General features: G+C 35.0%; 11 protein-coding genes and 1 pseudogene across 11 annotated transcripts; 1 reads left to right on the top strand and 11 right to left on the bottom strand.

The window, feature by feature from the left end:
• The first annotated feature begins 6,794 nt into the window (after positions 1–6,794).
• LOC113176060 (olfactory receptor 5AL1) lies at positions 6,795–7,742 on the top strand. The gene has a single exon (XM_026380445.1). It carries the CDS (start codon positions 6,801–6,803, stop codon positions 7,740–7,742), a length of 942 nt encoding a protein of 313 aa, XP_026236230.1. The 5' UTR covers positions 6,795–6,800.
• A 3,446-nt stretch (positions 7,743–11,188) lies between these two features.
• Or8u3 (olfactory receptor family 8 subfamily U member 3) lies at positions 11,189–12,148 on the bottom strand. The gene has a single exon (XM_026380435.2). It carries the CDS (start codon positions 12,146–12,148, stop codon positions 11,189–11,191), a length of 960 nt encoding a protein of 319 aa, XP_026236220.1.
• Positions 12,149–33,103: 20,955 nt separating this feature from the next.
• On the bottom strand, positions 33,104–34,036 carry Or5m9 (olfactory receptor family 5 subfamily M member 9). Its single transcript, XM_026380450.2, has one exon. It carries the CDS (start codon positions 34,034–34,036, stop codon positions 33,104–33,106), a length of 933 nt encoding a protein of 310 aa, XP_026236235.2.
• Positions 34,037–37,855: 3,819 nt separating this feature from the next.
• Positions 37,856–38,788, bottom strand: LOC113176070 (olfactory receptor 5M3). The gene has a single exon (XM_026380454.2). The coding sequence runs from the start codon at positions 38,786–38,788 to the stop codon at positions 37,856–37,858; it is 933 nt and encodes a 310-aa protein (XP_026236239.2).
• Positions 38,789–50,126: 11,338 nt separating this feature from the next.
• LOC113176063 (olfactory receptor 5M3-like) lies at positions 50,127–51,059 on the bottom strand (annotated as a pseudogene).
• Positions 51,060–58,952: 7,893 nt separating this feature from the next.
• Positions 58,953–59,933, bottom strand: Or5m8 (olfactory receptor family 5 subfamily M member 8). Its single transcript, XM_026380446.2, has one exon. The coding sequence runs from the start codon at positions 59,931–59,933 to the stop codon at positions 58,953–58,955; it is 981 nt and encodes a 326-aa protein (XP_026236231.2).
• Positions 59,934–74,353: 14,420 nt separating this feature from the next.
• Positions 74,354–75,310, bottom strand: LOC113176059 (olfactory receptor 5M5). The gene has a single exon (XM_026380443.2). It carries the CDS (start codon positions 75,308–75,310, stop codon positions 74,354–74,356), a length of 957 nt encoding a protein of 318 aa, XP_026236228.1.
• Positions 75,311–85,344: 10,034 nt separating this feature from the next.
• On the bottom strand, positions 85,345–86,313 carry LOC144254200 (olfactory receptor 5M11-like). The gene has a single exon (XM_077797219.1). The coding sequence runs from the start codon at positions 86,311–86,313 to the stop codon at positions 85,345–85,347; it is 969 nt and encodes a 322-aa protein (XP_077653345.1).
• Positions 86,314–93,676: 7,363 nt separating this feature from the next.
• On the bottom strand, positions 93,677–94,645 carry LOC144254199 (olfactory receptor 5M11). The gene has a single exon (XM_077797218.1). It carries the CDS (start codon positions 94,643–94,645, stop codon positions 93,677–93,679), a length of 969 nt encoding a protein of 322 aa, XP_077653344.1.
• A 15,421-nt stretch (positions 94,646–110,066) lies between these two features.
• On the bottom strand, positions 110,067–111,005 carry LOC113176066 (olfactory receptor 5M5-like). Its single transcript, XM_026380451.2, has one exon. The coding sequence runs from the start codon at positions 111,003–111,005 to the stop codon at positions 110,067–110,069; it is 939 nt and encodes a 312-aa protein (XP_026236236.2).
• A 7,072-nt stretch (positions 111,006–118,077) lies between these two features.
• On the bottom strand, positions 118,078–119,013 carry LOC113176044 (olfactory receptor 5M5-like). Its single transcript, XM_026380430.2, has one exon. It carries the CDS (start codon positions 119,011–119,013, stop codon positions 118,078–118,080), a length of 936 nt encoding a protein of 311 aa, XP_026236215.2.
• Positions 119,014–129,895: 10,882 nt separating this feature from the next.
• On the bottom strand, positions 129,896–130,762 carry LOC113176043 (olfactory receptor 5M5-like). Its single transcript, XM_026380429.2, has one exon. The coding sequence runs from the start codon at positions 130,760–130,762 to the stop codon at positions 129,896–129,898; it is 867 nt and encodes a 288-aa protein (XP_026236214.2).
• Positions 130,763–136,061: the final 5,299 nt, after the last annotated feature.

Below are 136,061 nucleotides of genomic sequence, written 5' to 3'. Positions count from 1 at the left end.
CAGGCTGAGCATCAGTGAACATGAAGAGGCACAGAGTTGTTTGTCCATGTGGCATATTTCTAGACATGGTATACAGAAACCCCAATCTGCAACAGCAGGCCTGGTGACACAGTAGCCTCCAGATCTAATTGGTGTTCATCTGCTTTCTCCACCCATGTATCTGCACATGCCCCAACCTCAGTCAGTATTTTGGAAGGTCTAATATTTTATTGTGCTCCATTTATGTTGTGGGATAACCCAGACACTCATCATCATGGATTCTGAGACTTTGCTACCCAGCCCTTGTAGTGTTACATTTGTAGAAAGCAGCAATTGATAATTATCACTGACTATAAAAATATCATGACATGCTACAATGCATCTGTGAATTCTAATTACATACATCCTTGTCCATGTTATAGGATAGAAACCCAAGATTCCAGATGGAAGGGTTGATTACCTGTCATGGTTTGGTCATGATGTATCCCCCAAAGACTTATGTGTTGAATGACTATACAGTACAGTAATATTCACAGGTGAAGCTTTCCGGAAATGATTGGACCAAAGGGTCCTGATATTATCAGTGGATTAATCCAGTGATAGTTGAATGGACTATCAGGAGGTGGTGACAACTGTACAGAATCAGGTATGGTTGAAGGAAGTAGGTCTCTGGAGGCATGACCTGGAAGGGCATTACTTGCTCCTGTTCCCTTTCTCTTTCTCCCTCCACCCCTCTTCCTTGCTGCCTTACTCTGAACACTGCATAACTTTCCTCCACCATGATATTCTGCCTCACCTTGGGGTCAAGCACTGATCATGCACTGAAGCCTCTGAAACTGTGAGCCAACATAGACTTTTTCTCCTCTAAGTTGTTCTAGTCAATATTTTGGTCACAGTGATGCAAAGTTGACTTAACACATTACCCAACCAATGAAGTCAGTCCTTTCTTTGTCTTCTGATTCACTGGCAAAGGAACATCATATATTGAGGTGACAGTCACAGCCTCCAGTGCAGTCGCTCCTCTGTTCCTCCAGAGAAATACTTCTCTTTGGGAACTAGATTTTTAACCTGGCAGAGCCAGAGGATGCTGAGACAGAAAGCACAGCTTCCTCAAGTGAGTCATTTATGTGATAAAAAGAGGGGTTATTTCTGCTTTTACTCTTGGTTCCTTTCACTCTAGCTAAGGCAAACACAGTAGCATTTATTAGACACAAGTTCAATGTATGCAGTGTATCTTGGATTTCAGTTTCCCAACCCAATGAGAAGGAGCAGTCCCCAAATGATGTCTCAGTTCACCACACATAAGGTCATTCTCTTTTCCATTAGTTCAACTTTTACCACGTAATAATGTACACAGTGATACATGATTCAGACTCATACACCTGTGCTTGTAGGCTCTATTTTTGTGAAAATTGTCCCTTTTCCTGAAGCTACACTGCAGGATGCAATGCCAATAAAGAAGGCATTCTATAGGCCCTCAGAAAGGGATGAAGGTCAAGGTATTGCAAGTAGGAAAAGCCAAGTCCTGTTGGGAATGTGTGTTGATGGCCATAAAAGGAAAATATCCCCACCCTATCATGACATAGCTCTGATGAGAGCAGCCTACAACCATTATTGGCAGTGTCACTAAAGTAACAAAGTCATACAAATGAGCCAGACATTGACATTACTGTTGGCAAACTGAACCCTGAACAGTGGCATATCTAGCTCAGAATTGGAAACAGAAATCCTTCTTGGTACTTCCATGCATTTGTGGCCACATTCACAGGGAATGACACTTAGAAGAAACTCTGGCTATTAATCACAGGACAAATCTGCTAAAGCTATTTTGTAATCTGTGAGCTAGTGCATTGATGTGTGTTTTCCCCAAAGACAAAGCCAGACAATTCTAAATCCCATCTATCTTTAATGCCCATAAGGTATATTTATTAAAGAAAAAAGAAAGAAAATAGTGATAAGAAGAAAAAATACATCAAATTAGATGCCCAGAGATAAACTGTGTTAATATTTTGATGCTTCCTTTTTATATCATATTTCCTCATTTATTCTTGTAACTGAAATAGCCAATGTATAGTTTGTTGAGATCAACTTATAACTTAAAGCATTTTGAAATAGACTGTGAAAACCACTTTTATTTTTAAAGGTACATGTATTTTTCTTTTTTTCTTCAAGAAAAGTACGACAGATTTTATTGCTATATTTAAATGTATTGGTTTTTTTTTTTTTAGTTTTCTATAATGTCAGGATTTATTTTGACATAACTGTAAAAGCATGGAATATAATTTTCTCTAATTTTTCCTCCTGTCCTCCCTCCTGTTACCTACCCTATATGCTACTAATTATTCTGCTGTTTACTTATAGTTTTATTTCAATTCTTGAATTCCTTTCAAGTCTCTGAGAAAAATTATCACTCTAAGCATTAGAAATGAGTTATAAAAGAGAAAAAAATATAATGACTTCTCTATAATTTGTGTTTACTATTTATATAGTTGTTTTAGTTCTTGTAGGGAAAATGGTGTCATGAAATATCACAGAAAAAGTGATTTAAGGATAAAATATTCACATTCAAGAGGACTACCCTCCTTTATTCCCTCCTTCCTTCCTCCCTTCCTTCCTTCCTCTCTCTCTCTACTTCTTTTTCTTGATTGTTTATAATTTTTCTATCTCTATTTGTCATTCATTCTATACCTATATGAATGTTGAGGATTCAAATGAACAGTTTATTGGCAGATTTAAAGAAGTGTTAATTTTCTGTAATTTTAATGTCTTTAAATGTTTCCTAATAGACTTCATGAAACAAAGTTGAGTTTATTTTAAATTAATTTTCAACTTGAAGAAAATCCTCAGGCAACAAATTTCTGTGCTTGAGCTCAATGCGCCACCAGGCCAATAAGGTATTCATAGTTTAATTATTGTTTGCTTTCCTCAACAAATCCGAATTGAATTTCAAATGTAGTGTTGGATCTTTAGTACAAGGTAAATTATTTCTCCATAGCCTTGCAAAGCTCAATAGCAAGCTACTTTACTTTCATCTAATTTCTACCATGACCTCTTATTAAAATTCTTGAGTATACAGGGTATATAAAGAGCAATACAAAACTAGTTAATTTTTTGTGAGTTATTTTTCATTTATTAACATAATATTTGCTATTTTTTATTGATGCTTTATTACATTTAGCCTCAGTGGAGTGATCTGCCTTTCACTGATTATTTTTTCATATAAGCAAATTGGTTCCCAAAAGATCAACCATAATATAATTGCTTATGTTTGTGAAACATCATTATATTTTTGGTTCAGCAATTGATTAAAATGATGTAATTCAATGAAAATATTCTAGAGGGACCAATAGATTATACCAGATGTACTCACAATGCTTAAGTAATGTGTAGCATCCACCGAATTTGCCTCGGGGTATGTGGGACTCCTTTAGGTTCTGTTGTGGATTACTCAAAAGCAAAATGTAGTGGAGATAAAAAGCAAGGTAATTGAAGGAGTAAAAATGGATTTGGAGGAACATAATCTTTGTACCATTTGTTTAATTAATTAAATAATATATTTGACTTATCTACTAATTGTTGAAACCTGCAAGATATAGGTATTTGGTATATGAGAGACATTGCAAGGAATGAGAAAAGTTGACAAAAGAAAGGTTTATTTGTCAAGAATTTAATTAACCACATTAAGAAGTTAAGTCTGTATCCCAAATTTAAAGGGAAATAAGCTAAGATTTACTGGTTAAGAGAGATACCATATATTTCTAACCATTTCTCTGTGCTTTATGCACAGAGAAGGTGGTAAAGCTTGTTGCTATAACAATTAGAAGCTAATATTCCAGAGTTCTGATTTGAAGCCCATATAAATAAAATAGAGGAGGTGTTATAAGTAGACATATATGAGAAAAAAGGGGTTAGATACTCAATAGTGTTCAATAATTGATTTTTTATTATTGCTTGTTAAGATATACAAAATGTATCTTTAAAAGACTGTCTCATGTAGATAACTGAATGGAAGATGGTACCATTACTGTATACTCCAATGAATATGGGTAGGGTTGGGTGGTTTTTGAATTGATAAATTTTCTTTGAATATGTTAAATTTAGGAACCTCTGGAATATCTCATTTAAATTGCCTGGGAAGCAATTAGATATGTGTGCCTGAAGTTTAGAGGAGAAATTTGGCATAGAGAGCTCGACTTTTGCATCAGGAGCATATAAATGACACTAGTTCCCATAGCATCAGATGACAACTCTCAACAAGGATGTGCAAACATGACATACGTTGGTCTAAGAAGAACACTAAAGAAAGAGTATTGCTTCAAGCATAAACAAAGGAAACAGTCATGTAGGAAAGTAAAGGTGAACAGAAAAGATGGCAACTTAGACCACCCCCTTCCAAAAAAGTGGGGGCTAATGTAGAAGCAGGTAGTTTCATGGGACTGACACCTCGAACTTTAGAAAATTTGAGGCTCTTTTAATGTCAGAAATGTTGGCATCTACAGAGAGTAAATGGTGAGGTAGCTGTGGAGGAACGTGAAATAATTCAAAGGGTTTGAAATTGCTACCTACAAACTGGTAGACAGAATATTGCTTCAAGGAAAAGAAGATCAAGCCAATGTAGTTTATTTTTATTTTTTTAATATTTATTTATTGATTGATTGATTTTTAATATAAGCTTATTATAATTCATTTTTTCCAGATGTTATTCTTAATAGTTTAGATAAAATTTTAAAGAGAAAAACATGTAAAATCCCCCCCCCCAATTTGATAAATCTGTATGAGAAAGTATTGAAAAAAGAAGGTGACATGTAAATAAACAAGAAGTAATTTGTGGCATTTAAGGAATGAATATAAGTAAATAAATGAAAAGTCATAGTCACATAATGGAGATAAAAATAAAACAGGAAAGTTTGTGATCATAAGGTAATATTTTAATTTGGGATATTTAGCACTTGATTAATTTCCAGATACAACACTTTTCAACAGGTAACCCTGGGAGTAGGAAACTGAGGTAGAATTCTAAGATTGGTTATATCAAGATGTCCAGAGCTTGAAAACCCATTTTTTAGTGCTTAATTTTAAATAAATAAATTTGTTTTAAGTAGTTATACATGACAGTAGAATGCATTTATGCACTTTGATATGTCATACATAAATGGAGTATGATTTCTCTTTTTCCTGATTGTACATGTTGTAGAACTACATTGGTCATGCAGTCATGTATATACATAGGTAATAATTTCTGTCTCATTCTACTATCCTTTCTATCCCTATTCCCCTCCCCTCCTTTCACTTCCCTCTATCTAATCTAAAGTAACTCTGTTCTTCCCCCTTACTGTGAATGAGCATCCCCATATCAGAGAAAACATTTGGCCTTGGGTTTTGGGGGATTGGCTTTTTTTGCTTAGCGTGATATTATCAAGAACCCATATGTTAATTGTGTGGGAACAGATGACAGTTTTGTGAGTGAATGATTGACTAGGAAATATATAAGGGACAAAGTATACCAGTGTGTAAGGCTCAAAGCATCAGTGGAATTCACAGAAATTCAAAATGTAAGAATAGTTATGAAATAATAGCAGAAGCATAAACAATACTTATCTCCCTTGCCAAATAAGAAATATAGAGAGAGTTCTAAATTTAACAGACATATGGTCTGAAAAGTTCTCATGAAACAGCCTAGCTTTATTATAAGAAAAGAAGAATCAAAAGATTGGCAATGTTGGAGATTTGGGTACTATTCAGAGAGAAAGTTATCTTGTAGCTTCCGCAGCACATAAATCTAAGTATTAAAGGAATAAGAGTGAAGAGAAATAAAGATTAGAGATGATAAATTAGTGAATCAATGGAATAATACTTAAAATATTGCAAAATGATTAAGCCCCTATAATTATCATTATGTGAGACTGCACACAGACTTCTAAGTAGGGAAGCATCAATCTAAACAATATCAACACCATCAACAGCTGAAATTGTTGGCACATAATATGAGATAATAACTGTTCTGCCTTGACATAAATGAATTCATAGATCCCCTACCCAAAGTTTTCTTGATCTCCGGTTGATAGGGAAATTTTTGCCTATGTGAAAGTTTGTTTTCATAAATAGAAATTGATGTTAGAGAATCAAGTTATGTGTTATTCTGTTTCACTATATTCCAGTCATGAGGATGTGGCTATCTGTAAGCCTTTATGTCATTCTCATTCCTATGCAGGATGCTCAACCTTAATTCCTATAACTGAATACTAGCATGCTATATAATAATTAAAGAAAAATTAGGAATCAAATATATGAAAGTACAAAATAAAAATTTAAACTCTCTGTAAAAATATAAGTTATAGAAATAACCAGTTCCCAAAAATTTTACTAGAATCTTTCCTAGTAGCCCCATGGATTCAATATTTTTTAATTTATTACTCCCACTCACTAAAATTTTCCAAAAGAATCAGTGTGATTTTGTTTAAAGTATTTTGATAGTTGTAAAAGAAATATTATTTTCTGCATTCAAACAATTCTCTTTTTCTCTTATTCAAAATAGATATGACATAAGTAATACAATTATGTGAAACTTTAAAATTCCATCTTTCAACCTTTACAAACTCGCACAGAGTTGCATGCTTTGCAATTTCTACCTAGGAAACATCTTTTTTTTTTTTTCTTCTAGCAGACACAAAATGAAGAAGTTCCTCTAAATGTTCTCAACAGAAGATCCGAGCATAAGAATCATCTCCAGGCCTCAACTTAGTTATTGTTAACAGGAAAGCTGTTCCTCAGAAGGTGTGCTCTGAAGCGCTTTGTTGGAGACAACCTCTTACACCTCTTCTATGGCTAATGGTAATCACTCATCAGTGTCTGAATTTATCCTCTCAGGGCTCACAGATAATCCAGAACTTCAAATCATCCTCTTTGGTGTATTCTTAATCATTTACTTAGCTTGTGTCATGGGTAATCTTGGACTGATTGTACTAATCCAAATCAGTCCTCAGCTTCACACACCCATGTATTTTTTCCTCAGCCATCTGGCTTTTGTTGACTTTTGCTTCACCTCCTCTGCCACCCCCAACATGCTGGTGAATCTCCTGCGTCAAGTTAAAAGTATAGCATTTTACTCATGTGCCATTCAAGTCTGCTGCTTCATCACATTTGTAGTCTGTGAACTATATTTGCTGTCAATCATGGCATATGATCGGTATGTGGCTATCTATGACCCTTTACTTTATGTCATTCTCATGCCTAAGAAACTCTGTATGCAAATGGTTGCTAGCACATACATCTATGGATTCACAGTGGGTCTTGCACAGACAATAGCAACATTCCACCTGTCGTTCTGTGACTCCAATGTGCTCAATCACTTCTACTGTGATGATGTCCCCTTAATGGCTCTGGCTTGTTCTGACACTCACATCAAAGAGATGATGCTCTTAATCATCGCTGGTTTCAATACCTTATGCTCTCTAATTGTTGTGATCATTTCTTATGCCTTCATCCTCGTTGCCATCCTGAGGATTCGTTCAGCTGAAGGAAGACAGAAGGCATTCTCTACCTGTGCATCCCACCTGACCTCCATCACAATATTTTATGGGACAATTATTTTTATGTACCTGCAGCCTAAGTCAAGCCATTCTCTGAACACAGATAAATTTGCTTCAGTGTTTTACATAGTAATAATTCCCATGTTAAACCCATTGATTTACAGCTTGAGAAATAAGGAGGTAAAGAGTGCTCTGAAAAGAATGATAGAAAAGTTGTGTTTGGTTATCAAATAATCTAGGAGTCACTAGGCCAAAATCCAAGGACTTTAAGTTGGGCATTAGCTAGAGTAATAGTGCTGGTATTGGTAAAGACACATTCTTCACTTTGAGTGCTCAGATTCACTCAGTGTAGGTCTCATCCTCAGTTTCAGTCTTGATAATTTCCATGTGAAAGGCTTTTTGCACGTTTTGAGTTGTTGAATTTTCATTGAGGGGAGGATAAGAGAGAAAGTGAATGATACCTTAATCCAATTTAACCACACATCTTTATCAATAACTAAAGAAACAGCATTCTGGGATAGAGGCTTTATCTGAACTCTATGAGATACTGACAAAGATGGGTTATATTGAAGTACATAAACATTTGTGTGTTACATTTCAAGTTTGCTGCATAGATAATCTGGAAAAAATAAAGTTTAATAGCAAGAATTTCTTGATTTTTAAGATCCTGGATAATTTCTACTTTTTCTGCATTTTTTCTGGGAAAGATAGTGCTAGCAGATTTATATTGACCAAAAGAGTGTTTAGTGACTGATTGTTACCAGGTCAGATCACTAAAGCCACTTTACACCATTATAATTCACTGCTTTATTGCAATAAAACCATGGGTAAATTATTTTACCCTTTTGTACCTTGGTTTCTTCATCTATATAAGGCAGCAAGAACTCCTTTCTCCTGGGGTGACTGTGGGTTAAACAAGATTGTATATATAAAGGGTATTTTCTAGCTCCTACCATAGTAGGTATTATAATCATGAACATTTTTATTGCACCTGTGATTCCTTTTATTTGGTTTTAGGTGATTGTGTTATAGTCTTTTGTGAAATAGATGGCAATGTGGTTTTCTTCACTTTAAAGCCATAAAATGAAAATGGAGAAACTGAGGAGTTATGGCATTGTGATTTTTTTTTTTTTTTTTTTTTTGGAGGAGGGTGGTACAGCAGTTGAACCCAGGGGCTCTTTACCACTGAGCCACAGGCCAACCCTTTTTATTTTATTTTTTTTTATTTTTACACTGAATAGTAAATCACAACAATGTTACTCCAATCCTAGGTTTACATTAAAATTCTTAAGCAGTGGTAGAGTGCTCGCCTAGCACACTTGAGGCATTGGATTCTACCTCAGCACCACATAAAAATGAAATAAAGATATTGTGTCCACCTTCAACTTAAAAATAAATATTAAATAAAAATCTTAAGCAGTTAAGAAATCATAAGGTACATAAGCCTGCTCCCGGCATAGAAATTTTACACCTTTCCATATTATTCTTATACCATGGAAGGTAAAATGAAGGGAGAAGCCAGCATGTATAATGCAGGGGACTTTCTGTCTTTATCATCCTTTTGCTACCAGTGATGTTAACATCCAGTGTTTCTCAGCGTCTCCAGTCTCCTCCCAAAACTAGATGCTTAGCTGTTGCTCTAAAACCTATGCATGTTTTACTTCAGCACTATGACATTACTGATTCCCTTTGTTATTAGTAACTACCTTGCTTAAAAAGATAAGAAAAGGGCCCTTGACTCGAAGAGACAATAATCTCACCTAAAACTTGAGAGTTTAAGAGAAATGTTTCTTGGTGGAATTCAACTCATATAATTATTTATGTATTTATGTATAAAATCTGAGCCGGGCTGGGGATGTAGCTCAAGCGGTAACACGCTCAACTGGCATGCTGGGTTCGATCCCCAAATCAAAATAGATTAGATATACAGACTAAACTAGACTCTATCCTGATGTAAAAACATCATAGAGGCCATAGACAGAGGAGTGAAAAAATACAATATTTATTTTAAAATACCTGGAAAGAAAATGATTAATGTTGATTTTGATGTTGATTTTGATGCTTTGATTGAGGAACTATATTGAAGATATGAAATCATTCACCTAAAGAAATTTCCAGAGTGCAGTTCTAGATGAAGTACAGACCTGTGTGTCTTCTCATGAAGAAGCATAATATCATGTCTTTGAGTTGCTTAGCTCATGTTCTTAAGAAAAGTTAGATTTACTTTGATATGTGATTGTGAATAGCAAGGAATTAAAATTATGCACAGGCATGAAAACTTCAGTTCCAATTAATGTTTAAATATCACGATCATAAATAATTCTATGAAGCAAAAAAGGTAGAAAAGGCCACAGAAAACCAGTATTCCTCAAGGTTTCATAGACCTGGATTTCTTTACCTGTAAAAAGAGGAACTACGATGCTTCTATTTGTCATGTTTGTGATATGTGAGAATATTTTGTGTACCTACCATACAAACATACACTCACAAGACAAAGCATAAAAATAGAACATGTGAATTTTTCTTTTAATCTTGTTTTAAATACTGGAGAATGCATGCAACTCACAAGTTCTAAAAGTATCTCATAGATGCATACCTGAATCATTTACAAATAAAATGTTGAACAGAAAATAATCACACTTTTTACTGCAAATCTCAACCTATATTCTATATAATGGCTGCAAATTTTAAGATTCATAATGTCTTTCCAAACAAACCAAAGAAAATGTAATAATATTAAAACAATAGTTTAATTACTTGAATGTCAAAATAAGAAATACATATCAGATCAATACTTTTAATTGTCATGAATTACTTTAATTAAAAGCAGTTTTTATATCTTGTTGTCCAATTGTATTTGAAAATCTCATTATGTAGCTAATTGAATATTCTTCATTCTCAACACTGTGTTAAAAAAAAAACTCAGATCAATTTGAAATTGCATTTAAAAATGTTCATATTACTGGTTATGTTACCTAAGGTGACTAATAAATAATAGATCCATGGGTGAAAACTCATGCATCTCTTAGTTTTATTTGGTTTGCCTGTCAGATAGATGAAAATCTAATATGGTTGTGTCCATTTCACTTAATGACATTGAAAGGCTAATGAATTAATCATTTTATAGCAAAATTTATGTAAATAACACAAAGCACTTACTACCATTGAATATAGCTCTATGCATTTTATAAACATTAACCCATGCAATCCTCAGGACAAGCCAATGAGTTTGTTCCTCTTATTTTTCAGTGATGGAAACAAGAATTGCACAGAGTGGAGGTGGGTTGTCCCAAGTTTGTTTGCAAACTAATTGAAAGAAGTAACTTTCAGACTCAGGCAAACTTGTTCCAGAGTCCAAAACCCTAACAAACGCAAGCCTCTGCCTTTGCTTGAGATACACATACGTATTTGCACATGTAAGTGTGTCTTTGTTTGTATTTGAACATGACTTCAGTGGATGGGTAAAGCAATAATGGCCTGAACAGGAAGGACTCTTTATATCATGCTGCCTTTCCAAGGTGTTCTTGGGTCCTTGGAGAATATGTTAAAATCTGTGAAAGGAACAGTGGTATTTTCAATTGGTTGGGAAAGAATTACAAGAAAAAGTTGTACTCACTTCCCTCATAAATTAAAAAACAAAACAAAACAAACAAACAACAACAAAAAAACCCACTTCATTACTATTTTATTGATTTTAATATTTTTAAGGTTTCCCAGCCTTTCTCCAAGGCTTTCTTGGAGGCATCTTTCACCTCTTTGTTCCTGAGACTGTAGATCAGGGGGTTCAACATGGGGATCACCACGGTGTAAAACACAGAGGCCATCTTGTCTGTGTCCAAAGAGTGGTTTGACTTGGGCTGCAGGTACATAAAGATCAGTGTGCCATAGAAAATAGTAACAGCCACCATGTGAGAGCCACAGGTGGAGATGGCCTTGCGCCGTCCCTGTGTGGAACGGATCCTTAAGATGGCGGCAATGATGAAGAGGTAGGAGGTGAGGACGATGGAGGAAGAGCAGATCATATCAAAGCCAGCAAAAGCAAAAATCAGAATTTCCTTCACGTGTGTGTCTGAGCAGGACAGAGCAAGCAGGGGGAGGTCATCACAGTAGAAATGGTTAATTACATTGGGGCCACAGTAAGTCAGACGGAAAGTGATAATGGTGTGGAAGAGGGCAACCAGAAAGCTGTACCCATAAGGGACTGCCACTAACTGGATGCAGACTCTTTTTGACATCAGTGTGGAGTAATGCAGAGGGCTGCAGATGGCGACATAGCGGTCATAGGCCATGGAGGCCAGAAGGAAACACTCAGTGATCATGAAGGTGAGAAAACAGCCCAGCTGTGTTGCACAAGCGTGGAAAGAGATAATGTTGTGTTGCACAACAAAATTCACCATCATCTTCGGCGTAATTGCAGAGGAGTAACAAAGGTCCACAAAGGCCAAGTGACTGAGGAAATAGTACATGGGTGTGTGGAGTCGAGCATCGATCCTGATTAAGGCAATCAGTCCGAGGTTGCCCAGCACTGTGACCAGATAGATAACTAAAAACACCAGGAAGCATGGGACCTGAAGCTCTGGCCGGTCTGTAATTCCCTTGAGAATAAATTCAGTGACATGGGAGATGTTAACTTCAGCCATTTATTCTGGCAGATTTTGTGGCTTTCACTGCAGGTAAGGATAGAAATAACATTTCTCAAGGCTCCTTCCAGTGCTTGGGGAAAGATCATCATCAGCATCTTCTTACTTTGAACTATGTTATTATGTGGGTAAACATGGACCTTAAATCTCTAGTGAGGGTTCTCCATTCTGCTCCCAGGGAAGGGTGTCACATACTTACAGAAGAGTGATCTAAGAGTTACTTTACTTTGTTAATTATAGAAAATAAAATAAATATTGTTGATTAAAATTCAATTTTATGAACTCATTTGAGAAAATTAATAGCCCAGTTTTCTTACCACCACTAGCTTGTCTGTGCATTTAGAGGTACAACATCACAAAAACAGACAATTCATAAACAGACCTCCGTTTATATTCCAGCATTGTGCAATTTTGTGCAGGCTCCCATAAGATATGCTGAAACATTTCATAGAGATTCTATACATTAATTTATATATTAATATATATCAAAATAATTTTACACCACCTACAACCTGCTAACCTTCCTACATGTCCCTCTCCATTTATAGAATAAGTAATCTATGCGCTAGAAGTTAAAAGAAAATTGACAAGAAATATGGGCAAATACACAATTTATTTACACAGATACTAAGCAGGCATGGATTTTTTTATAAATAAATATACACAGATTCCTTGTTTCACTCAATAATATTTTAGTATCGTGGGTTCTCTGATTCAAATATGAAACTTGAACATACTCAATTTTTTCTTACAGTGTCTTTTTTTAATTATAGTTTTGAAGTTATTTGAATTCTAACTGAGGTTAACTGTATTGCTACCACATATGTAAAAGAAAATTAAACCATATTGTCTGAAAAATGGTGTCAGAGGAAGAGGTTTACTTTTACATTATTATGATATTTTAATTAACCAGAGCCATCTTTTGTATTATAATTTCTTAAGTTATTGCATTTATATAATTTCAAGCTTTGTGGAGATTCTCAGCTATGTTCAAACCAAATCAAAGGGAAGTATAAAAATATAAAGCCATCGATTAGAACCTGATGGTGAGTATTGACTAGAAAGTAAAATGGAATGTTTAGAGCCACATTGTAGCAGAGAAGCAAAGTTCACAGTGGAGTCACATACTGATCTGGAGCTAAAATTTCAAATTTCATCAACTTAAATATCACAGAGACAAAATTACCTTTGAAATCTGTAAAAATGTTCATAAAATACTTCCCTTATGGTGTGTCTAATCTACAACTCTCTAGATTATTATATCATTCCAGATATGTTTAGAGTAATTTGTCACTGCCAACCAATTTCTCGAAGTTGTTCAGAAGCAATCACAATCCCAAAGTCTGACCATTTCTTCAGTCATTCCCACATCTCTGTCAGATTTGCAGGGCAATCTTTCTAATCATTGACATCTTAACAATAAAGTTTTTCACAAATTTCAATGTTTCTGGCTTCATTGCCTGTCTCAAAATTTCCTGCCCACTGAAATCACCTGTATCTTTTTAATAGCCCAGTGCTTAGGTGCCCCATACCAATTTATCAGAACATCTAGGGGCATCCAGGGACCAGAATTTCTTTCTTTCTTCCTTTTTTTTTTTAGGTGGTAGTTGGACACAATACCTTTATTTTATTTATTTTTTTAATGTGGAGCTGAGGATCGAATCCAGCACCTCCCACGTGCTAGGTGAGTGTTCTACCACTGAGCCATAACCCCAGCCCTGGGACCTCCCCAGGCTCTTCTAAAGTTCAGCCATGTTTGAACACCAGTAGCCTAAAGAACAAATTCAGTGATGGTAATGGCAAGCAGATTCAGTCATGTCTTCAGAATTACTTATTTCTCTTTTGGTTTTTATTTGCCTGAGGAGTAGTTGAATTAGTTCAAGTCTATAACTCCACCATGCCAGTGCAATTCAAATTTAAATATGCCTATTTTTATTCCTAGGGCAGAAACTTAACAAGGGTTATCCAGATAAGAAGAGTTGTAAGAAAATTGCTTGTCAGTTTCTCTGTTTACATGTGCTCCTTTCTGAACATGAATGCCTGAGAAGACATCTCAGCTTGTGGTTCTTATTTATCTTCCTGTTTCAAAGTCTACCCTCCCCTGATTTTATGAATAAGGGCTGACTTATCATTCTCTTTGGAATCTTATTATTTCTTTCCCCACCCCAAGGTGCAAAAATATTTTGGATTCTAAAAAATTAGGACATTTGAATAATTATTTTCATCAGTACATCACAGGATTCAAATATCATTAGTAAAAAAAATTTCACATATGTTAAATTTATGGTTAATTGCTATTTATAAATATTGAAAAAGTATAGGTTATTTCAATTATTTTATAGTAGTGTATATTTAACCTTAGGTATCACACATACATACATATACATATGCATATAAATCCATACGTAAAATTTACTAATATATATGATATCTAATATCTGAGTATGTGTACATGTGTACACAAAAACATCTTTTAAAAATGCCGATATCTATAACACAAAAAAATATATCTTTGTACCTATTCATGAAAAATTTTAGATATTTACTTAACTGTGTAAGTTGAGGACAACATTTCCTTTACTAAGTATTTTAGTGAGCACCAAAATTCATCAGTATTTATGACTTTCAATTCCTCTGGTAGCTGGGAATGACAAGTAACTTCATTTATTTGGTTTTCTCCTAGCGTCTGTGGTTTTATCTTGCCCACCTAGATTCAAAATATATGTGCAGAGCAAACTAAATATCTTTCTCACTTTAGTTCTTAAAGGACCTTGATTTTTAAGAATTGGGACATATCTGGTATTTCATATCTCTGCTATCAGACAGCAGCAATGCTCTGCACAGAAAGATGTTCAACAATGGGGAAAAGAAGAAAATAATTCTCAGGGAACCTGCTTTCTCCTATTCACTGCTGACTTGACCAAATATTTCTTGATTTGCTCATTTCATGGTATTATGCATGTCCTGCCTGGATTTAGTCAGGGTTTTGCAGGACTCTTCCAAGTATAGCATCCTTCATCTCAGGGCTGCACCAGGCTTGTTTACCTCCCCAAAACCCACCAAGCAGGCTGCAGAGGCACACTCAGCAGTACCACAGGTGTTCATGTTCAGTGACTTTAAAAAACATGACCTGCAACAAAAGTGGTTGGAAAGCCCTGCACTGAGGTCAATTCCCTCAAGTCCTGATTAAAGCCAAACACAGTGTTTATTTTGTTTTGTTTTTTGAGAAGCAGTATGAGGCAAATGGTATACCGATTCAAAAATTATAGTGTCAATTCATTAATAGACAAATTTTTATCTTATGTTCTGAATGTTATAGGAGCAGAGGGCAAGGATTTAAACATATGCACACAACATACCTATACACCCACACTTAAATAGAGAGTCATCCTTAGTGAAACATTTTTATAAAAAAGGATTTTAGACAAGGAAATCTCATCTGTTCCCAAACCTTTTCTCTATCATCCATATAATAACTCTCTCTTATAGGTATTACTGAAAGAAAGGGTAAATTCCAGGAGGTTATGAGCATATCTTAAGAAGTGTGTGTGTGTGTGTGTGTGTGTGTGTGTTAGAGGATGGAGAGAGAGAGAGAGAGAGAGAGAGAGAGAGAGAGAGAGAGAGAGAGAGAGACAGAGAGAGAGACAGAGAGAGAGACCAGAGAGAGACAGAGACAGAGGATGAGCACTGTGGCTTAGTGAAGCAGCATTTTAAGTTAAATAAAGGAGAGAAGTCCTTAATGGGGAGTTGTCTTACGGGTGGAGGGTCGGCCGCTGTATTCATACAGAGACTCCATCTGACTCACCTTCTCAGCAATGAATTTGGCTCTTAGTGAGCCCATTCTGAAGTTTTCTGGGTGATTTATTAGTCCCTGGGTCCCTCTGGATAGCAACCTGACCTCTAGAGGTAGCTGAAGTCTGTGATATTCTTTTCCACACTTTCCTCGATGTATACTGAGCTGGACAAATTATATTTGGGATTTTTTTAAAAATTCCCTTAACAATATGTATTCCTAAAGGAACTTTACTTAAATACACCAATTAGATATATTCATGATGGCAAACATGGAATCCACTACTGGAAACAGCATAATAAATCATAACAGTTCATTTTGATTGAGAACTCAAGTTTTGTGAAATGACTAAAAAAAATACTTAGATCCTGATTAATAAAACTCAAACAAGGTCCCCATCCTTTTAAAACTGCTATTTCCCTTAATTTTACAAACAAAATAAATTCCCTTCCTTACAATGTTTTTCTAAGTATTAAATGAGCTGTGTGTACAGTGTTCAGTAAACTCTCCAGTAAGTAGCAAGTGTCCAAGAGATATTTTTTTCTTTAAAGGTAACATAAAATCAGAACTATATAAAATCGCAATATTCCAAATACTGACATAAAAACATTTTTATTAGTTTCTGCCTCTATCTTGGTGAATCTGGAAAATTTAGTGCATCTTTCTGATGGCCATCATAGCATCTTTAACAAAGGTGATTGTTTTTACACTTCTCAGAAATCATGTATTCATTAGCTCATCTCTCACTCTGCCTTGCAGATTATATGTGTGTCCGTGTGTGTGAGATTCGATTCCTATATATGCCTATAGACATGGATAATTTATTATTGCAAGTTCTCTAGTTCTAAATACCTCATGTTTTTTAAGTTTATTCGTTTTTTTTTTTTTTTTGCCACTGGATCTATTTTTTTTTTCTGATTGATTTGCCTTTCTATTTCTTCTGTATGTATCTTTTAGTAGAGAGGAAGGATACTTTATTTCTTTCCTTGCTATCAGATCAGGACACTGGATGACACTGATTTTGTAGAATATCAAGAATTCCTTCTGACTCATTTTGTGTTTGCCATTCTAAATCAAAATTGACCCCTGTATTTATTATGAATGATAAAATTCAGTTTCTTCTTAAATTTAAATCCAAGAATATGTATGATACAAAAATTAAGGGTGTGTGTGTATGCGTGCATGTGTATTCATGCACACACGTACGCATGTGTGTATGTGTGTGTGTGTGTTTAATTAAGCTGAGCAGTTGTCAAAATTCTTGAAAGATTTGTCTATTGCTCTCGATTCCTCATAATCCTTCATCCTTTGCAGACTATCTTTCTGCCCATCACTGAGGCTGGTCCTTCCTTGATTATCTTACTACTAAAAAAAAAATGAGTATTTTCTGTTTTTAGCTGAATCTTATCTAATATTTGCAACTGTTGTGCATTTCCTCACTCCTTGTTTTTTGCAACTGTTTTATTTGTTTTTCTCTTAACTCACTGATTTCAGATTCATTTTCAACTTCATCTTTTAAGCTGTTAGTTCTTTGGGTTTCTCATGTTTACAGATCCATTTTTATATGCACAACTTCAGTTTTAAACTAATCTTAAATTTGTCTCTCCTCTCATCTTCAGAAGTGTATTTTGAAGTTTTAAGGAAGGATTTGCCTGGCTCAGAACCAATACAAATTCTAACACACAAGACTAATTTCCCAGCATCGTGGTTCCAAATCAGGTCCTGGCCCTGTGTGTTTCATCTTGGTAAATGGAATTCCTCTGTGTCCTACTATGTCAATGAAATATGAACATCCTCTCAAGCCCTCTGTCTTCCTCTAATTTACTTCTTGGTTGATCACCTTGCTAATGCTTTTCTTTCCATCTCCATTGCCATATTCCAATCCCAACTAATATCCTTTAATTTTTAAGACTGTTAAAGCTACATTGTACTTAGTTTCTAATAAAGTTCTTGAAACACAAACTCCATCGAGTAACCCCATTTATTTAAAATGCTTCAATGACCCTCACTCTACTCTTAGAATCCAGATCAAGTTCCACACAATGGTCTTCAGGAGTCTACCTGGTGTGTTTGGGATTCCTTTCCTGTCTACTTGGCTTTCCCCCGAACAGAGATTTTTTTTATTATTCTCTTCATCATAGCTTCCTTTGTTTTCCTTCAGTGCTCTGAGTCCTTTCTTTTTTTATATGTATTTTTTAGCTTTCAGTGGTCACAACATCTTTATTTTATTTTTATGTGGTGCTGAGGATCGAACCCAGCGACCCGCACATGCCAGGTGAGAGCGCTAGTGCTTGAGCCACATCCCCAGCCTGATCTGAGTCCTTCCTTTATAATACCTTTTTTTTTAATCCTTTAATGCAATCTCTACCTCTCTTCCCATTTGTTAACTTTTACTTGGAGATCCAAACTTAATATCATTTACCAGGGGAATCACTGAACTCTGAACTTTGTTGGTTTTCCCCTTACATACTATCAATATCAAATGCTTCTATTTGAAATGAGTTATCACAATTTATGATTATATACTCCTTTGTCTATTTATTTCAGGTCTGTCTTCCAATAACTTATAAGCCTGTGACTACAGGGAGTGTGTCTATTTTGTTCACCACTGTGTCCCTGACTCCTGGCACAGTTCTATAATTTCAAAAATGCAATAATATTATGTCAACCAATATTTCAGTAGTTCTCTATATTAGCATATTCAACCCATATAATGCCTACAGTATAAGTACTATTATTATCTGGATTTTTTTTTTTTTTTTGTACAGAGAATTGAACTCAGGGACATTCAACCACTGAGGAGACTGTGTTGCTTAGCACCTCGCTTTTGCTGAGGCTGGCTTTGAACTCGTGAGACTCCTGTGTCAGATTCTCGAGCTGCTGGGATTACAGGCCTGTGCCACCGTGCCTAGAAAGTACTATTATTATCTACTTGCAAAAGTGGAAACTGAAATCTAGATGGTTTAAGGACATTGTTAAGTTCCTACACCAACAAATTGGCAGAGCTATGTTTTAATGCCAGAAACATGACCACTAATTTACACACCTTCCCCAATCTCCAAACTCAGGACCTTCAAGGATTGCATCTCTCATGAATGCTTGATGGCCGGGTTTATTTGGATGTAACCGATGGAAACAGAAGATTGGACAGCATATGAAAGGGTGGTCAGGGTACTTGATTCCTGCTATCTCCCACTTTGGCATGTTTCTCTTTACTCAGCTCCATCCAGGAGGCAAGTTCTCATTCATAGCCTAGCTCTCTTTGGGTTCTTAAATCTCTGTGTCCTTTCAGCCATGGAGATAATGTTAGGATTGCGCTGCTATTATATTCTAGGGTCACCTTTTTATTTAAAAGACTATGGATTGGCTTTTCAGAATCTGATAAACAATTATCTAATTGCTTTGTAATTCATTCTTTTTTTTCTTGGTGTTAAATGCTTTGATAATTTACAGAAAGATATATCACTTCTAGGTATTTAGGTAAGGGTGAATGCATTCTGGGAACTTTGAAAACAGTGAAGCAGTTAAGCCAACACTTAAAAATGAGCAGTGTTGTTATCTTTTGAAATGCAGAAATGCTCTCTAAACTGTAGTCATCTTTACTGTATATTTAAGATATTAACTCTTGACATTTTATGTAAGGATCAAACTCACATATTTGAAAAGGAATATGTATGGATATGGGGAAAAATAAAACATTCCCTCACTGTCTGTGGGCCAGTATATTAGACAGTTTCATATTACTATAATGAATTTATAATACTAAAAGGTTTATTTTGGCTCAAGGATTCGGAGGCTCCAATCTGAGATCAGGTAAATAAATTGATATGGTCCTCTGCAGAGAGTAGCACAATATTGTTGGTTCACATGATGGATCAAAGTATTGATGACCTAATGAGTTCCTATAAGGGCTGATCTCCTGAATAGCATCTGTCTGGAGACGAAGCTTTTAAGCACATAGTCCACTGCAGGACCCAATCTATGAAATGCTGAGAAGTCTGAAATTTATTTCAAAGATAGCAGTGGAGGGATAATAGATGGGATGCTGGGTACGAATGAAACACATCTACTTGACTATGGATAGAGAAATTAAAGCTGAGAAATTATTAGAAAGGGGTTGCTATAATAGTTTATTAAGTAAAAATGGGAAAGGTTTTAAGTCTTTAAAATAGTTCTATTAATTTGGCATTAGAAGTATTAGTCTATCTCTATTAAAATATTACTATGAAGTGTGGTAAATTTTAACAAAGGAAAAATAAGTCACATATACCTCTAGAAGGAAAAAAATAAAATGTTTCATGATGAATGTGATCAGTAAAATCTAGGAAAATGCATTAATCAGAACAGTGAAAGTTCATCAAAAATCAAACCTCTATGTACTGAAGATAAAACTTTTACAAATACAATAGAAAATAATATCTGTACACCAGTGTAAGATCTATTATGTAATGTTGAACTAAAAGTACACCGAAAATATACAAACAAAGGCACAGAAGGTATAAAATGTTTTGGCTTAGAAGTTTAATGAAAATGATAATATCCTATCTCACACATGCTTTTATTTTGAATGGCTTTCAAATTTGTCACCTTGTAAAAATAAATAGAAGAACAAGGAGAAGAAACATTTATCAAAACACATAAGGACCTGGATGTAAGGTGAAAAAGGGGTGACAGGCAGAGTCTCTGCCCTCAGTTCATAGCCATCAGAGCAAGACTGATAGACAGAATTATAATGCTATGAGGAAAGTATAATAATGAGGCAAGGTGGCCACGAGCAGTTGCTGAAAAATAAGTTGACTTTAATTTTTCTTATTGAAATTATATATGGAGGAGAATGAATGAATATAGTGTAAGTTTTTCCAAGAAACTAGCTTTAGAGCTTGAACCTGAAGAATGAGAAAGTGGTAAACATTAAAAAGTATTTCAGTAAGGGCAAGGACAAGAAGCACAGCTCCAGTCAACCAAGGAGAGGAAGATTTGTAGCAGGAAATAAGGAAAACAGCAGGGAATGAAGTTCCAAAGAGCAGACCATGGTCTCCGAAAAATGGTAAATGTACAAATGTGAAAAAGCAGTAATAGCATTTTCAAAACATGTTTAAACAGAATAAGAACTGAAATTGGTGGAATGTCAAGCTGTGAATTTGAATGGAACTAATATTTGTGGAAATTAATAGAGAAAGAATGAAATTCAAAATGAAAAACAGAACTACCCAATATTTGGAAATGTATGTATTCAATTTATGTATTTAATTCAGTACTCCCTGTCTTGTTTTGTAGGATTCAAAAGTTAGAAGAGTAAGAAATTTGTGTAATGAATTTAAAAAATTCTTTTAGCATATATCAAAAATTAAAATATATATTTTATATAATTATATACCATAATAAAAATTGAAAATATATATTATATAACATTATATAATATAAATAATATATTATATGTATAATTATATATATATATATATGTATATGTAATTAAGGATGACTATTAAAGATCATCACAATTGGTAGAGAGGGCACTCCAATGGCATGTTGTAATGGGGGAGAGAAATTAGATTCAACTCTGGAAAAAACATGAAAAAAGATGGAAATGACTCTGAGGAACCCTCAGGATAAGGGAGATTCTAGCTAAATTGAGCTAATAGGATTCTTGTTGAATATGGACCATGGTGTTATATATGAATCTATAATATGTATTTATATATCTTTCTATATCTTTCTCTATATTTATATATTAGGATTCTTGCTGAACATAGACAAGGGTGAGAGAAACAAAGAAAGCCTTTAATAAGAATATTCATCCTAAATTCTTATATTTGAATTTAAGATAATACACTTATCAGCTGTGCCCTGAGCCAAAATATTTGAAACACCTGAACTATTTTTATCTGAAATGTGAGTTCATTTAACCTACATCATACTGTCCTTGCAAGGATTAATGACTTATTTATAGAGCAACTTTTAGTATCTTGCCTGTATCATGATAAGGAATGAATAAATAAATGTTAGACAATGTGATTAGTGGCAGCACTATCATTCTGTTCATAAACTGTATAACATAAATAGTTTGCAGTTTTGAAAAGCAGTTTAATATCCACTCTTAGTTTATTCTCCAAAACAGTCTTGTGCTATAAGCATCCTTTTAATTTCTTAATTGAGTTTCAAAGTTTATGACTTTCCCAAGAGGACACAGGAAAATGTTAGAAAAGCCCAGACACAAGCTTAAATCTAGTTCTAAATTCTTTTCTCTCCCATGAAGGTTCTTGTCTCCCAGAGGAAAGTGCTTCCAGGTAGGTGAAATAGCCATCCCCAAAGAGTCCTAATGGTCTCAAAACACTTAAAATACATACTTATTCATTAATCCTAATGAAAAAGTGTAAACTTTGTGTGTTTGTTGATATTGGTTTCGTTAATATGTCCCCATGAAAAAGTTTAGAAACCAGTTATTTTAACAAGGCCCCTAGAAACTGATTAGTGAGCAAACCCACTTGGTAGCCGATACGGCAGGGAATTCTCTCTGCAAGGAAGAGTTTTATAATAAGACCCAGAGAGACTGTTTCATCATCAACACACAAGCAAACTCTGGCTTCGGTTTCTCTTCCCTTAATGATCAGTAATTATTTAATTTAAAAAAAATTTTAAATGAATAATGAAAGTTACAGGTAATGACACTTTTCCTAATGTTGTCAGATACTCAGAATTTTTGATGTCTGATTAGAAATAGAATCAATAAGCTAACTCATTTCAGGTCATATAGTATGGGCAAACAATAGAGACTTGGAGGCTCTTGAATTCTGTAGTGAGATATTGCATATTGCCTGTATCAAATCATTTGAGAATGTGATCATTGCTTTAAGTTTTTCAAATTCTGTGACAAACTACAACTTTTATCACGGTTACAATTTTGACAGGTACTGTGATTTGAAGACCCTAGTAGAATGCATTAAAGGAAAATTAGGAAGCTTTTTTTTTTCTTTTCTGTACAAAGTAACCCAAGAGCCAACAGCTAAATTCCTACTCACTTGGAGGTAAAAAATAAATATTGAATGTGGAGGTCATATATTCTAACATTGTAAGATGGCATTAAGCCATATCTGCTCAATTTGGATAGAGATAATGGTCTCTGAGCTGCAATACTTAATCAGATTATTAGGTTCTACTTATTTGATAGAATGGATTATGAATCAAGCTAAGATGAAATGCTTATGAGTATGTTTTAATTACTTTTAGAAATGAGAAGCCACAAAATTGCATTGCAAAATGTAAGTTACTTAAAAACAAATTAATTCACTCTAGTGAAAATTGTAAAAGTAAGCTTACTTGAAGGAAAATATGAAATTTTCAGTTTAAAATATCATTAAAATATCAGTGAACTCATTTTATGTGGCATGTGTCTACAATTGAAGGCATATGCAAATAATTGCTTATGTTATGCCATATAATCTTCTGCAATTTAATGAGAAAGATTGAAACTAAACACACTAAGAATTAACAGAATATGGGGAAAGCCTTACATTGCTTTGAGTTTAGAATAAAAATAAAGGCAAAATGAATAAATGGAAATCAGCACAATCAATGATGAAGGGCATGTGTAGCAAGAAGGGGAACACTGCCTTCTGTTTCCAACCAATCACCTGCACCCATTATTCCTGCTATTCAGCTTTGTTTTCTGCATGTGCAAATGGAGAACAAAAAAGGCTATTTATTATAAATATTAAAACCAGAAATCAGGGGCAGGGGTGTAGTGTAGTGTTAGAGCACTTTCCTACCATGTGCAAAGCCCTGGGTTCAATTCCTGGAAAGGCAAAAAGCAAAGGAACCAACAACAATCGCTGAATCAGGAGTTGTTTTAAGTGTCAGTTCATGTAATTTGTGAATGTCTCTCACAAGATGTCTAAGTACACTGAACCAATATTAGCATGGTTTCACACTACCAAATGTGATTCAGTTCTTAATAATCCTCATGTGTTGTGAAAAGAAATGATATTACCAGAAAGAAAAATGGACATTAAAAATGCTATCTGAGTATTTGGGATGAACTAAGTATTAAAGGACTTGTGTAAGCTATGTGAGGCTCTGGAAAAAATCCCAGCAGTGAAAAGAGAAAAAAAAAAACAATAAACAAAACAAAACAAACAAACAAAAACCAAAATACAAGCAAAAAAAATAAAAACTCCAAATTCTACATGGTAGAATTAAATAACAAAAATAATATATAAATTTATTGTCAATACAATGTACCTGTTTGCCTGATATTTTTAAGGGGTGAAAATTATTCTTATTAATAATTTTGTTTTATTTTTTGAATTTATTTGTATAATTCAGTAAAGTAAGACAAAAAAGGCATTTCTCAATATATTTTAAGAGTATTTAGCAAAAATTGAAATTTCATCATAAAAAAAATTCTAGGAAAATATCAAATAAGAAAAATGTTAACATAATAATAAAGATGATCTGTCACAAATCAGTAGTGCCTGTCATATTTAATGAAGAAAAACTTGAAGCAGCCTGGCACAGTGGTGCAAGCTTGTAATTCTAGCAGCTCAGGAGGTTGAGGCATGAGGATTGAGTATTGAAAGCCAACCCCAGCAATAGCTAGGTGCTAAGCAACTCAGTGAGACTCTGTCTCTAAATAAAATGCAAAATAGAGCTGGGGATGGGGCTCAGTGGTCGAGTGCCCCTGAGTTCAATCCCCGGCACCCCCTCCCCCAGAAAAAAAAAAAAGAAACAACTACATACATTATATTTTTTTCCTAAAACTCTAGTATAGGGATCCCTGTGAAGGTTGTGGGCAACAAGAGAAAAATAGAATAGGAATAAATATAATAAAGTAGTAAAGGAAAGATGAAAAAAATTTAAGTTCTAGCAAAGAGGTGACAGTTTTCCTATTTCTTCTGTATGATCCAAGACACTATTAAAGCTAATAGAATGATAGTAATGTGGTCAGTTGCAAAAATACATATACATATATACATGTATTTAATAGTTCATCATGTATCACTGTCAATCACAAAATAATGTTGACTAGAGTAAGGAAAAGAAATAACAAAATTGTTCTAATAAAGTATAGACATCTAAAAAGTTTGCAGTGAGATATTTTAAAAAATCATAAATAATAAATAAGCATAGCATATTTTGTGAAGTAGTACATCTGATTTTTAAAAAGATGTTGATTCTACCCTCGAGCTAAATTATGAACATGATGCAATTGTAATTAAATTGACTATGGATTTTTCATTCAGAAAATAGACTCTAAAACCATATTCATGTATATATGTTTGTGAGGATGTGTGTGTATATAAACACTGTAAAATACAGTGGATGACTTTGACTGTAATGTTTGGAAGAACAGAATATTAAGCAAGGAACTGCATTGCCTCAGGGTAAGGCATTTTTAAACTATAGTAATCTTAGATTGACCCAAAAGAGGGAAAAAGCTCTATTAATATATTTTCATAAAAATTAAAGAAAGAAACGAGGCTTGTAGGGGTAATTCAAATAACATCATTATTGCTTTAATTCCTATTCAAATTCATATTGCAACAAGAGTATTGATCTTCATTTGTGGCCAGATTCTTTCATGATATAATTTCATAGAATCAAATAATTTTCCTTCATAATTAAACATAGTTTGGAATAATATATTTCACTCTGCATTATTATGGACCTGCCTGACCAGAATCTATGGTATAAAAACATGCATCTTAACTATATGTACTCACTGTTGTGTCTGAAGGACATAATAGCAACATATAGTATTTGAAACACAAAAGCTACTCAATATTTTGAATAAATGGGAAAAAAATAGATTAACCATTAGATAAGACTGATAAACCATTATGTGAAAAAAGAAAAAAATCAAATATATAATTTGAAATCCTTGATTTATTTCACATAGTAAAAAAAAATTTGGATTGATTTCATACATATATTATGTATGCATATGTAATATAAATATACATGCAATGCATATATAGCATACATACAAAGCTCTAGATAAACATTGACATAATATTTAAGAAATGTCAAGAGGTGAAGGAGCAAGTCATAATGGTATCAGGAAAGAGCATTCCAGGTAGAAACAAGTACAAATACTTTAAGGAAGGTATTAAGGGATTGAGAAAGTTAGGGACCATGCCGGACTTTATGGGCCTTTATAATGACTTTTTATGTCCTACCTCTAACTTCCTTTACTAACGAGATTTCCTGAATTGGAAAAATACCACGAACAGATATGAGTTCAGAATTTTTTCCTGAAGCACATTCATTTTCATCATTCTTCACATGAGTAAAACCCTTTTTTACCTGAGTTTGTTAATCATATCACCTATGATATGATGTACTATTTAAAGGAATAGAATTAAAGTTGTAGCAGATGACTTGAGTTTGGATACATGGCACTGAAAGTATTGACCTGGAAGCTCCTACCCAATCAATGATAATTAGCTGCTGGCTTTCAGTTTCCTTTCCAGTTTAGTGTTCTGATAAAGGGTGTAGCAGGAAGCAAGGAAGTAAATTTCTGTATATCCTTGTGTCAGTTTATGTAATTGCTGGCTCTCCGTCTGTAGGCTTGATGCTAATCATCATTTCTCACTTTGCCTCTGACCTCTGCTTGATTCACAACCAGTAACTTCTTGAAATTTCATGAGATATTAGTTTATGCACATGACTGGGCTAAGGGATGCCAGTATAGCTGGGAAAGATTATTTCTGGGTGTGTCTGTGAAGATGTTTCTGGAACAGGTGAGCATTTGAACAATCAGACTAAAAAGATTGCCCTCACCAATGTGATCAGATTAAATTCAATCTGTTGAGGACTTAGAAGGAACCAAAGAATGGAAGAAGAGTGATTCTCTCTTGCTTCTTGACCTAAAACATCTATCTGTCTTCTCCTGAACTCACATGCCAGATCCCAGTTATTGGGCCTTCTGTATCTAGGACTTAGAGCAGCCTACCCCATTAACCTCAGTCTCCAGTCTTCACCCTTAGAATGGGACTTAGATTGTCAGGCCTCCTGATCCTCAGGTCCTTGATTCCACACTGAATGATGCCAACATTGACCATTATTTCTGGTCTTTCTGTACAGGTGGCAAATTATGGGACTTCTCTGCTTCCATAATGGAATAAGACAGTGCCTGTAATCAGTCTCTCTACCTATCTATTGCCCATTGGTTCAGTTTCTCTAGAGAACCTTGACTAACACATGTAATTACCATGTCCTTTAACAGGACATTTTCACTGTACCAATCTGAAAGTCAGGATCAGTTTTTAAAAGTTCACACTCACTTTTGGTATCTTATCACAGGTATAATGCAGACTTATGTCTAAATTACCTAAACAAAATTGATTTCCACAAACCCTTTGAAATTTCGAGCGTTTGAAGAAATTACTATTTAATGGAATAGGATAGCTTGAAACCAACTAATAAATATGGGTGCTAATAGAGCCCAAGAAGCAAGCTGTGTTTGGGTGATTTTAAAGCAACTTCAACATTCAACTGTAATGCATTAGATTTATTATTTCATTTATCCATTCTAATATTTGATGTCAATCTTGCACTTTGTATCATGCGACATCCTTGAAGATCAAACAGGAACACATTTTCTGCTTGACAGTGCTTCCTGATGGTTTGCTGAAGGAAGCAGGTAGCAACCAAATAAGCTACAAAATTTTGAAGTTCTGAATGAAGTGGTGAAGCCCTTAGAGAGTGAACATGCCCAAGAAGAGTACTGAAGCAGTTAGTATGCAACAATGCCAGCAGAAGTCTGAGCTACTGCAGCCCCAAAGTGACTTCCAGAGTCCCATGAGCTGGGAAACTTGTATCAGGTATTGAAGGATGATTGGAGCACGTGTGAGAGAAGGTGGTACCAACAAGCAAATTATATTTCCTAAGCCTGATTTTAAAAAGAGAGAAATTATCAGGCTTGAAGTTTTGAGAAACCTACTAGACTCTATAGTAAATATCACCTTTGCCTTATTAGTCTGTCAATGACAACATTGGTTTGAAGACAGTTAATGTTTTTAATCTGATTAATTCACTGGGAAGAATGCATTAAATTCTACAATTTTTCACTCTTAGTGTATAATATAACCTTGCATAAATGATGGTAGAAGAGTGAATAAATGAGTGAGAAAAAATGTAATATGAACTCTTTTCTTGATCATAGTGAACCCCTGTTCACTGAGAATCCTCCTGATCCATGGGGTAGGAATATTACATGCACCATTGTACTAGCGGCCTTATCCTTTTATGAAAATATCCTGGAGTGATAACATGACTAAGAATAAGCCAATCAGATGTTATTCTTCTTGGGAGCCTGGAATTCAAAGTAAATTTGAGCTGATCACTTATTTTGCTTAAGTGAATTATAGAGATGAGACTTCCTTGTGCTGTGAGAAACGGAAAGGTGGTCTGAAGAGAAAGAAAAATAAAATAACTCAGATAAGAAGAATCCATGTGAACTCAGAGATAGAAAATAGTAAGGCTCCTACAATGGTAGGGGCCCAAGTACTCTTTTAGTATGAAGTTTCATTGTATTTTTTTCTCTTAACTTTCATAAAATATCACTGCAATTTTATGTTCAAAAGAACCTTTGTGAATATTTTATTGACTGGAATTGGATTATATATAATCAGAGTTCTTTCCAAATTTGTTTGAATATATTATCAAACTTAACTGATAACATAAGATTAGAAAATTTCATAACAGACCTATTGGATCTTAAGTATCAATTCAATCATGTACCTTGTAGAAAATAAAAAACTCAAATAAATGAAAGAGAGGTGGATAATATATAAGAATTATGGGAAGATTCCTGACAAGCAGATAGAGCCTCTAAAAGTTACAGTATATAATATAGGAGATAAATGTGGTACATTGTATAGACATGTAATATATACATAACATGCACAATATATATGCATGTATGATAAGTTTGTGTAAGCATAGGTGTTTGGGTGTGTGATTGGCTTAGAACAATGTTGTGTTTTATGACCTCTATTTCCACACCCCAAATTTTTCCCCATATTGACATATCACATAGAATATTGTCTGCTAAGCATGTTTTTCTTAAATTATCTTTCAAATTTATTTAGTAACTCTGAAAATGAAACTTCATATAACCACAAACATGATAAATCAGAAAAATTAATAAATAGAAATTAACAAAAGTTCTGTAAGTAATGAAGCATTTAAAACACCAAACTGTGTACTATGGAAAACATCTCATGTCTTATATTTGAATAAATACTGCAAAACATGACTGTTAAAATTCAATCAGAAAATTTTGAAAACCACAATAGCTTTAATCATTCCAAGTTATCACACAGAAGATTGTATGATTAAATATAAATGTTAGACCTTATATGAAGGAACCAATATTATATCCCACTATAGATTTTTAAAAAATGTTTTTTTTTATATTTTCCTCACCCAAGACCAAAATCATCATTAAAGATTTGCAGCATCTCAATTGCTTCTAAGGCAATGCATTTGAATGCCACATAATGGCTTTATATATCATTAACTGATGTTTAGGGAAACACACTTATATATAGTAGAAAATTGAAATCCTTAATTGACAATATCTAATGGCTAGCCCTCTAAAAGGAAATGTTTGATCATGGTTATTTTTTTAGTTTTCAGTCTATGGCACTAAATAGCTAAAAGAACTAATAACTCAAAAATTTAAAAAAAAAAGAACTGGGAGGGAGGGAAAAAAACTCACAATGGTAGGCAATAAGAACTGAACTAAACATTGGCAATGTCAGTAGAATTGAAGTTTATTTACTCTTTGAAAAGGGATTCCTGTACCTCTTTCACTGAGGAGCTTCCTAGATTTGGTACAGTTATTGTAAAACCAGCAAGCAAGGGAAAAAGTGTTTAGATAAGTTTGAGGCCTTTCCCAGGATAGAATGGATGATGATTCACCCTCCTGCAATGTAGCCAGGAACCCAAAAGAAACCAGTAGCAATGTGGCAACCAAGCAGAAAGGAAATGCACTGGTTTTCTAAATCTACCATAACAATGTGCCACAAACTAAATGGTTTAACATGAAAAACATATTCCCTTGCACATTTGGTGGCTAGAAACTCAAAATCAAGGTATTGACAAGACCTTGCTGCTTCTGAAGACTGTAGGGGAGAATCTTTACTTTTCTCCTTTTTTTCTGCTAACCACAGCTATTTCTTGGCATATGGCAGCATAATTCCAGTCTCTGCCTCCTTCAACAAGGGCTGTTTCCTCTCAGTGTGCATCCAAACTTCTCTCTTCTCATAAGGTCATCAGGCACAATTGATAAAGGACAATCAGTCACTACACTTCATATCAACTAATGATATATCTAATAACCCTCTTTCTGAAAGATTCATTGAGATATTCTTTGAGTCAAAACGTCAACATATATTTTGCAAAGACACAATACAATTCATGATAAGCAATAATAGATTCCCTCCACTTGATAATTAATGTGTGGTACAGAGGAAACAGGTGTGAATTCCTAAGCCCCAGAAAAGAGCTTATAAGTGTCTGGAAAGGAAAGTGAAGAGAAATAGCCTGGAAGTTGGAACAGGAAGGATTGATGTATAATCACCCAATCTGTCAATCAGAGGCCATGACAAGTTAGAGGACTCCACTAGTGGCAAGGCAAAAGAGATGCAGACTAATCTGCAGTTTTCCCTAAGAAATGGTAATATTCACAGTGGAGGTGCTCAGAAACATGTTTCTGAAAAGTTCTGTAAGAACACTAGAAGGGAGGATTAGTGTACTCTAAGTAACTAGTAACTAGTGAACCCCTGAATACTGCAATATACAAAGATTATATAACTTTCTCATGTGACAGTGTGAGACAAGGTTTTGAGTGAGGTAATTAGACCCTCAATATGAAGTTTTGAAGTCTTGTTCTAGGCCACTTCAGTTTGAGGGTGAGGAGCGGTGTGTACTGGCTTTGTTGTTGATAAGATAACTGTTTTATTTTATTTTATTGTTTGTACTAGAGCTTGAACTCAGGGGCACTCAACCACTAAGCCACATGCCCAGCCCTATTTTGTATTTTATCTAGAGACAGGGTCTCACTGAGTTGTTCAGTGCTTCACTTTTGCTGAGGCTGGCTTTGAATTTATGATCCTCCTGCCTCAGCCTCCCAAGTAACTGGGATTACAGGCATGTTCCATCATACCTGGCATAAGAAGATAATTTTTACATGTTATAAATAATTTTCTGTTCACAACTCAGTGATAAATTTATAGTGACTAAATAATAATAATAATAATAATAGAGAACATGGGGCTCAGATCTAGCTATACTTCTAGTACTTCATTTCTAAAAGAGCAAGTGAAATAGTGGAGATTGAAGAATGTCACTATCATGACAATCACCAGAAGTAGGGCTTTTAAGTGTCCTCTTATGAAAGCAATCTCTGCACAAATAATTGTTGCTTGGGCAGCTCTAGGTTTTTACTTCACCCCAACTCTTTAAAAGCAAATTTGTATAATTTGAAAATAGAAATATTGCAAACATAATTTCTGTACAAACCAGTTCTACTCTTTTATCCTGTTCTCAGAATCAACATATTTTAAAGAGCTATACTGATTTTCATTAGATGCACTCTAAGTTGTTGGGGAAGTGGCCCATAGTAAGTTGGCAGAGATAACAATACTTTGTGCACTTGAATTATGCCACATCATCAGAGACATTACTGACATTTATGCTACTTACTTCTCAGATTCCTTCTGCACATACAAAAGTGTGCACCCTTTTAATTGTATCAGAAGTTACCTGAGGTTAAACTCAGTCATCAGAAAACATTTCTCCTTCACATTTGACCTTATACTGATAAGCATCAAGGATCACCAAAAGTACACAAATATATATATTACCTAAAACAGGAACAGTAGGTAAAATAAATAGACTGTGAATGCACCAATATAAGTAAATTAAAGAGTGCATTTTAAAGAATTTTTAACTAGGCCAAAATGTGGCACCATTTTGAAGTGGTACATTTGAATGCACAGCCACTTGAATGGTTGAAAAATTCTATCTACTGACAACTGGATTTGAGTTGCTAATTGAGATTCAAAGAATACAATATTAATGAGAAAAAGCTGGAAGCAAACACTTTCAAGTAATAGTAACAAGCAAAAGCATAATGTAATGATTTCAAAGGATAAAAGTTAGATTTTAAATATTAGAAAATCCACATTCATTTTATTTATTTATTTATTTATTTAGGTACCAGGGATTGAACTCAGGGGTATTTAACCACTGAGCCACATCCTCATCCCTATTTTGTATTTTAATAGAGACAGGTCTCACCAAGTTTCTTACTGCCTGTTAGTTTCTGAGACTGGCTTTGAATTCACAGTTCTCCTGTTTCAGCCACCCAAGCCACTGGAATTACAGGCCTGCGCCACTGTGCCCGGCTCATTTGTCTTTTGATTATAATGAATGTTGAAAATTCTCTTGTACAAGATATTTTACATGCTGACATCTAAAATTCATATTAATATCTGAACCAAGGAATTAAGGTGGAAAATGTTGCATGGAAACACAAATAATTAACTGTCAAATATACACACTAAGTCTAAACCTTATGACTGTGATAAAACATTATTTGAAAATTCTGAATACAATTGCACTGATAAAAACCCATCCATTATGTATGGGATCAGCCCCATCAAATTTCTATGAATTATTACTTTTTCTGCTGGGGATATGAAATTCACATGAAATTTAAGATGAGGAAGTACATATTACCTGAGGTTAAACTCAGTCATCAGAAAACATTTCTCCTTCACATTTGACCTTATACTGATAAGCAGCAAGGATCACCAAAAGTACTTTGGTACTTAAGAAATAAAGTTCAACTGTAAAAATGCTCTTCCAAATTAACATTTATTTTCTAAAGTCGTAAGTAGCTCCAACAACCACAAAAGCATAATTTTACATCTACTGTGAGTGGTCCTATGAAAATTTCAAAATTGTGCTGTATATATACAATAAAACATGGTTAATTATTAGATTTTATGCATAAGGTAAATCATGACTTTGTTGGAATGGATCTTTTAGTGTATGCAAGAGTTTTATTAGATAGTAGTTTTTGAGCAAGGAACTTTATGATTACTCATACATCACAGAACTGACACACCATTTAAATACCTATTGCAATTTTACTGCCCCAAGTTGACCTTGGCAATTGCTTTGTGGACTGCCTCTTTCACATCCTTGTTCCTCAGACTGTAGATCATGGGATTCAGCATAGGAATCACTGTAGTATAAAATGCAGCCACCATTTTGCCCTGTTCCACAGACTCCTCAGTTGGCCGCCTGAGGTACATGAATATGAGGGTACCGTAAAACATGGAAACAGCAGTCAAATGGGACCCACAGGTGGAAAAGGCCTTCTTCCTCCCATCAGCAGAGCGCATACGCAGCACGGCGACAACAATGAGGGTGTAGGAGATGAGGACCACTGACAGGGAATACGTGAAGTTAATTCCAGCAATAATAATCATTGTGAATTCTTTGATGCGCACTCCTCCACAGGCTATCTTGATGAGTGGAGGATCTGCACAATAGAAGTGGTTGATTTCAAAATTTCCACAGAAGTATAAGCCATATGTCCATAATGTGCATATTAAACTCACAGAGAATCCATAGACATAAGGCACAGAGATGAGCCGAACACACACAATCCTGGACATTTTACTGCCATAGAGTAAAGGGTTGCAGATGGCCATGTAGCGATCGAAAGCCATCACTGCCAAGATGTAGACCTCCACGTGGACGAGGGCAATGAAAAAGTAGCACTGCACCAAACACCCCACGTAAGAAATAGTCTTGTTCTCTGACAGTAAGTTTTCTAGCATCTTGGGGGTAACATTGGAGGAGAACCACACATCCACGAAAGACAAGTGACTCAGGAAAAAGTACATAGGACTCTGAAGCTGTGGGCTGATGCTGATCAAAATGATCATGCCAATATTCCCTAGGAGAGTGATCATATAAACCACAAGGAACACCACAAAAAAGAGTACCTGGAGATCCCGACGTCTGGTCAACCCCACAAGAATAAACTCTGTTACATCCGTGAAATTTGGCATTGCCTTAACAGAGACCCAGTCTGTGCTGCTATGGAGAAATTCATTAAAATGTGAATATACTTCTTTATTCTTAAATGTCTTGAATTACATTTACCTTTATCCTACCTACACATTATAAAATGCAATGAAGATTTTATCACTATATGAAAAATGGATTAGGAACATAACAAGTCCTATATTTTAAATTTAAGTATCCCTGTAGAGTGTTTTCATGACAGTAGCACATTTATATTGGCTCTTCATAAGTGTGAAAATAGGTAGATGGAAGTTGTGGGATTTGGTTTTGAATATAGCTGAAGTCATAGGCTATTCTATGTAAAAAATTCTGACCTTAACTAAATTCCCATATTCTCTCATTATCAAAGTTGGATTTGATCCTATTTCTGAATGTTACTACTCTTTTTTTTTAATGTGAAATATGTTAAATATAGCATCAAGGCATTGCAAGAAATATGAGATAATAGTACTATAATTTTAATCCCTGTCAAGTACATATATTTCTTTTTCTTTACATATAATCATTAGCTGAGTAATAGCAGAATTATTCTTATTTACCTTGGAACTCTTATAACTACCCAATTCAATACTTAGTAATTATGTGTACTAAGTATTCAGAAACTGTCACACATAATTTTTTTAAAAAGTGTCCTGATCTATATAGCAGCTTCATAATTCATACAGGAGCACTTCAGATCACACATTAATTATTCCAATAATAATAATAACATTCTCTAAGAATTTTCTAAATGCAATTGTTCCAAGTTGATAATATTTGAAAGAATGCCTACCTTTCATGATGGTACACTAAAATATTTGCATGCAGTTTCCTTTAAAACAAGTTCTGTCAACATGTCCACGTTATAAATTAAGAAAGGAGACCTTAGAGTAGGGTGGACTATATACGCAGTAGACCACTGCTTCTCCACATTCCTCCAGGTTTTTATTGGGGTCAGATTGCAAGCGACTTCTATGATAAAACAATTTATTACATAGATATGTGTCCTTTATCCAAAAATCAAGTAGGTAGATTTTGTAATTGATATATAAGAAATCTAATTTATATTTTATAAACTGCAATTTGTTTTCCATGAAGTTGTTTAAATTACTGGATTCATGGTCCCCACTGCCTCAATATTCCCAAATCCATTCATCTATATTTTAAAAGCATCAGAAAATCAATGGTCTAGTAAAATAATTTGATAGCAAGTAAATCTATGAATAAAGACATAGTTTTCTTTTTTTAAAAAAAGCAGGAAAAATTATAAGACTTGACTGCATGAATCTGTTTGCAAAAACATATAAAACCCACAGACCTACCATGAGCAGAAGATAACAGCAAATGGAAATTTCTCAGTGTTTATAACATAATCTTGAGCATTAGAAGCATTGGGAATATCTCTCTAAGGTACTGTCTAGGTAATTATTAAAGAAATAATGACTAAAATTATTTAGAAACATCTCAGGGGTAGAAGTCAAGGATGTTGATGGGAAGGATATTCTTAAAATAGAGATATGAAAATACTTGATACAGTGACATAATTTTTCTCCCACCACCACAAAAAGTTCTGTTTTTTTTTTTCATTCACGCATTAACAGTGATGGATCTCAGTAACATTGGTGTGCATTATATGAAGTGCTGTGCATTTACTTTCCTTCCTCTCATGCACCTGAAGTGAGGAGATGGTGAAGCCAGAATTAGGCAGATAGGCAAGAGTCAGATCCAGAGAATGGAGGAATTGAAATCTTAATTCTTTCAGAGCCCTTCCTCCACCCAATCAAGATAACCTGCCCCTGCTCCAACCTGTCCAAGGAATTGCCCTCCCCTACAGGGAGTTATAAAGTTGTTAATTAATGTGACCTGGGCTGCTCCATCCTGCCCATCCCCTATCCATCTGCTTCTCAACTTTTGGCCATCCCAAAGAGCATCTCCTGGGCCTAGTGACATATGCAGGAAGGAGAGATATAAAGGGAAGAGATCAAGAGAACAAAGGAAGCCTAAGACATATTTTTAAAAAGGCAGACCTTCTCACTTCTTGGGATACCAGGATACCATCTATGGCCCCCTTCTCTCTCCCTGGAGACGTCTATATTACCCTTTTTTAAATAAAACCTGATTTATATGCTTCCCTCGGTGTGCTTCTCTAATGTTCAACTTGTGAGGAAGCAGAACTCCTCACAGGTAACCAGCAATATCAATGGGATATCAACAATGCATGCATGCATTAAGTGTTGCAATGTACATAATAGCAGGAGCTGGGAGAAAGAGGGTTTATAGTGGTCATAGGTGAAGAAGTCGATGGATTTGGAATTTAGAAACATCTGGAAAGTAGAAATTACTATTTTACACTGTGATTGTGATGATCCCAGGTACCACAGGAGAGCTCTTACCCCACCACCTCTTACATAGGAAGCACATAAGAATTCACATTATTTGTACTTTCCTACTTTCATAGAATTAAAAAGTATATTGTCACCTCAATGAGACTGTGGATAATTTTATCTTTAATTTTAAGCATAAAAATATGCATATGTAAAATAATTACTATGCTACTTATTTTTAGGCCCAGTTGAGATAACTAACAAATTAAAAAATTTTAAAAATCTACATTATTGGTCAACTCTAAACTCTATATTGCCTCAATTCAATCTGGGAAATTATTGACAAAATTGTGCAAAGACAAATTTTTTTATTCATCCTTCAGTGCTCAAGTACCCAGTACTCTAGAGTTTCTTCTCATTTTTTTATAGATAAAGTCCATTAAAATAACTTGCTTGATCAAGGAATTGTGACTTCACAATATCTCAAGAACATGTAGATTTTAAAACAAGACAGTATACGTACGTGAATTACATTTCTTCAGTGGTGTATTTTCTTCACAATAATTGCAAGTTATTTTCATTTATTATTTACCAGGTTTAATTAAGTCAGTCTGAAGTGAGGTACAAGAGGGATATCAAGTTCTGTTAATATTAGTTTGATAGGAGGTACTGTTGCCAACAAATAGACCATTGTAACTAACTTTCTTCCAGATGAATAAATTTAAGAGAATAACATATCTTGATACAGATGTAAGAAACGTCACATGGGAATGTCCATTTAATTTATTTGGTGGATTCTGATGACCATGTGTTGACAATGCACTTAACCCACTAATTCTCCCCACTTTTCAGTGAGACTGAAGAAAAGGCAAGACATGAGCAATGTGCTCTGTCTGATCATTGCAAAGTTAGGGTTACAACATGAAGGTTACTGGAATCCTTGAAGAGAGACTTGCCAATAAACAAGGAAAACCTAAAAAAAATGATTAAGTACAATAGTATTGTGATTTTCAAAATAATAGTCTCTGAGAGACCCATCAACCACAATTAAGGAAGATTAAACATGCAATAATCTCCCAACTATCATTGAGCATTGCCCTGAATAGAAAACTGGCCTAAATATACTATTGTTTTTCAAAACAAATTAGTTGTTGACAGGGAAAAATGAACATTTCACAAACTCATCAGGAGCTTATTTGAATAAGAAAAACAAAGTGTATGAGATACAGCTAATTATAATTAGATGGTGATTTTAAGTAGTTCACACATAAACTTTTGTGCAAGGGATCTTTTCAATTTGTCACTTTATTACTTTTGAACTAATATTGAATGTGCTCATCATCAAGAACAGGTAAATCAACTGAAATTTTTAACAACTTTCATTGCTTTCTGTTTTCCCTCTTCACCCACAAAAAGTCTTTGGATGAATGTACTCGGAAACTAAACAATGGAAAACAAAATCTAGAAATACTGGGAAACAAAATCAACTTCAACATTATTCTAATTCATTAAAGATGCTTTGTTAATCAGTTTGTTCATGGCTTCTTTAACATCCTTGTTCCTGAGACTGTAGATCAAAGGATTCAACATGGGGATCACTGTGGTGTAAAACACGGCCACCATCTTCCCCTGCTCCACCGACTCCTCTGTGGGACGTCTGAGATACATGAAGATCAGGGTACCATAAAATATGACCACAGCCGTCAGATGGGAGCCACAGGTGGAGAAGGCCTTGCGCCTCCCTTCTGCTGAGTGCATTCTTAGAATGGCAATGAGAATAAATAGATAAGAGATGATCACTACAGTCAGGGAGTATGTGAAGTTGATGCCTGCAAGTATGATCATTGTGTATTCTTTCGCGAAGGTCCCAGCACAGGCCATTTTGATGAGAGGAGGATCTGCACAGTAGAAGTGGTTGATCTCAATTTTCCCACAGAAGTACAAGCCATATGTCCACAAAGTTGCTGCCAGACTGGTCAGAAAACCATATACATAAGGGAAGGAAATCAGGCGGATACAGACGACCCTTGACATCTTGCTGCCATAGAGCAGAGGGTTCCCAATCGCCATGTATCTATCAAAGGCCATCACAGCAAGAATAAAGATTTCTACGTGGACCAGGGCAATAAAGAAAAAGCACTGAACTAGACAACCAGCGTAAGAAATAGTTTTTGTCTTTGATAACAGGTTTTCTAACATCTTAGGGGTGACATTGGAAGAAAACCACACATCCACAAATGACAAATGGCTGAGAAAAAAATACATGGGGCTGCTAAGCTGTGGACTGATCTTAATTAATATAATCATTCCAATATTACCCAACACAGGGATAATATATACCATGAGAAAAATGAAAAAGAAGAGAACTTGCCATTCCTGGCGGCTGGTTAATCCCAACAAAATAAATTCTGTCACATCAGTGAAATTCAGCATTTTGTCAATGAGTCACAAATCTCTGTAAAATGAAATAAATTAAAGAGATGCGTTAATGTAAATAAGTGCTTTCAAAGACAAGAATATATTGTTACAGGTTTATAATGTAGGCAGCAATTGGAAGAATGATTGACAGTTTTGGGGGGATCCAGAAGCATTGTAGGAAGGGATATTGGATAATTTGGAAATTTATTCCCAAAGACATAATATATAACTGGAAAATCTCATTGTCATGAAATTAAGTGACTCCTACCTACAATGATAATTCACAACTTTTCACTAACTCTAGCTAGAACAAAAATTTGCCCCATATAGAAGGGAAAGATACCAGCCAAAAAAAAAGTAGACAGACTCTCTATGACCCCCATTGTGTCCAGCAAATTAAAGAAAATGCAAGGTATGAACTAGTGAATAAATATTTAATAAAAAGTTAAATATACCTAAACTTTCTCAATTTTAGAAAAAACTACCTTAGAATACAGTTATATATAGGCTGCAAAATCTAGTACAAAGTTGTGCAAACTGTTTTTAAAATTTCTGGATTCATCCCTGAGGAGATATTAGAAGCACATGAGCAGACCATCCATGCTGTCTGATACAACAGATCATAATTGCTGCATGTTTGGGGCTGAGTTTCTATGTTTTGTGTAATTTTTAGAGATTAGCACTAGAGGAATTATTATCTGGAGAGTCTGATATGATTATGAGGAACAAACGATGATCCAACATAAACAAATGGCACAAAAGATACCTGGTTGATGATTAACCAGGTTATGAATAACAAAAGGAAAATCAGAAAACCTGGATGTTAGCTCTGACCCAGGGAATGTGAGATTTGCAAAGTCGTAGAGGGTTTAGGACTTCAAGAACACTTATGGGATTTCCACACATGCTAAGGCACAAATGTATTCATAACCTCCCCTCATTGATCACTCTATTCCAAACCAAATTGCCTATTAATGTGGAGTTTTTGATCAGGTCATGTATAAAGCAATATTATGTATTCCAGTTAAATATTTCTGTTTCTGTTGTCACAGTTGATTTGATTATACAATTCAAGTGTTACTTTATGAACGTGAACATGTTTTATTCTTATTTAACTTTGCATCAGGTTTATCTGTTCCTCAATATGATGATAATGATATTGAGGAATTATGATAGTCATAATCATGATGCACATTTTTGTGGATTCATAAATATAAAAATTAATATTAACAATTAACATATAATAAACATTCAAGGAATAATTATTAAATTCACTTCATCTATGGTTTATAGACTAGCTGATCTCTTTTGAAAATTCATCTTCTTTTTCTCGCTTTCATGCACAAGATATATGGAATCATTAAACTATCATTACAAAGAATAAAATGAAATATATGAAACAAGCTACATCTGATGAATGTATTTTTTACCAACCTGAGATTGATGAGAAATACTGCCATTAAGAATCCAGAGTTGGCAGAGAGCAGTGGCAAGCACCCCTAATCCCAGTGATTTGGGAGGCTAAGGTAGGTGGATCACAAGTTCAAATCCTGCTTCAGCAGTTTATCTAGGTCCTAAGCAACTTAGTGAGACCCCGTCCCAAAATAAATCATAAGAAGGGCTGAAGATGTGGCTCAGTGGTTAAGTGCCCCTGGGTTTAATCCCCAGTACTTCCCCACCCCTTTAAAAAAGAAAGAAATTCAGAGTTGAAAAGAAAACACTAAACTACAAAATCACAGAGGTGAGGTCAAACAAAAAGGGAAACTGGAAGTAGTCTACAAGAGAATCTTCTTTTTAAATGTTTGCCTTTGAAAACAATGGAGCAATTAAGAATTTTCGGTTAAGAATGACCCTGGAGAAGTACATCTCTAGAGGAAAAGTCAGCTGATTACATTTTTTAATAATCAATTTGTACAGTATGATTCCCCCAAGTTCCAATAATTCTGTGTGGTCTCTGTTTGCTCTCTGTTTCAACGTTGTGAAATATGACACTGGGTAATGAATAAAGATAATGGATTATCCATCTCACCATTCTGTAGGCTGTGAGATCCAAACTTAAGGAGCTGCATTTGGTGAGGGCCTTCTTGCTGGTAGAGACTCTGCTGAGTACTGAGGCCTCTCTGGGCATCACATGGAAACAGGGGTGCAGATGACAGGAAGCCAAATTGGCTTTATGAAAGCACTGTCCAGATAACCCACAACCCCTTAGTCCATGAGTGAATTAACCCATTCCTGAGGGTTCTGCCAATCATGAATCACTTCTTAAAATACCAACTGCTTCCATGTTGGGAGCTGCTCTGGAAGTACACACCCTTAAGTCTTGAGCAAGAGATTCTGAACAATTATTGTGCCCCACAGTAACTTGAGCTTTACTTCTGCTTGGATAATGAGGCGTGGCTCCAGGAGTAGGCGTCACCCGGTGTGGTTGAGTTACACTCACCTATTTCTTTGTAATCCTTTGCCCTTTTTGGGATAGAATGTTCCATGGAACCTCAGAACTGTCCCCAGATTTTGAAAAGGGACTTCTGTGTTTGTGCTTTCTTCACTGTTTTCTTAGGTTATTGGAATAGTCAGATTTTGTGTACACAGTATTAGGTTGCTAGCTAGAATAGATGATGATATTTCCACTTATTAAATTAAGTTAATTTTTATAAAAAGTTAGTGATGAATTCTTGTCTCAGGTAATATATAAAAATATCTGAATGAATTAAATTAGGAATATTTCAAAAGTGTATGTATTGCATGAACTTTTGTGTGAATCAACATATAGTGTGTCCATATGAGTTAAAATAACACAGGTAATCACTCCAACTTCTGAAATCTTGGTAGTTTAGCATAGTGGAAATTTATTTCTTGATAACACAACAAGTAAATGGGCAAGTTGGTAGGGGGTCATTATAGTGATTCTATGGCCAAACTCTTTACTCATGATTTCACACCATTTTGGGGTCCCTGCAGAGCTCAATTTGCATCTGGTTGGCAGAAAAAATAAGGCATAAAATACAAATGAATCCTGGGAGACTTTCATAGGTAACCCTTCCATACCTGTGCTCAGCCTTCCACTACATGGACAAGGCAAGTGCAAGGGGAGCTGAGAAATATAACTACATTTTTTGTTTGTTTTATTCTACATATAAAAGAAGATGAAATTGGATTTGGAGGCAACATAGCGGACCCCACAACTCACAGCTCTGAATTTGAAAGAGAACCTTTTTTTCATAATATTAACGAAGAAGTTAACAAGGAAAGCTTAGTAAACCTGAGAATATTATCTTTGAAAATACAAGTATGTTATGAATACCATGAAAAGACGTGAAGCTTTAAATAGAAGAGGTTCCAGGTGTTTCAGTGAATCACTCCACTGATGTGATTAACATTTGCAGGGAGGGCAGGTACTAGGAATGGAAACCAAGAAGTTACACATGCTACAGTGGAACTGGGCTACATCTACAACCCATTTTAAATTTTATTTTCAGGCAGGGTCTCGTTGGGTCCAGGCTAGACTGGAAGTTTTGATCTCCTGCCTCATCCTCCCAGGCCATTAGGATTACAGGCATATGCCACTGTGCTCAACTTAACCAACATTTACGGATCACTTTTTATGTGAAGAGATAATGATTGTGGTATTACAAATCAGAAATGATCCTCTTCTCTAAAGGAAGTCACAGTTAGTTCATTAAGTTAAAATTTTAAAATAGAGAGTAATTAAGATAATTACTTCATTTCCCAAAATATGAATTGGCCAACAGAAAAACAAACAATATAAATTCCAATGCCTAAGGTGCATATTGTAGCATTCAAATTCATCAGTACCCAGGCGTATTTAAATTAAGACAATGAGGAATTTTCCACTTTCAAACTGACTAAACTTTACAATCTGTTTTTCAGAACGGATTTCTCTATTTGCTAAATAGAGAAAGAACTCTTGGGGGGATCCAACATGGCGGCCGGCGAGCAAGCAGCATTTTCTATACCTCCGCAGTAACAGGATCAGAGAGACACATAAATACACTTGCATGGGACCTGCTGAAGATCTTCTAACAATATTCCAAGGGAAGGAGACCTGCCGATAACTAGTAAGTCTGTGTGAGGGGTCAGTTTGTCCCAGGCAACTGAATCTCGGCAACGCGGATCAGGGACACAATCCCGCCGGTCACGGCGGCGGCTGATCTGGGCCCTGCAGGGCTGAGTCTGGGATCGGCCTCAGGCGGTTCAGCGCTAGGATCCACACCCCTACCACCCCACCCTCCTCCAGCCGGTTCGGAGCAGCGCGGAGCAGGACACAATCCCGCCAGCCATGGAGGCGGCTGTACTGGGCCCCGCAGGCCTGAGTCTGTGAACGGCCTCTAGCGGTTTGGCGCTAGGACTTTGGCAGCGCTTAGGGCTGAGTTTCAGCTTTGAGACAGAGGAGAGAAGCGGTCCAGTTTGGTTCCAGACACTGGTCGGACCACAGAGGAGGACAGCAGCCGCCATTTCAAAGAGATGATGTAATCATGCCCATGTTCTACTGATCACAGCTCATTCAGTTACGGAAGAGGTGATTTCAGGCTAGTAAATTTCAAAAACACAACAGTTGCACCAAGCAGAAAGAAGCGCGTGCAGTATGAAAAGACAAGGAAAGAAAGGATCACAAGCAATGCAGGTCAACTCAACTTTAGAAGAGGTAATAGCTGCAACAGATGGAATATCAGATAAAGAGTTCAGGATATATATGCTTCAGATGATCTGGAGTCTCAAGGAAGACATGAGACAGCAAAATCAGACAATGAAAGATCACATTGACAAACAAATCCAGGAAGTAAAAGATCAATTTCACAGGGAGATAGAGGTAATAAAAAACAAACAAATAGAAATACTAGAAATGCAGGAAACAATAAACCAACTTAAAAACTCAATTGAGAATACTACCAGCAGAGTGGATCACTTAGAAGATAGAACATCAGACAATGAAGACAGAGTATTTCAACTTGAAAAGAACATAGATAGCTCAGCAAGTCTACTAAGAAACCATGAGCAGAACATTCAAGAGCTATGGGATAATATCAAAAGACCAAACTTAAGAGTCATTGGGATACAGGAAGGCACAGAGCTCCAAACCAAAGGATTAAGCAATCTATTCAGTGAAATAATACAACAAAACTTCCCAGACATGAAGAATGTGACAGAATCCCAAATCCTAGAAGCCTACAGGACGCCGATGGTGCAAAATCATAAGAGATCCACACCTAGACACATTATAATGAAGATGTCCAACATACAGAATAAGGAGAGAATTTTAAAAGCTGCAAGAGAAAGAAAGCAGATTACATTTAGGGGTAAACCAATCAGGATAACAGCTGATCTCTCAACACAGACTCTGAAAGCTAGAAGATCCTGGAATAACATATTTCAAACACTGAAAGAAAATGGGTTCCAACCAAGAATCGTGTATCCGGCGAAATTAAGCTTCAGGATAGAAGATGAATTTAAAACCTTCCATGATAAACAAAAGTTAAAAGAATTCGCAGCTAGAAAGCTTCAAAAAATCCTTGGCAAAACATTACAGGAAGAAGAAATGGAAAATAACATTGAAAACCAACAATGGGAGGTAGGACAGTAAAGGGGGGAAAGTAGTCAAAGAGGATAACAAATCAGGTTTAGTAACATCAATAAACAAATATGGCTGGAAGAACAAATCATATCTCAATAATAACCTTAAATGTTAATGGCTTAAACTCACCAATTAAGAGACACAGGCTAGTAGAATGGATCACAAAACAAGACCCAAGAATATGCTGCCTACAGGAGACGCATCTGATAGGAAAAGATATTCATAGACTGAAGGTGAAAGGGTGGGAAAAATCATACCACTCATATGGACTGCGGAAACAAGCAGGAGTGTCCATACTCATATCTAATAAAATAGATTTCAAGCCAAAGTTAATCAAAAGGGATAAAGAAGGACACTTCATACTGCTCAAGGGAACCATACACCAACAAGACATAACAATCATAAATATATATGCCCCAAACAACGGTGCTGCTATGTTCATCAAGCAAACGCTTCTCAAGTTCAAGAGTCTAATAGACCACCATAAGTAATCATGGGAGATTTTAATACACCTCTCTCACCACTGGACAGATCTTCCAAACAAAAGTTAAATAAGGAAACTATAGAACTCAATAACATAATTAATAACCTAGACTTAATTGACATATATAGACTATACCACCCAACATCAAGTAATTACACTTTTTTCTCAGCAGCACATGGAACCTTCTCAAAAATAGACCATATATTATGTCACAGGGCAACTCTTAGACAATATAAAGGGGTAGAGATAATACCATGCATCTTATCTGATCATAATGGAATGAAACTGAAAATCAATGATAAAAGAAGGAAGGAAAAATCAAGCATCACCTGGAGAATGAACAATAGGTTGCTTAATGATCAATGGGTTCTAGAAGACATTAAGGAGGAAATTAAAAACTTCCTAGAGTCAAATGAAAACACAGACACAACATATCGGAATCTATGGGACACATTGAAAGCAGTTCTAAGAGGAAAATTCATTGCTTGGAGTTCATTCCTCAAAAAAAGAAAAAACCAACAAATAAATGATCTCATACTTCATCTCAAAATCCTAGAAAAAGAAGAGCAAAACAACAGCAAAAGAAGTAGAAGGCAAGAAATAATTAAAATCAGAGCTGAAATTAATGAAATTGAAACAAAAGAAACAATTGAAAAAATCGACAAAACTAAAAGTTGGTTTTTTGAAAAAATAAATAAAATTGACAGACCCTTAGCCATGCTAACGAAGAGAAGAAGAGAGAGAACCCAAATTACTAGCATACGGGATGAAAAAGGCAATATCACAACAGACACTTCAGAAATACAGATGATAATCAGAAATTATTTTGAATCCTTATACTCCAATAAAATAGAAGATAGTGAAGGCATAGATAAATTCCTTAAGTCTTATGATCTGCCCAGATTGAGTCAGGAGGACATAGACAACCTAAACAGACCAATAACAATAGAGGAAATAGAAGAAACCATCAAAAGACTACCAACTAAGAAAAGCCCAGGACCGGATGGGTATACAGCAGAGTTTTACAAAACCTTTAAAGAGGAACTAACACCAATACTTTTCAAGCTATTTCAGGAAATAGAAAAAGAGGGAGAACTTCCAAATTCGTTCTACGAGGCCAACATCACCCTGATTCCGAAACCAGACAAAGACACTTCAAAGAAAGAAAACTACAGACCAATATCTCTAATGAACCTTGATGCAAAAATCCTCAATAAAATTCTGGCGAATCGGATTCAAATACATATCAAAAAAATTATACACCATGATCAAGTAGGATTCATCCCTGGTATGCAAGGTTGGTTCAATATACGGAAATCAATAAATGTTATCCACCACATCAATAGACTTAAAAATAAGAACCATATGATCATCTCGATAGATGAAGAAAAAGCTTTCGACAAAGTACAGCATCCCTTTATGTTCAAAACTCTAGAAAAATTAGGGATAACTGGATCATACCTCAACATTGTAAAAGCAATCTATGATAAGCCACAGGCCAGCATCATTCTGAATGGAGAAAAATTGAAGGCATTCCCTCTAAGATCTGGTACAAGACAGGGATGCCCTCTCTCACCACTTCTGTTCAACATAGTCCTCGAAACACTGGCCAGAGCAATTAGGCAGACGAAAGAAATTAAAGGCATAAAAATAGGAAAAGAAGAACTTAAATTATCACTATTTGCAGATGATATGATTCTATACCTAGCAGACCCAAAAGGGTCTACAAAGAAGCTATTAGAGCTAATAAATGAATTCAGCAAAGTGGCAGGATATAAGATCAACACGCATAAATCAAAGGCATTCCTGTATATCAGCGACAAAGCCTCTGAAACGGAAATGAGGACAACTACTCCATTCACAATATCCCCCCAAAAAATAAAATACTTGGGAATCAACCTAACAAAAGAGGTGAAAGATTTATACAATGAAAATTACAGAACCCTAAAGAAAGACATAGAAGAAGACCTTAGAAGATGGAAAAATATACCCTGCTCATGGATAGGCAGAACTAACATCATCAAAATGGCGATATTACCAAAAGTCCTATATAAGTTCAATGCAATGCCAATCAAAATCCCAACAGCATATCTTGTAGAAATCGATAAAAGAATCATGAAATTCATATGAAATAATAAAAGACCCAGAATAGCAAAAACAATACTAAGCAGGAAGTGTGAATCAGGCGGTATAGCGATACCAGACTTCAAACTATACTACAGAGCAATAGTAACAAAAACAGCATGGTACTGGTACCAAAACAGGTGGGTGGACCAATGGTACAGAATAGAGGACACAGTAACCAATCCACAAAACTACAACTATCTTATTTTTGATAAAGGGGCTAAAAGCATGCAATGGAGGAAGGATAGCATCTTCAACAAATGGTGCTGGGAAAACTGGAAATCCATTTGCACCAAAATGAATCTGAATCCCTATCTCTCGCCGTGCACAAAAGTTAACTCAAAATGGATCAAGGAGCTTGATATTAAATCAGAGACATGGCATCTGATAGAAGAAAAAGTTGGGTATGATCTACACGCTGTGGGATCGGGCTCCAAATTCCTCAATAGGACACCCATAGCGCTAGAGTTAACAAATAGAATCAACAAATGGGACTTACTCAAACTAAAAAGTTTTTTCTCAGCAAAAGAAACAATAAGAGAGATAAACAGGGAGCCTACATCCTGGGAACAAATCTTTACTCCACACACTTCAGATAGAGCCCTAATAACCAGAATATACAAAGAACTCAAAAAATTAGACAATAAGATAACAAATAACCCAATCAATAAATGGGCAAAGGACCTGAACAGACACTTCTCAGAGGAGGACATACAATCAATCAACAAGTACATGAAAAAATGCTCACCATCGCTAGCAGTCAGAGAAATGCAAATCAAAACTACCCTAAGATACCATCTCACTCCAGTAAGACTGGCAGCCATTAGGAAGTCAAACAACAATAAGTGCTGGAGAGGATGCGGGGAAAAGGGCACTCTTGTTCATTGCTGGTGGGACTGCAAATTGGTGCAGCCAATTTGGAAAGCAGTATGGAGATTTCTTGGAAAGCTGGGAATGGAACCACCATTTGACCCAGCTATTCCCCTTCTCGGTCTATTCCCTAAAGCCCTAACAAGAGCATGCTACAGGGACACTGCTACATTGATGTTCATAGCAGCTCAATTCACGATAGCAAGACTGTGGAACCAGCCTAGATGCCCTTCAATAGATGAATGGATAAAAAAAATATGGCATTTATATACTATGGAGTATTATTCTGCATTAAAAAATGACAAAATCATAGAATTTGGAGGGAAATGGATGGCATTAGAGCAGATTATGCTAAGTGAAGCTAGTCAATCTTTAAAATACAAATACCAAATGACTCCTTTGATATAAGGGGAGTAAACAAGGACAGGGTAGGGACGAAGAGCTTGAGAAGAAGATTTACATTAAATAGGGATGAGAGGTGGGAGGGAAAGGGAGTGAGAAGGGAAATTGCATGGAAATGGAAGGCGATCCTCAGGGTTATACAAAATGTCATATAAGAGGAAAGGAGGGGCAAGACAAGATAATACAAATGGAAGAAATGATTTACAGTAGAAGGGGTAGAGAGAGAATAGGGGAGGGGAGGGGAGGGGAGGGGGGATAGTAGAGAATAGGACAGACAGCAGAATACATCAGACACTAGAAAGGCAATATGTCAATCAATGGAAGGGAAACTGATGAGATACAGCAATTTGTATACGGGGTAAAAGCGGGAGTTCATAATCCACGTGAATCAACCGTGTAATATGATGTATTAAGAACTATGTAATGTTATGAACGACCAATAAAAAAAAAAAAAAAAGAGAAAGAACTCTTGGTGAAGAAGGCAGTTTGGAATTATAAATGTGATGAGCATAATATGAGACCAAGATGGTATACTAGGTATCATAAAGCATATGCTAAAATAAGTATTACAAAACAAAAGAAATATTAATTTTATGAGATCACTAATTTGGTATCAAAGAAAATCCCTAAAGTGGAATTTGTACAAAATTCTGATCAAATCAACTAATATGAAAAGAAAAGAGAGATCACACAAGTGTGCACCAAAACACACACACACACACAAATTTATGCAGGTACATTTATATATACACATTTATATATGCATCTGTGCATATTTGTTAAATACACAACTTTTATTTCTTTGTGAAAATCCCACTTCTATATATCCTTATAAATTCCTTGGTTACAAAAGATGAATAGTACCTGCATACTAACAATAAAGGTCACAGACCGAGGACATTTCAGAATCCAATTCAGCTGTTCATGCTAAAAAAAAATTTCGGTGTTTTCCAAATAAAAAAAATTGGAAACTGAGACAACAGTATGGTAAAATGGCAAAGGATAGGATATATTTTTATATGTAAATTAGTATTTGTTAAATGGTACAAGTGAAGGCACTACAAAATTTAATGGAACAGTTTCTTTCTGCTACTAACAAACCCAAAACACCAAACAAAAAACAAAGAACAAAAAAAAGTATTACTGTCTCTCTTCAAAACATTATACAAGCAATTTGCTGAAATCTACTTAGGGAAGCTCACTGCAAATTCCAAAACACAAATGAGGTAGTGTCATTTGAATGGCAGTCATTTTAAAAAGGGAGACTTAAATGGTGTCTTAAGTAGATATTGGAGGATATTAAGGGAGTACTGTATGAATTATTTTATTTAATAAATTAATATGCATTGAAAGTGAAATCACATGTAGCATCCAGCCAATTAACGTTAACCAATGCTGGTTATTCTACACCAGATATTCCATCATCAAGAACATTGTCTCCAAAGATAGCAATGTCTTGGGATGACACCATATTCAGTATAACTGCCACATGAAATCCTGAACCAAGTCCCCTTCTAGGTGCAAGAAAGACCCTAAAGACCTGTTATATTTACTACAGAAGAATTGAAATGGTGGGTTGGTGAATGTCCAAGAATAATAATAATAAAAAACAATGTCCTGAATTAAAAAAAAATGAACCTACTAAATTTGATATTGTGTAGAAGGGAATATCTAGAGAGTATATTTTCACCATTACTGATTTCATGACAGAGAGAGTCCTGTTCACAACTGCTTTCCTCACCTCTGAACCATCATTCTCTTTTTATTTATATTTATTTTAGTTATTGAAAAGATAAATGACCAATTCATCAAAAATTTCTGAAAGAAATAATTTATCTCCACCTGTTAAAATGAGCTATGGACCTCATCCTGCATTTCCAATTTTATTTAGTTAAAAATGCTCTACTGATGGCCTTGTTCATGGCCTCCTTAACATCCTTGTTCCTGAGACTGTAGATCATAGGATTCAACATAGGAATTACTGTGGTGTAGAAAACACCTACCATCTTTCCCTGCTCCACAGACTCCTCTGTTGGGCTTCTGAGATACATGAAGAAGAGAGTTCCATAAAATATGGTGACAGCTGTCAAATGTGATCCACAGGTGGAGAAGGCTTTCTTCCTTCCTTCAGCAGAACGCATTCTCAGGATGGCAATAAGGATAAAAATGTAAGAGACAATGATGACCAGTAAAGAGTAAGAAAAATTGAGACCTGCTAATGTGCGCATGGTGTATTCTTTAATGAAGGTCCCTGCGCAGGCCATTTTGATGAGAGCAGGATCTGCACAGTAGAAGTGGTTGATCTCAATGTTTCCACAGAAGTACAAACCATGGGTCCACAGCGTTGAGATCAGACTGATGAAGAAGCCATACACATAAGGGAAAGAGATCAGCCGGATACAGATGGTTCTTGACATCCTGCTGCCATACAGGAGGGGGTTGCCAATTGCCATGTACCTATCGAAGGCCATCACAGCCAGAATGAAGACTTCCACATCGACAAAAGCAATGAAGAAGAAGCACTGCACTATACAGCCAGCATAGAAAATGGTTTTTGTCTCAGATACTAAATTTTCCAGCATCTTAGGGGTGACATTAGAGGAGAACTACACATCTGCAAAAGATAGGTGACTGAGGAAAAAGTACATGGGGCTGTTGAGCTGAGGACTGATCCTGATTAATATGATCATGCCAATGTTGCCAATCAAGGTGATAATGTAGACCAACAGGAAAACCACAAAGAAAAGGAGTTGTAATTCAGGACGACTAGTTAATCCTAAAAGGATAAATTCTGTTACGTCAGTAAAGTTGAGCATTTCCTTAAATCTGATCCAGAAAGAGTTGCATTTTATCTATTAAAATAAAGAAAAATAAGTAAATGCACAGACGAAATATAATGGTCTTTATTAATATTATCTTTCCTATCCCATTTATTTCCAATGTCTCGCTCTTTTTCTTAATCCTTTTTTTCTTTCTCACATATTTTTCACTAGTATGTATTTCTGTTATACATCCATATAAGAGTTCTTTTTACACAGAATGTAGTTAAAATAAGATAACTCATTGTGCCTCATTTAATTGTCTAGAAACAAATATTTTCAGAAGGAAAATTCTTTATTCTTCCTATCTAAAAGACCAACATTTTATTACTGCACCGGATGTATACATGTGTATATGTTAGTGTTCATTTACTAGATTTATACAGTGCAAAAGGTCTGCTGTGCATTAGAAATTTATTCAAGCCACAGAAAAGAAATACTATCACTTAATTAGAATGTTAAATGGTACCTACATTCAGTCATCTTGCAAACTTGAGATGCTAATTACATAAAGGACTTAATATACCTGTCTAAATGGCTTAACATAATGTCATCACTTTTTTCAGAAAAAAAAAAATCTCTTTAAAATTTCTTTTAGGGGCTGGGGTTTAGTGGTAAAGCACTTGTCTAGGACAGGTGAGGCCCTGGGTTTGATCCTTAGCACTACATACAAACAAACAACAACAAACAAATAAATAAAATAAATGTTAGATTCTTTTTAAAAATTCATTTAATATTTTTTAGGTTAACCTGAAAATATAAGTGGATCCAGGGGTTGCAGCTCAGTAGTAGAGCAACTGTCTGGCATGTAAAAAGTACTGGGTTCAATTCTTAGCACTGTAAAAACAAAAACAAAACAAATATCAACAAGAAAACTGAAGGCTTGCCATCCATGTCAGGGTTGCAAAGAATTCTGATAATAATGCACACAAGCATTACCTCTTCTATAAAATTTATCTTTCTTTGACTTGGGATAATTAACAAAATTTATGCAACTTCTCACTCTCTTTCTCTTGATTAGAATTTTGAGTAACAAAAGAATAATAAAAGACTGTGTGAAGGTCCATATTATGTATCTATAAACAGTTGAGCTTAAATTTATACATTTCCCAAAATATATCAGAAAGACAAGAAAAATATTTTGAGGGGGAAGGAAGGAGCTGTTTTTGGTTTTGGACTATCCAATAAAGATGGCTAGCCCTCTGGATTCTGGATATCTTCTAGTTATCCCAAACAGTATAAATGTTTTGAGCTAATTTTAGGAGCAGTAATTTTCTATGTTCCATTTATTAATGGACCAAGGAATTGATCCAATGATAGCTCTTCATAAAACTACCATGTATTTGCCACGAAAGTACAAATTGGAAAAAATATCATCATTTCCCAGCTGCTCTCTGGTGATGCACATAAGCTGAGAAAGAGACAACAAGATTAACAACTTGGATGTCTCATTTGTTACATTAAAGGATTATATACATTAGGAAAAAACATGGAATATTTTGTTAACCATAAAATTATTGAAAACCTTTGTTCAATTTCAAGCTGCACTCTTTACTAGATATGTGACCTTGGGCTGGTTAATTTATATCCTTTGATACAGTGTCTTCATGGGTACATGGAGATAATCAGAGTATACCTTGGTGTGTTATTATGAGGATTGACTAAGATAATTTGACAGGAAAGGACACACTAATGAAAATCATAAATTGTATATTCTAGTATTGACTCTTTTAACAGTCTTTTTCAGATGAGGCTCAATTTCCCTATTTCTAACAATTAAAAGGTAAGTTGAATCATGCAACTACGACAACACCAAGGACAAAGAGATGTCATTCCTTTAACTGTGATCTTATAAGAGAAACTGAGGGGTAACTCTCTAACACAGCCTTTATACTGCAGGGGGAGCCACATCCTTTTCTTTACCTGCTTTAAGATAATTGCCGCACATTTAGGTGAAAAGCCTGTGTATATCCTCAGTCTACTCTATTCATGCACTCCACAGGAGCAATTTTTTTTACAGCTTCATTTATTTATTCAATGATTAGTAAACCTTATATATTTATAGGGACATTTTTACCTACTCCTTTTTCACTTAAGGTGAATATAGTTGCGCAGAATTTGTTAAAAAAATCATATTTGTTTCAAGCACTTAAATGCTGAGTGTATCAGTAAGTCAGGCCAGATGAGATGTCTTCAGCTCCAAGAAGATCTCAAATTTTAGCATCTGTTTAATGGTAAATTTACACAGGAAAATAGAAGAAGCACAAATTTTTTACATCCTAAAGAAATCCACCTATATCCTCTATAGCTCAGTCTTTGGTAGGATATATGGATACTAAAGAACTACCACCTAGATTATCCAGAATTTCCATGCTTAAAAATGAAAGTTTTGCATCTTGGAAAAACCAGTGGGGCTAGACAAATCCAGAGAGGTGGTCACTCAGGGAAGGGTCAGAGTTCATTATAATTGCCAGTTCTTACAGACTACTTCAGAGTTCTGTTTGTAACACAGCAGATAACTATACAAAATGGAATGCAGACCTATCTTGTCTTTTCATAGAGTCTCGCTATTAATCCACAACCACCTAACATATAGAAGAGAGAAAGAATCTGGTCATCTCTACCAGCATGGGATTATTTATTAACATCTTTTGGACAAGAAGGCTTCTTCATGAGTAACAGGCTTTGAGAACATATTTCTGGTACTGTGCCCGTATTCCTAAATACATAATAGGTTAATTCATTGACTCTCTATGTATGAGACAGAGACAGGAACATTTAAAACAACATTTTTTTGTATTTTCTTATCAATATTTTATCATTCATATTCACTTCCTTTTTTGATTCATAATGATGACTGTATTTGAACACCTGTTCCACCAGTTTCTCCAGAATTATTTTTATTTTTATTGGTTCTTTTTAGTTATGCATAACATTAGGATTCAAAATGAATTATTAAGGCTTGGAATATAATTTATTCCGACTCAGTCCCTAGTATTCCCCTTTTTCACTTTTCTTCTTTCCTCCTTGTTCCCTTCATTGTACTCTACTAATCTTTCTGCTATTTACCTTTAAAACTTTTTAGTGGGTTATTTTTTTTTGTTGACATACATGATGATGAGATTCACTGTGATATGTTCATATCCACACATAGAAAAGTTAGATCAGATTTATTCCATGATTCTTTCCTCTCTCTCCTCCTGAGTTCCCTTCATGTAGTCTCTCTTTCTCCTATTTTGATAAATCCACCTTTCCCTTTCTCTTTATTTTCTCTCTACCTTTTAGTAACAAGAAAATGTCTTTGGTATAGTAACAGAAATACAACTTGTGGTCACCACTGAGTGACACTGTAAGAAATAGATACCTCTTCTTCATTTAGGTAAGATGCTGTCCATTCTGTCAAGATGAATTGCACTTCTTAAACTGGGGCATCAAACCCATTCACAGCAGACTTCCACTGACTATCCTAGCAAAATCTCTCCAATCTCACTTCCTAAAACCATCCAAGGGTATTCTCTTTCAATTCTGAAATACAAGGACAGCAGAAAGATTTGTTGCTGACATTATAAAAACACAGAGACCCTCCTTGAGCATGAACCCACCTGTGTGTGAAGAAGAAATCTTCTTGGAAACATCCCATTTCCCAGCATTAGTAGAGAATTCAGAAGAGTTTATAAAGATTGAGTTTCCCACTGTGGGGCTTTCTCACTGGAGAATATTGACAGAAACTCAAGGCGGCAATTAAATGCAACATATCGCATCATCATTAGTGAAAATTAATCTCAAGGGCAAAATAGCTCTCAGCAGAACTAGATTTTTAAAAGATAAGGTCTATAAAAACTTGAGATTTTGCTTTCTCCCTATTTTAAAAATGTTTTCTCTGAATCTTGGAAAATTGTGAAGCATTTATTTGGGGAGCATCTTGCTTTCCCATATAATAATAATATCAGTATTGGATACATTACTTTTTTTGGCTAGTGGGTGCTGGAGATTGAACCCAAGATGTTTTACCCCTGAGCTACATCTGTAGTCCTTTTATTTATTTACTTATTTTGATTTGTTTTGAGACAGAGGGTCTCACTAAGTTGCTTATCACCTTGATAAATGTCTGACACAACATATATTTGAAATAACCTCTAGCTTACAATAGGAATACACAAAAACATTCATTGTATGGGTGAAGAAATTAGTTTTTTTTTCTTTTTTTCAGTATGAAAGATCTAGTTAAACATGAGAGACTAACAGAGGATACATTTCCCATACACATGTCAGTGATGAACCGTTAATGGGCATCTACTTGTCCAAAATAATCAATATACTTCTTTAAAACCCATCTTAATTCCTAAATTAACATTGATAATGAAGAGAAGAACAATATAACTTTACCTCCACCCATGAGTTCATAGTGGAACAGACTTTCATGGCCAGAGAAAACAAGCTAGAAAATAACTCATTCAAAAACAGTAGCTAAGGAGGTCTTGTTTAAATAGTATCTGAACCAAAAGCCTTTCCTATAGTTTGGGAAAATATCCCCTAAAAGTCCTTGACTTTGTGCCTTGGCCATGGTACAATTTGAAGTTGGTGGGAATTTTAAGAGAATGAGCCTGGAGAGGGAGATTCCAGTCCTCCAGGGAATGATCTTGAATGGGTATTGGGACCCCTGTCCCTTTCTCTTTCTTTCTTTCATTTTTTTTCCATGAGGGAAACTATTTGGTTCCATCACACACTCTGTCATGATGTGCTGGGCAGGCCCAGATGCAACCCCAAACATGGACTGGAACCTCTAAAACTCTCAGTAGAAAGAATTTTTTTTTTTTTTACTTTATAAGTTGATCTCAGGTGTTTGTTACAGTAACAGAAATCTGAATAACTCTGCCATAAATCTTAGCACAAATAAAGGAGAATAGTCACAGGATTCCAAAAGGCAGGAAGTTAAAAGGAAGAGAAAATATAGTCACAGATTCTTCTGTCCTATCTTCAGGTACAATCTTGGAACAGATAAGTAGCTATGTCCAGTTAGTGAAGATCGGGTAATAAAGGCATTTCATTTGTGTGAAATCTCTATTCTGTCATTTGGGCAAATGAGAAAAACTGAGAAACCCTTCTGCATTTTCAATATCTTTAATGCAACAATGCTAAATAGTTTAATGAGAAATAGTTTGATTTCCTTCAATAGTTTTGTTCTTTTTAAAACTCTATAGAAAATTAATTATCTAGTAAGTAAATGTTACTGATAAAAGATATAGTTATTTTTGCAAATTGGCATGTAAATAGCTATTTTATTATCATGTTTCCAGATTCTACCCACTTAAAAGAGAAAAGTTGACGTGCTTAACAAGTATAATTTAAAAATTTATTGACAGTCCTTTGCAAATGTGGTGCATAAGAACTTCACTGTAGAATCCTTGTGTTGAAAATGGAATTTACATTGTAGTTTTCCATAACAATAACATATTGATAAATTGTACCTCTCCTTACAAAATTGTTTTCAACCCAAAAACTTACTTATTAAATTAATGGAACCTACTATTGATTTGTATCAGTATAACAAAATGGTGATCATTATCACATATAGACTGTTGCCTTTATCCACTCCATAAACTTTTATAAGACAAGGCTAGACAAAGGAGAAACATCAGACTTGGTACTTAGAATAGCTAACACAACCCCTCTGCCACCTTCTGCTTCTCTTACCCTTGGAAGAATTTAACCTAAGACCTCCCAAAAGTGAGACTGCTACATATAATTTTTAGAAGTTTGTATAATGTGATGCTCAGATTAGACAAGTACACTAATTATAACTCTTTCTTCATTCTTGGGTGTGAACTTCTTTACACCAAATTGTTTTGCATTTAAGAAGCACCCTGTTATGATAATAGTCCATGAAAACAAGTCCTCTCCTCTGCACAGATTATGGTTGTGTTTTGCCTTTGTTGCTAGGACTCTTTAAGGGATAACACCAACCAGTGGAGAAACTAAGTAAGAAAATTAAGGTGAACAGTTGCTTTTCACTGAAATAACATTAGCCATCTTGACCATTTGCCAGTATCCTCAGGGAATGTTGTAATTTTCTTGAGTTTGCACTGGAATCCCACATACTATGATGGTAAATAAAATGGGGGGAAGATAAGATTCATAGAAAGTAACTTGCTTGCACTGAAGTGAGTGTCCTGCTGGAAATGTTTTAGTGTTGATTTATTTAGGTATCTGATTGGCTTCCATTTTCTAAAATGTAATAAATATATTTTTATGTGTGTCTTGTTTATTCCTGATTTCCAATTTGCATGAAATTTCCCTATAATCTACATGGATCAAATGATTGAAAAACCTATAATAGGAAAAACTATCTCCTTGTTAACAGCTATGCAAACAGCAGAATCTTCACAGGAACAAAGAGAACTTCTGTGGAGAAGTGTGGAAATTATATAGAGTACCCATTTCATTTGAATTTACAGGGAGAGCATCATAGTTTATTAGAAGTTAGGGGTAAGGTACCAAAGGAAAAGCAAAATGAGACACAATTTTTAACTCTATAAAAATCAAGTTGTGCAGGAAGAGAATGACAATCAGAGTATTATTCATAATATGAATGACAAGCACTAGTATTAATCATGCTAATATTTATAGTATTAACTGGATTATTTTCAGATGTTACTAATGACATATCCATAGTAATTTTAGCAATAAATACTGACCTAAACTAAATTCCAATATGACTCTATCATAAAGATAAAGAAAGAGATGTGGTAGATATGAGGCAGGTATACAGGATTATTGCAAAAATGCTAATACTTCACCTCATTTTCAAAAATGCCAACAAATCAGCTGGGTTCAGTGGTGCATACCTGTAATCCTAGCATCTCAGCAGGCTGAGGCAGGATGATTATAACTTCAAAGCTAGCCTCAGCAATTTAGCGAGGCCATAAGCAATGTAGTGAGATCCTGTCTTTAAAAAAAGGGGGGAAAAAAAAAAGACTGAAAATAGTGCTTAGCAGTTCAGCACCCTTGGGTTCAAACTCTGGTTTCAAAAAAAAAAAAAAAAAAAAACAAGTACATAACTAAAGATGGGCTAATTCCCAAAGGAAATGACAAAAAGCTGTTATGTATATGGAACAAAGAATAGGATATAATTGAAACAGGAATTTTGATAAACCATGTAATATGATTTGATATTTAAAACTATACACATGACTATTTACTGCTTATTTAAAAAAAATGTAATTTGAACTAAATACACATTTATATAAAATCACAAAAAAATAAAAGAAATAAAAACATATCTCAGATGTAATTTTTTAAACCTCTAAATTTTCATGATATACACTTCAATGTGTTACAATTTTATCTAAGTAATATTGCATGCAGCAAAGTAGAATATTCTATGCTGGTGTTAACCACCAGCATTCTACATTTCCATTATGAGCTGACTGAGAATTTGTTCCTGTCTTCGGACTGCTCAGCCACTGTCTTAAATTTTGCAGCTCACCATGGAGCAGAAGAAAAGACCATCTGCAAAGTGTGCTCACAAACACACACTCAAGTGAGAGGTGACATGTGAATTCTAATCTAAATCATTTTCCAGAAATAGCCACGTGATCCTAGTTAACCAGCAGGGCTAGAGTCACAAAGCTGTCCTGTGCTCAAAGGCAGGGAACTTGAAATAACTGGTGCAAGATGAATGGCAAATACAAGTAGGTAAAATGTGTAATCAAACTTTATTCCTTGTGTTTTTATTTTAGAAAAGAATTGAAGTTTGAAACACTGCAGTGTTCTCCATTCATGTATCATATATGTATATGTGTGTGTATGTATATACACACAATTATACATACAATTTTTGCCATCAAACTTTGCCATCAATTCTGTCCTGTGACTTAAGAAAAGAAAAATCTAGAAAAATCTTTGAGAAAAAAAGAAATGTGAATTTTTCTTTAGGAAAATGTTTTTTCTCTTTGACAGCTCTTTGGCTAATGCTTCTTTCACCTCTTTATTTCTAAGGCTGTAAATCATGGGATTCAACATGGGGATTATTGTGGTGTAAAACACAGCCACCATTTTTCCCTGTTCCACAGACTCCTTGGAAGGGGGTCTGAGGTACATGAAAAAAAGTGTCGCATAGAATATGATGACAGCTGTCAGATGGGAACCACAGGTGGAGAAAGCTTTGTGCTTGCCTTCTGTGGAGCCAATTCTCAGGATAGCAGGAAAAATATAAAGGTAGGAAAAAATAATGATGAGCAGAGAAAAGGAAAGATTGCACCCAGCCACAACACACATTGATGTTTCTTTGTTGTAGGTGTCTGAACAGGCCAGCTCAATCAGTGGGGGGTCAGCACAGTAGAAGTGATCGATTTCGTTGGGGCCACAGAAGGACAGCTGGTAGGTCCACATAGTCTCCATCAGGCCTGTGAGTGCTCCGTACACATAAGGCACCAGGACTAGGGCCAGGCACACCTTCTTGGACATTTTGCTGCCATAAAGCAGAGGGTTGCAGATGGCCATGTACCGATCAAAGGCCATCACAGCCAGGATATAGATCTCAACGTGAACCAAGGCAATAAAAAAGTAGCATTGTACCAGACAAGCAGGATAGGAAATGGTTTTCTTCTCCGAAAGAAAAATTTCCAGCATCTTTGGCGTCACATTGGAAGAGAAGCACAGATCCACCAGGGATAAGTGACTCAGGAAGAAGTACATGGGCGTGTGGAGCCGGACATTGACCCGGATCAGTACAATCATGCCCAAGTTCCCTGCCACTGTGACCACGTAAACGGCCAGAAACAGCACGAAGAAGAGAATCTGCAATTCCAAGCGGCTGGTGAGTCCCAGGAGAATGAACTCAGTCACTGAGGTCAAGTTTCTTCTCGTCATTCCCTTCAGTGAGAAATGAGAAATTTAGATCAGTACCAGAAGTTCTTTTAAAGAGTGCCATTGCCCCTGAGTCTTAGAACTTGCTTTGTTTTCCTTTTCTACATGTTTTAATTTTTCTATGACTTTGTTTTGTCTCAGGAGACACTAGAATGGGTGGTTTAATTAAAACAGAATGAAATTAAACATTGGTAAAAATCCTGGCTAGTAGATACCAATCACTTTGATTTCAGGTCTTTTTCTCTTCTAATTAGTCTCTAATTTCTCTTTGTCTATTAATGTTCTAAGTGTGGAACTATTCTTCTTAACTATATCCATTTTTACTGTGTCTACCTTTCAGTTTTCAGATTTTACCACTCAGTGTGAATAAACAAATGAATACACATCCCTTATCTCAGTGAATTTTCCAGATTACTTAACTAGAAAGAGAAAATTCTACCAGAAGTTCTTTTTTCTTAATAACATTTATTTCCTCTATACCATGCCAAATAAAATCTCTTAGGTTCTTTTAAAAAGGGTACCCAGTGATAAAGATAATCTTAGTTCATTCCTTGTAAGATACCAAAAAAAAAAAAAAATCAGCATGTCTTATTTTAGAATGATTACCTACTACCTTGAGGGGAAAACATGGAAGAAATAGAAACACTTGAAAAATCATACAATTACGTATACTAAAGAAAAGCTTTGGAATGTCTTCTAACATTCTCCCATTTAATTCAATAAACTTTAGAAATCTTTCTGAGTATCAGACCTGAATAAGGGAACAGAAAAACTTAGTTCTGCCTATTAGTCTGTAGTCCTGAGAACTGAAATAGACTAGCAAAGCAAGGATCCACCAGGGTTTGACAGAGTTGCAGCTGGAAGCCAGCTCTTCCCCAATAGCCATAATCAAGTTTGCTCCTCAGAGCCAAGCAGGTTCCTCTAGGAAAGCTCTAGAAAGAGAGAAAGAGAGAGAGAGAGAGAGAGAGAGAGAGAGAGAGAGAGAGAGAGAGAGAGAGAGAGAAGGGAGAAAGGAAGGAAGAAAAGGAGGGAGGGAGGGAGGGAGGGAGGGCGGAAGGGAAAAGGAAAGAAAGCAAAGCAACAAAGAATAATAACAGCAGCAGCAATAACAAAAATGGCAATAATTTCCTTTTTCTTTTCTTATTCTAAACTAGATTTGCTATAGTCAAAGGGAAGATTCTGGGCAAGAGAAAGTGATGAGAGAGAGTGTGCAAATTTTATCTACCCCTGTATGAGATAGGCTTGTCCACTTTCCCGGTTTCTGCTTCCCTGGATGTGATGGAGACATCTTGCCAAGCCATCCTGGATCATATGGCTGAAAACAAATCTTTACAAAGGGCAGAAAAACAAGATTGAGTAGGTTGGAGCTTCTAAACTCTTGGGGGAACTGAAGTGACATACTAGCTCAGAATTTTGTATAAAGGAAAAATACATTTCTAACTTCTTTCAATGACTATTATTTCATTTTGGTCCACAAAAATTGAAACTCCTATCCAAACAACACGAACACCTTAGGATCAGCACTCAAGATTACTCAAAGGCTGACTGCCTCTATGGTAATGATATGAAGTGATCATTATTAGTTTGAATCTAATTAGTCCCTCAGTTATTATGCCAAAGGAGTATAGCATGCCTTAAAAAGTGTTATGATAATGCTTTAATAATACTGAGGTCAATCTCTTTTTAAATTGCCTGAAACTTTTCCATCCATTTCAAGATATTTAGAAATACGGAAAGTTCAAAAATACACAGACACATAATAGTGCAACTTTATGGAAAACATGGGAAAGATAGATATTATTTGCAATAAAATAAAATAATTGAAATTGAAACAATAGACCAGTATACTCCTTTCATTCTCCTCATTGCAGAAGATTTTTTTATCTGGCAATTTTATTACATTGAATCTCCATCTTCATAATACCTCTCTTGTTTCTCTTCCTCTCCAATTTCTTACCTCCACATTTCTCTCCTGAAACAACTCTAACAATTTTCTATTTTTTTACCATATCATTCTAAGCCTTCCACATTTTACTCACTTCTAATATCAAGTTCAGCTATAAGTCCATTTTAGCCTTATGTGCAGATTTAGCTGTTTTCCAAACCGAAAAAGCTTTTCATATAATAGAAACTATCATCTTTACAAAGATGATAGACACACCTCTCCCCACTTCTCCCTCTCTCCCTCCCTCTCCCCCCCTTCTCTCCTTTATCCCCCCTCCCTCTCACTCTTCTTCTGTCTACTTTGCCCTTGTACATATGTGAAAACTCTACTGGATTTTATATATTATCTGTATACACACACACATATATATCAAACATGTAAATATATGTTCATATATGTACAAATGCTTCCCCTTCCTTGCAAAAGTTCTGTTAAGCTATTTTGATGCTGTCCATAGCCATGAAAATCATTTTGTCCTAAAACATTTTTAGCAACCTCAGCACTTACATTTATCTCAGAAAATCAATTCAAAGTTATTGGGAAGTTGACAGTTTTGACTTTAAAAAACACAACTATAGTGCATATTATCTCTACATTTGTAGACAACTCACCTAACTTTTATGAACTGTAGTTTTTCTCACCATAAACTCTTATTGCAGGGATTTTCTTTGACATTTAAAAGTTATAATGTAGGCGAAGATCTGACATCATGAGAAGTACATAAAGCCATCACAGGAAATTTCAGTTTAATCTCAAGCACAAATTTTCAGATTCTGTGCATTGGTACCACAAATATCAAAAACACTCCTCCTTTCTTTTCAGTCATCTAACTCTTTCTAAGCAAGCACTCATTACTATCAAGTAAGTGTTTAGAATCCACGTTTAAATAAGGACACTTTGGCTAGTTACTAACAGAGCAAGTAGCCCTCTACCTATAAAGATGTAGAGAAAGCCAAAAGGCCTTCAAGGATAAGTGAGGGACATTTACTTGTTTTCATAAGGTTGATTTCTTTTCCCTATTGCATTTAATTTCTTTAAAAAATGAAGTCATCAATCCCACCAATTAAAAGTTCCCTGAAGATAGCTCAGGGATGTTCACCATGGGAGTTAGGAATGACTTAAGCATCTCTTCTGTCTTCTCCAACTCCCTTGGTAATGAACTTAACTTATCACTTGTTCTGCATTACTGAACACTGTTGTACCTCACTATCTCCAGTACTCAACAGCAAGGGCTACATTCAAAAACAAAACAAAGAAAAATGTTACCCATTTCACTTGGTCCCCAGTATAATCTGAGCATTTCCCACCATGTAGTATCATTGGAGAGAGGCAACATTCATTTCAAATCAACAGTTGTGGGATATTTTAGCTTTCTTTTTTCTTATTTCATGTTTTTTTTTTCTTTAGGAAAAATCCAAAAGAAAATGAATGTAATAGAAGAAATATAAAATACAAAGCAATAAAGATAATTTCTTTAATTCATTATTTCCCTAGGCCAGGATCTACCTTGTATAGATAGTTATGAAATTTCTTAATGGTAAGGTGTTTTTAATATATCTGATTAATAAAGTAATTAATTTTCATAAACAATATATTCAGCATTTTTAAAGACTAATGTTATTGAAAACATTAAAAATCTGAGATAAATATTTTAAAGCTTTCTATATTGAAGGACTTAATTCTTATTGAATTTAATCATTTTTTTCCAAATTTGAAAAAGATATTAAGTGAACTGGCTGAGAAAAGAAAACAGATATGACTACAAATCTATCTTTAATCATTAAGTTGTCTTTCCTTGTTGTTAATTTATCAGGTTTTATGGTTAAATATTCACTAAAATGAATAAGAAATGCTTATGCTTTCAAGGCACATGAAACCAACGTATGATACATTCATCACAGCTTACAGCAGGAGAGAGAAACAAGAAAACCAAAGTGTTTTTTGTTCCACTGAGTAATTCTGTTCTTGTAGTTTATTCCCTTAATTTCAAGCAAGTCTCTTTATCTTCAAAATATGAGTGTGTACTATAGTTGATCCTAGGTTGTTTCTAATTCAAAACCAAACCCATATCTAGTGACTGTATGCAGGAGATTGGGAGATAACAACGTGTGGTTTTACCCTGAGAGCTTAGTGAAACTCTACTCAGGGATAGCAGAGAGCTAGAAATCTTGGATAGGAATAAAAAATGGCCTGGGAAGGAGATTTACCTCAGTTGTGTCCTTTTCTGGGAGAATTATCCTGAAAGTCTTAATGAGAATTATTTTTTCCTTATGTGCATACAAAACATTTTAGAAAATATTTCAATTGTTTCTTTTACCCTAGTTTCACAAGTCAGAAAACTAATGTGGAGATTCTGCTGGCTGTTAAGTATGTCTGTTCTAATTCTGCATTACAAAGTTGGGGGCAGGATGGGTTCACCCTAAGATGGATATATACTGAAACTCCACTGGTCACCTGACTTCCATAAGCTCTAAACTAGAGGACTATGGTGATATTTAGGTCTCCTGGAATTAGGGCTAGTTGAGATCCAGTACCCAAATCCCCCCTCTCAAAATTTCATCATTTCCTTTTCCCATTACATGGTAACCCAGTAAAAGGATCATAGGTCTCTGTGGAAACCTCCACTTCATTCAAAGGGTTTTTGTCAGTGAACTGATTTAACTCTGGAAACTGATTAAAGGGAAGAGAATCGTTTTTTTAAGATTCAAGTTAGTCCTTTATTCAACAGACCTAAAAGTTTTCTGCCCTCACAAATTAAGTAAGAAATTGAGACTCTCTTGTGTTGTTTTTTTTTTTTTTTTTTTTTTTTTCTAGGAACACCATGTCTAAACGGCCAACACCATTGGTCTGAATAGTTCAGAACATCAGGATTTCCGCTTTGGCTGTTTCCCATTACAGTCACCACACCCAGGCTGCCTTTGGATATTGCCTGCTGTCACTTTGTCCCTTGCCACATCCTATTGTTTTGCTATTATTACACTGATGTTTTCTAATTAAATGACTTTTTTTCTCACTCTAAAGTTTAAGAAGATCAATCATGGAACACTTAAAGGATGCTGGGACTCCACACAGGAGTTTACATCTCAAAGCATTGGTGAAGAATTTGTATTTTGAGCTCTCCCAGTATCAATAAGCAGGTCATAAATAGCAACTCCATTCTAGCATTCCAATCTCACTAAGACCTAAAATTCCTTTTTTGATGATAAATCAAAGGATGTTAAGGTCTGTAAATAAGTCAAAAATAACACCTGGTATTTTGCCAGAGAAATGTTAGAGTTCCTAAACAAGTCTGGATGGTGCCTGGCAAAATGTCAGAGGGAGTGGTTTGAGAAGTAACAAAAGCGAGCCATTAAGTGTGGAGATTCCTTATTGGTTGATTGATGTATCTAGTTTATGCTAATTAGGATAAGCTGTGCAAAATGTATAAATAGCTCTGTTGCCCTACAATAAACGGCTCCTATTCCTGCTGCATCAATCTACAGAAGTTATTCGTCACCCCCCGGTTATTTTGCTGCAGCCGGACCCCGGCAGATGGTGGCCCGTTACGGGGAGTCCCGGGACACTCGGGGGTAAGTGATGAAAAAAAGCTGCCCGTCCATAGATAGGACGGGAGCAATCTGCTCGTCCCTAGGCAGATAGGGCGAGAGGAAAAATGGCCATTTCGAGAAAATGGAGAAGATTGACACAGTATGTTTGTGTCTTGTTTTGTCTCAGTGTATTGTATTGTCTTTATGATGAGAATATGGAAGGGTGAAAAGTAAATTGATAAGGGAAAGAGGCACCCCAATGGAACCAAGAATAATTAGGGCATGTATTGATAAAAGCCCAAGAACTCTAGTCAAGAAGAAAAAGAAAAAGAAAGTTCAGGAAAAAAAGGATTATCAGAAAAAAAGTTGCAGCAAAAGGCTATTACTAAATGCTTTTCGTTACCGGAGGATGCGTGAATCTGTGCAGCGGCTGCCATGTGCGCAAGCAGGTCATGGTGCAGCAAGTACCTTCCAAGCAGCTGCGGCAGCCGGCTCTTCCACTGCCGGGAGCCCAAATCTAGACCTGACCTGGAGGCACAGTCTCCCAGGCTCTTGCTCCCTGTGTCCAGTAGCAGTTTGAGTCCGGACACTCCCCAGACTCTCCCTGGGGCCATCTGGGGCTGCCCAGGATGCTACAGCCTGCAGAAGATGCTACCAGCGTCCCTGATTTTTGGTCATTTTCAATGCCAATAACTAAGCTACAATGGTTCTCCCACACCTGGAAGCTAATGAGTAATGAGCACTATTAAGGCTTATTTCAAATGTAACAAAACCTTGAGATAATGTACTAAATTGTTCAGAAGGTTGTTTTCTTAGTAGAATGCTACAAGATTTTCTTTAGCCATCCGGCGTTCCTGCCTTCATCCCAGTGCCAGTGAAAACGAGGGTGGAAGAATTTCCAGTGTTGCTGAAAACCGGAGGAGATTTCGGCTGATAGATGAGACTTCGGATCAAGCTAGCTGCCTGCAGAACTTACCTGGACTGTGATCTAAGCTAGCTGCCTGCAGAACTTATCTGGACTGTGATTTAAGCTAGCTGCCTGCAGACCTGGACTGTGATTTACTGGGACTGTGAGTTAATCTATTAAGACACTGCTTTACCTGGACTGAGACAACAAACTGTAATGTACAACAAATTGTAACTCAATATCTTTGCTAACAGTGTCATTGCTGGTATAATTTTTCCAAGGGCTTCTTGCATGGAGCCATCAAGTGGCTTGGTATTGTTACATTTTGTATCCTCACTTTCTGTTTGTAGCAGGTTATTTATGGTGTTTCTGTAAAAACCACTATGGTCTTTATTTAAATTAAACAAAAGGGGGAATTGTTAAGGTCTGTAAATAAGTCAAAAATAACACCTGGTATTTTGCCAGAGAAATGTTAGAGTTCGTAAACAAGTCTGGATGGTGCCTGGCAAAATGTCAGAGGGAGTAGTTTGAGAAGTAACAAAAGCGAGCCATTAAGTGTGGAGATTCCTTATTGGTTGATTGATGTATCTAGTTTATGCTAATTAAGATAAGCTGTGCAAAATGTATAAATAGCTCTGTTGCCCTACAATAAACGGCTCCTATTCCTGCTGCATCAATCTACAGAAGTTATTTGTCACCCCCCGGTTATTTTGCTGCAGCTGGCCTGCTGCAAAAGGACATCAGGCATTTACAATTCATACACAATGGGTTATTTTTCACCCACATTTTAGTCAACCAATCAAAAAAAAGTTGCAATGTTATGGTTTGGAGCTAAAAAAACTGTTCCTGCATTAGGCAATAGAATGTGTAGGGGTGAAATGGTCAGTTTATGAAAGGTACAAGTTTATCAGTTGATTAATTGATCTGATGGGTTGATAATTTGAAAGAACTTCTAGGTGGTAATTCTAGACAAGCAAAGCATGCTGGGAGGGTAGGTCAAAAAGAGCACAGTCTGAAATATATCTTCTCCCTCTCTCATCTCCGTTTCCTGGGCTGCTGTGAATTGAACAACTTACCTCTGCCATGCCTTTCCACCATGATGATTTGCCTCCCCTTGGACCCAGAACAATAAAGTGAATCATCTATGGACTCAACTTCTGAAACTATAGGCCAAAATGATTTTTTTCTTCCTCTATGCTGTTATTTTCAGCTGTTTTAGTCACGAAATAGAAAACACAACTTTTCCTAACTCTCCAACTGCAACATTAAATTCACTTTCTATGCTTAGAAGGCCTACATCAATAAATTCATTCTGATACTACTTTTTGTCCCTTCCATTATCCCACATCCTTAAGATCCATTTTCATGTGTGTTCTATAGACTTATACTTTTGTATAAATTACATAAATTGGAAAACACATGTAGTTCTTTGGGTATAACACACCTCCTCTTGTGTCACACTATGAACCTCACCTTCAGGGGCTTTCTGTGACCTGAGTCTAGTTATAGATTCAGAAACATAAAGGAGTGGCAAAGTGGGTCTTGAGGCTGATCATCATTTTCTTATTTGGCAAGAGACTGCTCTTTCCTCAGAAAAGGCATGACAAAATAATCCTTTGCATACAAATGTAGAAAGACCAAGATCACAATGGTGAGAGAAACTGCTACTATTGGGTTGGGGATACCACTGTCACTGATGGTAGATAGGCAATTGACACTGTAGCTAAGAAGAAGGCTTCTGTTGGAGATGGTGACATCAATTCTACTGGGAATGGGGTAGCTGCTATCATCAGGGGTAGGACCCCTCTTCTACTGGCAAAGAAAACTCATTGGAATTTAGAATATGAATGTTCCCAGCTTATCAAGTTCTTTCCACAATTTATTCCCACCCTAATTGGTAAGATTCTACTCAGTATTTATATAAATATGGAAATGGATGCACTCCTTAAAGGCACACATAAAAACTCTTAGGTTTGACCTGAGCTCAAAGTACTGAGCTCATCTTAAGCTATCTCCACGTTGTGAAGTGAAATCTGGAGAAAAAACTCAATGGTACTGTATTCTCTTTTTTCCCCAAAAGTTCAAGATCATGATGTACAGAGCAGCTTACCTCCTTGCACTTTAGTGGTTGGATAGAAGAATTGATTAGAAGTTTAGAAGTGGTTGATTAGAAGAATCCAAACCAGACAGTTTGTACAAACAGTACAATGGCATGAACTATTCAGGAAACTCATTCTTAAAATTCTGTTCCTCTAGAACTGCTCCCTTTATTCCAAAATCATTGGCATTAATTGAGAGACACAGAACCAATAAGAGATATACAGAACCAATAAGAGCGACAGACATGTATATATGTATTATATGCATGTATTTAATATATATATATATATACATATATACATGTGTATATGTACATGTTTATGTATACACATGTATATATGTATATATATATATATGTATACATATATAAATATAGACATACATATATAAATGTATACAAGTGTATATATGTATGTATACATTTATATATGTATACATATATACATGTGCATACATATACATATACACTGTATATGTACATATTTGAAATGCATGCATATAATACATATATACATGTATATCTTCATAAATATGTACAAAAACATATATATATATATATATATATATATGCATGTGTGTGCATGTGTGTTTGCATACTTGCTCTATATGCATATGGAATTGGCTTATGCAATTATAAAGACCAAGAAATTCAATGATTTTCCATCTAAAAACTGGACAAACATGAAAGCCCATGGCATGGTTCAGTCTGAGTCTGAAGACCTGGGACTTAGGTCAACTGACTGTGTAAATTCTGATGCAACTTTAAGATCTAGGAACTAGAATAAACAACTTCTGAAGATAGAACATGGTTGCTTCAGATCAAACAGAATGAAAAAACTTGCCATTCCTTTGTCTTTTTGTTCCTGGCAGTCCCTCAACAGACTGGATCAGGCCAACACACATGATGAGAAAGATCTTCTTCAAGTCTACTAACTAATCTTACAATTTCCTCCAGAAAAAAAAAATATTCATAGACACACCCAAAATAATGTTTTGCCAGCCATCTAGGAAACCGTTAGCCCAGTGAAGTTAACACATAAAATTAACTCTCTCTCTCATTTTTTTTCCAGAATTGCATTCTTCCTTTCTTTTATTTGATGGTTCAGAGGAAAAGTCACAAACCTACACAGCAGATAGTATTTTAGTTTACTACTGACTCCTTCCATGAGATGCTATTACCACATCATAGTTATAAGATAGAATTAAAAAACAAAACAGGAAAAAAGAGAAAGATTTTGCTAATTTACAAAATAGAAAGATTCCAAATTTGTTGATAAAATTTAAATTTGGGAGTTCTATACACTCCTAAGGAATATTATTGAGGTCCAACATGTTTTATAGTAAAATACTTTTTTTTTTTTTAATCTGAGTAGCGGCAACCTGCAAAAACACAACGAAGTCCTCTGATATTGCTGAAGAAGGCAGCTATGATGCTAAACAAGTCTATGTGAAACCACACATACTGGCAAAGGCAGCCATGTATGTGTGGAGGACTCTAGACTCCGTGTTGTAACTGTATGGAAGGCAGATGACCATACGGATGTGATTGCCACAGATGCCTGCAGGGACAAAACACCAAGTCAACAGGAATGCAATCATGTTATAGTGTTGACATAAACCGACTATGAAAAAGATCTTCTCAAATAAAAAGCTAGTCAGAATTTGTGGTGTTGACCGATGGGTGTGGAGACAGACTGACGATGTGGTCTCCAGATGTGTGCCCAAGTCTTCCACAACAAGGAGAGTGCATAATGCAAACAATAAGACCAAGAAGGCAGGGTGCAACTCTGAACAAGTGGTCAACCTCAGGAAGCTAAATTCCTTCTCTCGAGTCTGGTTTATTCTGAACATTTCCAGATGAATTCTTCTGTTGAAAGGAAATAAAAGCAGACTGATTATATATGAATTATGCACATTTAACTTATTTATTTGAGATTCCCTCAATGTTTCACATCTTTTACAGAAACATACTATCACCCTATGAAAGTTAATATCTCGATTTTAAGGTAGCTATGCATCTATCACTTTTTTAGGTAGCACAAACTATGTACCAGGCTAAGCAACAGAAAGGAATTACTCCCAAAGCATCTTTTCTGACCTTGTGGCATTTATACTGTCATAGAGGACACACACACCCATTATATCTGAGGAAAGATAGCTGCAATAAAGGAAAACATAGAAAGAATAAAGAGGTGAAATAAAATTTTAGTAATGGTAAATAAGAAGCTAACTTTTACTGAGTAAATACTGTTCTGTCTCAAGTGCTTTATAAGTATCAATCCATAGATTCTTCTATGATGCATACCTAAGAGAAAATAATGTACATTTCTAAGAGGAAGAAATTGAGGGAGAGAGAAGTTGAGTAATGTGCCAACTCTGTTTGATTCCATGACTTTACCTATTAATTTAATAGAAAAATGATGGATTCAAGACCTGACCACAAACTCACTTTATTGAACAACTTGAATTTGTTGACACATTATAAAGAAAGATGTTTCCTTGTAGTAGATCATGTTATTTAGTGTGCTTGTATGTATAAAATCTGATCAAGAATGCGTTTGACAAAGCCAGCCTCAACGACAACAAGGTGCTAAGCAACTCAGTGAGACCTCATCTCTAAATGGAAATACAAAATAGGCTGGGGATGGCTCAGTGATTGCGTGAGTTCAATCCCAGGTGCAAAACCAGGTGCAAAAAAATAAAAATAAAAAAGAATGCATTTGAAAGACAGAAAATGATTGTAGTATTCATTTCATGATTTTTTCCTTAAATGAAGAATAGTTGGGAAAAGAATATTATGAAAATAGGGGACAGAGCATAATACACACACTTGTAATTCTAGCTACTCCACACTAGGGCAGGAGGACCACTTGGCCACAACTTTATGAGAACCTATCTCAAAATAAAATACAAGAAGAGCTGGAAATGTAGCTCATTGATTCAATTATGAGTATAGTAAGAATTTTACAGGGCGATATGGGTATAAACTTTAATGTTAGACAGATTTGAACTTGCATTCAGACCTATGTGATTTTAGGTTAATAATGAGATTATGACCTGACCTTTAAAATACAGTTTACAACACTGACCCCACAATATTTACAGGCAGACTAAACAAAACAATATATGTTAAAACAATGCTTATTCTTTGGTAAAAAATGTTACACTTTCTCTTTTTTGTGTGCATGTGTCTTATTATTGAGATATATATATATATATATATATATATATATATATATATATATATATATGTGTGTGTGTTTTATAGAATTCTAACAGATGTTTTATATATATATATATATCAATAAAAAGTACCTGATGTAAGAAATGTTAAGATTGTAAAATTGTGAATCTATAAAACAATTTTAATACATATGTATATTTTTACTAAAGAAATACTAAAATACTAAAGTATGACACTTTCAATAAAGTAGGGGGGAAAATATAAAATATCTTCTGATAATTATTTCTTAGGAAGTACCATAAATCTTCTCTATTTTTTTATCATATTTCCCAATTTTCTCAATAAATAATGTATCCAGTAGCTGAGCATATACTTATTCTATGTCCTACACACTATAAGATGGACTATAAAATAGACAGTATTAACAGGTTGACAGTGTGATTCCAGCCAGCCTGTCAATTCGTGAAGTCACCTAGTGTAATTCTTCATTTATCTTAAACTTGTGTGTATCTGGGCATCTTTATGGGTTTCAGATTGCTAGAGTCATCCCTAAATGACAATGATTTATGGTCATTTGTATTTCTGAATTTACTGTTGACTTATGACTAATAGTATAGTTCCTTGAACTCTTTTGTTGGTCCATCCAAAGATGCTGTTCTTAAATCTCCAAAAATGGGAGCACAGAACTGATTTTGACAATGAAGATTTGTTTATTATTTTACATGAAATCATCATTGTACTTTTGTTTGGTTCCAAGTTAGGCTGTAAAGATAGAAGCATAAAGACTGAAATTAGAAAAAATAAATTGGAATAATAAAGGGGGTGAGTTTGCAAAACTAAATATGTGTGTTTAGTGAGGTAGTAATACATCCAAGTGTATGTTGAAGTAGAATTCCACAAATTATTAATTAAGTATACCAACTGAAAAACTGTTCTTTGTTTAATATGTGCGTTTTATAGAATCTGTGGGCAATTCAAGTTTCCATATGAAGACATTTGTATAAAAACATCTAGTTACAATAATTGTATGGAGTAAAATAGAATGAATGAATTGGAAAATGTTACCCGGTGGGAAGTACTGAGCAGAAATCCACTCTGAAGAAAACTGAGAAAAAAATATTTATATTTGAGACATCGACCATTTACAGTCTGTGGCTTTTCCTTTTTCATTGAAAGACAGGTGCATAGATGTGAACACAAATTCGTTCTAACAGATGTTTTTCCAGATTTGAAGTAACCTTGTGTAGCAGCTGGGTGGGCTGGGGAGAGTACATAAAGGATGCATATGTGTGTATCTTGCACAATCACTGAACTTTTATTCACTCAGATTCAATTGCTTTTTCTTCGGGTGCATCAGTACTTTTGCATTATTACATTAGACCATATAACAGATTGTGTTGATTGCTCTTTGCACTTTCACAACCCCTACATAATTGTACCATTCTGAAGCTCTTGAAAAACTCCTTGGTAGAGGAAGCAATGTGTGACTTACAAAGGTACTTTAAAATTTTGTCAACTTTGCTGATAATAAGTGACTTCACATTTACTAGGATTTTACATCTTTTAAAATATCAACTTGTTATTGTCTTGTTTATCATTAAAATACTTGCAAACAAGTCAACATGTTTTACTCTAAAATTAGATCCATAAATAAGCAATGGTAGTAAAATTTAAACTGTAAGAAATAACAGATTTCAGATCCATCCAGAAAAATTATTAATAAAAGAGAGATGTTGGAAGGCATGAGAATTCCTGGTCCGAAATGTCACTGGTGATAAGCTCTACAGAAGTCACAATTGTTTGAGGACAGTCCTATGGCTCCTTGTAGGAGCCAAACAAGTTAATATCTAAAAAGTAGCTGTCTTGAAAATCATTCCAGTATTCTATTGTGGCAGAAAGAAGAAGGTGTCTTATTGAAAGTTATCCTCCCAAGTGAGAGAAATAAGTTGATTTCAGAATTGACATGAAGGGTTAGTATAAAATGTTTCCCCAGAGGTGAAACAGAGTAGTTCTCCTCCACAGATGTGGGGACAATCCTTTGAAACACAGGATTGAATCCCTATGCAGTAAGTATTATAGAATGATAAGCCACTAAAAATCAGCTCATGAGAGTCAATGTGTTTTACCCATTTTGTGTAAAAGTATACACACAATCACACATTTCTTTGTAGATACATATTAAAAAAATTTTCTGGAAGCCAATCATGGTGGTGCATGCCTGTAATCCCAGTGGCTCAGGAGGCTGAGACAGGAGGATCAAAATAGCCAGCCTCAGCAATTTAGCGAGACCCTGTCTCAAAATAAAAAATCAAAAGGGCTGTAGATGTGTCTCAGTGTGTAAGCACCTCTGGGTTCAATCCCTGGTACAATTTTTTTTTTCCTGAAAACTTAAGAAATTGTTAATGGTAGTAAATCTGGAAGTAAAACTGGAAGGTCAGGGTGGGGGAAAGAAATGTTTTACTCTAGATGTCTTTCAATAAAATGTATAATTTTTTTAATATAATGTATAAAATTGTAGATACAAAAGTATACATACAAAAGAAGAATATTCATTTTCCATATCTAAATGCACACCTCCTCCCTGTTCACACAAACATTACCCTTATATGTCATGGAAACGATAAGTCTTTTGTGTTTTGCTGATAGATTATATATTTTCATTATGGCAATAAAATGAGCATTACTATAAATTCTGTTAAATTTGGATACAGTTCTTACAAATAGATCTCTGATTTATGGAAAGAAAGATACTCGGTGACTTTATTTAGAGAGCACATTTCTTCTGATGAGTTTCCGAAAAGCTTGTTTCACATCCTTGTTTCTCAGACTATAAATGATGGGATTCAACATAGGGCTGACAAAAGTGTAGAAAACAGCAATGATTTTGGACTGTTCGACTGACTTGTCCGTGGGAGGTCGAACATACATGCAGAACAGGGTCCCATAAAACACAGTCACTGCCACCAGGTGGGACCCACAGGTAGAAAAGGCTTTGCGCCTGCCTTCAGCAGAACGCATCCTCAGAATGGCCATGAGAATGAAGATGTAGGAGATGAGGATAATGAGGAGGGAGTTGGAGAGATTAAACCCTGCTACCACAAACATGGATGTTTCCTTAATGAACGTGTCAGAGCAGGAGAGCCGGATGAGGGGGGGATCTGCGCAATAGAAGTGGTTAATGATATTGGAGCTGCAGAAGGTCAGGCGGTAAGTCCACATGGTTTCCATCAGGCCACTAAGGAACCCATAGACATAGGGACCAGCAATCAGGCGAGCACAGACTCCTTTGGACATCTTGCTGCTGTAAAGCAAAGGGTTACAGATGGCCATGTACCTGTCGTAGGCCATCACAGCTAGCATATAATACTCAGTAATCACCATGGCAATGAAAAAATAGCACTGCACTAAGCAGGCAGCATAGGAAATGGTTTTCTTCTCCGATAAAAAGTTCACCAACATCTTGGGAGTCACATTAGTGGAATAGCACAAGTCCAAACAGGACAAACTGGCAAGAAAGTAGTACATGGGAGTGTGTAGGCGGGAGTCCACTTTGATTAACACCACCATCCCAAGGTTGCCCCCAACAGTGATCAGGTAGATCACCAGGAACAGCACAAAGAGGATGGGCTGAAGCTCTGGGCGATCCGTCAATCCCAAGAGAATGAATTCTGTCACCAAGGTAGAATTTCCTCTGACCATTTTCTTAGATACCAACATGTTCACTTGGGTGAATTGAAATGAATGAAGGTGGTGAATAAGATGTCTCTCAGAGGTTTCTCCCACTTATTCTCCCTTTCTTCCACTCTTCCTTTCTCATGAACCCTCACAGTATTATTGGAGAAAGTCTGAGAACATAGGGGACGATTATCGTAAGAAGGTCTTGGGCTCAAATAGCTGAGTATACATTGTGCAGATGATTCCTACAGTGTCTCCTGAGCCACCAATGTGTATGTGAATGGGAGATTTATGAGTTAAAGTTTGTGCAATATCAGACTGAACCTCCAGCTTCCCTTTATAGAACCACGGGGATCTAAAATTTGTGCTTGATGCTGCTTCTGTACAATTTGTGTAGAAAATATTTTTGGGTTTTTTTGCTGTCACCAACAGTGTGTGCATATTTAGAAGCTTCACTTTCTACAGTCTATATAAGCCCAGAATTAGAGCTTCTTTAAGGAAATTCTCTGGAATAAGGTTTAGTGCTAAATTTGTTAGACTTAGGAGCACAACTTTCATATGAAAATATACCAAGATAAGATTCCAAATTTTAAAATAACAAAAGCCTATTTGAATAACAAGGAGATTTTTTTTAGTTACATGAGTTTGCATGAATACGGCATGATGAGACATACATAGAAAAAGGGCAAAAAAGACACCCAAAACTAAAGCATAGTTTCATTTGCTCATCTATTTACCTTTTTTTCTGATATATCCCAGAAAACATGTAAGGGTATTTGAAGTATAGCAAAACTTGGGGGCTGGGGATATAGCTCAGTTGGTAGAGTGCTCGCCTCACATTCACAAATCCCTGTGTTCCAGCCCAGAACCACCAAAAAAAAAAAAAACCTTGACCAATTTATGCTGCTGATAGAATATAAATTGAACTGTAAACTTTGCCAAAAGCATGTACAAATGATTCAACTGTCTTCATCTACTATTATAATGTCCAGAATTATAAAATAAAAACTAATGAAGAAAGAATTATTCTTAGTACAGAGTTTTCAGGTGATACTAGTTACAGTGAATTTACATATTCGTATAATATTACCAATTCAAATAATGAAATAATATCAGTTATAATTAAAAAATTTGAAAATTATTGTCCTGGGATTTTAGATAATATATTTTCATTCTGTATTCCCAAAGTTATCCCTTTTTATTTCATAAGAGGTAAGGGATCAAAACCTAGTTGCCTATGATAGCCATCAACACAATATGAGGGAATGAAGGGAATCAGAGTGTGGTTCCAGTATAAAGAGGCTCCAAATATGTAATATAATCTCTGCTATGTGGTAACACATGGCCCCTGTTATACGAACTTAACAGATTTTAAGTATCAGAATTCATTAAATTCATGTAAACTCTACAAAAAATAGCACTGGCAATTAAATTTAGTTGTAAACCTATCTTTAACAAGGGCAGACAACAGAAGTATGTAGGCATGATCTTCTGTGATTACAAACAACAATTTCATGCAATACCAGTGTCACCAGCTCTGTACTTCCACTGTGTAAACTATTCCTAGAAAGACAGTCACATACATACATGAATGTGATTTAGTTATTTTGACTCTGGTGCTCTCAGAATGCTGCATAATCTTATCATTAGATGAGATAAACTTGTACAGAAGCAGCATCAAACACAATCTCAAACATGCAAGCTGTTTCCTGAGAAAATAAAGAAAACCCATAACAGTGCTTGTCTTTGAAGAGTGGCTTGGTGTCTTCATGGTAGGGGAGATGAAAATTATAATGAAATATGCTTAGTTCAATAAGAAAGAATTTGAACTCATAATCATATTATTTCAGTACATCTTGGGCAATGTATTGAGAAATCAGGTTAGGTGTTGAAGAACAATAACCTTTAACTGCAACTTAGAGAAAAACATGGAAATGGTTTTGGGCAAGAGTGGGCAAATATTTCTGTAGTATAAACAGCACATACAGAGACTTTTCTCAGGAGACACTTAAGAGAAATCAGAGATATTTCACATGGAAACGAGGTGAGTTTTCAACTGTTACAAATAAGAAATTTAAGAAGCAGTACATAGCCAAACAAACTTAAAACACCCCTCACTGTTTACTGTGGTTAGAAAGATTGCTTATTCATTCAATGTTTATGTAAGCAACAGCCAAATTGATCTGTCATGACTCTTACCATTCTCTAATTCCTATGCTAATACAGAATAAGTCATTAAAATATGAGAGAAATTGACAAGTCAGTTTTGTAGGAGCCAGACCATTTTGTTCTTTGTAGAAATAGCATATAGAAAAATAATTAAACCACAGTGGGGAAGAGCAGTAGAGATCCCTCTCAACAGAGGTTTTCCCAGAACATCTGTGTCCTATATGAAAAATCTGGGTGATGTGGAGTTAGCAAGTATAGCAAAGAGTTTTTAAATATCTATATTCCTTCTTGAACTAAACAACAGAAATAAAGTTACATGTGAGGTTTCACTGGCTTGATAATGTGAAATTGCTTTCCTCTGTGTTAAAATGATAAAGAAAAACAAGACAATAAACCCAACACAGATTTGTCCACTTAATGAATTGGATTCACAAGGATATCTATAAATACATATAGTTATTTTTTATTATGGGAAGACTCAAAAATTAAACCCACATTACTTGTCACTTGGCATGTTGTTAGGGTTCTGTCATTAAGCAAAATATAAGGGGTGCCATTTATGAGGAATTGGTAAGCATGATATGTATTTAGATGAAGTTGGAAGTTCCAAAAATTTCCAATCCTCCCAGCTCAAAAAAATAAAGAAATCACAACTAATGATAGTCAGAAACACAATCAGCAAAAACACATTTCTACAAATGTCATTGGTACCTGAAATACTACTTTTGGAAATGTCCATTTATGGGTAAGTGTGTCTTCTCTCAGGCTTGTTAAAATGCAAGTGTCAGAAGGACTGGGCTAGCCTGCAACTACTGTCAGTTACTGACTAGTCCTTGAGCACAGTGACACAAGGTTCCTGTTAAACGGATTCAGTGGGAGACTAGAAGAGGTTGACGCCAAGGAAAAGGCCCAAGAAAATAGAAGTGCTACTGAAGCTTAATTTCAGTCATTAAGCCCCTAAAGTACGTCTACTGGGTAATAAGACAAAATAAGTCTGGGAAATTAATCAAAAAAAAAAGAAAAAAAAAAAACACACTGGTAGGGAACAGAGATAAGCAGCCAGGCAGTGGGAGTAGAACTGTGGATATTAATTTTCCAGGAAGGAGCTCTTTCCTTGATGGACTCCAGCACCTTCCTTCCCTTTAGTTTTTCATTCCAGTGTCTCACAAATAACGAGAGCAGGGAACATTACCTTGTTACAATGCAGGAACCTGAGTTCCAGATCATTTTGTGCAGTGTACTTTAGTGCTTCTCAGGGAAGATTCTTTTGAATCTTTATTTAGAAAATAGTCTCTTTGCCTAGATGCAGTGACTATTTCCATGGGATTCCAAGGCTACTCAGTGTCAGAGTTTGACTAGTTCCCAAGGTGTCCAGCATCCCCAAAGTTCTGATATTACACTCAGGGGTTTACCAAACCTACACTCATTGGTAGTAATGTTTCCCTTAGTTAATATTATAGTTACCTCCCAATTTTCTCTAATAATTTAAAAAGGGGTTTTAATGTTCTAGAAACATTGAAATATATATATATATATATATATATATATATATATATGTTTATGTATAGAGAGATAGATATAGATATATATGATTCCTAGAATAAATATTATTCCTGCTTAATTTATCTTTCTTCATCTTAATAATCTATCTTAATTTATCTTTCTTTTCTTTTTACTATTTCTGATAAAATATTTTTTTGGGGATCAGGGGATTGTCCTTTCAATGGGTATTATTCTAAACATATTAATACCATGATCAAAGGAAGTGTTTGCTCCATTTTTGATCTAAATGTGTGTTGTCTAATCTATATTGTCTAAATTTGGTTTTCTTAATATGTGTTCAATACTTGTATGAATGGTGAGAATTTTCAACACATAGTTTAATAATTTTTAATATTCTCCCATGACACATCCAAGTAACAAATGCACATTGATTTATATTAACTGGCTAAAGAACTAAGCTATCATTTAAAGCTGCTATTGCTGTCACCTGTCCACTACTAATAAATCTAAATATGAAACAAGAAAAGAAAGTGCAAGTATAAAAGAATTTTTATTCCTACCTGATCCCAGGAAAGATTCTCTCAGAGACACTAGTGGTCCAAGATATGAGTTGCAGAAGATTTATATCCACTTGCAATTTGGAGTTTTTATTCCTAAAATATTTCAACACACCCTAAAGACATAATTACAATGTAACTACAAAAGATCGCTCTAGGGGAAAATTAGTAATTGGTTTAGGCTTATTTCCTCTAGAGTCTTGGGAATTCAGCAATGTGATTTCATCAGTTTATAATCACTTTGAGCTGATTGCTTTAAATGATCAGGAATTTACTCTATAGTCTCACAGGATTTTTGCATTATTGATTATTACTTATTCTAATTAATGAAGATAGCAATTAATAAAGATATTTAATATTGGTATAATTCATGAACTCTGATGTTTTTGTGTTTCCTTCCCTGTCTGAATCCTGTATTGACCAACACTTTCCACAAAGGGGCTGGAATAACATGAGTAAATTATAAATCCAATCAGTAAAATAATCTGAACAAGTCAACATAATGAGTTATAGAAGAAGAGTTAGTTCAAGATATTAGAGTCAGGTGCTGGGAAGTGATATTTTGTGGATAATCTGATAAGCATATACTTAGTAGTATTTAGTTGCCAAATCATGTAAACAAAGGGGAAAGATTGAAATATTCTGCCTGACTTTTACTTCCTTTTACCAACTCTTAAACTTATCTAAGAGTTACAAATATAAGCTGGATATGGCACATTTGCTCAAATAATATTTAGTACAATTATAAAGGCAAAAATAGACACATAAATACTTAATCAGAGGCATATTTTCCAAATGACATATTGGAATCAGAGATCTCACTATAGTCTTCATCTATGTCCTTTTTTTCTGTCATTCTCTCCTTCTTTCACTGATTTGTGCCAAACTCTTTTCAAACTCAGATCCTCACCATAAGTCCTCATGCACTGATGTGAATTCTATTTCTCTAAAAACTTTCTCCAGATTTGCCTTCTATATTCAGAGGTCAGCTTAGATAATAATCCTTAAGGGAAGACTATTTCTATATGCATTAAATTTACATAAAAACAGCATAATAGTCCTCTTTCAAGTTGTGTTCCGAGATTTTGTAATGACACATGTTGCAATCTTAGTTTTCAATGTGGTTTAATTAATTGATAATACCTTCCTTTGCAAACCATTGCCCAAGAGAAAAGGGAACTGATATTATGTAACCACAGTCTACATAGCACTCAGAGCAGTGTTGTTTAGTCAGCTTTTTCATTGCTGTGACCAAAATACCTGATTAGAACAATTTTAGAGGAAGAATAGTCCATTTTGACTCAGGGTTTCAGAGGTTTCTGTCCTTCAATACTTGGCTCCATTGCTCTGGGCCCAAAGGTGAGGCAGAATATCCTGGTGGAAAAGGAAAGCAGCTCAGGACATGGCTGCCAGGAAGCGGAGAAAATGCAAGACTCACAGGGAAGAAATATGTGCCCCAGAGGCTGGCCCCTAATACCCACCTCCTCCAGCCAGATCCTCCCTACCTACAGTTGCCACCTAGTTAATCCTTATCAGCAGATTAGTGCACTGATTGTGCAGAATCTCTCAAAACCCAAACATATCACCTCTTATCTTCCTTGCATTGTCTCACACAAGAGCTTCTGGAGAACACCCCATATCTAAACCAGAACAAGTGCCTAGACTGTGTTGATTGATCACAAATATTTATTCAGTGAATTTATCACAAATTAATGGAGCTTGATTTTACCCACAGATATTTTGTTTTTATTCACATGATGTTTAAAAATTTCACATTAATTATAATATTAGGAAATTCTTATAAAAATAAAAATAATCTGACTTTTCTTGGTTTGCTTTCTGACAGGGAAGCAAGTGACCAGAAATGAATAGCAGATTCCTCCTATTAAAAGGCCAATGCTCCTGGGTTTGACAAAAACCTCTAAGTGTGCTGTTATTGTCCTACAGTCATGAGCTCAACTTCACGACTTTGTGTTTTGGATCACAGAAATGTATGTAGTGCAGAATGGATTAGATTTTCTAGTTACAGAGTAAAAGAAGGACAGAGAAAATGATCACTTCTGCCTAAAAAAAGGTCAGCAAAAGATCACATACATGATGACAACAGAGCTAAGAAGACATAATTAGGGGAGAGAGAAAGAAGAAGGAAAAGGAGGAGGAGGAGAAGGAGGGGAGGTAAGAAGAGGGGAAGGGGAAGGGGGAGGAGACAACATGACAACCTGCAAGGGCAAGAGCAGAAGCCACAGTTGTGCATTGTCCTAATTACATCCGTTCCTGAGGCTCCTGTTGGCTTAGTGGAAGACTCTACTTTTTGCCCCAGAAAGCATATTGGTGTTAATTTTGAAACTTACCTAATCTGACACACAATAAAAAAAACTCACAAATATTGGAAAGAAGTCTTAATTTGTAGATGGCATGGAGCAACTATTTGGGGAAAATGATATATCACAAGAACCCTAGAATCAACAGAGAAATTAGCAAGATCTCAAGAGAAAAAGAAAATCCATATTAAAAATCCATTATGAGCATCTGTCTCCCCTCTCATCGCCCTTGCTGTACATTGAACTTCTTAGAGACAGCCCTGGAGCAAGTTAGAACCAGATGGACAATGGGTGGCTTTGTGTTCCACTATGAAAAATAACTAACCATGAGCAAACATGGACCCCAGGAGCTGAGAAGCAAAATGACCTCATATACATTCTTTTGTGAAAACTTTAAGGAGAAAAGGAGAGGAAGCATCAGATGCTTGCTTCCTTGTGAGCCTTTTTCCTCTTCTCTTCTGAGAATAACCCTAGCATTCCTTTGATAAGGTTGCAAAGAAACTGGGAGAGATGTGGAATAACACTGCTACAGATGACAAGAGTTTGAAAAAGAAGGCTACGGAGAAGGAAAACACACCACTGCATGCTTAGCTAAAAGAAATCCCAAACGCAACAACAACAACAAAAAAGGTGTTATCAAGAAGAAAAAAGCAAAGAAAGGCGGAAGAGGAGGAAGATCATGGTGATGAATAAGCTGGTTGTAGCACAGATTTTTTTTCTTGTTTGTAAAGCACTTAAACCTCCTTTACACAACTCACTAATTAAAAAAAAAAAAGAAATGTAAGGCTGAACAATATGGGTCTAAAAATCATTCAGTGTCTTTTTTTTTTTTCATATAGTTAACACTATACTGAGTATCCTACCAGCCTTATCCTGAGGATATTTTCAACAGTCACTAACCTTACCTAGCATGCTGTCGGGTTTCCTAGTGCACAGCATGAGTTAAATATACAGGAAGACAGTAGTTTGACATCATTTTTTGTTTTACCTCATGAAGGTTTTATGAAATAATTATTATCCTGTTAAATGAACATCACTCTGTAATTATAGAAAAAATAAAGTTTCAGATATTTTCTTGACATTCCAAATATTCCTCTATTTTATTATCAGAAAAAAAAGAAACCTCATTATCATAAAGCCTGGCCAAAAAATAGATAGATAGATAGATAGATAGATAGATAGATAGATAGATAGATAGATAGATGTAGAGAATGAAGCAAGAATCTCACCAGAATCCCAAATTCTGGCTATAGAATCTGGCTATAGAATCGCACATTCTGGTTCTAAAGATCCAGTTGTACTCCTAGGATAAAATGAGATATTATTATGCTTTAAGAAATTAGCATTTTTGCTTATCTTAGTTTAATAATTTTTCATTGTTTGCAAAAAGAAAAACAGAAACAGAAACAGACTTTCCCTAATATATTTTGTGATAAGCTTTATACATATTTATGTACATACAATATTTTAATTTTTATGATAAAATAACAGGTTATACCAAGAAAAGAATTTATGAAATATTTAGCATTTTAGATCAATAAGAGGGCACTAGTTATTTGGAGAGTAGAAGAAATTTTCATTTGCCTTTAAATCATTCATTTAAATATATCTCCTGAAGTCAAATGTAGTTGATATTGTTGAGCTTTTGGAAGAACAGAGAGCAATTTCATTTTCTTCTCTAGATAATACTACCATTCCCAGGGTACACTTTAACTGTCCATGAATTGGGTCTATATTCAGGAAGGAAAGAGTAAACATTACTTAACTAAACATAATTAGGGATAGGAGGAATATTCAAATCAAGGTATATAATCCATCTGGGATAATCCATTGCTACTTTATTTCCTTCCTTAATTTTAGTCTTTCCTCCCAGCACTATGTCCCAGATGATTCAAATGCAAGTGATACAGAAAGCATCCTCTGAAGGTCTATAGGGCAGAGACAGGAGTTGGGTCCCTAAAGCTCAGGCCTAGATTTACAGCTCAGGTCAAAGTAAACTACCATCATTCGCCTCTTTTCATTCCTAGTGCCATCAGACATAACATAATCGTGAGAAATAGATCATGATCTATTGCTTCTGGTTTTACTTTTTGAGTCAAAGAAAAAAGAACAGAAGATTGTTTCATAAGATTGCCCAATCCAAAAGTCATAGAGCTTGTATGTCCTGCTTACCACTGTAATTAGTAACAGTCCATCAGTGTTCTGGGCAATAATTGTTGAGAAATTTCACCTTGAGCAATATTTTCCAAGATTTAATGTGCCTATGAATCACCTGGGGTCTGGTTGAAATACAGATTTGGATACAGTATGTCTAAAACTCATTTTCAAAACACAAAAAAAATGCATTATTAAGTTAATTTTATTTGGATACTGGGAACTGAACTCAGGGTTGTTTTGCCTCTGAGCTACATCCCCAGTCGAAGGTCAAGCTAATACTCATTATTTTCCTTCCAGTGCTCTCGCCGGCTGCCTGCACTGAAGGAGATGAGCTGGGTTCAAAGGAGCTGGCTGCAACGTTAAACTAAGAAAATTATGAGGAAATCGTGTAACATAGGAACATGAGTTTCTCAGGTCAAGAGTGGGACTTCTCTGTGACCACAAGGGTCTTCTTTCATGCTGGGAGGCAAGAGAGACCGAATGTACAGGGAACCTTTCTATTTATTAGGGAAAGACATTTGATAGAAAATTCTACCCAAATAAGGCAAGGGGGATGTTTCAAAGGTGGAGTCTTGCTTTGTGATGTCTTGTGGTCAGCAGATGGATTGATATCTTGGCAAGTCACACCCACTTCAGGTACTGTATGGGATCACAAGCAGGGCAAGAGGAAAAGCATACTTGCATCCCAAAGCTCAATCAGCCTGCAATTCCAGATCAGTCTTCTTATATAGCTCCAATGCACATAGCTCATACTCAGCCCATGGATGGCTCCTGACACAATGCAAACATTTAAAAGCTACTCTGAGCGATTTTCAAGTGGAAAGCATATTGTTATTAGGTTACCACGTCATGCCATAGATCTCTTGGGTTTATTCTTTCTAAAAGAAAATTTTGTATCCTTGGAACAACATTTCCTAGGCCTCATCCCTCACCAATCCTTGTTAACCACTCTGTTTCTATGAGTTTCATATTTCAGACTCCAAGTACAAGTGAAAACTTGCAGCATTATTATTATTATTTTCTGTGCCTGGTTCATTTCACCACATTGACACAATTGACAATACTTTCCTCTTTCTTCAGACTGAAAATAAAGCACATTTTCTTTTTTCATGGATTCACTGATGAACATGTCTTGGTTACATGTCTTGATTATTGTGAATAAATCTGCAAAGAACATGGGAGCATACATATTTCCTGTACATACGGATTTTATTTCCTTAAATCTATACCTAGATATAGAAAATCCAGAATACTTGGTAGTTCTATCTTTGACTTTTTGAGAAAAATCCATATTGTTTTTCATAATGGATGTACTAACTTACCTTTCTGACCATATTGTTGGAAGAACATTTGGACCAAAATTTTAGAGTTATGGTTTATGGCCAAATGGAGGCAGTGACATTGTCCTAATAATATTTCTTCTAAGGACATTCTTCAAAGCCTTCTTTACATCCTTGTTCCTCAGACTATAGATCAAGGGATTAAGCACTGGGTTGACAAAGCTGTAGAACACAGCAATTATTTTGGATTCCTCAACAGTCTTGTCTGTTGGTGGTCTCACATACATGAGGAACAGGGTCCCATAAAACAAGGTGACAGCCATCATGTGGGAGCCACAGGTGGAGAATGCCTTGCGCCTGCCCTCTGCTGAATTGATCCTGAGGATGGCAGCCATGATGAAGGCATAGGACACCAGGATGATGGTGAGGGAGGTGGAGAGGTTGAAGATAGCTGAGATGAGCATGGCATGCTCTTTGACATACGTGTCAGAGCAGGAGAGCTTGATGAGTGGTGGGTCAGCACAGTAAAAGTGATTGATGACATTGGACCTACAGAAGGTCATGCGGAAGGTCAGGATGCTCTGGAAGAGTCCATCTGAGAACCCATACACATAAGGACATGTGGCCAAGCTGATGTACACTCTCCTGGACATCTTCACACTGTAGCGCAGCGGATCACATATGGCCACATAGCGGTCATAGGCCATTGCAGCGAGCATGTACATTTCTGTGAGGAGAAGGGCAATGAAATTATAGCACTGTGTAAAGCATCCCACAAAGGAGATGGTCTTCTTCTCTGATAAGAAATTCTTCAGCATCTGTGGGGTTGCATTGCAGGTGTAACACAAGTCCACAAAGGCCAAGTTACTGAGGAAGAAGTACATGGGCGTGTGAAGGCGAGAGTCCAGTTGGATTAACACTACCATGCCCAGGTTCCCAGAGAGTGTGATGAAGTAAAGGGCCAGAAACAGCACAAAGAGGGCAGGCTGGAGGTCTGGGCGATCCGTGAGCCCTAGCAAAACGAATTCTGTTATCACACTGCCATTTATGGTGGGCATCTCTGGATAGTCACGGTCTGCCTTGAAACTACAGAAAACAATAGGCATAAAGTTCCAATGAGAGTTGAAATAGCTTTTCTCCAAAGAATATATCACACAATGGGTTCTACCATCAAATTGTGGGTTTTTTAAACTACTAAATTATTATCTCATTTCTTTTTTTAACTTTAACATTTCTGTCTCCGTATCTATACACATACCATTCAATGATAGATAGATAGATACATAGATAGATAGATAGACAAATACATACATACATTCATACATAATAACATACATTTGCAGGTAAATTACATTTCTTCTTTCTCTGGTGGCACTATTTTGATTTTATTATTATTATTATTATTATTATTTTGCATTTTAATTCCAAATTATCCTATAAGACCCAGATTAAAGCCTACTGCTTTATGAAATATTTCTCACCTTTTTCCTCTTAATGAGTGATTCAATCCCTTTCTGTTCCTTGTTTCCAGCACACCCTATAAATATGCATTTATTCTTTAGCCTATGAAATCACAATAATTGTCTACTTTCTAATCCACATACATTAGTTCTTCCATAACTGATAGAAAATCTAGTTTATTATTGTATCATGACTACCCAGCATAAGTTATGTATTGGATTATTCATTAGAAGAAAAATTTTAAATAGTATATGACTGAGAGCATAGATCACCTTGTGCATTTGACTCCTCTCTGTATCCTAAAAGAGGTTTGAAAGAGGTCAGAAATTTAGTAGAATTTAGTGCTTATTGAAATTTTGTGTGAAAAGAAATTGCTTGCAAAAGTTCAATGTGTTTCAGAATGTCTTCTGTGGAATATTTGGATCTTCATATCTATTAATTATCAATAGGAATATAATGAAGGATTTGCCAGTTCCATAAACCTTTGCCAAATAAAATTTTAAAGCATCTTAAAAATTAATTCCCACACAGTATTTTGAGGATGATTATAGAAAAGAGTTCTGTCACTCTTTTTTTAAAAAGAAATTCAGTTAGTATAGTTTGCATTTAAGATACTGAACACATCCTTTTTTTTCCCTACATGCTACCATTGATCTATGTTCCTAGCTACACTGCTGCCCTCCATTTTGCTTTAATTTCTCTTCACAGCACATCTAATGCTGAATCCTATCTTTCTTTCACTCAAGATGCTTTTTATACTTTTCCTTTTTTCTCAAGTTTCACACTTTTATAATTTGCCCAATTCTTGCAAAACTATTCACTACTACTATAACTTTTATAAAGTTAGAACTTCCCTGTTAATCTGGAAAGAATTGAGATGTTTGATGACAAGGAACTGCTGGTAGGAGGACAAGCATGTCATCCCAATGAGGTGCAGCATGGAGCACAGAGCTGTGTCACATCTTCCCCCTACACCATTGTTTTCTCTTATGTGCTTCATTTACACCCTGAGATAGACTGTACCATGACAGGGAGGGATATCATTACTTAGAAGTAATGACAAAGTTTGGGAATAATAATCAGTTGAGAGTCTTGCATATCATGTTGCACCTACAATTTTATACTTTTGAATTCATAAACAAGCTTCTCCATTTCTCTCTTTGTAATGGAAAATAGAAGTCTATCCTGGCTTATGTGTGCAGAGTTAATGCAAAGGAGGGGAGAAAACTCTACCTGGGATGTTCTCTCATATAGAAATGTTTTATTTTATTGAAAGTCTAATTCTTTTCTATATATGACTTTCCCATCAAGAAACTCAACGGGATTCAGTGGAGCACAGGGATCAGGATTAATAGAAGCTTCCTTTCAAGAGGGTCTAGTAGAAAGAATTCTGGAATTTTTATATTTATTCATAGGACAGCAGCTGGGAGTATAGGAGAGGTTCTTCTCCTGCTCCTTCGCACATAAGAAACTCTGAAGGAAAACTTGATGGAGAATACAAGAATAGACAAAATTGGAAGAGAAATGATCAGGATATATGAATTTCACTTACAAAAATGAAAGCAATTAATTATACATGATGGATTCATTTGCACTAGGATGAAGTTGTTTTGTGTCACTTACTGACCATGGGAGGGATCTGAAACAGTTTTGACTAAAAAGCTCTGTGACATGTGCAGGTTCCAGAAATAAAAATCCACATGGAGAGGAAAAGGGGGAGTACTGGGGACTAAATTAGAATAAATAAATTTATTAATTTTTAAATTATGTCAAAAGGAATTGTAATGTTATGAGTAACTAAAAAGAACCAATAGAAAAAAAAATAATAGAAAAAGAAAAAACATTTTGGTGTGTTAATGTTCACAAAAGCTTATCTGATGGATGGCTCTGAAAAAACAATTAAAATGACCAATTTACACCTAAAATAATAATAACTCAATGAGCTATTTCAAGGAGCTCAGTTATTTACTTGTATCAGCAATAGTTTTGGATGGTTGTGGAATTTATACACAACCTTGACACTAATAAATTCCCTGAATGAACTTGGATAACACTTAGCTAAAATTTTCAAAGTAGTACCTGTTCTGCCATCCTGAAGTAGGTTGATACTTCAGAATTTAGAAAGTCAAAATTTGTGAAACTCATTCCAATAAATGATTTTGGTTTTCATTCCACCAGTTAGGAATTCTAACTTCACATGGGTCCCAAGTTTAACTTACCTTCCTGACCTTTACTTTTCTGCTGTAAATGTGAAACGGGTCATCAGAAGGACAAAATAGTGAATTCATTTCAAGTAGTTGGAAACTAACATTTTGCCTGAAATGAGCTTGTAATGACTTTTGTCCAAAATAGAATTAACACCTTCTATAATTTATCACCCCTCTTTACTTCTCTGCCTAAAGCCCTTGAGAAAAGTTGTGTCTATTTTTTTGAGCTAAATGTCAAAGTTTATATGACATACTGATTCACAAAGCCAATGGAAACCTAACTCTCATTGATGTCAACACCTTTAAACCTCGGGCTTCAGTAAGAACCTTTAATACAATTTTCTTTTGATTAAAAATCAAGAAATTCAAAGCATAGGAACTTACTTCTGGGTTACTATGGCAGTACTTTCTCAACCTCTGATTAAGGCAGTTTCTTAAGACCTCTTTAAGCAGAAAAATCTGGTTGTATTTATTTCAGAATGTGAGAGATGGTAATTATTTCTTAAGGCAAATCTCAGAAGAACTGAGGAGCCTCAGTGATGAGTGCTCATTTGAATTCACGCCACTAGGGTTTAACAAAAGCACTGGGGATACAATTTCAAATTTGCTAGTGTTTTTCCTATGAACTCCGTGGGAGGCACACAAATACATTTTATCTTTTTTTATCATTTAATCTGCTTTATTTCTCTTTGTTTCATAAAAGCACTTAACCCAAGATCTACCCTCCTAAACCTTTGGATGCACAACGCAGTATTTTTCACTCCAGGCACAATATTTCACAGCAGCTTTCTAGAACTTTCTCATCTTGCTCTACGGAAATTGCTTATTAGCCTGGAACTTCCCATGTCTTCCTTTTTGAAAAAAAAGTCAGGAAAAAAACTTTTTAAATTAAACACTTATTAATAATCCACCATGTGCCATATGTTCTTCATTGATTCATTCATTGATGAACATTTGGATTATTTCCATATCTTAGCTATTGTGAATAATGCTGCTATCTAGTGTAGAAGTGCAGATATATTACACTTGAGGATCCCTGTTTCAAATTTTTGGATATATACCTAGAAGTGGGAGAGCTAGAAAATATGGATGTTCTATTTTTAATTTTCTGAGAAACCTCCATGTTGTTTTCCATAGCTGATATTCTGTATTCCCACCAAACATTTACAAACACTATGATTTCTCCAGATCCTAGCTCCCTCTTAGTGTCTGTTATTTATCTTTTTTTTCAGAGTATAGCCCTTCTAACTCATGTGAGGCAATACCCCATAATTTTGATTGACATTACCTTGATGCCTGGAAATGTCAAATATAATTTCCCAAATCTGTAAGACATTTGAATATATTGTTCTGAAAAAAAATCCTGTTTAAATCCTTTGCCCATTTTTCAGTGGGGTTCTTGTTGCTGAGTACTTGTTCCCCTGTTTGTTTATTTGCTATTGAGTACAGGAGTTCCCAATATACTTTGGATAGTAACCCCTTTACCAGATACATGATTCAAACATATTTTCTCTAGATTTTTTAAATTATTATTTTGTTATCATTACTGAGGATTGAACTCAGAGTACTCTACCACTGAGCTACATCCCAAGCCCTACTTTTTAATTTTATGTTGACACAAGGTCTCACTTAGATGCTCAGGATGGCCTTCAATTTGTAATCCTCCTGCCTTAGCCTCCCAAGTAGCTGTATTATAGGCATCCATTACCATACCCAGCTATTTTCTCTGATACTATAGATTGCTTTTTCAATTGGTTTAGGTACTTTCTTTTAATTTACTTATTTATTTATTTAGAGAAAGGGTTTTATTGTGTCCCACTGGTCTCAGAACTCCAGAAATGTTTATTTTGATGTCATGCCACTTGCTAATTTTTTGCTTTTGTTGTTTGTACTTTGATGTGAGATCAAAAAATCATTGCAATGCCCAAGGTCATAAAGATTTTAATAAGGATCTATTGAACCTCTAGATCACTTTTCATTTTTTTTCTCCATCAAAATGTACATTTTTTTAAATTTGCCAATCATTGATGCAAATTGTTCAGAAGAGGAAGATTGGCTTAGTCTACAGAAGATGCAATGCTGTGTTGATAAACGAAATCGAGCCACCACAGAGGCCACTTGCTGGACTCCACAAGATTTAAATTTAAGTCATACTTTTGCTGGAGATGCCTTCCATAATCATGAAGGAAACAGAAGGTGAGAGCTTTAAGACTTGGGCAGCATAAAACTGAGCCTCAGCAGCCCTGCTTACCTTAAAAGGTATGCTAAGATGTGACAGAAATCACAAGAAAGATGGCAATGCTTGGACTTTTATGTTTTGTGAAATGTTGTGCAACTGTCCTGGGCCTGGCTTCTTCACAGTTTTGTTTGCTCTTCCAGTCCACAGATTGTCCCATTGCGTGTGCAAGAAATCTTTTAAAGATTGTTTAACTGGATCAGAATTGCTTTTTCAACAGTTCTGGTTTCAGAAGAAAAGACCCCTCTTGAGTCCTGAGTGGGGTGAGCAACCAGGTCCAGCCCCCACGTCCACTCATATTCTTTGCTTTCTCACCATGTGGGGACTCCATGGGTCTCTCTCAGAGCCAAGTTCAGCATTTATGACATTTTGAATATTCTCACTGTGTTACCTGTACTTGAATTTGTTTGCTGAAGCTTATTAGTGAGCCATTTTTTTTTTCCTGTTTAGCAAGGGGAGTAAGAATTGGTGTTTCCCTGGGTCCTGTAACAGAAGCCCTTGGCCTTAACTTCTATAGCTGACCTGGCATCTCAAGGAACCAAGGTCCATAGTGAGTTCCAGCAGGTGCAAACAATCTTGAACTCTCTGGAAAAAATGTGATAACTTTATTTTAAGTATTTCAAACACTCTCTATTATTTCCTTAGTCATTTTAATAATCTCTCCCATGAGTTGTATCCTCTCAAGAGTCTTCAGTATTTTCCACTGACCACTTGAGAGATGATTCCTTATGGATCAAACAAGAAGTAGAATATGACATAATCATGGAAATATTCTAATTGGTGACCTAGGATGTCTACAGAAGAGAAACAGCATGGAGTGACAGAGTCATGCAACATAGATGAAACAGTTCCCCACATTCACAGATCAGCCAGGAGAATGATTAAGAGGGAAGACTTGATGAAGAAAACTTTGAGAAAGGTCAAAATATTTCTTCCAATTTTAATTGCAAACGATGCTGCAACTGCTTTGAGGAGGCTTTCTGGACACATTCAGTCACATCTCCTGTCTTAATTTGTGAGCACATTAAAAACTTGAAGTTTTCTAACTTGTTCTGATTTCAATTTTGACAATATTTATATTATAGCATGGTTATTTATAATAGTGTTATTATGTACCTGGCTCAGAAATACTCTGGTATCAAATGATATTTTAGATAGAATCCATAGAGGTAATATTGTGTAAGTTAAGATGTCTGGACATAATAAACAGAACATATTTTGTCTAACTAGTCTGTGCTAACACATCTAACTAAACTGAATTCATTTAAACTAATCTTGGATTAGATCCCAGAAGCTGAAAAGCAATTCCTTGTACTGTGGACTTTTATTCATGAGGAGAAATAATCTTGGGTCACTAATAAAAATGAAGATCTTGCTCTTTGAAGTTATTTGATTTACCTAACATGATTAAATAGTTATGCATTCAAAAACTCATCAGTAGACCTTTACTGAACACCAAATCTTATATATTTTTCTATAGGAATTTCCAAGTTAAATCCATAATAAATCTCTTTTTTAAAGACCACCTATAGTCTGGTAGAAGAAGAATCTTTATTTCTCCCTTCATTCAATTTATCACAAATCATGAAGACAAATTTATCATGCTTTCTTGGAGTTTCTGAAAATGTCAAAATGATTTCTTCCTTTTCCTAGAAAAAAAATCTTTACATCCACATATACAGGCTATGTACGGGGCCCAAGTTTTACTTACTAATGCGATTGAGAATAGAAGTGATAGTTAAAGCAAGGTAGTTTTTCTGTAGGACTTATTGCAATCTCAGTTTCTGTATTTCAGCTCTTAATTATATGATTTACTCTCTAATCAATCTACTTCTAAATTCTGAAAAGCAGATGAAACAGAGAGCAACCCCCTAGGCTGGAGGTCTAAGGAGGAGATGAGTTTGTGTCACCCAGCTAGATCCAAAACCTCAAGCTTCGGAAAAAATATAAACAGTCTTTCCCACACTTTACCTCTTGCCCTCTTCACCACATAAGCAGACTCAAAAGAAACAGGAAACCACTATCATGACACACAATTTCTGGTTTCACTTAGTGAGTCAGGAGAGGAATACGCAAAGTTTTGTTATTTAAAGATTCTTTAATAAAAATACAAATGAGAAAATGATTGGAGGGCTTGAGCTGAGAACATGTTATCTTACCTACTGTTGTAAACAATGAGAGGACATCAGTGTCCTAAAGGTATGAATTCAAAGTTCTCACTTAGAGCACAGGTTCTCAGAAGTTTATAAGCCTACAAATCACTTGAGGATTGGATTAACACATGCATTTCAAAATAATAGATCTAAGATCAAGAATGTATTTCTGCAATTCTTACAACCTCCAAAATAATGCCAATGCCTCCAGTCCATGTATACATGTTAAGGGGGCAGGCTTACAAAAAATGAAGGCAACTTGTTATTTTCTAAATAAAAATTTAGCTGCAACTCCTAAAATAACCACAGAGAATACTGAAATTCATTATCAAAATGCAAATATATTTGAGCCAAAACTTTAGAGTTATGGTTTATGGTCAAGTGGAGGTATTGACAATGTCCTGATGATATTTCTTCTGAGGACATTCTTCAAAGCCTGCTTTACATCTTTGTTCCGCAGACTGTAGATCAAGGGATTAAGCAATGGGCTAACAAAAGTGTAGAAGACAGCAATTATTTTGGATTCCTCAACAGTCTTGTCTGTTGGTGGTCTCACATACATGAGGAACAGGGTCCCATAAAACAAGGTGACAGCCATCATGTGGGAGCCACAGGTGGAGAATGCCTTGTGCCTGCCCTCTGCTGATTTGATCCTGAGGATGGCAGCCATGATGAAGGCATAGGAAACCAGGATGATGGTGAGCGAGGTGGAGAGGTTGAAGCCAGCTGAGATGAGCATGGCATGCTCTTTGACATACGTGTCAGAGCAGGAGAGCTTGATGAGTGGTGGGTCAGCACAGTAAAAGTGATTGATGACATTGGACCTACAGAAGGTCATGCGGAAGGTCAGGATGCTCTGGAAGAGTCCATCTGAGAACCCGTACACATAAGGACATGTGGCCAGGCAGATGCAAATTCTCCTGGACATCTTCACACTGTAGCGCAGCGGATCACATATGGCCACGTAGCGGTCATAGGCCATTGCAGCAAGCATGTAAAACTCTGTGAGGAGAAGGGCAATGAAAATGTAGCACTGTGTAAAGCATCCAACAAAGGAGATGGTCTTCTTCTCTGATAAGAAATTCTTCAGCATCTGTGGGGTTGCATTGCAGGTGTAACACAAGTCCACAAAGGCCAAGTTACTGAGGAAGAAGTACATGGGCGTGTGAAGGCGAGAGTCCAGTTGGATCAACACTACCATGCCCAGGTTCCCAGAGAGGGTGATGAGGTAAAGGGCCAGAAACAGCACAAAGAGGGCAGGCTGGAGGTCTGGGCGATCCGTGAGCCCTAGCAAAACGAATTCTGTTATGACACTGCCATTTATGGTGGTCATTTTCACGGATTCGGGGTATGTCCTTCAATTATTGAAATTAAGCAGACATGAAGATACAAAAGGATGAGCATTAAAAATACATTTTGTGGGCTGGGGATGTGGCTCAAGCGGTAGCGCGCTCTTCTGGCATGCGTGCGGCCCGGGTTCGATCCTCAGCACCACATACCAACAAAGATGTTGTGTCCGCCGAGAACTAAAAAATAAATATTAAAAATTCTCTCTCTCTCTCTCTCTCTCTCTCTCTCTCTCTCCCCTCTCTCACTCTCTCTTTTAAAAAAAATACATTTTGTTTCTTAAATTTTATCCTTCAAAATGAATTTTTTCCATCACAATAAATATTCATGAAGAAGACTTTTCCATGCTTAATATACAGTGTGAGTATATCGTGTAGGCACAGAAATGAAAGAATTCTAAAAGATTCTGCCCTCTGAATTCTGTCTAGTGGAGAGAGACCAATAGAAAAGAAAGCCAAAAAAAAAAAAATGATGTTTCAAATAACAAATAGGAAGAGCTTGCTCTAAAGGTGACTTTTTTTATTAGTAAACTGATAAAAAGAATATTTTAAGAAGTTTCCCAGGGAGGGTAAAGAAAATATGCCAAGAATACTTTGATTTCTCTTTGAAAGTGTTAGTGATTGTGTGATTGTAGATTTCATGTAGACAATGCAGAAACTCCAACTGAGAGTTTGGTGACTTCTTTGAAAATCTTCTCCATCACTACCTATGACTTTCCTGTAAGCAAATTTAACAGTCTTCCCTGGGGAACAGGGATCAGTGGTTATTTGAAGCTACTCTTGAAGAACAGCAAGCAGGCAATATTATTATTGGATGGCATCAGCAAGAGCCATAGAGATTTTTTTCATAGTCCTTTGTACCTGGGAAGCCTCAGAAAGCAAATAGATGGTGGTTACTAGAACAGAGAAAAAGGGAAGGAAGATAAATAGGATGTGAAAAGTTCAAATTAGAAAAAGAGCCAAAAATTATTTTTGAGTTCACTTGCAAGAGGAATCATTTGTTGCCTATGTTATTTTAAACTATTTTGATAACTTTATTCCGATGGGATCTAGGAGTATCCAAATGAAGTAGAGCAGAGTAGTTAGAGAAAGAGAGATAAGCAAAAACAACTATGAGTAAGTACACAAAAAAGAAAATCCCAGCAGGGCTTATTACTTGTATATTGTCAACAGAACTGAACAGGAAGTCCTGGGAGTGCTAGTTACACCAGTGGAGCCCTTACTCAACAAGGAACAACCAGCAGAGAGGTAGCTCAAGGAGAGAAGAAAGCCAGGCAGTATAAAACCTGGAACCAGGACCAGCTACAGAATGCACCGGGTGCAGTATGATAAAAAAGGTAAAATCCTTGTTCAAAAATCTAGAAACTTCAAGTCCATGAGAGTAGAGCATTAAAGCAAGTTTGAAACACAGAACCAACTGTAATTTCACAAACTTCTTCATTTTTTACCCAGTCACGCCTACACCTTTGAAGCCTACAACTCTCATGTTAAAATGCAAACAAACAAACAAAAAAGATGCCCTAAGAAAGAGTTTTAGCACAGGTGAGAATGTACTAGGGGATAACCAATTTCAAGGAGTTAGCTATTAGGAGAAATTCTGTAGTCTGCCCATTTACAAGTGAGTAGGAAAACATGTTCAGAAAACTGATAAAAATTATTCCATATACATTTATAAATATACCACAGTGAATTTCACTTTGCATATATCTATACTGCATTAATTAAGAAAAAAGCCAATAAATAAATAGAAGAAAGACCAGTAGAACAGAGGAAAGTTAACGGGAATAAGGAAAGGAGGGAAAGAGAAAGGACTGGGGATTAAATTGAAGCAAATTCTTATGTAATTATATAATAATAATAGTTATATATATAATATAATTATGCCAGCATGAACCCCAATATTGTGAATAATTATATTGCCCTATATAAAAGTAATTTAGAAGAAAATAAAATGAAAAAAAAAAACTTTTAGCAAGAAATCATTGTTAGAATGGATCTTAAGCATTTGGGGAATTATTTCATTTATTTATTTGTAAAATTAATTACTTGAAAATTCAAATTAGGCTATGAGTCTTCAAGAAGGTTAATGTCTATGTTCCAGATCTCACCCCAAAAGTATAAGGAGCTCATAGCTCATGTGGACCTAAGTATACAAGCTCCTCTACCCAGAGTAAGCTTCATTCCACATCTGAAATGGCTTTACATTTCACGTAGTTGGTGGGGAATTTGCTTTTTCTGGTGGTTTTCCACCAGAGATTCTGCTATATAATACCAACCAAAGTGCTCACAGTGAATGTAAATAAGCCTATTGTCAGATAAATTAAGTCAACATCCAAATCTGTAGCCATGGGCAGCAAAGATAGTACATGTATGCTCCTAGGAAATAAAGCAAACTAAAGTTAAATTTGTCCTAAAGCTCTTACACACAGATCTGCTTCTTTGTACACAGCCATTGAGAGAAGGCACATTGTTCAGAGGTAGACATCAAGATTCCTGTTCCCCACTAATTTGAAACTCCAGAAACCCTGCTTTTTAAGAATGGCAGGTATAGATCATTTATTATCCTTAATCTGAAACAGCAGTATAATTTCCTCTTTACTAAAAAGTAATATGATAATGAGGCCAAAGAACAAGGACTTACTTCTGGTTCTGATAATCATCTACTCTCCCAGAGTCTGATTATAGAATTTTCTTGATGTTCCTATAAATTGTTAAATGTAGTCCTATTTATACACACAAGTGGGAGATGGGCAGCCACCCAAGGTAATTCTCAGAGGGACTTAAGAATAGTAGTATTGGGAATCATCTCTAAGTTTTAATTGAAACAGGAACCTAATTGTCTAAGTCACATTTCCAAAATTTCAAATTTCTCAGCTTTTGCACTACTAGTTCTGTTAAGGGCAAAAAGATGTTTATCTTGATTTCTTGGTTAATATGTGTGTTATGATTTAATGCGGTGTCCTCCAAAAGCTCATGTGTGAGACAATGCAAGAAAGTTTAGAAGTGAAATGACTGGGTTCTGAGACCCTTAACCTAATCACTGTGTTGATTCCCTGGTGGTGATTAACATAGTGAGTGGTGACTGTCAGCAGGTAGGGTGGAGAAGGTAGGTCATTGGGGTGTGTTCTTAGGATTTATAGTTTAGTTGTAAGTGGAGCTCTCTCTGTGCTTCCTACCACCACGTTCCCATTTGTTTTATGGTGTTAAGTTTTCCGAGTTCTTTGTATAGCCTAGAGATTAATGCTTTGTTGGAGGTGCATGTGGTAAAGATTTTCTCCCAATTCGTAGCCTCGCTCCTCACATTATGGATTGTTTCCTTTGCTGAGAAGAAGCTTTTTAACTTGAGTCCATTCCATTTATTGACTTTTGATTTTACTTCCTGTGCTTTAGGAGTCTTGTTAAGGAAGTCAGCTCCTAGCTGACATGGTGAAGATTTGGGCCTATTTTTTCTTCCACTTGGTGCAGAGTCTCTGTTCTAGTGCTAAGTCTTTGATCCACTTTGAGTTGATTTTTGTGCAGAGTGAGAGATAGAGATTTAATTTCATTTTGCTACACATGAATTTCCAGTTTTGACATCACCATTTCTTAAATAGGCTGTCTTTTCTCCAGTGAATGTTTTTGTCGCTTTTGTCTACTATGACATAACTGTATTTCTGTTGATTTGCCTCTATGTCCTCTATTCGGCATCATTGGTCTACAAGTCTATTTTGGTGCCAATACCATGCCATTTTTGTTACTGTATCTCTCTAGTATTGTTTAAATACTGGTATTGTGATGCCTCTTGCTTTATTTTTCTTGCTAAGGAATGCTTTAGCTATTTTGGGTCTCTTATATTTTCAAATAAATTTTATTATTTTTTTTTTTACTTCTATGAAGAAAGTCATTGGGATTTTAATAGTAATTGTATTAAATTTGTATAATGCTTTTGGTAGTATGGCCATTTGACAATATTAATTCTGAGTATCCAGGAGCACAAGAGATGTTTCCATCGTCTGAGGTTTTCTTCAATTTCTTTCTTTAATGTTCTGTAGTTTTCATTGTAGAGATCTTTCACATCTTTTGTTGGACTGATTCTCAGTTTTTTTTTTTTTTTGAAGCTATTGTGGTTGGGGTAGTTTTCCTAATTTCAATTTCAGTGGATTTGTCACTGATGTATAAAATCTCATTTGATTTATGGGTGTTGATTTTATGATACTTTCCTGAATTCATTTATTAGTTTTAAAAGTTTTCTGGTGGAATTTTTTGGATCTTCTAGATATAGAATCATGTCGTCAGCAAATAATGATAGTTTGAGTTCTTCTTTTCCTATTTGTAACATTTTATTTATCTATCTATGTATTTATTTTGTCTGATTGCTCTGGCTAGAATTTCAAAGATGATGTTGACTAGAGTGGTAAAAGAAAACATTCTTGTCTTGTTCCAGTTCTTAGTGGAAATGTTTTAATTTTTCTCCATTGAGAATGATGCTGGCCTTGAGTTTAATATTTATAGCTTTTACAATGTTGAGATATGTTCCCACTATTCCTAGTATTTCTAGTGTTTTAAACATGAGGGTATGCTGTATTTTGTCAAATGCTTTTTCTGCATCTATTGTGAAGATCATATAATTCTTGTTTTTTAGTCTATTAATATGATGAATTATGTTTATTGCTGTCCATATGTTGAACCAACCCTGAATCTTTGGGTTGAACCCAACATGATTGTGGTGCACTATGTTTTTAATATTTTTTGTGAGTGAATTGGCAGAATTTTATTGAGACTTTTTACATCAGTGATATTGGTCTGAAGTTTTCTTTCCTTGATGTGTCTTTATCTGGATTTGGTATCAGGGTGAGATTAGTCTTACAGAATGAGTTTGGAAGGGTTTCCTCCTTTGCTATTTCATGGAATACTTTGAGGAGTATTGGTGTTAATTCTTCTGTGAAAGTCTTGTCGAATTCGGCTGAGAATCCCCCTCGTCCTGAGCTTTTCCTTATTGGTAGGCTTTTCATGGCATTTCTATTTCATTACTTGAAATTGATCTATTTAAATGGTGCATGGCCTCTTTATTTAATTTGGGTAGGTCACATATCTCTAGAAATTTGTCGATGTCTTTGATATTTTCTATTTTATTGGAGTGTACACTTTCAAAATAGTTTCTTATTATCCTCTGTATTTCAGACATGTCTCTCGTGATATTTCCTTCTTCATCTTGTATTTTAGTAATTTGGGTTTTTTCGCCTTTTCTCTTCACTAGCATGTCCAGGGATTAATCTATTTTATTTATTTTTCAAAGAACCAATTTTTTTTATTTCGTCAATTTTTACTTTTGTTTCGATTTCATTGATTTCAGCTCTGATGTTAATTATTTCCTGTCTTCTACTGCTTTTGGTGTTGATTTGTTCTTCTTTTTCTAAGGCTTTGAGATGTAGTGTTAGGTCATTTATTTGTTGACTTTTTATTCTTTTAATGAATGTGCTAAATGCAATAAACTGCCTTCATAGTGTCCCAGACATTTTGATATGTTGTATCAGAGTTCTCATTTACCTCTGAGAATTTTTTTATTTCATCCTTTTCATCATTCCGTAGAGTATTATATAGTGTCCATTTGTTACAGTAGCTTCTATTTTTTTAATTTTATCATTGATTTCTAATTACATTCCATTGTGATCTGATAGAATGCAGGGTATTATCTCTCTCTCTCTCTCTCTCTCTCTCTCTCTCTCTCTCTCTCTCTTATATTTAATAAGAGTTGCTTTGTGGCATAAGATACAATCTATTTTAGAAAAGGAGCCATGTGCTGCTGAGAATAGAGTCTATTTACTCATTAATGGATGAAACATTCTATATATGTCTGTTAAGTCTAAATCATCGATTGTGTTATTTACTTTAATAATTTCTTTATTTAATTTTGTTTGGAAGTTCTGTCTGGTAGCACTAGAGGTGTGTTAAAGTCACCCAGTATTATTGTATTATGGTCTATGTGACTCTTGAAATTGAGAAGGCTTTGTTTTATGTACATGGATGTTTCGTTATTTGGGGCATAAATATTTACAATTGTTATGTTCTGCTGATATATACTTCCCTTAAGAAGTATGAAATGCCCTTCTTTGTCTATTCTGATTAACTTTGGTTTGAAGTCTACTTTGAAATGAAGATGGAAACCCCCGCTTGTTTATGCAATCCATATGAGTGATAAGTCTTTCCATCCTTTCACATTCAGCTTGTGGATGTCTTTGTCCATGAAGTGAGTCTCTTGAAGACAGCATATTGTTGGGTCTTACTTTTTAATTCAATCTGCCATTCTATGTCTTTTGATTGATGAGTTAGGCCATTAACATTCAAGGCTATTATTAAGAAATGATTTGTATTCTTTGTCATTTTGATTTATTTCTGGTTTTCAATTTGGCTTAGTTTCTCCTTTGGTTGAATATTCCTTTAGTTCAGATCCTCCCTTTCTTGGTTTTTCACTTTTTTTTTTTTTTGTCATTTCATCCTCATGGAATACTTTGTTGACAATGTTCTGTAGCGTAGGCTTTCTAGTTGTGAATTCTTTTAATTTTTGTTTATTATGGAAGGTTTAGTTTCATCTTCAAATCTGAAACTTAATTTTGCTGGAGGGGAGGGGATGTGGGAATCAGGATAGTAGAATTAAACAGATATTATTACTTTATGTATTTGTGACTGCATGACCAATGTAATTCTATAACATGTACACCCAGAAAAAATGAGAAATTATAACCCATCTATGTATGATATATCAAAGTGCATACATGCATTCTACTGCCATGTATAACTAATTAAAACCAATAAAATATTTTTAAAAGAGGTTGTGCCAATTTACATTCGCTCTGCACTGTAAGGGGACACTTGTTTTCCTACATGCTCTGTAAACATCTCTGCAGTTCATGATAGATGAAAATGGATATCTTTTGCTTTTTATTTGAGTTGATTTGATTTTTGGTAAAATGACGTATTTTTTCTGTTTAAAGCCATTTCTATTTTGACTAATAATCTGGGACAATGTATCTGCTAAGGTCTTATATATAAGTTGAGCCAGTGAAATTAAGATTTTTGTAGGTCAAAAAGTTGAATATCACTCAGCCAAATAATTTTTACAAATGTTTTAAATATTGTTTAAAAAAATAACCATCTTGCATAAATAAAATTTTATACACATTGAAAAGGAACTCCCCATGTCTACATTTCCATAGTCCCTGGCAACTACTTTTTCACACTGGGCTTCTTTGACTTTGAGCCTTACACGTAAGTTACTAGATAGAATCCTATAGTATTTGTACTTCTGTGACTGACTTACTTCACTTAGTATAATGGTCTCAGGATGCATCCATGTTGTTACATATAACAGAATTGCCTTTGTTTCTAATACCTAGTAATAATGCACTAGGTTTACACACTATATTCTCTTATCTACCCATCCAACAGTAGACATCTAATTTGTTTCCATTTTTAGCTATGTTGTTAATAATGCAATCAACATAAAAATCAAGTATCTAATTTCAGTTCTTTTGTACATGTACCCAGAAGGTAGATTGTTGGATGATACTGTCTATTTTCAAATTTTGAGGAAGCTTCAAGTATTTTCCATAGCCACTTTACCATCCCCACTAATCATGTGCAAGGGTGGTAATTTCTCCAGAACCTTTCCAATATTTTATGGGCTTATTTCAGTGTTTACTATGTGTAAAGAATATCAGTCCTATTGCATAAAATACATATACTGATCTGAGTATGGTGGTGCAGGCCTATAATCCCAGTGATATTGAAAGGATCACATGTTTGAGGCCAGTCTCAGCAACATAAAGAGATCCTAAATCAAAATAAAGGGGAATTGCATGGAAATGGAAAGAGACCCTCATTGTTATAAAAAAAAAACTACATATAAGAGGTTGTGAGGGGAATTGGAAAAAAAAATAACAAGGAGAGAAACGAAGTACAGTAGATGGGATAGAAAGAGAAGATGGGGGGAGGGGGGATAGTAGAGGATAGGAAAGATAGCAGAATACAACAGTTACTAGTATGGCATTATGTAAAAATGTGTATGTGTAACTGATGTGATTCTGCAATCTGTATTTGGGGTAAAAATGGGAGTTCATAACTCACTTGAAACTAATGTTTGAAATATGATATGTCAAGAGCTTTGTAATGTTTTGAACAACCAATAAAAAAAAAATAAAAAAATAAAAATAAAAAAAAAAGAGTTGGGAATATTGTTCCATGGTAAAGGACCTCTGTATTTATTTCCCAAAATCATAAAGAATAAAGAAAAGAAAGAAAGAGGAGAGAGAGAGAGAGAGAGAGAGGAGAGAGGAAGAGAGAGAGGAAGAAAATAATACCAACAGTGAAAGTCTCAGTAAAATCAACGGAAACCTTTACTTGTTCCAATGAAATTGCACGTATCCATAAAGTAGATGTGTATGGCTATTTGGTAATGCACTAAGCAGAGGATGTTCGTCTTTCCCTAGATAGTTAAGGTTAAATTGCTTTCCTATGCAGAAATCGAACAATTCAAGAGTTTATGGTGAGGAATTATGAAGCAAATTTCTTTTCTGAATACCAAAACCTTCTGCTCAATGATCATTTAGATGTTATTATTTCAATTCACATATTATTTCAGTTTAACACTGTAGTTGATTCCCATTATTATCTCAGAATCCTAGATTACCTTCCAATGTTAAGATCTCTTGACTTCAACAATACTATCACAATTTAGTTCTGATATTTCTCTCTGGTTCACTAAGAGCAAGAGACACACTCTAAGTTCTATCTCAGTCCCGAGTCATATCCTGGTCAGCCTACCCTTCATTATGTCTCCTCTGGCATTTGAACCCCCAAATTTTAAGCCATCAATGTTGAAGAATATGGAATAATTCCTGTTGGCATTCAGTCTTTCTCTGTCCCTGCCACCTTTATATTTTATGAATGGAGTGTTAAAATATAATATTTGATCTATGTTAGTGCACTGAGGTTCAGAGGAATAAGCTGCATTTATTCAGTTACCATATTCTTCTGGATGTTTGAACCATGTCGTTCATCACTACTATCATTAAAAAGGCCTCATGGATGGATCAAATGGACCCAGAGGGAATGGAGTAGAATTTGCTTATTTCTGACATTTTCTAAGTAATTATGAAATTCTATGCTTTGTTGCTTCCAAATACAGAAGTAAAAGAAGGGTTTTTCATTTTCATTTAATTTATTTTTAACTGATACATAAAAACTTAGAAATGGTATGTACTAGTAAGGTTCCATGTGTTCCTTTGATTTATGTGTTTATTGTCAGTGTTTATGTTATACATTTATATCTTCTCAAACATTTACCATTTCTTCATGAAAATAACCAAACTCATTTTTTGTAGCTTCTGAAATATAGGGAAGTTTTTAAAAATTATTACTTATTAAATTGTTGACCTCCTTGGTTCTCAGATTTCACATGAGAGTACTTGCCATGAGACCATCACTCAATAAAACACAGACACTGTTTGTTTTGGTCCATTCAATAGCTGAAGTTAAAGAGTGAATACAGTAACCTGACTGTTCAAAAGAAGAGGGAGCACCCCCAATGAGAAGTTCAGGTAGAGAAGGCTTTGCATCTCCCTTCTGCAAAACGAACCCTCATCCTCTCGACAGTGAGGATGGAGAGTTGGAAAATGAGAATCCTGAGGGAAAAGTTCAATTCATAAAGACTGTCAACAGCAGGAAGGACAACTTAGTGATGGGTGTCGAAGACAAGGGGGGTTTCAGAATGGGGCAGTGTGACAGAAAAAGGTCACTGATAACTGAGCAGCAAGAGATGCATTAGGCAAAGGCAGTGTTAATAACAGTATTAATGAAGGCTGTAAATAGGTGCCCAACACTAGGGATGATGGATGGGAGCATATATTGACTGATGGGAGAAGGCTTCAGATGTCCACAAAACGATAATAGATTATGACAGACCTTGATGCCAGCAACCAAAAAGAACTGCATGACACATGTATTATATGAAATGTCTAGGTTCTCTACTCATAAATTAACAGCCTATTATGGTCAATGATAGAAGAATAACAGAAGCCAACAAGGAACATGTTTCTGACGAGAAATAACAATACAGTGTGGAGTTCTAAGTCAGTCCTGAATAGTAGAAATTGGCCAAAATTTTGACTCTGGTGATCATGAAGATGATTAGAAAAACAAGGACCCACCCCCACACACATCCCATTCGTTCTTGATTATCCCTGAATTCCAAGACAACGCATAGTTACCATTATATGATTGCTCATACTTATGTCTCAGAGTGTTTGATTCCTTTGCTGTCATCAGGAGACCAACAGAATGCATTGTAAATTAAAAATCAGGTATTTTATTCAGTACCATAGAGTACTTCTACGATATTTTGAGAAACGTGTGCTTTACAACTCTTTGCTTTTTGATGTAAAAAAAGAAAAAAAAAAGAAACCTCAGTAAAATATTTTATTTAAAACTTAATCTACATTTGTGTACTTCTCTGAGGTCTTTGGTGTGTGGCCCTTATTTGCCCACATCCCACCATCCTCCTGGTTCTTCTCTCTTCTTGCCTTGATCCTCCTGCCTCCCTCACCTGCCATTCTACCACTCTGCCTCCCCCTTAGTAACTAAGGGTGTTGACAACAGCTGAATGGACTTGTCCTGTGCAGGTCTCCTGTGCTGTTTTCTTCAAGCTCACTTGAATCCCTTTTTCCCTCCTTCACTCCATGAAACTGCTCTTGTGAAAGTCTCTGGGGGCCTTTGCACTGCTTAATCTGCTGCTTGGGTCTGTATGCTCAGCTTTCTTGTCCATCCAATAACATTTGGCCTCACTGATCACTAACTTCTTCTTGAGCAGTTTTCTTCTCTTATATCCCATGACACAGGACTCTAAATTTTCCTTGTACCACATGATTTTGTCCTCATGGCTTTGTTTATTCCCTCTTTTTCTGTGACTTTCATGTTTAGGCAGCCCAGAGCTCAGTTGTTGATGCTCCTTTCTTTTATAATTAGTCTATTTTGGTAATCTTATTCAGTTTCCTGGTTTAAAATACCAACTAAAAACTACATAGGCTGAAATTAAATATTGAAACCTGACCTCTTTTCCAAACTCCAAACTTAGGAGGTAACTGCTTACATCTCCAACTTAACATCAATAGCAACTGAACTCCTCATGGCTTCCCCTAATATTCTCCAGACAATGCATCCCCATCTCAAGTCAATGGAAGTACTATGTTCATTTTTGCAGACAAAAATAACTAAACAGATAAGTGAATTTTGGAGAAAGTGTCTCATAATTCCCAGACACTCCATAACAGTTCATGAGATAATTCTGTTACTTTTACCTTTAAAATATTATCCATAAGCCAACTACCACCTGCCACCTCTTTTCCCCCCACCAAGTCCCAATATCCTTATTCAAGAAGATCAGAGCCATAATGGTCTAAATGGATCTTCCTGTCTCTGAAATCTGCTAAGATATCACAAGTGAAGTAACCAATTTAAGCAATTTACACTCATTCTTTAATGTCTCTTTTTAGCATATATGTAGGCTTGTGTGTATATATGTATATACATACCTCTCCATAAATATTTAATCTAATTTAATTATAAGTTATGTGCAGATTATAGAAAAGCAGAAATACAAAATCAGAACAAATGGCTTCCTTGATATTCACATACATATGCACACCTATAGAAACATATGTATCATGTAGAATATGATTTATTGATTTTATGTACACTTTTGATATTAAACATTCCTTTAATCCACAATAAAGGCGCACATTTCTCACTAAATGGTCTCTAGTAAACCACTTATACTTAGCTGACTGACTTAGGAACTTAAAAAACAAAAAGTATTTCATTTTTCTGGGCCCCATTGAGCACAGAATTGAATTACAGCCAAAGGAAATGATCAGACCTTGCCTTCTACCTAATTCAAAATTCCAGTTAAACTATAGTCCCTAAAACATACATTTCACTTTATTCATCAGCTTATCTATTCATTCAATAAATATTGAGTTGATATTGTCTAACAAAAAAGGTACTATGCTGGGTTTTTGTAGAGCAGCCAGAAAAATCGATATTGTTCCTTCCATTATTCAGCTTACAGTCTAGAATTGGAGGGAGACAATGATTACATGCTGACCTGAAAAAGTCAAGTCCTATGTGATCTGCCACTTCTTCTAAACATATTCCTGAGGGATTCAAGTTCTCTTCTATTTAATTTCTTACTCCGGTCCACAGATATTTGTCTCCTTGCTATACCTTTTAAAAACTCAAGAGCATTATTATATATTGGGGCTCTTGTGTTACTGTGTGGGTGCCTGGAAAACTCTTCCACAGACACCTATGTACTACTTTCTCATTCAGGCCTTGCTCAGATATGATGTCCACAGAGGGTCCTACCCTGACTCCACTTCTCCCTAACCATACCCTGCTTTATTTTTCTCCAAAGAACCTCTAATGCCCATGTCAAACACTCATATCTTCTGATTTAGGAATTGAACCTGTTTGTGTGGGAAAGAAAGGATGATTAAAGCATGAAAAACTGATGAGATTCATCATGGAGGACATAAAACCATAAGAAGGGAATACTGTAGTGGTGGCCACCAAAATGGGATACAGGAGGACATATACACTGCAATTAACTTACATTTCTTATTTAGTCTTTTCAACATAATGACTGAGTGAATGAAGGCGCCTTTTGAAGAAACCATAGACCTGGACTTGAGGGAAAATAGTATAGGCATCTATTTTAAAGGTAACTTTTCTAAGAAATCCTTCAGGAAAATCCATTAATGAATGCATTTCTGTAAGGGATGATAAAGATAGTTTCATTAGGGTAATTTTATTGATAAAAGGATTGAGAAATTGATTCTAAAATAAAAATTTCACAAAAACCCAGATACATGTATTAAAACTTGATAATGGAGAATTTCCACTACATATTCAATGAGAAAATGAAGGAGTATTCAAGAAATAACCAATTGGTGATTTTTTTAAATTAAAAAACACACTCCTATTATGTTATGCACAAATGGAAATACTAGAAAAAATAAAGTTCTCAGTATGCAAAAGTCATGCCCAAAACATTGGAAGAAAACATTTAAGAATATCTTATCAAATGAAAGAATTTTTAACAACACTTACAAAATGTGAATGAAAAGATTAATAAATTTTAACATGTTTAAATGAATCACTTTCACTGTCAAATATATCATGCACAAAAAATGAAATATAAGTTATAAACAGTTTTTAGATACTCACATTGCATATAACATCTAAAGATTTGTATCTACTACAGAATATATAGGAATACATTTCAAATGGATGGAATAATGACAAAACAATCCAGCTGAAAATGTACAAAGAATATTGGCATATCACTTACAAAAATAATTCTTGATTTATTTTATAATCAATTCATTTAAAACTATTTAATATCAACTGTAATGATCCAAACTTAGAATTCACTTTTCATTGACCAGATTGGGAAATAATTAAGAAGTCTGAAAAATACCTCTTTTGGGAAAGAATGTGGAATAATGAGAGCACTCACACACTGTTTACAGGAGTGTTTGCTTCTAAACAAATTCACAATATACAGTAAGTTTAAAAATCTTCATATCCTACAACCTAGAAACTGCTGACCCACAGGATAACTCTTTTACTGGTAAATACTTAAGATTTCAGAAGATAACTTGTCACCATGTTTTTTTCCATTATCGAGGAAGTGGAAAATATAATCGCCTATGAATCATAGCATGGTTACATTTGTTGTGTCTTTGGCATAGACTATAGTGATGAAAATCACTGTTACATGAATCAGAACGGGAAAAAAATCTAATAATGCTAGCAAAAAAATTAAAAATTCATAAACAGATTTATTTCATTTATATCAACTTTAAACCTAGTAAAACCATACTATATAAAACTATAAACACATAAACACTGGAAAATGTTGTAACCCAGTCTTGGGATGAGAAACTTTGCATTCATAGTGACATTTATTGCAGTAAATGGGGAAAGAAATCGAATCAGGCAGGGGGAGATTCAACCTTATAATATCCAAATATCTAAAATATCTGAAATATATATGACCTTGTGTGAACTTTCAATAATAATTAGTTCTGCTTACATAAGGATTTTTTTTCTATTTTTTATAGGAGGTTTGAAATAGTTTATTATAAAATATAACAAGTAAAATCATAAAACTAATTTGTTGACATAAGTAAGGATGAACTTAATTACACATGGAAAAATATCATTTCTAACAGCAAAGGATTAAGCAATAAAATTAAATATAAATCTGTTTACAATAATCAAAAACAATAAAATGTTAGTATTTCAAAATAAATGGCAAAATAAATGGCAAAAAACATTTTTACATAAAAACATCTATATAAATATAGAGAAATTTTTAAAAGTTTAAAATGAATAAGAAAAATAAACATCAGAATTTTAAAACAGGCAAAATAAAGAATAAGGATTTGTCACAAGAGAAAATTGAATAAGCAGCAGCAAAAGTGTTACAATCAATTTTATACACACATATGAATACCCATAGATTTACATGGCTAAAATGTTATATGCAAAAAAAAAACTATTTATGTAAAAAGAACACACTTGCAATGGTAAGGAATTAGAGGAGGAGAGGTTACATATTGAAGGTTATGTGTATTCATAAAAAATAAATACAAAACTCTGAAATGAAATTTAACATTTTTATAAATCACTTCACATGAGTATTCTATTTAATCAAATATATGTTATTTGAAATAACCTATGACATTTAGAAAAATTTTAATTAATGCATATAATTTAAATAAAAGGAAAATATCATCACCGTTTATGATTGACAACATTTTGGAAAGCTCTGTAGGTATCTAATAATTGTTATTGATAAGGCAATTGGTAGTTCTGTTTTAGAATTCGCACCAGTTTGAGCACTATGTACAGAATTATGAGCTCTTCACAGAGTAGAGAACAATAATTGCCTCTGATTTCATATTTTAATTTCTATACTCTATTTAACATTCACTGAGATGGTGCTACAAATTCTAGATGATAACTTACAAAATACTTAAAATTCTTTTTTTGAGGGGTAGGTGGTACCAGGGATTGAACTCAGGGTAGCTCAACCACTGAGCCACATCCCCAGCACTATTTTGTATTTTATTTAGAGACAGGGACTCACTAAGTTTCTTAGCACCTCGCCATTGCTGAGGCTGGCATTGAACTCCTGTCTCAGCCTCCTCAACCACTGAAATTACAGGTATGTTCCACCATTGCCTGGCCTCCATACTTATAATTCTATATATGAATTGAAAGAGACAAAGAATAATCAGCTAAAGGAAATGCTTTATTAAAGTACTCACAAATTGGATAATAAGGAAATCTCATGTAGATTTGACATGTTTATTTAGCAAACAATTCTTTTTTAAAAACTTTTCTTATTGCTATTTTAACATCTTTGTTCCTCAGGCTGTAGATCATAGGGTTTAGCATGGGACTCACAAAGATGTAAAATACAGCCACAATTTTCCCTTGCTCTACAGATGTCTCAGAAGGGGGCCGCAGGTGCATGCAGAACAATGTTCCATAAAATATAGTGACAGCAGTGAGATGGGACCCACAGGTAGAGAAGGCCTTCTGCCTGCCCTCAGCAGAGCGGATTCGAAGAATGGCAGCAAAGATGAAAATGTAGGAGATGAGGATGATGGTCAGAGAGCAGGTGAGGTTGGACCCAGCCACCACAAACATGGCCATTCTCTTGGCATAGGTATCTGAGCAGGCCAGCACCATTAAAGGGGGGTCTGCACAATAAAAGTGATTAATCTCATTGGGACCACAAAAGGACAAACGAAGCATCAGGATGGTCTGCACCAGTCCATTTGCAAAGCCATAAATATAATCAGCAACAACAAGAGAGAGACACACATGCCTGGACATTTTGCTACTATATAACAAGGGCTTGCAGATGGCCATGTAGCGGTCATAAGCCATCACTGCAAGCATATAATAATCAGTGATCACCAGGGCAATGAAAAAGTGGAATTGTATTATGCAGCCAATGAAGGAAATGGTTTTTCTCTTGGACAAGAAGTTAACCAGCATCTGAGGAGCAACAGTAGTGGCATAACAGAGATCTACAAAGGACAGGTGGCTAAGGAACAAGTACATTGGGGTGTGAAGCTTTGAGTCAGCTCTGATTAAGAAAATCATTGTCACATTGCCAATTACTGTGATAAGGTAGATGACTAAGAACACCACAAAAAGGACAGGCTGCAGCTCTGCTCGATCTGTCAGTCCCAGCAGGATAAACTCAGTCACCACCGTGTGGTTTTTCTTCAACATTATGTTTTCTTGATTGCAAATAAGATCTAAAGGAAAGGAAAGGAAAATGCATCTGACTTTTGTCATTTATAAGATACTTCTATCATGCCATCTGATAATTCTTCCCCTTATTTCAGGCTTACACATTCATGTGCCACAAAGGTGCCACAAAGGAAAAGCCAATATAGCCTGTGTTCAATATTTGAAACATGTAAATTAATATGAGACTCCACACATAAAGGTATATATATATATATATATATATATTATATATTATATATATAATATGTAATAGTATGTATATATATAAAACATACATTAATATTTTAAATGGATGTATGAATTCCTCTTATCGTGTCTTTTTATGTTTAAAGAGGCCCTATCTTTGGCAATTGTTTTTCATATTTATTTACTCAAAATATTCTGGAACATAGGGTAGCAAAAGTTAATTTTCTTTGAAACCACAATCCTTTTTCTTATTATATAGCTTTGGGTGAAGTTTCTAAATTATCTACCATTGAAACTTATGTAGGTTTCCACAGCTAAATGAACTTAGGGAAATTAAGCAGGGTGTTGAATAGGTTAATAGAATAGGTTAAGGTAAAAAAGATAAATCTCAGTCATCTGAGTGTATACAGAATATGTATAAATATCTTTCTATAAATCCATAAATAGCACCATTTCCATACACATATGTTGAGGGTATTAAATATTCATGATGCAGCTGTTTTGAGGAAAACATATTGCAACAAGGGGCTACAGTAAGGTAGAGGAAGAATAATGATGAAAAACTGAATGAGTAATCCCTATACCATAACTATTTGCTGTCATTCTTCCTTATACTAACTTCTGGATAAATGGTTAAAAATGCTATATCACAAATTCAGTGCAGCTCCCTCGAAGTATAAAATATATATTCTTTGCATCATAGTCAAATAATAATCATAATAATTATACAACTGGGAGAGCACTTAAAATATCATGAAGTACATCTCCCAACACTTGGGGAGAAAAGCAGAGACCATGGAGAACAACCATGGAAAACCCACATCCTTCTTTAATGACACATACCCACTGGTGATCATGGTAAAATGACTCCTTTTAAGAAGCTGAAAAAAAAATGATGGAAAAAAAGTTAAGCTGCAAGAAAACATATAAATTTATCACTCAAGTGTTCTTTGGACAATTGGCTAGGGAAACAGGCAGAACTCACCTATCTCAATGGAAATTCAAAATATTTTATGTTTTTCTTCTTTTAAGCCCATAAGGTCCAAGTGAATTTTACTAAAACAATTGTCAAAGAGACAAATGAACTTTTGGTGATGGAATGGTATTTTTATTCTCTATATTTATGGAATGCTAATAAATATTCAAAAGAATTAGCATCTCCATTCATATTTTGCTATGGGAAATGCGATAATGCAAGCAAAATATGGGCCTGCTAGATAATTTAACAGGGTATTTTAGAAAATTAGCCTTCGTTTCAAGAGAATGCACCAAACATCCTAGATGGTTTGAGTCAGCAATCTCAGAGAGCAGCATTTACAATGGACATCAGTGGAGCTAAGGGCCTTTTAGGCTTTGCACTCTTGAAATTCACATTACCCTGAAGTTCTCTCATGTTTTCTGCCACTGCTCTGCCTCCCACAGTATCTAACCCATTTCCCTTTGGCTTTAATCAAGTTAGTATCTTCATGGCATGTGGTCATAACTCAATTTGAGTGAGAAAAATAAATTGAAAGAAGGCACCTTCATGAAATACACCTTTTAATGCATTTTAGTACTATAAACCCTTACTCAAATATACATTTCTTAGTAAGTTCTCACTTTAGGAAGAATAGTAATCTTGAAATAGATTAGTTAGCTAATTCATGAGATTAGGATTCAGCCCAATTTATTTTTATCAATTGGTATGTTTATTTCTGGATTAAAAACTTTAAAAGAAACAAGCCTAATCCTACCTCAAAATGGAGAGTGATTTCACATCAACAGCATTGATGTTAACAAACTGAAGAGCTTATAATAAAATCACCTCGTAGGGACCAAATCTCTGTGGTTCAATTATTTCTCACAGAAATTTATTTAGATTATGAAAAATCACAATCCTGTCATTCTGGAAAGCCTAGACTCATTAAGATCTTTAATTTTGCCAATTCCCCACTTCATTAGGGAATAAAATCTCCCAAGAATAGTGGAGCCAGGGGAATTATGTATTTTAGTTTATGGTGAGTGTTTTAATATTTGTTTTATTTAGGGAAATATTAAGTTCTCCTGTCTATAACCTACGAAATAGAATGGTGTGTAGTATAAGGAGAAAGTTTTGGAGTTTGGAAAACCTTGGAAAATAATTTGCTTTTCCTGAATTAGCTATTAACAGATCTGGCCTTATGGTTTTATCTCTTTAAATTGAATTAATATTTCATAGCCATAGGAACATTGTGCATTTCCAGACAATACAGGTGTGGGGGGGTTTCTCCCTTTACCGCTCTTCTTCCATTAAGGGACTTGTCTATTTTTCTCTGCTTTATTTTATTTATTTGAAATTAAGGACATCATCAGCAAAGCTCCTTGGGTATAGAGTTTAAAATTGGTATTGGCCAATCAGCAAGCAATGAAATGTGGAGAGGACAGAGAAGAGTCCTATCTCTTTCTAAAACTCCCCTGCATCAGTATGAATAAGAGTGAACACAGCCATCTAAGAAAATTCTAACTGGCTTTATCCTGGGGAAGAAGGTTTCAAGGGATTTTCTTCTTGTTCTAAATCTCAGCAGTGACAATAATCATTTCCCTAGCTTCTTTGGCCAGAAGAGTAGAAGTATTTTTTGTTTTGTTGGCTTCTTGGTTTGTTTTGTGCCGCAGTCCGGCTGCAGCAAAATAACCAGGGAGTGACGAGCAACTTGTGTAGATTCATACAGCAGGAATAGGAGCCGTTTATAGTAGGACAGGAGTGGTATATATTCATTCCACACAGCTTATCTTAATTAATATAAAATAGATACAGCAGTCAACCAATAAGAAATCTCCACACTTAATGGTTTGCTGGCACCACCTCACAAACCACTCCCCCTGGTAAAATGCCAGGCGCCATCCTGACTTGTTTACAGACTCTAACAGTTTTGTTGTTTTTGTTTTTTTCCATTAGCACCTGCCTCTTCACCTCCTTTGACTGATTTCTTGAATCTTGCCTGTATTCTCAATTTTTAAGTGAGGTTTCCTTAAGTTCAGAAATGCGGTCATAATGTGTACATTATGTGTACATTATATATCTATATGATATGTACATAATATCTACCTAATACAACTATATGTGTATAGATATATAACGTACATATGAACTGTCATAAATGGAGTCATATTCTGTAATACATATATATTCTATGCATGTATATGTGTGTATAAAGAATCCAATTTGTATTGCTTTTATGATTCTGCTTCTTCCATTGTGTACATAATTTAAATTTAATTCAATGAAATAGTATAAGATAGCATTTGTATTGCATTTAAAAAGGCATGGCAGGGTCTGGGGATGTGGCTCAAGTGGTAGCTAAATATTTAAAAAATTCCCTCTCTCTCTCTCTCTCTAAAAAAAAAGACATTGCAAACATCAACCCTCTTAAATTATTTACAGGAAATTGAACGATGTTAGATTATTCTTAATTTATAAATGAAGTTTGGGAATCAGTGATATTAAATTTTATCTTCTGACCTTAACAAATGTCCAACAGAAGTAATGTTATTTATTAATTTTCTTTTATTTTATTCAATGGTTTTGGGGGAATGGGACATTTCTCTTTCCCATTTTAAGATATATATAGTTCCAGTGAAGATGCACATGGCATAAGGAATCCACTGTGACCGGATTAAGACATGATAAGTGAATTCCACAATAGGAAACTCTGCTTCTGGATCCAAGGGAACGCATCAGCCTTCTCTCTTTAAAATCGGTGTGTTATAATTATACCTAATAGTCTCTAATAGTGGGACTCATTTTTACACATTTATACATGCATAAAATAGAACAATATAATCTGGTCTTCCAAACTATATTATAAGCATCTCGCCTTTTTTCTTTTGAAGTTTGATATTTGCAAAACACTATAAATTCTGAAATGTTTTTAGTAGATAGAGCACTAAATATGTGCCACAACTAAATTTGTTTTCCTTTCCCGTTCACTTCAACACCAGTGCTGCATGAAAGAGGTAGGTTTGATAAGCATTTGGACCACATGATGGATTTTGACTTGAGACAGGGTACAGATGTTTGCATATATTTTAAAGATAATTTCTCTCAGGGATACTTTTTAAATGCTATAATGCAAACTTCTAGACAAGTGGTCTTAAACTATTTATATTAAGATAATTTTTATTGATGAAGGGGATGACATATTGATCCAAGAATAAAGATCACATAAGCAGATTGATCTGAATATTAAAAGCTTCTCATAAGGCACATTTGGCACTCAAAACTAATTAGGTAAGTAAGAGGTATTCAAAAACTAGAAAATCTGTTATTAATTTTAACTGGTATTTTATTTTATTCTGAAAATCTGGCAATACTAAGAGAAATAAAGTGCTTAATATTCAAGAGCAAAACCCGAAAGCACTGGATGAAAATGCAGGGAATATACTTATAAAAAATAATCGTTTAGATAAGATAGAGAGTACAATGAGAATATGGTTAAATTTGAAATGTTGAGCTGAAGAATTCGGCAAGTGGCAAAGCACTTTTCTAGCAGCCGTACATCTCTGTTCAATCACTGCACCTTAATAAACAAAACAATACAAAACAGAACTAGAATAGTCAACCACTAAATATGTCATGCAAAAAGATAAAACACAAGGTATAAACAGGCTGAAGATGTTTGTAATGCATATAACACCAAAAAATTTGGACATAGTACAGAATACATAGGAGTTATTACAAATGGATGAAATAAATATAAAATAATTCAGCAGAAATGTACATAAAGAATGTGGCCAAAAAAACTGAAAAGAGGAGAGAAATCTTCTATTAATGTCAATACAAATGAAAACACTTAATTTTATTTGTAGTGATGACTCAACCTTAAAGAAGAAATTAAAATGCACTTTACATTTGTCATACTAGGAAAAAATTCAGTCTGACAACCTTGTGTTGGCAGGAATGTGCAATAAAGAGAACATTCACGGAAAGTTGGCAGGTGTGCGAATTGACAAAGTGAAAATATGTAGTAAATTTAAAGATGTTTATATTTTATGACCCAGAAGTAACCAAGCTTCATGATACATTCTCACTGGTACATATTTGAGAATTCTACAAGCAATGTTATCACTTGGTTTTCATATTCTCAGGAAATATGAAAAATATTTGGAAAATATAATTGTCCAGTGGTAGTTGAATAGATGCATATATCATGACACATTTATATACTGGCATATCCTTTATTAATAAAAATCACTGCTGCATGAATTAACATGGAAAAACAAAACCAATGTTACTAAAAAATTACATGAATTACACAAAATACGTAAAGTGATTTCATTTCTATCAATTTAAATTTTGCCAAATTAATACTAATTAATTCTGTGGATATATACACCCTTGGAAAATGATGTAACTTTACAAAGATATTAGAAGCATTAAATAATTATTAGTTTCTACTGTAGGAAATGGGGAAAGAAGCAGAAAATTATGTAGGGAGTATGTGAGTATCCAAAACAAATACCACATGTAAAGATTTAATGATTAGTTGTGCCAACAGAGGAGGGTTTTAAATTACTTTCTATTTTTGGTTATAGCCTAAAAACAGTTTATTATGGAATTTGATAAGTTAAGTCCTAATGATTAGTTAATAATACAGGTAAATATCAACTTATTCATCTGTCAAAAACAGTTTAATTTCCTAAGAGGAAAGAACGACAAAACAGAGTGAAATGTAAATCATTTAACAATATGTAGAAATAATAAAATGTTAGCATTTCAAAAATATGACATTAAAAACAGAGAAAAATGAAAACAGATATTACATAGGGGCATAGAAATAAACGATGTATAGCTTTACAAAGAAGTCTAAAATTAAAAATATAAACTTCACAGTTTTAACACAGGGAAAGCAAATAATATAGATTTGTCATGAGAGAAATTTGAATAAGCAATGAATAAATGAAAGTTATCCCTTATTGTGAATTTTACAAATGCATATAAAATCCATATATTATGTGTCTAGGACATAAAACAAAATCTCCATGTAGAAAATAATAGGCAATGAAAAAGAAAGAGGAGAAGACAGGTCAATGATAAATAGGAATGCATATGCATAAGAAAAACCATGAACCAAGTCTTGGTTGTGGCTCAGTGGCAGAGCTCTTGTCTGCCATGCAAAGACTCTCTACAATTTCCAGCACCACCCACACAACCCACAATCCTCTGGATATCTCCACCATTAATCTCATGAGCGTGAATTCCAATCAATCAGAAAAATCATTTAAAGATATTTCTTAGAATAATTATCTGAGATATACCCAAAATATATTAATTAACATATAATATGAATTAAAGAAATAAACACAACTAATACGATTGTTTTGGTGGAAGATATATGGACATTAAGATCCATAAAAATTTGATGAATTGGCATAACTACCGAATTTCTTTTTTTAAAATTTTTTATTAGTTGCTCAAAACATTACAAAGATCTTGACATATCATATATTTGATTCAAATGGGGTACGTAATCTTAGACACTAGTATGTCCCTATGTATAAACATGGCTGTATAACCAATGTGATCCTGCAATCTGTACACATGGAAAAATAAGATTAATTACGTACTACCGAATTTCTTAATTTCATCTTCTACAACTTTCTACCAGGGGGAGTACTATGGATGACATTTTCAGTTCTTTAATGACTTTATAAAGCATTATAAATGGTACTGGTTTGACATTCACTTTCTATGCTTTTTATCAAAAAATACAACAACTAAACTCTAGAGAATAACATATTCTTAAACTTTTGCATGTGAATTATAAGAGAGCAAAAATAATGAGCACAAAACAATTTCTTAAAGTGCTCATAAATTGGTCACATAATAAAAATATATTACACCAGCTTATTAACCAAACAATTCCTTTTTGATAACTTTCCTTATTGCCATTTTAACATCTTTGTTCCGCAGGCTGTAGATCAAAGGGTTTAACATGGGACTCACAAAGATGTAAAATACAGCCACAATTTTCCCCTGTTCAACAGATGTCTCAGAAGGGGGCCTCAGGTACATGCAGAACAAAGTTCCATAAAACACTGTGACGGCCATCAGGTGGGACCCACAGGTAGAGAAGGCCTTCTGCCTGCCCTCAGCAGAGCGGATTCGAAGAATGGCAGCAAAGATGAAAACATAGGAGATGAGGATGATGGTGAGGGAGCAGGTGAGGTTGGATCCAGCCCCCACAAACATGGTAGTCTCATTGACATAGGTATCTGAGCAGGCCAGTACCAGGAGAGGGGGGTCTGCACAATAAAAGTGATTGACCTCATTGGGTCCACAGAAGGACAGACGAAGCATCAGGATGGTCTGGGCCAGACCATTTGCAAAGCCATAAACATAAGTAGCAGCCACAAGAGAGAGACATACACGCCTGGACATTTTGCTACCATATAACAAGGGCTTGCAGATGGCCATGTAGCGGTCATAGGCCATCACTGTGAGCATATAATAGTCTGTGATCACCAGGGCAATGAAAAAGTGGAATTGTATAAAGCAACCAGTGAAGGAAATGGTTTTTCTCTTGGACAAGAAGTTAACCAGCATCTGAGGGGTGATGTTTGTGGCATAACAGAGATCTACAAAGGACAGGTGGCTGAGGAAGAAGTACATTGGGGTGTGAAGCTTTGAGTCACTTCTGATTAAGAAAATCATGGTCACATTGCCAGTTACTGTGATGAGGTAGATGACCAAGAACATCACAAAAAGGACAGGCTGCAGCTCTGCTCGATCTGTCAGTCCCAGCAGGATAAACTCAGTCACCACCGTGTGGTTTTTCTTTAACATTCCGTTTTCTCCTTCAATAAAGGCCAAAAAAATAAAATTGAACCTGGCTTTTGTCATTTTTGCATCACCCATCTAATGTCATCTGATATTTCTTCTTCATCAAACTTTAAATCCATATGCAAAAAGAAATCTCAAAGTTAGTGTATGATTAGTGTTTTGAACATCTAAATTTATATGTAGCCCTCTCTCTAGATAGATACACAGACAGACACACATGTGTACACAGATTTATGGAAAGGCAATCATATTTTTAATTGGATTTCTTTCAAGAATTTTCACATTTGAAGAGCTTTCATCTTTTTGTAAGTGTTAATATATTTGTGCATTTACCATTTCCTTAAAAATAGGAGTAGAAATGTTGATATTTCTTTCCAAGTAAAATACTTTGTCCTACCAAATAGCTTTGGGTGTGCTTTGCAAATTATCAACCATTGAAACTTCCCTAGGTTTTTGCAGCTAAATAAATGTAGGAAAGTGACACTGAGTAGAACATATCCCTACAGAGCCAGGGTCTCTTTTCCTGCCCCCTAGAACCCAGGGAGTTTTCAAGAGGTTCCTGCAGCCTGTAATGTACATTCATTTACCTAATGGAAGTCTACCTCAGGAGGCCCTCAGAACACAAAACTCTTCATTTTATGACCCATACAGGACCTCACTGGCAGTGTGTGTTTCCCCACATCTCAACAAATTACTGATTGAATGAGAACAAAAGTAATATTAAATGCCTTATGTACGTAGGATATTTTTGAATACAGATGGGTGTATGTATGTGTGTATATAAATGTATATATATAAGTGTATTCTATGAATAACATGAAGTATTAAATGTTCATGTCAAAGTGATGTTTGGGGGAAAATATGTATCAAATGACATTGCTGGAGCTTTGTGGGAGACAGTAATGAAAAAACATTTGAGAAAGAAATCTCCAGACCACAATGTTTTGCTATAGTACTACCTCATTGTAACCCTTGCAAAATAGGTAAAAATTTTACAAAGCAAATTCAATAAAGCTTTCTTAAAATGTAAGATATATGCGTATCACAGTGAAATAATGAGAGTAGATAGATAACTGGGAAAGCACTTAAGATATCATGAAGTACATTTCTCAGTATTTGGGCAGAATTAAAGGAACCATGGACATCATGATGAAAATTTCACATTTTCCCTCCATGATATACACCAACTTATGAGGGTTATAATGATGTCATACTGGCACTTTTTAATGAATTTCCAAAGGTGGAATCAGGTCACTTTATAATTCATCTTTAAAACATGTCATTCAACATAATGAATTATGTTGTCCTGTTCTGCATATGAGGACTTTGGGTTTATAGGCTGGAGTAATAAGATGCAATTCAAGCTGTCTACTAAATGAAATTCTAAACATTTCAAGTTTTTTAAGCTTATAAGTTCCAACTGAATTTTATAATAAAAATTGGCAGATAGACAAATGTACTTACAGTGCTTGAATATTTTTTAAAAAAATATTTTTAGTTGTAGATGGGCACAATACGTTTACTTAATTTATTTATATGTGATACTGAGGGAAGCTCACACATGCTAGGTAAGTGCTGTACCACTGAGCCACAACTCCACGCCTTGAATGATATTTTTATGTCTTTATTTCCTGAAATATTAACCAAGATTCAAAAGGCTTGACACTCCCATTCATTTTCTACTATGGGGCAATGTGCCAGTATAAGCCAGGGACATTCCAGATAATTTAACTGAGAACTTTCTAGTAATAGTCTTCACTTTAAGAAGGAGCACACACATCCTAGACGGTTTGAGTCAGGGAATCTCAGAAAGAAGCATTTGCAAGGGACATAAGTGGCTCTGGCTGGGCATCCCAGGCTTTGCACTCCTGAAATTTACCTTACCCTGAGGTTCTCTCATGTAAATGCTTCCTGTCACTGCTCTGTCCCCCAGAGTGTCTTAAACTATTTTCCTTTGCCTTCGATGCCAGTAGTGTCTCCTTGGCATATGGCTATGCTGAATTTGAGTGAGAAAAATAATTAGAGAGAAGGCACCTTCATGAAATGCTTCTTTTAGTTCATTTTAATACTATAAATTATAAACCTAAACGTTGTCATATCTCAACCAAAAGAGTAAAGAAATATGATGATAGACAACAGATATAGACAACATAATGAATTCAGAAAGTAATGATAAGAATGATTTAATCCAAGTCCCCATTTTGATTTTTCTGAAGCAAGTGAGAGCAGGCTTGATTAATCAATGAGAGACAACAGAGCTTTCCAATTACTGAATCTCACATTCCTACGTCCTGGGTAGAAATCCCAGTTCCTCTAGTATCTAGTTGTGTGGCCTGGGGCATGTTATTAATCTCTCTGGGTCTCAATTTTCTCATTCATAAAGTTTGTTTGATAAGAGCGAGTGCTTCCACGTGAAGACGTTAATTCAGAGAAATTTTTAGAAATATTTTTGGCATATGGTAAGTACTTACAGAGTTGAAGCTGCTATTATGGTAAAAGATGCAGACTTGACCTAGAACACAATTCAAACAGGAAAATAGATTCTTAGGGGCAAGAATTCTTTTAAATTTGGGACTGTAAGCATAGTGGCACCTAGTGAAATGCTTTCCTGACTGGAAGTATCAATAATTATTGATGGATTTAATGTTCTCATTGGCCTAGTCTTTTTCCATTATATAAACACCACTCTACTGTTCATTTATTTATAACTTATTTACTTTAACAAAACTAGTAACATTTTAAAAGATCATCTGCTTTCATAAGATTAGGATTCAGTTCAACTAAAATTAATGGCTAAAAAATTATTTATGGTTTCAAAAGATTTAAAAAGATTTATCTAAACCTACCTCAGAAAGGATGGTGATTTCACAATGATAGCATCAACATTAACAACATGAAGTGTTTATAACACAGTAGTCTTAGAGGGACCAATTCCCTGTGGTCCAATTATTCCTCACAGTAAATTATTTGGATTATTTTAAAAAAAAATCACAATCCTCCTATTCTGAAAATATTAATCTCATTAAAATTTGAGTTTTGCCTTGGGCATGGTGGCACATGCCTATAATCCCAGTGGATAGAAGGCTGAGTCAGGAGGAGGGTAAGTTCAAAGCTAACCTCAGCAATAGTGAGGCACTAAGTAACTCAGTGAGATTCTGTATCTAAATGAAATACAAAATAGGGCTGGGGATGTTGCTCAGTGATCAAGTACCCCTGAGTTCAATCCTGGTACCAAAAAAAGAAAGAAAAAAAATTGAGTTTTGCTCAGTCTCCACATTTATTAGAGAATCAAATCAACCAGGAATGATGAAACAAAAATTCTTTATGTATATTAGTTAATGCTAAATACCTTAATATCTTCTGACTCAGGGAAATACTAAATTCTCTTATTTACAACTTGCAAAAAAGGATAGGTTGTGGTAAAAAAAAAATGGAGTTGGGAAAACATTGCAAGTTCAATGAACTTTTCTTTAACTTGGAGTATTGCCTTAGTGACTTTGAACCTTGCACCTTCATCTTTTCAATAGAAATGATAATTCATAGCTGTAGGAACACCATGTATATATAGGTAACTGAGATGTGCTGGGATTCTTCTTTGCCACTCTACTACCATCCCCCATTGTACTGTAGTTTTTCTCCACCTTTTTATCCCCCTTCATCATGTGCTATATTCCACATTGATGGAGCTCCTGTGATATTTAGTTTAAAACTGACGTTAGCCATTGGAAAGATTCAGATAAAGATTAGAGAGAGAGAGTGAGATGAAGCTCCACTGCTTTTTCATTTCCTTCCTGTCTCCCATTAATGCAGGCAGAGTTTCCGAGGTTGTGTTTGGGGGAAGAAGGCAGCAAGAGATTTGATCCCTGGCTTCAACTCTGGATGGGCTGGGGTGATATTGCTCTATCAGGTCTGAGCTTAGAATTTTTTTTCTGTCCTTAGCCTCTGCTCTTTCATATATCTTGAATAATGTCTTTATGTTATATTTTCAAATTTTTATTAGATTCTCTTAAACTTAACCATTGGTGTAGAATTTTATTTTAAGCTGTGCCTCTGTTCAAGGTCAGAGGTATACACAACAGTTTATTATTAGATATATGTTCCAATAAAGGTACAAGAATGTATAATAACAACAATTTCTTTTGTTAAGTCATTGAAACATCTCTGGATTCACCATTTTTGGAGTTTTAAGAGCCAATGAATCTCCATCGTGATGGATTCTTACTCAGTGGAAGACTTCAGATGGAAATAAGATATAATTTAGGGGAGCATTGCACTGCAGGTAAATTTGAACTTGAAAATGTGGCATAGAAATATTGCTCTGTTTCTTCTCTCTGAATTGATTGGGAAGAGACTCATCCTATAGGCAAAGACTGAAGGTGAAAACCCGGGAAAAGCTTTCCATTCACATGGGATTCATAAGCAAGCATGGGTAGTTATTCTCATACAGATAAAGTGGACTTTATCCACAAAGTTAATTAGAAGGAGCAAAGAAGGTCACTTCATATTACTTAAGGGAATATGATATAATAAGATATAATGAATATAAATATTTATACCCCCAAAATGTATATATATATATATATACACATTTATATATATAACTATATATATATATATGTACTATATGTAGTGTGTATATATATATATATATATACATATATATATATGCATATATTACATCAAACAAATTCTCAATATTAATAATCAAGTAGATGACAATATAATAATAATACTGGGTGATTTTAACATACTTCTCTCACCTCTGGATGGATGGCTTATTCAAACATAAACTAAGTAAGGATTCTGTAGAACTAAAATATACAATTAATAATTTGGACCTAACAGATGTCTATTGAATACTTCACCCAATAACAACTTAATTCACTTTCTTGTCTGTAGAACATGGATAAAATAGAACATATTTTAGATCAAACAGCAATTCTTATTCAAAATAAATGAGAGTAGTGATACAATGTATCAAAATCTCTGAGACATTATGAATGTAGTTTTAAGAGGAAAGCCACAGCATTGAGCTCATACTTAAAATAATAGAAAGATACCAAATAAATAATATAACATTACATCTCAAGGCCCTAGAAAAAGAAAACCAATCAACAGCCAACTCAGTAGCATACCAGAAATAATTAAAATGAGAGCCGAAATCAATAAACTCAAGAATATAAAAGAACAATACAAAACAAAAGAAAAATGAGTTGATTTTTTTGAAATGATAAACAAAACTGATAAACCCTTAGCCAATATAAACACAATAAAAAGAAAAATCCTAAAATTACCAGAATTCAAGAAGAAAAAGGAAATATCACTACAGACACTGAAATCCAGAGGCTCATCAGAAACTATCTTGAAAATTTATACTCCAATAAACTAGAAAATCTTGATGATATAGAGAAATTCCTGGAGTCATATGACCTAGCCAAATTCAACAAGGAGGATATAGAAATTTAAGCAGATCAATATCAAACAATGAAATTGAAGCAATTATCAAAAACCTTCTATCAAAGAAAACCCCAGAACCAGGTAGATTCTTAGCTGAGTTCTACCAGACCTTTAAAGAAGAATTAATACCAACCCTCCTCAAATTATTTCATGAAATAGAAAATGAAGAAACGCTACAAAACTAATTTATCTACAGGAGGGCAATGGGATGACTCTGGCTTCCTCCTTCCTTTTGCAGGACCCTGAAGAACTTCAGCATCTATTTTGATCATATTAAAAAGAGGATTCTTAGGATGGATAGGTAGGTATCTCCAATACCTCTTTATAATTTTACATCTCAATTTATCTTACTAAGGTAGGTACATGGCAAATGTAGGAAAAGATGCCAATGTATCCTGATAGACTATCCACTCCAAAATCATTCTGGCTTCTGCCTCAATCTTTTTTATCTTGCCTGGTACTCCTTTTTACCTTTTCATATACTCCAGAAACATATGAGTCCCCTTGATTTTATCCTCCTCTTCCTACCTCTCCCATGGTGAAAAATCATCTTTGGGGCTTTTAACTATCTCAAGAATCAATTTTTTTTACAATCAAAAGAAAAAGAAAAAATAAATAAATTGCTCCCAACTGAAAAGAACACCGAAGAAGTTGGTAATGATGTCTATGAAAATATTGAGAAACACTCTTTCTTAAAATTTCACTGAATTTTAATAACTAATTTACTTAACAGAAATTTCAACTTTGGGAGTGCATGAAAGGAAGTATCTGACAGAGGAACACAAGTGATAATTCTGGCTGTAGCTTCTCATGAACCACTCTTGACTTGGAAGTTGACCACAGCAATCTTTTTTCTTGAAAATCACAATTTCATTGAATGCTTTTCTTGAGTTTTCTCTGTAGAAATGTTTTTGAGTATATTTACATTTTTCATATTTGGATAATTTTGTTTTCCTGAAACATATATATCATAAACACAATTATACATTTTACATCTTAATAAATCTTTATGTTTTGGGTGTTTTTAGAACTAGCCAAAAATATTTAAGAGGACAACATTTTGATTTGAAATTTAGCTTTCTCTATGAATTTAAAACATACTTACTTTCTCTAACTTAGGTATTCTCACATATCAAAAATAAATTGTAGCATCTGCATTTTAGAGATAATTATTCACTACAATAGAACTTTCACCCTTCCAATAACCCACCAAGGCAGAAATGAATCTTCAGAATGACACAATGAAGACATAGGCAGTATATTGGCCCACCTGAACAAGTGAATCTGTTCATTTTTTGTATATTTGTGACAAATTGGAATATCAATATTTTGGATGTTTTTGTGGACTCTGGTGGTTAAGGCAATAACATTACAAGTTCTAGGCCAACCTCAGCAACTTAGTGAGATCTCAAAGTACAAAATAAAAAGAACTGGGGATGTGGCTCAGTGTTAATGCTCCCCTGGGTTTGATCTCCAGCACTGGAAAAAAATAATACAGGCAGTATTTTTGTCCAATTAGAGAATGCATTTGTTTATTTATTTTTTTCATGTTTATGGCAACTGGTGTATAAATGTTATGGATGTTTCTTCTTATAGTTTAGAAAAATGTCACAATGCCAGAACAACTTCAATTATTGTGTCAACTGGGTCCTCATATTAAGACACAATTACATATTTTTTAATGCCAGTAGTAGCAGTGAATGGAGTTCAGGAGAGAAAGATTGTCTTAGTCATATGAAATATACAAGATAATTAGGACATTATTATTAATTGATAATAATAGTATTATTATCAATATGGCTCAGAAACACTATGACTTTAATATGCTTCCAAATATAAATGTGGAAAAAATATACATTTATATGTTTCTACAATCATAAACACATCTTCATATGGACAATCCATAGAAAGAGTACATATTTATGTAATAAATATACTAATTACTAGATGCACTTATTTTATCTAAATTAATTATCATCACTTGGTTGTTCACTCAGTAACCCTTCAGTAACTGGGCATACAAATTTGTGCAAATTCTCACAGAGGTTCAGTGTGAAATCACATTAATTTTCACTTGATTTTAAGTACATAAAACAGTGATATTATTTATAGGCAGAATCTTTTACAACAGATCTCAGAAAAGTAATCATCTTGCAAATTAAAATTTTATACACACTGGGCAGGACATCCCCATGCTTCCAATGTACAGTCATTGGTGGCTACCCTTGTCTTCTGTGTTTCTATGTAATTGACCCTTAAAGATATGTTATACAGGGAGACACAGGATTTGACCTTCTGTAACTGGATTTATCCATGTTATCTTATAGAGAAGACTCACCTTGTTTTTAAAGAGAATAATAATCCACTGTATTTACATACCATATTTACTTAACCACTCATTCACTAGTGGTAGCTTGTGTTGTCTACATTTCTTGGCTATTGTCAATAATGATGCCATGACTATGAAAATAATGACTCTGATTTCAATTTCCTTGAACATAAATACAGAAATAGAACATATGACAGTTCTCTCTTTGTTTAATTTTTGGGGAACCCCCATGGATTTTCTATAGCTACTGTACCATTTTATTTTCCAACTGCCCTCAGTTGGAAATGTGCAAGACTTCAAATTTCTCCACACCCCCTTAACTTATAATCTCACATGTCAATGTTCACTGTCTGTAAAGAAAATACAGTAAAATCAGGGGGACTACCAATACTGAAAATACCAGTCAAATATACTGAATGTCTTAAGTTTACTTCAATCAAATTAAAGCTACTAATAAAGTAGTTATCTGCGTTTATTTGCCAAAGCTTTAAGGAGACAATGTTCATCCTGAGCAAGGCTATTTAAGTTTATATATCTTACCTATGCAAGAACAAAATAACTTGACAGTTTACGTTGAGGAATTATGGAGTATATCTCTTTAGTGAATCCTCATATCATCTGCTCCATGACATATTTTGTTCTTGCCCCAGTTTCCCTGTTTCAGTGTCTGCACACATTTTGACTCAGCCTGCTTGTCCTCACTTCTCCCCTGGCAGGTGAGATTATGAAGATTATGAAGCCATCAGACATGGGAGAAAATGGGACCATTCCTCTTTGCCACTCAGTCTTTCTCTGTTCTACTTTTCTACTGTGTATGACACATATGAACAGAGTGTTAAAATGCAATGTGTGCTTATTTTAACATAAACTGAATTTATAGAGTGGTCATATTCCATAGTATATTTGAGACACTGAGTTCATCCCCACATTCATAAAGAAGTCTCTTGAAAGAATGAAGTGGAGCCAGAGTGAATGGAGGTGAATTTATTTCCAGCTGCCCTCAGAAATCATAAGACACTATGATTTGATGATTCAAAACAGAGAAGAAAAAACAGGATTTTATGAAAAAAAAAATTTCCTAAGAAATTTTTGATATCCTTGTCTTCAGGCTATATATGAAAAGCTTGAATATGAAATGATTATTGTCTAAAACACAGACATCACTAGGTCTTGGTTCATGGAGTAGCTACATCTTGGGCAGAGATGCATGGACAAGATTGTCCCAAAGATACTGTAACCACCATCAATGAGAATCACAGGTAAAGAAGGCTTGAGCTTCTGCTCTGCAGAATTCATCTTCAAGATAACAGAGACATGGAGAAGGAAGCGAGAATCATCATGAGGCAGTTCAGCTCACCAGAACTGGCCAAAGACATGTACGTAAGATCAAGAGAGTTTCAGGAGGAGTGAAAGGTCACAGAAAACTGACTGATCACCTTTAGTGGCAGGAAAAAGCTGGAACCTAAATCCTTTGTGAGTGGCATTCTTCATAAAGCCTCAGGATAATAAAAACCAACAATAAAAAAAAGAAAAGGGAAAAAATAAAGATAAAACATTAAAAAAAAAGAAAGAAAGAAATTCTGCCATTTGTAACACCACAGAAGAACCTAGGGGTCATTATGCTAAGTGAAATGAACCAAACACATATGTGCAGTCTATAAAAAGTCAAACATAAAAGCAGAGAAAAGGATGGTGGTTAGCCGTGTTGGGGATGCAGGAAAAGAGATGTTGGTCAAGGGATACCAATTTTAAATTAAGGATGAACACAATCTGGGGATCTAATGTAGAACATGGTTGGTGTTGGAGGTGTTAATTTGATGGGGGTAGCAATCCTTCCACATTGTGTATGCATATCAAATCATCATATTGTATATCTTAGATATATATAAAATACATATATCTGTCAATTAAAATGAAGATACATATATAAAAAAATAAAGCCTCAGTATATGTGAATCACACATGGAATAAAGAGGTGGGCAGAAACTTAACTGACATCATGTGAAGATAAAACTATGATTAGTTGGGTTTTATGATTTGTTTCTAGGTTTAAATAGCTTAACAACTGAAATCAGAAAAATAATTTAATAACAGATAAAATATTGACTCAATCATATGTCACAAGCAGTCTAATTTCCTAAGACCAATCAATGGAATGTAAATTGAAGTATAAATAAGTTACAATATGAAAAACAATAAAATTTTACAATTTAAAAAGATGACTTTAAAAGTATAAAATCAAAAAGTAAATATTTTATATACATAGTACATATTAAAACATGTGAAAATAAAACATTTATATCTTTAAGAAAACATTCCAAAAGAAATATGAAAAAATATATTAAAACAGGAAGAGCAAAGGAAAGTTATTTTCTCATAAGATAATTTTAACTATGGTATAAACAAAGAAACCATTATCCATAATGCATTTTACACACATATAATATTTATATAGTTGAAAGACAAGGTGTAATCTGTTTAATTATAATGACCATGAACTAGTTGAACACAGGTCCATTATTGATAAGAATGCATACTTGTAACAAACACAAAACCCTCGTAAGGTAAATTTGATATTTACATCAAGCATCTCATGTAAGATTATATCATTGGGTTAGTAATAGCATTTGAAAGATATACCATAGAGGAATAATCTTTGATACCTCCCAAAGGTTTTCATTACCACATAATTTTTATAAAGAATAGAGGAAACTTCCCAATACCGTAGACAAGTATATGGAAAACATTTGGAGGAAAGTCAGGTTACAAAAATCCAATGAACTATCATTTCAATAGCATCTGATAATTTCAATTTTATAACTTAATATCAGTATGAATACTCTGGATAGAATAATCTGCTCTTCATTAATTTTATAGAATAATAGCAATACCTCTGTTCTAGTCAATAATTTATTTATTCTTTATTAAAGATCCACTGAAAACTTTAAATCCTAAATAACTAACACATAACTGTGAGTTGTATATGCAAATTATAAATGCCGAAAAATAAAAATGACAGAAAGCAAATTGTTAAGTTAAGCAGATCATAATTTATTCAGATAACAAGGATGTCTTTGCACATTTGTGACCATGTCTAGCTTACAATGCAAAGAATTCCTTCTTGATAACTTTCCTTATTGCCATTTTAACATCTTTGTTCCTCAGGCTATAGATCATAGGGTTTAACATGGGACTCACAAAGACATAAAACACAGCCACAATTTCCCCCTGTTCTATAGATGTCTCAGAAGGGGGCCTCAGGTACATGCAGAACAATGTTCCATAAAACACTGTGACAGCCATCAGGTGGGACCCACAAGTAGAGAAGGCTTTCTGCCTGCCCTCAGCAGAGCGGATTCGAAGAATGGCAGCAAAGATGAAAACGTAGGAGATGAGGATGATGGTGAGGGAGCAGGTGAGGTTGGACCCAGCCACCACGAACATGGCAGTCTCTTTGACACAGAAGGACAGAGGAAGCATCAGGATGGTCTGGGCCAGACCATTTGCAAAGCCATAAACATAAGTAGCCACCACAAGAGAGAGACACACACGCCTGGACATCTTGCTACCATATAACAAGGGCTTGCAGATGGCCATGTAGCGGTCATAGGCCATCACTGCAAGAATATAATAATCTGTGGTCACCAGGGCAATCAGAAAGTGAAATTGTATAAAGCAGCCAATGAGGGAAATGGTTTTTCTCTTAGACAAGAAGTTAACCAGCATCTGAGGGACAACAGTGGTGGCATAACAGAGATCCAGAAAGGACAGGTGGCTGAGGAAGAAGTACATTGGGGTGTGAAGTTTTGAGTCAGCTCTGATTAAGAAAATCATGGTCCCATTGCCAGTTACTGTGATGAGGTAGATGACTAAGAACACCACAAAAAGGACAGGCTGCAGCTCCGCTCGATATATCAGTCCCAGCAGAATAAACTCAGTCACCACCGTGTGGTATTTCTTTAGCATTATGCTTTCTTGCCTTTGTATAAAGCCTAAAGCAAAAGTAATGAAGATGCATCTGAAAGATTGGCAAACATGCATTTGACATTTAAATATTAAAGTTATATAGAACCCTTCCAACAATGAAGAGGCCATTTATAAATGGATTTCTGCGAATCTTTTTGCAAGTCTTTTGGTATTTGCAGAACTTTTATCATTTTGCACATACACTGGTGGTTTTAATGATTCATGATGGAGCACTGATTAAGGGAAATGAAGCATATCAATAATTCTGAGACCCTGAGGGGGCACAATAATGAAAAAAAGTGTTTGATAAAACTCTGGACCATGAACAATCCCTGTATTCTTTGTTATTACTGTTCATTTGCAGTTTCCTTGATATATGCATATAAATGTTTATTTTCTCTTAAATTGTATTTTTTCTATAACATTCCTTTGGATATGGTATCCAAAGTCCCAGCCATTAAAAGTTATCTGTTTTTCTTAGCTGAATAAACTTAGGGAAGTGAAAGTGAGATATGGTGCTAGACCCTTCCTGACAGAACTGGGATCTCTTGCCGACTTCTCCAAATTCAATAACAACTTCAACTGCTTCCTCAGCCTCAGCCTGCAATGCAAGCTCACTTTCCCCACCCTGGGCCACCTTAGGGAATCTCATACCACCAAACTTTACTTTTAACCTGGATCCTGATTCAATTTGTTTTGTGTATTTTTGCCCAGCTCTACAAATATTTGCTTTGGGAGAGAAAAAGCAAATCTTAGCTCTTTTTATGTACACAAGAATTTTATAAATATATACACATATATTGATATGTGTATTCAATAGAAAACATGTGCATTTGCATATGCATTCACCTACATTGGTGTTTTTAAAGATTCATGATCAGCAGTATGTAAGGGAAAACAATGTACCAAAGGATATGATGGAGCACTGGGGGAAACAATAATTTTAAAAGGTTAATAAACAAAACAATAGACCATCATTATTCCCCAAATATCCCCTACTTGCAAAAGAAATTTTTAATGCTCTAAAATTATTTGAACACAGGTTCATCAGAATACAAAATACATATGTATTACATCATAAAGAAATGATAATCATATTAATTATATAAAAGAGATAATACGTAAAATATCATAAATTATGCCATTCATGGTAGCTCATGTCTGTAATACCAACATCTTCAAAGATAAGGTAGGAGTATGGTGAGTTTGAGGGCAGATTGCAAAACTAGAAAAGACTCTGCTTCAAAAAAAAAAAAAAAAAAAAAAAACCACCCAGAAAGTACTTGGGATGTAGCTCAGTGGTAAAGTACCCCTGGGATCAATATCTAGTACAAAAAAAAAAAAAAAAAAAGAAAAAGAAAAAAAAGAAAGAAACAAAGAAAAGTCAAATAATGAATTATATTTCTCAGCATTTGGGCATAATAAAAGAGGCCATTTATTGTTATTGTTTTTTTAAATAACTACAATACCAGTGATGTAAGCATGTCACTTCATAAGACCCTTTATAAAGTCAACATTCAAGGGTTCTTTTCCATTGCATTACCCCACACTGCATTGTTGAAGATGATAAGATACAAAACGTGCCATTTAATTGAATGAAATTTTAAGTGTTTTATGTTTTTTTCCTTTCTTAAACTCATAAGGTACAAGTGAGTTTTACCATGATAATTGCCAAAGAAGCAAATATGCTTTTCTTGTTCTGATGGAGTTTTTAACATCTTTATTTATTGAAATACGTATGAAGATTCAAAACATTCCCATTCACTCACAGTTATGTGTTAGTTATTTAGTGTAATACAAGCAGTGGATGTTCCAGATAATTTAAGTACTTTGCAGTAATAGCATTCCTTATAGACAAAATATTACATTTGAGTCAGGAAATCTCAGAGAAAAGCATTTGCAAGAGATATAAGTAGCCTTGGGAGTATCCCAGATTTTGCACTCCTGGATTTCATCTATGATCTCTCATATAGATGCTTCCTGCCACTGCTCATTCCTCCAAATCATCTAAAATTATCTAAATAATTTTTCTTTGAATTGAGTAAAGATATTCTCTTTAGCAAGCATTCATAGTTCAATTTAAAGTAAAAATATCAGGAAGTTATCTTCATGAAACACATCTGTTAATTTGCCTTTAATAATTAATGTATATTATAAAACTAAAAGTGGCCATTTCTTAACCAAGAGGGCATAGAAATCATATGGCTCAATGCATATAATTATAGAGTAGCATTGTGAACTCAAAAGGAATTCAAAAGATTAGTTAATACTACCCCTTATGTTGCTTATCCTCTCAATGAGGCAAATGAGAACAAGCGGGTTAATTATAGAGAGTCAGGAAACTTTAACTGGTAATGGGAATTTTCTTTCTCTCTTCCAGGAAGGAAATTCCATTTTTGTTTGTGTGGCCTTGGGTAAATAATCAATCTCTCCATGCCTTAATTTTCTCGTTCATAAAAACTTGGTTAATAGCGACTCCTTCCATGGGAAGGAATTCATTTAGAGAAATATTTTCAAATACATCTGGCCTGCAATAAGCATTTGAAAGTTAGTATCTACTAGTATTATGGTGAAATGTGCAAGTCTACTTTAGAACAAGATTCACCTTCAAAGAACCAGCTCTCTCTGGGGACCAAGGATTGTATCTAATCTTGATTGTAAGCACAGTGACTTCTAGTTGAATGTTTTCCCAATTGGAGACAGGCAATAATCTTGATGAGATCGATGTTCTCTTTGGTCTAGTTTCCTTTCTCTTACATAAACACCACTTCACTGTACCTTTATTTATAAGTAACTTACTCTAAGAAGAATAGTAGTATTTTAATAGAGACACATGTTATTCATCAGATTAGCCTTCAACTTTGATTTATTTTTATCAATTAAAATATTTACTTACGGATTCCAACATTTAAAAGAACCACATCTAATCCTACCTTTGGAAGCAGATTGATTTCACAATGACACCAACAATATGAAGAACATGAAAAATTTATACCAGAATCGTCTCATATACCAAATCCCCAAGGCTCAATTATTTCTTGCAAAAATTTGTACAAATCAGGGGGCAACCTCCATCTTTCTGTTATGAGCAGCCTGAAATCACAGAGGACACGAGTTTTATTCCTGTCTCTAGGGAATCAAGTCTCCCAAGAATGATGAAGCAATGGGACTCACTATTTATTTTAGCCAATACTAAATTAGCTAATACCCTTAATATTTTCTGACCTAGAGAAGTATGAAATTATCTTGTTCACACCCTGTAAAATAGAATAACGCATGGGAGGAGAAACTTTGGGTTTCAGGTAAATATTGGAAGACCAAACTAATTGTCTTGAACTGTCTATTTCCTGCTTTTGATCCCTGTACCTTTAACTTTTTAAATAGGAACAGGAATTCTCAGCTGAAGAAACATTGGGTATTTACAGATCATGCTGGTGGACGGGGGATTCCCTCTTTGTCACCTTACTCCCATCCAAATGCATTGTCATTTTTTTCTGTACCATTTTTAATCCCCACCTGAAGTTCCTTTGGTGTTTAGTTGACGAACCAAACAAACCAGTAAGAGATCAAATGTGAAGAGAGAAGCTGCCCCATTTCTTTTTCACTTCCTTCCATTTCCTTAGGAATGTGCAGGTATATAAATATATTGAAAAAAATATGATCATCAAGTCCTTTCATTATGCTTTAGCTAGTACTATGTTAAGGCATAGTTCATTAAGTACTGCAAAGACAAGTGAATTATTATAATTATTATTATTATAATTTTTATAAGAGTATATTTTTGTTTTTGTTTGTGTTGTTATTGTTGTTGTTTTTATTTTCCAAGATTTTATTAGGTTACTCTACCTACAAAACAGATTCTGTATCTGTTTTAAAACACTTGGTCACAAAGAGTAGTATTTTATTTTATTTTTTTCAGATGCCATAGAATGAATTTTCTAAAATGTGGCATATTCATAGGATGTCATAGTTAATGATTTCCATAATCTCTTTGGATAATTTTTACCTTGGAGAAAATTTCTATTTGTATTTTTAATTTATTTTGCCCTTTGATGACTTCTGAGGACTCTTGTGAGTATAGAAGGGAGGCTTATGGTCTGCACCCACGATCTTCTGCTCCTCTCCGTTCTCTGATCTGCCTGGTTGCTGTCTGCTCTGCTGTCATCCAGCACGTCAGGGTCACCTCAAGTTGATTTCTCCCTCCTGGCAGACACAGCTTGCTTATATTCCTGACTGACCCAGTTGTACCTCAGATTTTACAGAGATTTCAGACCTCCTTTGGACCTGTGCCTTATCTCTGTTCAGAACTGACTGAGAAGTCTGCTGGGAGGACTTAATTTCACTTGCATAACACATTCCAGTCATGAGCTCTCCACTATTGCCATGCTTCTTCATTAAATTTGAAAATTTTGGAAATCTGGAGATAGGAGCACCATCCTTGACACACGGGGTCTAAAGAAACTGCTTATGTAACCTGCTCCCACTTGGATTTAAGTATTAACTTATTAAATAAGCAGAGCTCAAAAATTACTTTGCTTTAGCTGCCAATAAACTGAGAGTCGAAGCACAGGGCAGGGAGGGTAGGAACACTTGTCTTTGAGAGACCTTCTAAAACCATAAGTCATCTTCATTTTACCTCTCCGCTCATTAGTATATCCATCCTGAAGAGCCAGTCTTGGAGTTTTCAAGTTTTTCTCTGTAATAATCTATACTTTTATATCAAACACTAATGGAATTCAGGAGAGGAATATTATCTTAGTCATATGAAGGATAACAAGATTATTATAGAATTATTGTGTTACTCTGCAGACTTTTATTAACAATCTGTCCCCAAAATACTAAAGCTTTGCTAAAATTTCAATTAGAAATATATAGTAAATATTATATGAATTGGTATATCTCTAGAATTATAAACAAATCTTTGTACAAAGTCTGCATGAATAATCAACACGTATGTTCAAAATACACTAACTACTAGTGAAGCTAAATTTGTTCAAACTAACAACCATCATTTAATTATTCATTGAACACATTAAATAAACAAAAACTGTGCACATAAATTATTGTGCAGATACACACAGAAGATGTCAAGGTAAAATTAATGTTTTAGTTTAGAATATAATACTGTTAACTATAGGCAAAATGCTTCACACCTTATCTGTAAAAACTGGTCATCTTGCACAACTAAGATTTATACACGTTGGATAGGGCATGGCCTTGGCACCCTTTCCTCAGCTCCTGGAAATCACCTTTCTCCTCTGTGTAGAAATGAGTCTAATCATTGTGGATACATCACATA

This window comes from Urocitellus parryii, chromosome 4 (assembly GCF_045843805.1).
Source record: "Urocitellus parryii isolate mUroPar1 chromosome 4, mUroPar1.hap1, whole genome shotgun sequence".
NCBI classification, from domain to species: Eukaryota; Metazoa; Chordata; class Mammalia; order Rodentia; family Sciuridae; genus Urocitellus; species Urocitellus parryii.
The sequence above is the reverse complement of the archived record's forward strand: the minus strand, read 5'-3'. Positions and strand labels throughout refer to the sequence as shown.

Bases quoted from the DNA above. Each gene is read 5' to 3' on its own strand.
- LOC113176060 (XM_026380445.1), top strand. From the start codon at position 6,801: ATGGCTAATGGTAATCACTCATCAGTGTCTGAATTTATCCTCTCAGGG.
- Or8u3 (XM_026380435.2), bottom strand. From the start codon at position 12,148: ATGGCTGAAGTTAACATCTCCCATGTCACTGAATTTATTCTCAAGGGA.
- Or5m9 (XM_026380450.2), bottom strand. From the start codon at position 34,036: ATGCCAAATTTCACGGATGTAACAGAGTTTATTCTTGTGGGGTTGACC.
- LOC113176070 (XM_026380454.2), bottom strand. From the start codon at position 38,788: ATGCTGAATTTCACTGATGTGACAGAATTTATTTTGTTGGGATTAACC.
- Or5m8 (XM_026380446.2), bottom strand. From the start codon at position 59,933: ATGACGAGAAGAAACTTGACCTCAGTGACTGAGTTCATTCTCCTGGGA.
- LOC113176059 (XM_026380443.2), bottom strand. From the start codon at position 75,310: ATGTTGGTATCTAAGAAAATGGTCAGAGGAAATTCTACCTTGGTGACA.
- LOC144254200 (XM_077797219.1), bottom strand. From the start codon at position 86,313: ATGCCCACCATAAATGGCAGTGTGATAACAGAATTCGTTTTGCTAGGG.
- LOC144254199 (XM_077797218.1), bottom strand. From the start codon at position 94,645: ATGACCACCATAAATGGCAGTGTCATAACAGAATTCGTTTTGCTAGGG.
- LOC113176066 (XM_026380451.2), bottom strand. From the start codon at position 111,005: ATGTTGAAGAAAAACCACACGGTGGTGACTGAGTTTATCCTGCTGGGA.
- LOC113176044 (XM_026380430.2), bottom strand. From the start codon at position 119,013: ATGTTAAAGAAAAACCACACGGTGGTGACTGAGTTTATCCTGCTGGGA.
- LOC113176043 (XM_026380429.2), bottom strand. From the start codon at position 130,762: ATGCTAAAGAAATACCACACGGTGGTGACTGAGTTTATTCTGCTGGGA.